Raw genomic sequence first — 144,179 nt, 5'->3', positions numbered from 1 at the left:
CAGGCCCTGGCGCCCTTGCCCTCCCCCCTTTTTTTCTTTTAAATACAAAATATATAATTAAATTTACAAAGACTATTTACAGTTTTAATTACAAACCTGGTGGGGCTGTTGGGCAGAGTTTTCTTTAAAAAGCGACCTAAAAAAGAAATGGTTTCGATTGTTCTTTATTTAAAAAAATAAAATAAGGAGTCTGTAGGAGCCCCCGCCCCACCCCCTCCCCGCGGGCGGTGAGCGCGCGGTGCGGGCCCGGCCGGGGACGCGGCGCACAAGCGCCGGGCTCACACGGTGGTCTCGCCGTGCCGGCTGTTGGTGAGACGGGTGTAGAACTTCCTCCACGAGTGCAGCGTCTTGCCGGACCAGATCCAGAAGCCCGACGTGATGCCCACGATGAGCGTCATGAGGTATTTGATCATGTAGACGGTGAAGTCGGGAGACATGCGCGGCGTGTAGTGCGCCGGGCACGGGATGGCCAGGCTCTTGCAGTGCTGGCTCACCCACGAGCGCTCCCAGTGCTCTCGGAAGGCCTGCTCGTAGAAGTAGCAGGCGATGACGATGGTGGCGGGCACCGTGTAGAGCACCGAGAAGACGCCGATGCGCACCATCAGCCGCTCCAGCTTCTCCGTCTTAGTACCGTCGTGTTTCATGATGGTACGGATGCGGAAGAGGGACACGAAGCCGGCCAGGAGGAAGGACGTGCCTATGAACAGGTACACGAAGAGCGGCGCCAGCACGAAGCCCCGCAACGGGTCCAGGCTATTGAGGCCCACGAAGCACACGCCGCTCAGCAGGTCGCCGTCGATCTGGCCCATAGCCAGGATCGTGATAGTCTTGACGGCGGGCACGGCCCACGCGGCCAGGTGAAAGTACTGCGAGTTGGCCTCGATGGCCTCGTGGCCCCACTTCATGCCGGCCGCCAGGAACCAGGTGAGCGACAAGATGACCCACCAGATGGAACTGGCCATGCTGAAGAAGTAGAGCATCATGAAGAGGATGGTACAGCCCTCCTTCTTGGTGCCCTGCACCACCGTGCGGTAGCCGTCCTCGGAGAAGCGCTCGTTACACACCACGCGCTCCTGGAGCACGAAGCCCGCGATGTAGGCCACCGACACCATAGTGTAGCAGCCGGACAGAAAGATGATGGGCCGCTCGGGGTAGCGGAAGCGCTGCATGTCCACCAGGTACGTGGTGACGGTGAAGAAGGTGGAGGCGCAGCACAGCACGGACCAGGTGAGGATCCAGAGGCGCGCAAAGCGCGTCTCCTCCTGTGAGAAGAACATGGAGCCATCCGGCCGCGCCGGCTCGCAGGGAGCCGCGCAGTCGCGCTCGCCCAGGAACTTGTAGCTGAGATAGGACGGCACCTTGAGGACGCGCGGACAGTGGAACGGGTGCTCCAGCGTGGCATAGCGCGGGGGCGAGCCGCCGCCACCCGGGCCGCCCGGGGTGCCCCCCGCACCCGGCTGCAGGCCGGGCGGCGGCGCGGTGGTAAGAAGCGCTGGCGCGCCGTCCTCCGAGTGGTTCTGGCCCACGCAGATCTGCTCCGCGCCGTGGCGAGGGAAGTGCTCGCAGCGCAGGCGCTCCGGCCACTGGAAACCGAACTTGTTCATGAGCGCCTCGCAGCCCTGGCGCGCGCGCTCGCAGATGGAGCGGCACGGCGGGATGGCCTGCTCCAGCACGGTGCACACGGGTGCGTACATCGAGCACAGGAAGAAGCGCAGTTCGGGCGAGCACTGCACCTTTACCAACGGGTAGAACTGGTGCACCTCCAGTCCGGCGTCCTCTTGGTTCGTGTGGCCCAGAAGGTTGGGCATGATGGTCTGGTTGTAGGCGATGTCCGTGCACAACGGGATGGAGATGGGCTGGCAGAAGCCGTGGTCCGGGATGGATATGCCCTTCTCTCCGTGGAATTGGGCCGGCCCGGCGGCGGGCAGTAGCAGCAGCGGCAGCAACAGGCGGGGCAGGGCGCTGCGGGGCCGCATGCTGGCCGCCGCCCCCCACTCGGCTCCCGGGCGCCCCCCCGCCCCCGCCCCCAGCCCGGAGACCGCGCGCCTTCCCCGCCGCCTCCTTGCCGCGGCCGCCGCCTCCCGCGCCTCTTTGCAAACTTTGCTCGCGGCTGCCGAGTTGGGGAGGCCGGGCGGGGGAGGGGGGCGGCGCGCCTGCCCGCTAGCTCGCCGAGGTCGGACTGAGCCGCCGGAGACACCGCGCGCGGCTTGCCCTCTCTCCTCCTCTTCCTCCTCCTCTCGCCTCTCCCCTCCCTTCTCCGCCCAGCGACTCCTTTGTGCCTTCCTCCAGCCCTCACCTCGGCCTCTCCGATCCCAATTAGTCGGTTTCAAGGGGGCCCCCGCCGGCGGCCCCGCCCTCTCCTCAGCCCCCCAAAAAAGGGATCCTTGAAACCGCCCCGTCGAGCTCTAAGCACCATCCCAAAATGTTCTCTCGGCCAATGAGATTTAAACCCGAGGACCAGCCCCGAGGGCTGGATTGGTCAACCACAACATAATGAGATCAGAAACCAGATGCCAACAAAACTTTCCCCCCCTCCTTTTGCTTTTTAAAGAGACAAGCTATTATTATATTAAGGGCTTTTTGCCCAACACGGGATTTCTCTGGAGTCTCGGCGGCGAGATTCGGAGACACACGTTCCTCAGAACTGCGGAGGCCCGCGTCACTCAGCCCTGGATCACTCTTCTTCCCGGGGCCACGGAGCTCTAGGGGTAGAGCCTCTTTAAATCCGTGCCTCCGCGCCTGCTCCTCGAACCCCACTTATTTCAGTCCAATTTTTCAGAACGAGTAAAAATAAATCTCAAATTTGAAAAAAAAATAGTGTTTAAGGGAGATTTTTTTTTAAATTAAGCTAACAGTTTACAAAGACGCTTCTCTCAGCCCATTTTCATGGCATCCAGACAAAAGTTTCACGTCGCCCTATATGTAGACCTCTAGGAGTTTGCCTCGCTTCTCCCTCTACATGCACCCTTAAATAACCCTCTGAAAAATGAGAGCTTGTCTCTTTAAGAGGCTCTTAAAGGGGCCTGGACTCCGGGGCGTAATTGCCCCGTAGCGAGCACAAAGGAGCCCATTATGGTTCTTTGTGTTCGGTGGCACCTCAAAGTGAGAAAACTCAGGAACTCCGAGGCCCTGAGCCGGAGGGTTGGGGCGGGGGTGGGAGGGGGTGAGATGAAGGAGAATGGCCTAGAGCTGCGGCTTCTCCCTCCCCTTTCTTCCGAGGCAAATCTTAATTATGCAAAGTAAAGTTTAGTTGCCATAACGAGGAGGTCTTAATCGGAGGTTAATGGTGGGGGGTGGGGGATGACGAGCAGTTTTCAGGGAAGAGATGGCTCTTTTAGGCCGTTTGGGGGAATTTTCCTCCTCTCTCTGCACCTCTGCCTCCGCCCCCTAAAAGCTTCCAGATATGGTCTCCTGGGAGAGAGGGGAGTTTTACCCAAATCTTAAGTGATTCCACACCAGAAAGGGGTGGTGTGTGTGGCGAGGAAGGAGGCTGGGGGTTGTGGGGGGTGGTGTGTGTGGCGAGGAAGGAGGCTGGGGGTTGTGGTAGTTGGAGTGCCCCCCCGCAACACACACACACACACACACACACACACACACACACACATCTCTCACCTGACTAGGGGGTGGAAGGCAGTGGCCAGCAGGGTTCCGGTTGGTTTAGAAAGGTTTTCTTCTTTTTTCTTCATTCTTGGATTTTAAGTTTGGTGGGGAGGGAGTTCTGGGGCGGAGAGGGGGAATTTGCATGTAAATCTCCTGGGCCTGGTGTTGGATGATGGATCAATTATTTCTATTGTTTCTCAGTTAGGGGAGGGAGGCACTTAAAAAGAGGAAAGAAGCTTGAGTTTAGAAAATCTCCTTCTCTTCTCTATATGGTCCAAATCCTCCCAGCCTGGCGAGCTGTTTCCTAATTCAATCTAGAAAAGGATTGCTTTAAAAACAAGACAAAAAACCAAACAACAACAAAAGAAACCTAAAAGGAAAAAAAAAAAAAAAAAAAAGGAGAGATTAGGAAAAAGGAAAGAAAAGTCTCAGTCATAGATACAAACAATGGATCCAGGTTTGATAGGATTCAATTTTTTCCCCCTCCTTGGTTGAATGAAATACGGATTTTCAGGTTCTTTACAACATGAAAATTGGCCTTATCATTTCCTGGAGAGGTTGACTTTTCAGAGCTTTCGGAAGAAAGAGTTCCTTCAAAATCAGGGAGGCTATGCCTTAGCTCTTCCGTTTTATTTTCATTTCACCCACAAGTCCACCTTCACCCCAGAGCAGTCTAGGGATGGGAACATTGTGCTGTCTTGCTCTGTGGGGCCCAAACTAAGCCCAAGGTGCTGTGCCTTCAAATCTCCCCTCTTACTCTACCCCTAGGACATCTAGAGCTGGTACCAAGCCTCTGAGCTGAACAGTGAAAAAAAAAAAAAAAATGAGTAAGGCACACTCCTCCACTCCACTCAGGAAGAGCTCACAGTCTGATAGGAAATTGAGAGTAAATCTCCAATAGAAATGCAGCATCTTCAATTTCCTTCCACGACAAACCTGTTTTCCTACCCTAGGGCCAGGCTTGAGTGACAGTTATCCCTTCCACCCCCAAGGCAAAGTGGGAGCTGAAGCTGCAAAAAGAAAAAAGAAATGAAAGACATTCATTCATACAATCAACCTTTCTGTATGCATCACACTTTTACTGAGTTTTCTGATTTTAAACCACTGTGGTAGAGGTTGTGGCCAAGACAGAGAAAAACGGCAGCATCCCTGCCCTTGAAGAGTTGAATTGAGGTGGTTGAACCTAGAGCTTGTCATTAAGAGTAAAATAAGTCGAAAGAAGAAAAACAAATATCGTATATTAACACATATATATATGAAATCTAGGAAGATGCTACTGACGAGCCTATTTTGCAGGGCAAAAATAGAGACACAGACATAGAGAACTAGACTTGTGGACACAGCAGGGGAAGGAGAGGGTGGGAAGAACTGAGAGTAGTGTTGTAATGTACACATTAGTGAAAGTGAAAGTCACTCAGTCGTGTCCTGAGTGACTGTTTGTGACCCCACGGACTGTAGCCCGCCAGGCTCCTCTGGTCATGGGGTTCTCCAGGCCAGAATATTGGAGTGGGTAGCCATTCCCTTCTCCAGGGGATCTTCCTAACCCAGGGATCTAACCCAGGTCTCCGCATTGCAGGCAGACTCTTTACTGTCTGAGCCACCGGGGAAGAATGATATATATATACATTACCATGTATAAAATATGATAATATAGCAACTTATATAGTGGGAAGCATAATTGGGAAGGGAATTTGAGTTGGAGAGGGCAGAGGAGTGGGAAGTTGTGGGAAAGATTCACAATCATCAAAGTCACTTAAATTTATGTAAAATGGCCACAGGATTCAGTGCTACAAAGGGAAAGGCGGTGGTGCTAGGAGGCCTCTGTGGTTGGAGTGAGGAGTTAAACAGGATGAAACAAAGGGAGGTCAGCAGGTGTCACACCTTCAGGGCCTTGCAGACCAAGTGTTAGGTGCTAGACGTAGAAATATGACCTTATAATCTCAAGGTAGGGATAGGCATTTCAGACAGAGGGAATAGCATGTGCAAGGACGTAACGTGGTGAAATGGATGGACTGGGCAGGGGGCACAAGTGTACAAGTACTTTGGTCCTGTTAGAGACCCATGTACACCTGGGAGAGTGACAGCAGAGGAGGTTTTAAATAAGGCAAGACCTGAGATACTGTGCACACAATCTGGACTCCTGGAGATAGAGATGCACTGGCGTATTTAGGGAAGCAAAATGTTTTTTTCCCTCTTAAGTTTTAGATGGTATATTTGGACAGTTAGGTGGAGCATAATTTGAGTCAGCTAAGTCAGAGATTCTAGTTAGCAATAGATCATAAGAGATCAGGCAAGAGATGCTGAGAGCGTGAACTGAGCTGAGGCAGTATAGATGAAGAGAGAGTGAGGGAGGAGCCCAACCAATGTTTCTGACTTAGATGACCTGATGTCATTAACCAGGATAGGAAATGCAGGGACAGGAAGATAATGAGCATAGTCAAGCGAGGTCAAGCCTATATTATGTTCAAAAGAAGATTATATGTTCAATAGAAGGTGACTATTCTAATACAGGGCTTTCCAGGTCGTGCAATGGTAAATAATCTGCCTGCCAATGCTGGAGAAGCAAGAGACTCAGGTTCAATTCCTGGGTTGGGAAGATCCCCTGGAGAAGGAGATGGCAACCCACTCCAGTATTCTTGCCTGGAAAATCCCATGGACAGAGGAGCCTGGTGGGCTACAGTCCATGGGGTAGCAAAGAATCAGACATGACTGAAGTGACTGAGCACACACACACGTTCTAACTCAGGGGCTTGGAAGGAGCTCTTGATGGATTTAGATCTAGTACCTTTAGCTATAGTTCAAGCTATGAGAGCAGCTAAGATCACCTAGGGAAAGGGGACTGAATGGGAAGACTCAAGTTTTGGGGGCATCAGCATTTAAGGACCATGGGCTGTGGAGGAGGGAGACAGAGAAGGAGCGGTGGGGCCAGGAGACATTCTAGTCAACAGAAGGATGTCCCTGGCTTGTTTTTCCTGGGTCTTGAGAGCCTCAAGTCAGAATTTTTTTATTTACCTTGTTTCAGTTGTGAGACTGAAGTGAGATAGATTATGGCACTTGCTTGACCTAATGCTAGGCAAAAAGCTTGGTGAGTAATAGCTATTATTTTAATCCAACAAATTATTGAGCATCTACTATAGGCAAAGTAGACTAAGTCTGCAGAGACCTAGGCTGCAGGTTCAGGGACTTAAAGTCTAAGGGGTGATGGTCTGCAGAGAATTGGGCTGATTTTCCTTCCTGAGAAATATTTCTGGTTGGTCTGGGGCTTCCGCAATAGACTGGAAGCCCACGTTGCTTCCAATGCCGCTGCCACTTCTGCCCCAAACCCTGGGACACTACTGTCAATTATCTCTTGGCTTACAAATCTGGTATCTAGGATAATTGTTGAGTGCCCACTGGAAAGATGCCACCCACTCCATTCAATGGGAGCAGAAGTCTCAAGTCAACAGGAGAGCAGAATAAATAGCTGGTGGAGAGGAAAGAAGCCTGCTCTGGGGCTCATTGAGTGACCTCAGGCAAGACATTTTCCTTCCTTAGCATCAACTGCCTCATCTGCATGAGGGGATTGTTTAAAAAAAAAAAATCTACCGATTTTACCTTTGGGCCAGATGTAGGGGGCTGTGAAAATAATACTTTGGGATTATCACAGCTGTCCTTACTAGGTGCCTCCTGGACAAGGTGAAAGGCTTGTGTGCTAGAGCCAGTCAACAATAGCCAACACACCACAGGGGTACTGAGAGCACAGGGAACTTCTCCCAGCTAAGGAAACCTGGGTGGCTGGGTGGGGAGGAGGGGTCTGCCCACTCTTACAACACAGCCAGGCTTATGGGATCTTAGTTTCGTGACCAGGGATTGACTGGGCCCTCAGCAATGAAAGCGCAGAATCCTAACCACTGGACTGTCAGGGAATTCCTTCTGACCTTTCATTTTGCCAAGAAGAGTCCTGGAAATTGCGTGTGTCCCTGTCTCCTTGCTTACAGAGAAATCGTCCCACCTAGCAGAGTTAGGAGTCCTCCCTTTGTTTCCTCAACCCCGGTCATTAGGTCAGTATTCTTTCTCTTCAGAAGCACTGAGGTCCCTCCACCCTGAAGGGAAGGGGTGTGTGTATCCATTCAGGAGGGGGAGGACTGAGGCTGAGCCCTGAGAATGAGAATCTTCATGCCACAGTGAAGATCCTGAGGCTGGAACTAAGACCCAGTGTAGCCCAATAAATATTTTAAAAAAATACTCTGTTCTCAGTGGGGTAGGTTCTGGATGCCTGGTGAAAAACAGATTTGAGTCTTCAGAGACTCTACTTGGCTACCCCCATCTTCAACTTACAAGGTATTCCTCTGCTCTTCCAGAATCTTCCTTTTCTTCCCTGAGCCTAGAATCTACCTTCCGGTGAGATACCAAATTCCTTCTCCCTGAACTCCATCCTCCATTTAGTTCTTCAGATACAGAATAATCAGGAGGTCTAGGACTCCTGGAACTCCCACTTGTAGATCTCCTTCAGTGCACTTCAGCCTCCCCCCTGCCAATTCCCAGGCTGCTCAGCTCTGGGGACAGAGGCGGGTGGGGAATTGGCAGAGTATAGCTCTTATCCCCTTTATCTCTCCAGCACTCTTCCCCCAAGCTCTCTGGATGGCAAAATGGGCCATAAAAGGATTAAACAGATATAACAGATGATGTATTAATTAAGGACTTTAATTAGCCCAGGCCTCGGCCAAGCAAAAGCACCGTGTGGGCTGCTAAGAGCAGACAGGGGAAAAAACAAGCTGAAAAAAAGCAGTGCTGAGTTTGGTTAGTGAGGTTCTTGGGGGTGACTCTGCCTTCTTGGCCCAGGAAATAAGTGTCCCTGGGACTGAATGAGACAGATAAGTTTTCTCCTGGAGACTTCTAGAACTGAATGTCAAGAGGAGTGGAATGGGGGAGCCTGAATCATTGACTTGTAGATGCGGAGAGGCCCTCAGAGGGGATGAGTATGGGGGTGCTCACTGGGGAAGGAGAACCGAGACAAAATTGCTTCTGGGTTGGGGGCTCCCCTCCTGGGCCTGCAGAGCATACCCTTCCTTTCCTAGGATGGCACCCCATCTCCTAACTTGCTCTCCCCTCACTTTTTCTTTCTTCCTTTCTTTCTTCTTCCCTCTCTCCCTTGTCCCCTTCCCTTCTCCCAGAATTTCTCTCCTTCTCCTCCAGGCTGGGCCACCTCGCCCCCCTCCCCTTTCTCTTTCCTGTAACTTAAGCTGTTGTTGGGAGTTGGAGGAGCTGGGCTGGTTTGAAAGGAGGCCCCACTGCTTTTCAGGGAGGAATTGAAACCATGGAGCTGGGGGTGAGGGGAGCAGAGGGGGAGGGGGGGCAACTTGAGAAATCAAAGCGGCTGCAGCTCCATCTGGGAAACCAACATTGATTTACTAGCAAGGACCTGGCTCTCCAACCCACACCCCAGCCCCAGCCCTGTCCCTCCCCCTCCTTCCCTGGACTTTGCTTTGTGGTGATAACTGGGGGGATGAGGAGGCCTGACGCCCTCCCCGAGCCTGAAAGCCTGTTCCTGTCCTAGAAGAACCAGCCTGGAGGAGCAATGCCGCCCCCCGACCCCCGGGGACCCTGGCTGAGCAGGGCTGCAGATGCTTCTAAAGGAGCTGGGTGTGGGAGGGGACCCTCAGGAAGGAGGAGAGCCCCTCAGTCCAGGCAGCCTAGCCTCACAGACTCAGCCCTGCTCTGGCTTGAATTGACCTCCTTCCCCAGAGATGTGGGGCTGGGGGTGCTGACAGGAGGAGGCCACTGCTGCTTCATCTGTTGTGGCCTTTCCCTTGGAACAGGGCGGGGTTTTGGGGCCTGGAGTGGAAAGTAAGAACTAGAAAAAAAAAAGGAAAATCTACTTGAGTGAATTCGTTTGTGTTGAAGCTCAGCATGGGCTGTGGACACCCCTGGGTTTGAGGGGAGACTCAAGGCCATTCTAGATGGCAGTGCCACCTCCCTCCTCCCCACCTCACCCCTCCTTTTCACTTTGCTCTTCTTCTGTCAGGTCCTTAAATTCCTTGAGGTGTAAGAGCTCTCTAAAGGAGCCTCTGCAATGGGAATAGGGTCCCAGGAGTCCTAGACACCACTGCCAGATGGAAGTAGAGATCAAAGTGAGTCACAATCCCAGGAAATGTTTGTGCAGGTTGACTGACTACCTGGTCCTCCTCAGTTGGGGAGAGGGGTTGGTTTTGTTTTGTTTGGTTTGGTCTGTGCTATGGGCCTGTGGGATCTTAAGTTCCCCAACCAGGGATCAAACCCTTGCCCCCTGAAGTGGAAGCATGGAGCCCTAACCTCTGGACTGCCAGGGAATCTCCAAGGGGTGGGGGGTTAGATCCCTGGACTCATTCCCCTGCACACTCACATCATTGGTATTTTTCAGGGTTCAAGCATCCAAAATTCAGGGCTAACTCTCAGGAAGAAGAGGAAAAAGAAAGTAATAGTCGCTCAATATGTCCGAGTCTTTGTGACCCTGTGGACTGTAGTCTGCGAGGCTCCTCTGTCCATGGGATTTCCCAGGCAAGAATACTGGAGTGGGTAGCCATTCTCTTCTCCAGGGGATCTTCCCAAACCAGGAATCAAACCTGGGTCTCCTGCATTGCAGGCAGATTCTTTACCGTCTGAGAGATCAGGGAAGTCCAGTTCAGCGTGTGCCCCCAACAAATCGAAACTTTTTAGAGCTCTTAGGACTCTATGGGATGGACCCATCAGAGTCAATGGGAGAAGGGCGCCATGCAGGATCTGCCTATTAGAAACACAGATTCCTGGGCCCTCCTAATTATAATCCCCAAGTGATTGTGGAATTTTAGTTCCCTGACCAGGGATTGAATTCTGGGCCCTTGGCAGTGAGAGCACAGAGTCCTAACCAATGGACCCCCAGGGTCCTCCCAACTGATTCTTATGCACGCTCTAGAGCTCTCTGTTTTCCAGGCCAGTCAATTCGCTTTCAGAGCCCTGGTTAATCTTGGCAGCTGCCCAGGCTTGCTCTGTCCCCCATGGCAAATGGCAGACCCATTCAATCACCTTTCAAAATCTGACCCTGAAGTATCTTTCCAGCAGTAATTTCTCCCGCACTTGCCCCATTGTGGACAAGATGGGCTGGCCCTTAGCATCCATTCTCACCTTCTTCTAGGTACCTTCCTATACTGCAGAGGTTGGAAAGCCAAAAACCTGAGCCTCCCTTGCAGCTAGAGTTCTGGATGCAAAATGCATTCATTCAAGACTTGGAACGTGGAAGGGAGATAAGGTGATAAGGCCATGTTCTTGCTGCTCTAGCTATTTCTGCTGGCAAAGTCCTAGAGATGGGTTTTTTTCCCAGCAACAACACGTCATTCAGTCTCTTGATGACAGTAGCAGCCTTGCATCTATTCCTATGGGGCCCTGAGGCTATAGAGGTGTATCTGTGACCTCAGTTCCAGTGGCAGCCTCATCGTGGTTCTCCTTACCTGATGCTGGCAGAGGAGACTGCTTCTATTGGAGGCTCATTTCTATGGCTACATTAGAAAGTCTGCCCCTCCAGTCCCTCTCACAATTTTGCAAGCTCTAATTTCCTGTCATCTTAGTCTGCTTTGGCCACCGTAACAAAATGCCATAGAGCAAACGGCTTAAAAAATAGGAATTTATTGTCTCCCTTCTGGAGGCTGGAAGTCTGAAATCAGGGTGCCAGCACAGTTGGGTTTTGGTGAGGGCTCTCTTCCTGCTTGCAGATGGTGTCTTCTTGCTGTGTGCTCACATGGCTTTCCTTGGCATATATCTGAGGAAGAGAGAAAAAAATCTTCTTGTCTTTGTTTAAAAAATTATGTATTATTTTTATTTATTTGGCTACATTGGATCTTAGTTGTGGCAGGACGGATCTTTGATCTTCGTCGCAGCATGCAGGATCTTTAGCTGCAGCATGCAAACTCTTAAGATGTGGAATGTGGGATCTAGTTCCCTGTCCAGGGATCAAACCCAGGCCCCCTGAATTGGAGCATGGAATCTTAGGCGACCACCAGGGAAGTCCCTCCCTCTTCTCATAAAGTCACCAATCCTGTCAGATTAGGACTCCACTTTTATGATCTCATTTAATCTTAATTACCTCCTAAAAACCCCTCTTTCCAAAAATATTCACATTGAAGGGTAGAGCTTAGGTATGTGAATTTCAGGGGGACACAATTCAGTCCATATCACCAGTATTAAATATCCTTCTGCATAAAGCACCTAGAATGGTGTTCATTTCTTGCACTGAATCTTGACTTTACCCATGAATTACAGCATTTAGTATGTGTTACTTATGGTGTCTAACTAGCATCCACTCTCAACAAGATCATCTCTTGAGGGCACAGGTTGTGTCTTAGTTTTTATACACACCCTATGCTTATATAGTAGGTGCTCAGTAAACTTTTGTTAAGGAATCAATGCCCTCTATAAGCAGGACAGAGCCTGAAGCACTTCTTGGGTTGAGTAGTCTAGAAATTCAAGCATCCTGCTCTGGATGCCTCAGTCCAGCTCCCTTACCCTGACCACCTTGCCCCATTCTGGAACCTATACTTCAGAAGGGGAAGAGCTAAGTTCTCAGGAAGAGAAGTGAGCAAACCAGGTCTGGGTTTCCAGTCTCCATTTTTGACAAGATTATCCAGTTCCTTGAAGACATATTTAATTGCAAACATGTTCTTGTCCCTAATCTTGGAAGGGATAAACAACAAATTTGACATAATGGTGAGAACTCATGAAGTGGACCCAGGAAATCTAAATGCTCAGGCCCTGGCCTTAATAGGCCACAGCTGACCTACTTCCTAGCTCTCCAACTTTCTGTGACTCACTTTGCTTTGGAGTATCAGTTTCCCTATCTGTAAAATGGGTACAATAAACCTTATTCCCTTTGAACTGAGGACTGAATGATAAAATGGACTTGCAGGAACAATTGCTTTGGGAAGGGACACTTGACTCTGTAACCTGGAAGCAGAATGTCAAGCAGAGGTCACTCAGAGGCCTGAACACAAGTACACAAGTTGGACCTCCTAACAAGGCGGTGTGTTGGAGCCCGGCATAGGCCTCCACAGCGGAAGAGGGGGTTTAAATCTTGGCTCCACTTCCTTGCTACATTCCCTGAGATGGGTCACTCACACTCTCTGAAGCTCAGTCTCTTCATCTACAATATGGGATATTAACCTTCTCTCTCTGAGGGTTGGGAGGATTAGATGAAGTGGTAAGTGAGCTGTAACATTCCTTAGTAGACACTCCGTACAAGTCGTTAGGAGTTATATTTTCTCCTTTCCCTCAATCAGGTAAAGGCAGCTGAAAGGGAGGCTTCCAGGGAAACTGGAGCAGGTGTCAGACTTCTAATAAGCCCTGAGGAGTTCAGGAGGCTTTGCTCCATGGCTGGGTCACTCCGATTAACCCTTGAGGGATTCTGTAGTCTGAGAACTGGCAACATAGACGAACAAATATGTTAATGTTGGGCTAAAGTAAAAATCTACAGGGGACTTCGTTTTGGGGGACAGGGAGACAAGGCCTCTTTGAAGCTGAGGCTGACCCAGTCGTTCTCCAGGCAGCTGTCTTTTGACACCCTCCTCCACTCCTCCAGACAACTCTAAGCGTCCCAAAAGGAGAGAAGCTGACTCATTAGAAAGCAAAGAAAGCGATCAGGACCTCGCCTGAGCCCTCTAAATACCTCCATTTGTTGGGAAGGGCCTTCCTGTTGAGGGTGCCTTTGCAGGAGGGGGAGGTGTAACACCGAGGATAGAACTGGGAGAGGAAGGCCCTACCTAGAGGGTGGGGGTCATTGGGAGGAGAAAACCCACTTCCCTCCTCTCTCCAGGAAGCTTTCCTACCCTGCAGCTGGTGCCCTAAGGATTCCCCCGCTCCATCCCAGGCCCTTTCCTTAGAGAGAGCCTGCTGAGCCTGGAATGAAAAGAATCTGAACTACAAACAGACCTCCCGGAGGCACCCCCAACTCCCCTCCAACCACTCCAAGGCAGCTAGAGACTGGCTTCCTGGAGCGGGAGACCGGGACTGAGAGGCTGGGATGGGGTTTGGGCTACGCTGGGCTTGGAGATGGGGCCTCAGTGGGGGGACCTTTTTCCTGGAGGGGGATGGGGTGGGGGAAGGATTGAGGGGAGGGGAGGGACTAGGCCATACAAAAGCCATATTTTTTTCAAACCCCAAATCAGAACTGGGAAGAGTATACTGGCAGGGACCATGGGATTGGGCGTTTGAAATCAAGCCTGGCCCTAGCTGTAAGGTCTCCACCCCAGGAGTGCAAGCAGTCACCCAAATATATGAGGAGAGAAAGAATCCAGTCTTTCCCCCTCCCACCCCACCTCCAGCGTTCTCTGTCTCTCTGGGGCGTGGTGGGCCAGGGAGCGTCTAGTTTGGTCACCCCTCCAGGAGCCAGACGCTCCCAGTCCTCAGTCTGGGCTGTCCAGCTGAGTCTGAGACAGCTGCAAAAGAGCTTTGAGGAGTCGGAGGGCAGGGGCTGGAATCAGAGGAAAGCTGGACAGACCAGCCAAAAGGACCAAAGGCACCGCGCCAGAGAGGCCCCCTCCTGTCCACCACACTTCCCCAGCCCCTGGCCTCCTGCCCGCTGTCCCCTGGGAATCCCTCCCCCCTCCCTCCACCTGGATCCAGCCTAGGGCTTGGATGTGAGTTAGCCAGGGCTGTCAGTGGCCACGGATGCCCAGACAGGGCATTAGTGGGGGAAACCCTGGGGAGATGACCAGAGAGGACAGGCTGCTGAAGCTGGAAGCTGCCTTAGGCACGATGACCTCTTTGCAGGGGCCGTTCTCTCCGGCTTGTATAACACAGCTCCTGCCAAGGGTGGTATATAGAAAGGCACGGAGCCCACAGCGGGCTGGGGAAGGCCGCTGAAAAGGCAGCTTAAGGGCTTCCTGCTGGGTGAGATGGATTAGGGGCCTGTGGGGAGAGAGCCAGGCAGTAAGAAAGGCACTGGCCCAAAGCCAGAGCCCCTTGGCCCAAGGCCCTCTGGGATCAGGAGCCCCTGGGTGTCTGGCAGGCGAGGGTCAGCGCGCTCCACCTGGACAAGGGGCGGGGAGGATGGGGGCCCAGTCAGGGTGACACATAGTGTTGAGGAGATACCATGGGGTCCCTGTAACAGAAGGGGGAAGGAGACACTCCTGAGTGAACTAACCAACTTCTAGTAAGAAAAGGGAGAAGAGACAGAGCTGATAGACCCTGCTCTTTGACACAGGAAATTGCTGGGTCTCCCTGCTACCTCCCAGAGGAAAGTTTCATCTCAGAGGCTCCCAGGATGGAGGGGGAACGAACAACCCTTCCTACCCATAGATGGCCCCCTCTGCTTCCCAGGGACCCCCGATATGGAATAAAATGAAGGGGACTCAACTGGTCCTGAAGTTGCCACACAGACATTGATTTAGGGGAAGAGTCTAGGTGGCCACCAAGACAAAGTATCTGACTGAGAAACCCTGGCTGGTGCCCGGACTGTGCCATGGGGACTGGCTTCACTCTGGCCCTCAGCTCCGTGGTCTCATCTGTGAGATAATATCTCTTGAGGCCACACTGTGGAGTGGGGTGAGCAAGTGGTGGAGAAGTCAGGAGATCAGACTATCCCGCTGAATTTCAGTTTCATCACCAGTCAACTGTGGAGAAAAAAATCTGTTCCACTTTGTGTATTGTCAAGAGCTGACACAGGCAGTCTGGAAAATTTAAATGTGAGGTTCCAAGACACCTTTGCCTGCCAATGCAGGATTCATAAAAGATGTGGGTTCGATCCCTAGGTCGGGAAGATCACCTGGAGAAGGGCGTTGCCACCCACTCCGGTATTCTTGCCCAGAGAATCCCATTGACAGAGGGACCTGGTGGGCTACAGTTCACGGGGTCGAAAAGAGTTGGACACAACAGAAGCGACTTAGCATGCACGCACACACCAAGACTTCTTTATCCCTGGAGTGTGTGTGTAAAATGATGAGTGTTTCCTAAGAGGGGAGATAACATGGAGAATAGAGACCGCCCCATGGGCTGCTTTCCATCTCTTTCCATCTTTACAAGGACATTTAGAGCATGATATTATTGCCCCCTGTTTCACAGATGAGAAAAGTGAGGCTCAATAACATTATGCAATTTCTTATCCAGGTTTATAGAAGCTTATATAATGGAGCATCCAAATTAGAAGGCAAGACTCTTGGGTCTTTAAGAGGTTAAATGGCCCCAGGGCCTGGAAGCTTTATTCCTCTGTTCCTATGCTTAGAGGATTTCTCTCCAGGTTTTCTTCCTTCTCCTTTCGGGTTGGGCTCAGACAGGAAGCAGGCTTGGATCTCAAGACGCTTCCTCATGGTGCAGAAGGGTTGAAGGGTTGGCAAAGTGGATGAGGAAGTCAGAGAAGGTACACGTGGCCACTGGGGCCGTTCTCTGGGGAGAAGGGGCTCCAGCCATGGGTACTTCAAGCTCAGGACATCCCTGGATCAGAGCTGCCCTGTCTCCCAACTCAGCTGGGCCAGCCCCCTTCTTTGTGCTCAGTTTTTTCCCACAGCCCTGTAAGGGGGGTGCTGGGATCCCAGGCCCACCCCCTCCTGCTGGGCAGCACCCCACCAAGCCTCACCGCAGAAAGCTTGAGAGTGGAGCAGGAGGGGGGTGTCCTCATTCCAAGGAGGCCTCAGCACCCTTCTCCCTTTCTGGGGAACAAGAAGCTTGCTAACGGCTTGGGCCCCTTCCCCAGCCCCTGGCCCCAGCCCTGGCTCCCCCAGACAAAAAGCTGCTTTACATGAGAAGAGCAGACTGGCCTGGCCTTACCCGGGCACTCAAAGAGACGGTAGCCCCTGACAGCCGGGAGACTGCCCCTTCCCCCACACCGAGGTCTCGTTTAGTTGCAATTAGCAATTCTTTGCAACCCACGGGGCTGAGGGGGACGAGCCCCCTTACCTCGCAAACCCTAGCCTCCCTGCCTGGGCTCCTCTTCCCCCTCCTCTCTCCTCTCTCCCTCCACCCTCTCCTCAGCGCTCCACCCGCCAGCTCTCCCGCTAGTCCGTCGACTTCCTTGGAGTTCTCCAAACAAGGAAGCACCTAGAAGTGCCAAGCCAGGGGCGGCTTGGTTCGGGATGGGGCGGGGGTGGAGAGGACCCCCTCCTCAACCCACACTGCACTGCCTCTTCTTCCTTCCTCTCTTCCCACTTGCCGCCCCCTCTCCGTAGCAGGCTTAGTTTTTGGATCTGGAGGAGCGGAGAGACGGAAGGAAGTTTTTAGAGATCTGAGGACGGGAAAGAGGGTGAGCGGCGGTTCAAGCACCGGGTGATGAGGGAGGCGGAGGTTCGGTCTCAGAGAAAGTCGGACACTCGCCTCTTCTCCGTTGGCTGCCCGCCCCCCCACCGCCGCCATCCCCGCCGAGGATGCTGCAGTTTGGGTTCCCCCTTCATTCACCGAGCCTCAGTGTAGGGCTGGGGGCCTAGAGCTCTGATTCAAGCAGTGGGAGGGTGCTGCCGCTAGGGAAATGAAAAAGGTGAAATCGGATCCCAGAGCCCTTTTACAGTTCAGTTCAGTCGCTAGGTCGTGTCCGACTCTTTGCGACCCCACGGACTGCAGCCCGCAAGGCTTCCCTGTCCATTACCAGCTCCCGGAGCCTGCTCAAACTCATGTCCATCGCGTGGGTGATACCATCCAACTATCGCATCGTCTGTCGTCCCCTTCTCCTCCCACCTTCAATCTTTCCCGGCATCAGGGTCTTTTCCAAGGAGTCGGTTCTTCGCATCAGGTGGCCAAAGTATTGGAGTTTCAGCTTCAGCATCAGTTCTTAGGCTCACACAGATCCGTTTCTTGGCGTCTGGTCCCCGCGGAGGGTGAGGGTGAGTTGAGGGGCGGGGTCCAAGCCCCTTACTCCTTTAGTTGTTTCGTCCTTGGTCCTCTCCTCCCTTCGGTCAAAGTCTCTGGTAGTAGGTTTTTCTGTCGCCGCCAGGGGGCAGCCTGGATACAGTGGGGGCTCCGGAGCCGGCAGGGAGTCTGTACCCTATCGCTAGTGCGGCCTCCCTGCACCCACCCGCCTTCCTTTCCCCTTGGACCGCGACTGAGCATCCCCGGAAGAGAAGATCCCATCCTTTAAGGGAGTTCGCCCTGATTTTAAAGAGAGGTAGAAGAAAATGTCCAGCATAATGGTTCAGCTGGCCATCGAGGGACATAGCAAGGTGCAGCGACAAAGGGCTCCCCTGGGGTCATCGCAGCTCGCTGCCTCACAGCTTTTTGGGAGGAGTTGGGGATGCTTGTTGGCACTGGGGTCCTCAGGATTTATGAAGGGAATAGGACAAGAATGACTTGGAAGTAGAGCAGGGGATTCATAGTTGAGCTGAGATGAGCTGGGTGGTTTTGGGTGGCCCCCTCCCCTGGAGGAGGAAATGGCAACCCACTCCAATAGTCTTACCTGGAAAATCCCAAGGACACAGGAGCCTGGTGGGCTACAGTCCATGGAGTTGCAAAAAGTATGACACAACTGAGCGACTGAGCACAGCACAGCTTGGCTCCCTGTTTTAAGTATTGATACTATACTACCCACCTCAGGGTGTGTGTGTTGCGGGGGAGGCATGGTTTAGGCTTGGGAAGTAAGGAAGATCCCACCCCTATTACCAACCTTCAGTGGGCTCTCAAAACTCACATCCTAGGAGCCTCATGACCTCATGACCTAGGAGCCTAGGTGACTGCAGCCATGAAATTAAAAGAAGGAAATCTCCTTAGAAGAAAAGCTATGACCAACCTAGTCAGCATATTAAAAAGCAGAGACATTACTTTGCCAACAAAGGTCTGTCTAGTCAAAGCTATGGTTTTTCCAGTAGTCATGTATGGATGTAAGAGTTGGACCATAAAGAAATCTGAGTGCTGAAGAATTGATCCTTTTGAACTGTTGTGTTGGAGAAAACTCTTGAGAGTCCCTTGGACTGTGAGGAGATCCAACCAGTCCACCCTAAAGGAAATCAGTCCTGAATATTCATTGGAAGGACTGATGCTGAAGCTGTAATACTTTGGCCACCTGATGCGAGGAACTGACTCATTGGAAAAGACCCTGATGCTGGGAAAGATTGAAGGCAGGAGGAGAAGTGGACAATAGAGGATGAGATGGTTGGATGACATCACCAACTCAATGGACATGAGTTTGTGCAAACTCCAGGAGATAGTGAAGGACAGGGAAGCCTGGCATGCTGCAGTCCATGGGGTCGCAAAGAGTTGGACACGACTGAACGACTGAACTGAGAAGCCTCACAGCAGAACAAGGAAGGAAATTGCAAATGGAGGCCCCAGATGGTTCTAGGGAAGGAATCACTTAGCACTGTTTCCTGTGGAATTTGCACACACCCCCCTTTTACAAAGCCCTATCCTCTGTTGGGGAAGAAAACCTGCCCTATAGATGAAGAAGGGATGTGAGTTCCCACCCAGAGCTGAGGGGTGCACAGGGGTAAACAGGCCCAAAGGAAGGAAAGCGAGATCTTCACCCCAGGGCAGAGAGGCAGGGTTGGCTCTCGCCTCCAAAATCTGTCCTCGGGGAGTTTCACTGCGAGGCCTGGACTCCAGGTCCTCAGAAGGGTCCGGGGAGGTTGGGCCTCTGGACACCTGGGATTCTGCCTCCTTCTGCGGCGGAGGTGCTGGTCTCAGGATCTGCGAAACCCAGGAGGCCCTCGTGGCCACCCACCTCCCCTGGGAGGAAGGGATTTAATGGGGGTCAAGGGTTTGGAGCTCTGGGCAGGAAGTAGTTGTGAGCCAAAGGCAGGAAATGCTCCTCAAGAGCCATCCTCCCACAGCTAAACTCCTCGGAGGAGTCTGTTCTCCCGCACGCCCCTCTAGGAGCTGGAGGAGGGGCGACCTGGGAAGCGGAGAGAAAGCTGGGAGGAGGAGGGGGGCGGGGCCTGACACTCACTGCCCCGCCCTCTCTCCCGTCTCCCCAGGAGCCTCGCACTGGCAATTTCCCCCGCCCCTCCAGGCCCTCCCCAACTTTCAGTGTCTGGAGCTCCGTCCTGCCTAGAGCCTTTGGCCTCACAGTCAAAGCCCCCCGCAGTCTGAGGTCTCCTGGCCTTGGCTTCCACTACTTATCCCCGGAGCATGAGCTGCCCCAGCTTCCCTGTCTTGACTTGCTGTTCCGGCTGCTTGGCTGCTTTGGCCTTTGCTGTCCCCACCTCTCCTCTCTCCAGGATCTTGGGAAGTCTGCTCAAAGCTACCTCCACGGTGAAAGCGGCCCTGGGCTCCTTTCACACCACCTTGTTTTCACTTGCCATAACACAAGCCGTGTTTTCCCTTATTTTAGAACTGAGAGCCTGTCTGTCTTTCCACCGAGGTAAGAGTTCCTAGACCTCTTTTGTTTCCCACGGAGATAAAAGGTGAGCCACCTAAGCCATTTAAAAAGTTCTTTAAAAAATTACTAAAAAATAAAAAGTTCTAGTAGTCACATTAAAAAGAGTAAAAGGAAACAGGTGAAATTAGTTTTGATAATAGATTTTATTTAGCTCAATAGATTCAAAATATCATTTCCACATGCAATCAGTATTAAAATTATTATTGCTATATATTATATACATATGTATTTCAAGCTAAGTCTTTGGAATTCAGTGTGTATTTAACACTCACAGCACCTCTCAATTTAGATTTGCTCAGTAGTCACATGGATACCGTACTGGATATCCATATTGGATAGCACAGTTATAGAAATCAGGGATGGAGCCCCAGGTCTATGCTAAAGGTTCAGATAGCATCTTGTTTAAGAAGACTGGTTGTCTGAAATAGACTTCCAGGCTTTGACTACCAGCTCAGCTATTAGCTGTATGATCTTAGATATGCCCCTGAACCATGCTGTGCCTCAACTGTCTCATCTGTAGAATGGGTCTAACGAGCCTCACAGGATTATGTTAAGTGGTTAGAACAATATCCGGAGAAGGCAATGGCACCTCCCTCCAGTACTCTTGCCTGGAAAATCCCATGGATGGAGGAGCCTGGTAGTCTGCAGTCCATGGGGTTGCTAAGAGTCGGACACGACTGAGCGACTTCCCTTTCACTTTTCACTTTCATGCACTGGAGAAGGAAATGGCAACCTGCTCCAGTGTTCTTGCCTGGAGAATCCCAGAGATGGGGGAGCCTGGTGGGCTGCCGTCTATGGGGTCGCCCAGAGTCGGACACCACTGAAGCGACTTAGCAGCAGCAGCAGGAGCAAAACAATATCTGGCACAGTAGTAGTTGCTCTATAAAGATTAGACATCTTCATTTCTGGAGGAGGCTAACTTTGGCCCCAAACAATTGTTAAGCCAAAAGACAGAATGGAAAAATAAAAATAAAAAAATAGTCCTTTGCCTTGCAGCAGCTTGAGGCAAAAGTAAGCTGGGTGGGGTGAGTGAGTTTTTTCTCGAGAAGCTGGAATAGGATGGAAAAGGACAAGGCTGTGGGCGGCTGGCAGAAGGCTCCTTCGAGACCCAGACCAAGGTTTACGGCTGTGCTGTCATGGAATTTGGAAACAGTAACAGGGCTGGGATGATTCACTGCTGAAGTGAAGCTTCAGGGGTTCAAACAAGGGGAGGTCTGGAGGGCTGCAGCCTTGAGTAAATGCTCCAAGGAGCAGCGTGAAGTCTGGACAACCAGCTGGTGGTGGGTGCCAGAGAGTTTGCCCAGTGCGCGGTGAAAGGGACTAGTTGGGACAAAGGGTCTGACTGGAGTCAGGCCTACCCCCGTCAGGTACTCTCCCTCCCTGGCTGCAGGCTTCCAAGGAAACGGAAGCGTCTGCTGGTTGCATTTTGAGGCCCTAGCGCCCTCTGCTGGACACGGGGACCTGGGGCAGCGGTAGCCGTGTAAAGTGCTGGAAATAAGGCGTTGCTGTTCAGTCAGGTCGTGTGCTATGAACTACAGCCCACCAAGCTCCTCTGTCCATGGGATTTCCCAAGCAGGAGTACTGGAGTGGGTTGCCATTTCCTTCTCCAGGGGATCTTCCCGACTCAGGGATCAAACCTGCGTCTCCGGCATTGGCAGGCAGGTTCTTTACCAGGGATAAAGGGAGGAGAAAGTTCTCTGCTGGATAGGGTCCTTCCTGATCCCCAGACACCACTGAGGCGACCACACAAACAGAATTGACAAGAATATAGGAAGCTTAAGCAAAATGAGCATCTCCCAAGGTGTAATTGTCTATTGGATCATCTTTCTTTGCTCAGTCGGTGTAGATAAGTGTATACATACTAATTTCACCTCCTAATGCTTTGGAGTAGCCCTCCAGGCTCCTCTGTCCATGGGATTTTACAGGCAATAATACTGGAGTGGGATGCCATGCCCTCCTCTAAGGGATCTTCCTGACCCAGGGATTGAACCCGCAGCTCCTTCGTTTCCTGCATTGCAGGCAGAGTCTCTACCCACTGAGTCATCTGGAAGCCCCATGCTACCTACTGCTTCTCTTAAATGCTCAGGACTGCTTTCCCCCTTTCATGAGATATGATAAGTCTGTGTGCTGCATGAATCTGAACCTTCTGAGTTTGTCTCTGAGTCTCTGAGCACCGCAAACTGATGTTGAAAAATCAGGCCTAACATTTATTGATTTGTTGTGTGCTAAATACATGCCAGGCCCTGTGCCAAGCACGCTGTTGGTTTATCTCATTGAAGCTCCATAATGGCTCAATGAGATGACTACTATAATCTCCCCTCTTTTACAGATGGGGAAGTGTATTAGTTTTCTATCGCTACATGACAAATTGTCACAAACCTCATGGCTTAAAACAACACATATCAGAAGTCTGAGGGTTTGATTTCTGCTCGGGGAACTAATCCCACATGCTATGCAGCGCAGCAAAAAAGAAGTCGAGGCATGGTTTAGTGGATGGGCCTCTGCTCAAGGTCTCATGAGGCTGCGGTCAAGGTGTCAGCAGGACTGTGTTCCTATCTGGAGGTTTGACCAGAGAAGACTCTGTTTCCAAATTCCATCAGGTTTTTGGCAAAATTCGTTTCCTCCAGGGTATACTGACCATCTCAGTTTCTTGTCTGTTGTTGGCTGAAGGCAGTTCCTTTCCACAAGGGGTTTCCCAGTCTATCAGTCAGTGTCCTCCAGAGAAAAAGCACCAGTAGGATGTGCTTTATACCCAGCACCAGTGGGTATAAAGATATTTATTCCAAGAAGTTAGCTTACATCCAAAAGGGGGCTGGCAAGTATGACATTCACAGGGCAGATCAGCAGGGTAGAAACAGTCAGGCAGGAGCTAAAGCTGCAGTCTTAAGGCAGAACTTCTTTATTCCTCAGAGAAACTTCAGTTTTGTTATTCTTTTTCTTTTTTTCTTGTTTGGCACAGCTTGCAAGTTCCCTGACCAGGGATGGAACCTTTGTCCCCTGCAGGGTAAGCCCAGAGTTCTAACCCACTGGACTGCCAGGAAACTCCCCAGTTTTATTCTTAAAGCCTTTTGATTGATTGGATGAGGCCACATGGCACTAGTGGTAAAGAACCCGCCTGCCAGTGCAGGAGACATAAGAGATGCAGGTTCGATCCCTGGGTGGGGAAGATCCCCTGGAGGAGGGCATGCCAACCGACTCCAGTATTCTTGCCTGGTGAATCCCAAGGACAGAGGAGCCTGGTGGGCTGCAGTCCATGGGGTCGCAAAGAGTCAGACACGACTGAGGCGACTTAGGATGCAGCACACACCCACATTACCAGGAACAATCTCCTTTACTTAGAGTCAACTGTAGTATTCACCACATCTACAAATTACTTCCACAGAAACATCTAGATAAGTGGATGGGATTGAATAAGGGGGTACTAGAGCCTGGCCAAGCTGACACGTGACACTTGCCATCACACCTCCCATGGCCTCTTGCTTCCCCAAGCCAGCAAGCAGCTTCTCTCCAGTGAGCTGTCTAGCAAGGAGTCATATATAAATCATATATAAATGTAACCAATCATGGGCCTGACATCCCATCCCCTCTGCCAGATTCTACAAAATTAGAACCAACTAGAGGGATCCTCCCACAAGCAAGGAAAAGGGATCGCAGAAGAACATAAACCCCAGGAGGTGGGGACATCTTAGAGTCTGTCCACCACAGAAGCAGATGCTAGGGAGAGGCCTGGGATCCTACAGTGGTAAAGCCTGGGGTCTGTTAAGGGCTATGCTGGAAGCCCCCTCTCCTGCTCTCTGCTAGTTCCACGCCCACGGGCTAGCCCAGCTGTGTGCTGTGCTTCTCATCTTTCCCTCATGCTTTTTCCCCAGACAACTCGGCCTCTTGTAGGTTCAACTGTCACTCGCAAGCTGAGGATGCCAAATCTGGGTTTCCTGGCTTCTGACCGTCTGATTCTCATGGGCCCGTATTTCCACATGGTTGTTAGCGTGTCTCTAATGCTACATGCTACATTGTGGTGAAGAGACCCTGGTGCAGTCTCAGCCTTGGCTCAGCCACCAGCACTTTGAGGAGCCTGGGAAGTCCCTGGACCTCTGCCTCTCAGTTTCCTGGACTCTTCTCCCCTACTCCCCCCAGTCCTCTCCATTTACTCTCCCACATCTGCCCAACGCACTCCATTCTCCCCGTCTCTCAGTGAGATCTCTATTATGGTTCCCCTTACGTCTCCTCCCAAGTCATTCTGCACCCCAGCTGGCATGATCACCTCATCCACTCCCAAAAACCTGTCAATGACTTTCCACTGCCCTTGGCATCAGTGGTGAGCTCCTTGCTCTGACCTACCAGTCTCTGTGCGGCTGGGCCCTGGTTCACAACTCCAGCTTCCTCTCCGGAACCTACAGTTCCCTGAAAACTGAGTTCAGGCACCACTGTGGCCCCAGTACCGCTCAGCACCATGCCTGGAACCTAGGATGAACCACTGCATACCTGGTCACGTGAAAGAGAGCAGTGGATCAGGCAACCCTTCAGGTCCTCCTTATGATTCCTCTAATCTCTGTCCACTCCAACCAGTAACAGGTCCCGGGCAGCCAGTGTTATTGCGAATAGATGGATTGGCCACACCGGGCCTGATTGCCATTTCCATGCCTTTGTTCCTATTCCTTTATTGATGATTCTACAAATTATATAATTACATAGAGGGCATATTGTTTTGGCCTGTACCCTAAACACTACACTGTGCATCAAAGTCTAAAGCTAATCAATATATTTACTTGCTTTCCTCCTGGACCAAAGAACTGTTTAATAGAATTTACCATTTATGTTGTACATTTTAATTCTCTTCTTTAACCTCACTGGACATTATTATTATTATTATTTATATCATCAATACTTATTTAGATTTGTGTACAGATCTTTTCACTTCTTAAAAAATTTCTTTGAATTGAGATAGAGTTCATCATTGTAAGTGTAGAGTTCAGTGGTTTTTAATACAGTCACAAGATTGTACAATCATCAGACACTTTCATAACATTTTTATCATCCCCCAAAATAAATCCTGTACTCATTAGTAGTCATCCCCATACTTTCTTACCCTAGTCTGGGCAACCACTAATCTACCTTCTGTCTTTATGGACTTCCCCATTTTGGATATTTCACATAAACAGGATCACTCAGTATGTGACCTTTTGTGTCTGGCTTATTTTATTTAACTTAATGTTTTAAAGATTCATATGTATCATCAGATCAGGTCAGTCGCTCAGTTGTGTCCAACTCTTTGCGACCCCATGAATCTCAGCACGCCAGGCCTCCCTGTCCATCACCAACTCCCGGAGTTCACTCAGACTCATGTCCATCGAGTCGGTGATGCCATCCAGCCATCTCACCCTCTGTCTCCCCTTCTCCTCTTGCCCCCAATCCCTCCCAGCATCAGAGTCTTTTCCAATGAGTCAACTCTTCGCATGAGGTGGCCAAAGTACTGGAGTTTCAGCTTTAGCATCATTCCTTCCAAAGAAATCCCAGGACTGATCGCCTTCAGAATGGACTGGTTGGATCTCCTTGCAGTCCAAGGGACTCTCAAGAGTCTTCTCCAACACCACAGTTCAAAAGCATCAATTCTTCAGCGCTCAGCCTTCTTCACAGTCCAACTCTCACATCCATACATGACCACAGGGAAAACCATAGCCTTGACTAGATGAACCTTTGTTGGCAAAGTAATGTCTCTGCTTTTGAATATGCTATCTAGGTTGGTCATAACTTTCCTTCCAAGGAGTAAGCGTCTCTTAATTTCATGGCTGCAGTCACCATCTGCAGTGATTTTGGAGCCCCCCAAAATAAAAGTCTGACCCTGTTTCCACTGTTTCCCCATCTATTTCCCATGAAGTGGTGGGACCGGATGCCATGATCTTCGTTTTCTGAATGTTGAGCTTTAAGCCAACTTTTTCACTCTCCACTTTCACTTTCATCAAGAGGCTTTTTAGTTCCTCTTCACTTTCTGCCATAAGGGTGGTATCATCTGCATATCTGAGGTTATTGATATTTCTCCCGGCAATCTTGATTCCAGCTTGTGTTTCTTCCAGTCCAGCGTTTCTCATGATGTACTCTGCATATAAGTTAAATAAACAGGGTGACAATATACAGCCTTGACATACTCCTTTTCCTATTTGGAACCAGTCTGTTGTTCCATGTTTAGTTCTAACTGTTGCTTCCTGACCTGCATACAAATTTCTCAAGAGGCAGATCAGGTGGTCTGGTATTCCCATCTCTTTCAGAATTTTCCACAGTTTATTGTGATCCACACAGTCAAAGGCTTTGGCATAGTCAATAAAGTAGAAATAGATGTTTTTCTGGAACTCTCTTGATTTTTCCATGATCCAGCGGATGTTGGCAATTTGATCTCTGCTTCCTCTGCCTTTTCTAAAACCAGTTTGAACATCTGAAAGTGCACGGTTCACGTATTGCTGAAGCCTGGCTTGGAGAATTTTGAGCATTACTTTACTAGTGTGTGAGATGAGTGCAATTATGCAGTAGTTTGAGCATTCTTTGGCATTGCTTTTCTTTGGGATTGGAATGAAAACGGACCTTTTCCAGTCCTGTGGCCACTGCTGAGTTTTCCAAATTTGCTGGCATATTGAGTGCAGCCCTTTCACAGCATCATCTTTCAGGATTTGGAATAGCTCAACTGGAATTCTATCACCTCCACTAGCTTTGTTTGTAGTGATGCTTTCTAAGGCCCACTTGACTTCACATTCCAGGATGTCTGGCTCTAGGTCAGTGATCACACCATCGTGATCATCTGGGTCGTGAAGATCTCTTTTGTACAGTTCTTCTGTGTATTCTTGCCATCTCTTCTTCATATCTTCTGCTTCTGTTAGGTCCATACCATTTCTCGGAGAAGGCAATGGCACCCCACTCCAGTACTCTTGCCTGGAAAATCCCATGGACGGAGGAGCTTGGTGGGCTGCAATCCATTGGGTCGCTAAGAGTTGGACACGACTGAAGCGACTTAGCAGCAGCAGCAGCATACCATTTCTGTCCTTTATCGAGCCCATCTTTTCATGAAATGTTCCTTTGGTATCTCTGATTTTCTTGAAGAGATCCCTAGTCTTTCCCATTCTGTTGTTTTCCTCTATGTCTTTGCATTGATCGCTGAAGAAGGCTTTCTTATCTCTTCTTGCTATTCTTTGGAACTCTGCATTCAGATGCTTATATCTTTCCTTTTCTCCTTTGCTTTTCGCTTCTCTTCTTTTCACAGCTATTTGTAAGGTCTCCCCAGACAGCCATTTTGCTTTTTTGCATTTCTTTTCCATGGAGATGGTCTTGATCCCTGTCCTCTGTACAATGTCACGAACCTCATTCCACAGTTCATCAGGCACTCTATCAGATCTAGGCCCTTCAATCTATTTCTCACTTCCACTGTATAATCATAAGGGATTTGATTTAGGTCATACCTGAATGGTCTAGTGGTTTTCCCTACTTTCTTCAAGTTAAGTCTGAATTTGGCAATAAGGAGTTCATGGTCTGAGCCACAGTCAGCTCCTGGTCTTGTTTTTGCTGACTGTATAGAGCTTCTCCATCTTTGGCTGCGAAGAATATAATCAATCTGATTTGGGTGTTGACCATCTGGTGATGTCCATGTGTAGTCTTCTCTTGTGTTGTTGGAAGAGGGTGTTTGTTATGACCAGTGCATTTTCTTGGCAAAACTCTATTAGTCTTTGCCCTGCTTCATTCCGTATTCCAAGGCCAAATTTGCCTGTTACTCCAGGTGTTTCTTGACTTCCTACTTTTGCATTCCAGTCCCCTATAAATGAAAAGGACATCTTTTTTGGGTGTTATTTCTAAAAGGTCTTATAGGTCTTCATAGAACTGTTCAACTTCAGCTTCTTCGGTGTTACTGGTTGGGGCATAGACTTGGATTACTGTGATATTGAATGGTTTGCCTTGGAAACAAACAGAGACCATTCTGTCGTTTTTGAGATTGCATCCAAGTACTGCATTTCGGACTCTTTTGTTGACCATGATGGCCACTCCATTTCTTCTGAGGGATTCCTGCCCGCAGTAGTAGATATAATGGTCATCTGAGTTAAATTCACCCATTCCAGTCCATTTCAGTTCGCTGATTCCTAGAATGTCGACATTCACTCTTGCCATCTCTTGTCTGACCACTTCCAATTTGCCTTGATTCATGGACCTGACATTCCAGGTTCCTATGCATCATAACATATGTCAATACCTCATTCCTTTTCATGACTGAATGATATTCCATCGATGGAAGTTCCACTTCTGTTTATCCTTTCATCTGTTGATAGATGTTTGGGTTGTTTCCGCTTTTGTATGCAAGTCTTCATTCCTTCCTGCATCTTAGACCTTCCCTTTGGCATCCCTCTCCTTCTGCTTGAATTGCAACCTTTAGAATTTCCTTCAGTGAGGCTCTGCTGGTAGCAAACTTTCTTAGTTTCACTAGCTTTCTTTGAAAATTCATGGTTGAACTCTAGGTCAGAAGTTACTTTCTTCCAGCATGTTCAAGGTATCATTCATTCCACTGTCTTCTAGATTCCATTATCGGGTTGAGAAGACTACTTTGAAGGTTTTCTTTCTAGATTTGTCATTCTGAAGTTTCATTGTGACGTATCTACATGCAGGTTCTGTTTTATGTATCCTGTTTGGGTATTTGGACTCCTAGAACTTGTGGATTGATGCCTTATCAATACTGGAAAATTTGTAGTCATTATCTTTCAAATCTTATCCTTGCCACACTGTCTTGTCTTTTTCTTCTAGAACTCTGATTAATCTATGATTGACTTTTTAAAATTTATCCTCCATGTCTGTCAGTCTCCTTTCTCTTTTTGCCCCTCTTTTCCACATTCTGGGTAATTTCTTCTGCTCCATCTTTCAATGCCTTTCTGGGATCCCACTTCACCTTAGGCTTCACCTGGAAATTCATTAACTCTTTTGTCAAATATCTGTGATATCGTTGAGATTTAAAAAATCTTTTATGCATCATTTGCTGTTGTTTTCAGTGGGAAGGTTGGTCTAACAGTAGCCCATTATTACTGGAAATGGAAGTCCTTTATCCTCGTTCCTCCTGTTTGTCATATATTCTCCCTTCCCTGCTGCCCCAAATTGGAGCCATTCTCTGAGGACTGGCTGCCTTCCACCAGCCCTTTCCCTTCCTGCCCTTTAGAACTTTCCTACCGCAGAACTAGAACTGACCGTACCCCATTCAGCGGCAGCACCCTCGGACTTGTCTTGCATGATTCACTTATCAAACAATTTGGGGAATGACTTATTATCTCCCCCACTAGATGATCATCTCAGGGAAGGCAGGAAAAGACCCTACCAGTGGCTCCAAATCCTAGCAAATCAGAAGATGTGGGGATGGGGGAGATTCGAGTTCAGGAAGTTTGAAGCCGTTTCTGGGTCTGACTAGACATCTGGAGGTGCAGGCTAAGAACTCCTCCCCTCTCCGACACACACACACACACATACACAGTGGATCTTCTGCCCAGAGCTGAAGGCTTCTGGGAAAGATTGTTTCTGGTCTGGACCCGCCTGGTCTAGTCTGAGATCTCCATTAGTCTCCTCTGAGAAGGCTCGTCCGCACTGCCTCTAGTCGACAGTAGGTGGCAGCACACACATTCTCATTGCAGCCCTGCAGCTGTTCGCGGACTTCCGGGTGGGGCTGGGACAGATCCGAACATGAAGGAATGTGACTGTCCCAAGTTGGACCTCCTTTTAGTCCCCGGTGTCCAAAACAGAATACAGTAAACAAGTTTTCCTCCAACCCTCTCCCTGTCTCCTCTCCCCTAAGGCCTCGAGCTACGGCGATCCCCACCAAATCCCCGTCTCCTGTCCAGTGTTGTTTTTTTCCCCTACTTAATTTTGCCCTGGCTGACTGTCTTCTCAAATGCTCACTCTTTCGATCCACTGTCTTAACCATTCTACGTTCAAAAAAATTTTTTTTAATTGATTACAATGATCTTAAACTTTACAGATGATAATGAGTGCCAAGAAAACTATGAAAAGGAACAGAATGAAAGAGGTCTTGCCTTACAGACTATGAAGCCCCCAGAGTTAAATCGACATAGTATTGGTATGGGAATGGATAAACAGATCAGAACAGAATAGAGAATCCAGAAATAAGTCCCACTACCCAGGTTCGATCCCTGTTTTGGGAAGATCCCCTGGAGAAGGGACTGGCAACCCACTCCAGTATTCTTGCCTGGAGAATTCCAGGACAGAGGAGCCTGGCGGGCTACATACAGTCCATGGGGTCGCAAAGAGTCTGACAGGACTGAATGACTAACACACACAAACATCAGTTTCTAAGATATAACACAGGGGGTTGTTAAGTTAACCAGGGAAAAAAAAGGAAAATGATTTTGCAAAAGCAGGCTTTCCAAATGAAAGAAATAAAACTAGAGCTTTATCTTACACCAAATACAAAAAAGAACTTTAGATGCATTAAAATTTTTAAATGTAAAAAAGTGACTTATTTTACAACTAGTGGATAGAGAAGTTCTGGAGATCTAATTCACAACATAGTGAAAGTATGCAATAATACTGTATTATAAACTTCAAAAATGCTGAGAGACTAAATCTTAACCGTTCTCAACACACAAAAAAATGAAATGATAAATATGATGGAGGTTTTAGCTAACACTACTGTAGTGATCATATTGCTATATGTAAAGGTATCAAACCAATAATTTGTACACCTTAATATTGTATGTCAATTGTATCTTGAAATAATTTCATAAAATCTTGTATGAAAATCTAGAAGCCTACATGTACAATGTAAGGATGAGAAAATCTTAACCAAGACTAAAAACTCCAAAGCTGTAACAGAACTATATACGTTAAAAAAATCATTTTGCAATATACACATCTATCAAATGATCATGATGTACACCTTAAACTTATACAATGTTATATGTCAATTATATCTCAGTAAAGCTGAAAAAGGGCTTCCCTGGTAGCTCAGCTGGTAAAGAATCCACCTGCAATACAGGAGACCCCAGTTCGATTCCTGGGTCAGGAAGATCCCCTGGAGAAGGGAACAACTACCCATTCCTATATTCTGGCCTGGAGAATTCCATGGACTGGGGTCCACAGACTCACAAAGAGTCAGACACGACTTTCACTAAAACTGAAGAAAGTTCCATTTTTGGATGGAAAAATAGACCATAAACACAGTTGTTTAGATTAACAATAGATTTTTTTCTAAATGTGCAATGCAGTTGGGAAATCATAGGTTAACAGCTCTACCATACAGAAAATTCTTACAAATTCAAGACAACCCCATAGAAAAATGGCAAGGTCATGCTCCTGCTCAGTCATGTCCGATTCTTTGCGACCCTTTGGACTATAGTCTGCCAGGCTCCCCGTCCATGGGATTTTTCAGCCAGGAATACTGGAGTGGGTTGCTATTTCTTTCTCCAGGGGATATTTCCAACCAGAGATCAAACCTGCAACTCCTGCATTGCAGGCAGATTCTTTACCCGCCGAGCCATTGAAATTCATGAAGAATTACTTGAAATTCATAAGTAGATAGAGAAATGGAACATTAAATAGCAAAATAACATGTCACTTTATACCCACCAGACTTACCAAAATTAAAGGATGCCAAGTCATCACTTTCTGGAAGGAATATGGAGAAAGGTGGATTCTAGGATGTTGTCGGGTATTGTTGAGGGAAGGAGGTGGTGCCACCGCTCTGAAAAGTAACCTGACAATATCTATTAATATTTAAAACCCTTCTACTCTTTAACTGAGCAATCCCACTCTTGTGAATTTATCTGATGGAAATGAAACCACCACTACACAGGGACAAGTGTATGAAAGTGTACAAAGATGCTCAGTGTAGCATTAATAACAAAGACACCGGAAACAGTGAACACCCGTCAATGAGTGGTTGAATAAAGGATGACACACAATGGAATATTATGCGGTTTTTAAAAAGAATGAGAGCTGTACCAATTGTCTTGGAGCAATCCTCATGAGGAATGGTTGTATAAGAAAAGCAAGATGCAGGAAAGTGTGAATAACGTGAACATGTATTTTTAAGACTAACAACAAAAATATTTCACATATATGTGTATATATATGTGTGAGTATACAATTATATGAGTGTGTTTTTTTTTTTTTTAATGAATGAATACATGGAATTCCCTGGAGGTCCTATGGTTAGGAGTCAGTGCTTTCACTGCTGTGGACCAGGGTTCAGTCTCTGGCTAGGGAACTAAGATCCCACAAACAGTGCAGTGTGGCAAAAAAAAAAAAAAAAGAGTGAATACCAACTGGGGCTGTAGATATGGATTAGCTGGTCAGGGAAGTAGGAGAGGGAAAACCATGTTATTTTTTTAAGAAGAAGACTGCTTTAAAAATTTGGGGGAAGATTACACTTGTATATGTAGATTAAATTATTTATGATGATATGTGGAAAAAATAAACACATTTGACAAGAATAAAATTGGAAAATATCTATTTCAGACATTCATCATGTTCTGTCTTCTCCTATCAAAAGGAGGTGACATTCCCAGATTTCAGCACCAAAAAAACCCCAAACCCAAAAACCAAAACAAAGTAACAACCAAGAGTTGACTTTTCCTTTGAACCCACACAGTACCCCTTACAAACTCATTCCTATCCCTACACCTGGCCTGGGAACATTAAGAATTATATCTAAATCACGTTTGTCTCCCACAAAGTTTGGGGGTCAGGGGACATTATTATCACAGTTCAGTTCAGTTGCTCAGTTCAGTCACTCAGTTCAAACTCTTTGCGACCCCATGGACTGCAGCATTCCAGGCCTCCCTGTCCATCACCAACTCCCGGAGTTTACTCAAACTCATGTCCATTGAGTCGGTGATGCCATCCAACCATCTCATCCTCTGCTGTCCCCTTCTCCTCCTGCCTTCAATCTTTCCCAGCACACAGGTCACACAGGTCAGCTGAAGGTTAAATATTCAGTAAGTCTCCCTAAGTGCCTGGTTCATTGCTCAGCCTGAAGAATCTGCAGAAAGGAAGTAGATGCTGTGGGCTCTGACCTCATAGAATCTCTTAGAGTAGCAGGCTTCAGATTTTCATGGTCATCGGAATCATGTTTTGGGGGGTGGAGGTGGTGTTCAGATTTGGCAGAACTGGAGACAGGGGACACCATAATCTGCATTTTAAACAGCACTCTTGCGTTATTCTGACCCCATTTTGAGAATCTCCTCTAAACTCAAGATCCACATGGACAATTTCTTTTCATCTCCATTTTAATTTTCAGAGACATCTCAGGCTTATCACATCCAAAATGCAACTCTTTATACCCTCTAAATTTGTCTGCCACCCACCCAACCTTCCCAATCTCAGCAAATGACTCCACATTCCATTGGTTATTCATACTAGGAACGTGGAAGCCGTTCTTGATTCTCTCCTTTTCTTATTAGCAACATCTAATCCATTATATTCGGAGAAGGCAATGGCACCCTACTCCAGTACTCTTGCCTGGAAAATCCCATGGATGGAGGAGTCTGGTAGGCTGCAGTCCATGGGGTTGCTAAGAGTCAGACACGACTGAGTGCCTTCACTTTCACTTTTCCGTTTCATGCATTGGAGAAGGAAATGGCAACCCACTCCAGTGTTCTTGCCTGGAGAATCCCAGGGACGGCAGAACCTGGTGGGCTGCCGTCTATGGGGTCGCACAGAGTCGGACACGACTGAAGTGACTTAGCAGCAGCAGCAATCCATTATCTTACCAAATCCTTCTTCAAAATGTACCTTAAGTTACTTTCTCTCCATATCTATTGTTCTGTCAGTCGCTCAGTCGTGTCTGACTCTTTACAACCCCATGGACGGCAACTACCACCTTAGTCCAGGTCATCACCATTTATCATCTCTCATGGAATTTACTGCAGTAGATGCATTTCTGTTCTTCCCACGTCCATTCTTGCCCCCTTACAATCCATACTCCTTATAGGCAATGACGGAGCTCTTGAAAATGTTAATAGGGTCACATTGCTTTTTTCCTCTAGATCTGCCAAAGACCCCGCCTCGTGTGGCGCTCCAGCTTCTTGCCATGACTTTGAGGTCCTCCTAGGTAAGACAGTCCCTGCCTCCCTTTCTGTTAGAGGACCCTTGACTGAAACCACTGCCTTGGCCAGGCTTAATGATAACCACTTGCATGAGTTGTCTCGCAATAGGAGGTTTCTCCTTCCCTGGTGGCTCAGGCAGTAAAGAATCTACCTGCAGTTCAGGAGACATGGGTTCGATCCCTGGGTTGGGAAGATCCTCTGGGAAGGGAATGGCAACCCGCTCCAATATTCTTGCCTGCAAAATCCCTTGGACAGAGGAGCCCGGCAGGCTACAGTCCATGGGGTCACAAAGAGTCGGACACGACTAAGCGACTCTTTCACTTCACATAAGTAACATGGTGCTGCCACCCAAAACTAACCAGGAAGACTTGGGAGGTGCCCAAAGGAGGGAGTTCATAATATTGTTCTACCAACCTCCCAGACTCCTTTGTGCTGGAATCCATCTTGGCTGAGAGATGTGCACACCACCAGGAAGGACCCTGAGTCAGACCAATATGGACCAAGCGAGATGACTGGCCACAGACAACCCAGAAACTAACCCCATTACCATAAAACCTGAGACTGTGAGCCATGTGGCAGAGCAGTTCACCTGGGTTCCCTTACCTTTCTGCTCTCTGCCTGGGAGCCTCTTCCCAATAGTCTTTTGCTTTATCAGCATGTGTGTCTCCTTGGACAATTCATTTCCGAGTGTAAAACAAGAGCTCAAGTGAACAATGAAAATGTGGGCCCCTTATTTAAAAATTGTTAAGAATTTCAAGATATGTTAGCAGAGTATTAAACCAAGCAAAGAGCCCTTCTGAGTACAGATCCTTGTGCGACTGGCCCTGTCTCTGTCTGGAACTGTCTGCCCCAGTTTATAATAGCCAGCTCTCAGCTCAAATGTCACCTCATCAGAGGTGTCACCTGATTGTCACTGAATTTAAAGTAGGCTCATCCAGTTCTTCTCTATCACATCACTGGGTATAATTTTCTTCCCAGCACCTGGCCATATCTGAAATGATCTCATTTGTTTACTTGAGTATTGTCTGTCTCTCCCCACGTTCTCCCCATGACCAGAATATAAGGTCAATGAAGGACCTTTCTTGCTGTGCTCAGCTCTGTATCTCCAGCAGCTAGAGCAGGGCTACTTCAGACTAGGTACAGGATAAATATTTGATGAATAAAGGAATGAATATGCTAACACAGTCCAGGAAGCTGGTCTAGCATTGACCACCTACCATGGGGGAATCCAATGGCCAGCAGTGTTTCTTTCTTTATATATATATATATATATAATTTTATTTATTTATATATTTTTGACTGTGCTGGGTCTGTGTTACTGCACAGGCTTTTCTCTGGTTGTAGAGAGCAGGGGGCCACTCTAGTTGCGATGCACGGGCTTCTCATTGCGATGGCTTCTCTTGTATGGAGCACAGGCTCTAGGGTTCATGAGCCTAGGTAGTTGTGACTCCAAGACTCGAGCACAGGCTCAGTAGTTGTAGTGCACTAGCTTAGTTGCTCTGCAACATGTGGGATCTTCCTGGATCGGGGATTGATCCTGTGTCTCCTGCATTGGCAGGTGGATTCTTTACCACTGAGCCATCAGGGAAGCCCCCAGTGTTTTCTTTTTATCCTTTGGGTATTGCGAATACCTTAGGCTCTTTTTCTCCCATTGCCTTAATTCTATCCCAAGTCTCACACTTAAGTTCCTATCTTTCCTCTGAGTGAGGAGGGATGAACAGACTGTGTTTGAATCTGATTAGCTGTGTGACCAAGAACAAATTATTTGACCTTTCTGAGACTTGCCTTTTCATCTACCCACTGAGGAATTTTTTTTTCAATTTTAAAATTTTATAATATGTATATATTATTAGTGTAGTTGACTTACAAGGTTTCAGGTGTACAACAAGGTGATTCAGTTATACATATACACATATATAATTTTTCAGATTATTTTCCATTATAAGTTATTACAAGATATTGACTATAGTTCCCCTGTGCTACACAGTAAATCTTTGTTGCTTGAGGCATATCTATTTTTAAAATTAAAAATCTAGCATTCTACTCATGCTAAGTCAAACAAGTGGAGTCAAAATATCATAACTTTTTAGTCTGGCAAAAATTCAGAACTTTACTAAGATATATAATATGCATACTATTTATATATTTGTACACAAAACTTTTGTATTATGCTTGATAAAGGCTTGAGAAAGAATTTTTTAAAAAAAGAAGAGATGGAGAAATGGAAAACAAACTAAATGAAATGGGAGCACTGGATATGAAATAGAAAAAGTGGAACAAGCTAGATAAAAGTAAACGATCATCATCCAGTCCAGTTGTTTTTAAACATGGCTGCTCATTAGAAACATATCTAGAACTCTGGAGAACAGAGCAATAACTGAGCATATGTATTTTTCAAAAAATTTCAAGGTAATTCTGATATGCATCTGGATTTTCAAAAGTGATTACAGGTTTTTCTATTCGATCCTAGTTTTGATGCTATAGGGGCTTCCCAGATGGTGCTAGTGGTAAAGACCCTGCCTGCCAATGCAGGAGATGTGAGAGACACAGGTTTGATCCCTGGGTCAGGAAGATCCCCTGGAGGTGGGCATGGCAAACCACTTCCCTGTTCTTGGGCTTCCCTGGTGGCTCAGACAGTAAAGAATCTGCCTGCAATGCACGAGACCTGGGTTCAAGCCCTGGATTGGGAAGATCCCCTGGAGAAGGGAACAGCTACCCACTGCAGTATTCTTGCCTGGAGAATCCCATGGATGGAGAAGCCTGGTAGGCTGCAGTCCGTGGGGTCGCACAGAGTCGGACACGAATGAAGCGACTTGGCGGTGGCGGCGGCGGCAATATTCTTGCCAGGAGAATTCCATGAACAAAGGAGCCTGGCAGGTCACAGTCCATGGGGTCGCAAAGAATCGAGCATGACTGAACGACTTTCACTTCCCTTGTTGATATAGAGTTCTATTATTTTTCTGTTGACCAATCATGATACATGGTATTAAGTGAGTAATAGTTACATAATCACAATAGTAAAAGATGTTTGTCAGTTTTCACAATCAACAGCCAGAACCGCCCCCCTTAAAAAAGATAATTACAGTTGCAAGCCATAATGGGAACATGATTAACCTAACAATATAAAATAATTACATACAGTTCGAGGGCGTCAAGCAGAGTGATGTAGTAAGTGGAAGTGCATACATGCACATGTTTTCATTCGCCCAGCTAGTCTATGTCATTTGGTTGGTGCATTTAATCAATTTACATTTAAGGTAATTATCAATATGTAAATTCCCCAAGCCAGGCTTGTGAACTTCCAGACGTTCAAGCTGGTTTTAGAAAAGGCAGAGAAACCAGAGATCAAATTACAAACGTCCGTTGGATCATCGAAAAAGCAAGAGAGAGTTCCAGAAAAACATCTATTTCTGCTTTATTGACTATGCCAAAGCCTTTGACTATGTGCATCACAGTAAACTGTGGAAAATTCTGAAAGAGATGGGAATACCAGACCACCTGCCCAGACCACCACCTGCCTCTTGTTGCTTCTTCTCTCTGCACTCTAAAGGAGGAAGCTAAGAGGCTCGTGTAAGCTTCCTGATTGGAGGGACTGGGAGTGGGAAACCTAGGTTTTGCTCTGGTGGGCAAGGCCTTGCTCAGTAAAGCTTTAATCCAATCATCTGCTGATGGGTAGGGTGGTACTCCCTCCCTATTGTTTGGCCTGAGGCAACCCAGCCCTGGGGTCTACAGGTTCTATAGTAGGGTTAAAGGCAACCTCCAAGAGGGCTTATGCCAAAAGGGGCCTTCCAGGACTGCTGCTGCCAGTGCCACTGTCCCTATGGTGAGCCCCTGCCAACCCTCACCTCCACAGGAGACCCTCCAACACTAGTAGGTAGTTTTGGTTCAGTCTCCTGTGAGGTCACTACTCCTTTCCTCTGGGTCTTGGCGTACACAAGATTTCATTTGTGCACTCCAAGACTGGAGTCTCTGTTACCCAGAGTCCTGTGGAAGTCCTATAATCAAATCCTGCTGACCTTCAAGGTCAGAGTCCATGGGGATTTCCAGGCCCTTTGTCAGATCCCCAGGCTGGGAAGCCTGATGTGGGGTTCAGAACCTTCACAACTTCTTTGGTATTATTGTTCTCCAGTTTGTGGGCCACCCACCCAGTGGGTAAGGGGTTTGATTTTATTGTGATTGTGCCCCTCCTACCATCTCGCTGCAGCTTCCTCCCTGTCTTTGGATGTGGGATATCTTTTTTTGGTAGGTTCCAGCATCTTTCTGTTGATGGTTATTCAACAGCTAGTTGCAATTTTGGTGCTGATATTTATGTTATCAGCTATTTAGATGATTTTGAGATTAAATATGTGAAAATTAATGAAGGGTTGTTGTTATTGTCATGTTATTGTCATTGCTAAGTCATGCCTGAGTCTTTGCAACCCTGTGGACTGCAGCATGCGAGACTTACCTGTCCTTCACTGTCTCTCAGAGTTTGCTCAGACTCATGTCCATTGTGTCAACGATGGCATCCAACCATCTCATCCTGTCACCCCCTCCTCCTCCTGCTCTCATTCTTTCCAGCATCATGGTCTTTTCCAATGAGTCGGCTCTTTGTATCAGGTGGCCAAATACTGGAGCTTCAGTTTCAGCATCAGTCCTTCCAATGAATACTCAGGGTTGACTTCCTTTAGAACTGACTGGTTTGATCTCCTGGCAGTCCAAGGGTGCAGTCTCCAGCACCACAATTTGAAAGCATCTTCAGCACTCAACCTTTTTTATGGTTCAACTCTCATATCAGTACATGACTACTGGTAAAACCATAGCTTTGACTGTATGGACTTTTGTCAGCAAAGTGATGTCTCTGCTTTTTAACAAGTTGTCTAGATTTGTCATAGTTTTTTTCCCAAGAAGCAAGCATCTTTTAAGTTCATGGCTGCAGTCTCCATCCACAGTGATTTTGGGGTCCAAGAAAATAAAGTCTGTCACTGTTTCTATTTTTTCCCCATCCATTTGCCATGAAGTGATGGGACCGCATGCCATGATCTTAGTTTTTTGAATGTTGAGTTTTAAGCCAGGTTTTTCACTCTCTTCTTTCACCCTCATCAAGAGGCTCTTTAGTTCCTCTTTGTTTTCTTTCTTTTTTTTTTCCCTCTTTGTTTTCTTCTGTTAAAGTGGTATCATCTGCATATCTGTGGTTGATGATATTTCTCCTTACAATCTTGATTCCAGCTTCAGATTCATCCAGCCTGGCATTTCATACGATGTACTCTGCATATAAGTTAAATAAGCAAGGTGACAATATACAGCCTTGATGAACTCTTTTCTCAATTTTGAACGAGCCCATTGTTCCATGTCTGGTTCTAACTGTTGCTTCTTGACCTGCATAAAGTTTTCTCAGGAGACAGATAATGTGGTCTGGTATTCCCATCTCTTTAAGTATTTTCCACAGTTTGTTGTGATCCACAGAGTCAAAGGCTTTAGCATAGTCACTGAAGCAGAAATAGATGTTTTTCTAGAATTCTCTTGCTTGCTCTACAATCCAATGGATGTTGGCAATTTGACTTCTGGTTCCTCTGTCTTTTCTAAATCCCTTCAGGGCTCACCTAGGGGGATGTAGTGGCTTGACGGCTGCATTATCTTTTACCTGATATGGCAGGCAACATTTTTTCATTCACAATATGAACAAGGATCCCAACAGGAAGAGATGTACAGTAAACAAAGGATGTTGCATCCATCAAGTCCACATTATAACCTCCCTAACCACTTCAGTATTCTTGCCTTGAGAACACCATGAACAGTATGAAAAGGCAAAATGATAGGATACTGAAAGAGAAACTCCCCAGGTCAATAGGTGCCCAATATGCTACTGGAGATCAGTGGAGAAATAACTCCAGAAAGAATGAAGGGATGGAGCCAAAGCAAAAAGAATACCCAGCTGTGGATGTGACTGGTGATAGAAGCAAGGTCCGATGCTATAAAGAGCAATATTGCATAGGAACCTGGAATGTCAGGTCCATGAATCAAGGCAAATTGGAAGTGGTCAAACAAGAGATGGCAAGAATGAATGTCGACATTCTAGGAATCAGCGAACTGAAATGGGTGAATTTAACTCAGATGACCATTATATCTACTACTGTGGGCAGGAATCCCTCAGAAGAAATGGAGTGGCTATCATGGTCAACAAAAGAGTCCGAAATGCAGTACTTGGATGCAATCTCAAAAACGACAGAATGATCTCTGTTCGTTTCCAAGGCAAACCATTCAATATCACAGTAATCCAAGTCTATGCCCCAACCAGTAACACTGAAGAAGCTGAAGTTGAATGGTTCTATGAAGACCTACAAGACCTTTTAGAACTAACACTCAAAAAAGATGTCCTTTTCATTATAGGGGACTGGAATGCAAAAGTAGGAAGTCAAGAAACACCTGGAGTAACAGGCAAATTTGGCCTTGGAATACGGAATGAAGCAGGGCAAAGACTAATAGAGTTTTGCCAAGAAAATGCACTGGTCATAACAAACACCCTCTTCCAACAACACAAGAGAAGACTCTACACATGGACATCACCAGATGGTCAACACCCAAATCAGACTGATTATATTCTTTGCAGCCAAAGATGGAGAAGCTCTATACAGTCAGCAAAAACAAGACCAGGAGCTGACTGTGGCTCAGACCATGAACTCCTTATTGCCAGATTCAGACTTAACTTGAAGAAAGTAGGGAAAACCACTAGACCATTCAGGTATGACGTAAATCAAATCCCTTATGATTATACAGTGGAAGTGAGAAATAGATTGAAGGGCCTAGATCTGATAGATAGAGTGCCTGATGAACTATGGAATGAGGTTCGTGACATTGTACAGGAGACAGGGATCAAGACCATTCCCATGGAAAAGAAATGCAAAAAAGCAAAATGGCTGTCTGGGGAGGCCTTACAAATAGCTGTGAAAAGAAGAGAAGCGAAAAGCAAAGGAAAAAAGGAAAGATATAAACATCTGAATGCAGAGTTCCAAAGAATACCAAGGAGAGATAAGAAAGCCTTCTTCAGCGATCAATGCAAAGAAATAGAGGAAAACAACAGAATGGGAAAGACTAGGGATCTCTTCAAGAAAATCAGAGATACCAGAGGAACATTTCATGCAAAGATGGGCTCGATAAAGGACAGAAATGGTATGGACCTAACAGAAGCAGAAGATATTAAGAAGAGATGGCAAGAATACACAGAAGAACTGTACAAAAAAGATCTTCACGACCCAGATAATCACGATGGTGTGATCACTGACCTAGAGCCAGACATCCTGGAATGTGAAGTCAAGTGGGCCTTAGAAAGCATCACTACGAACAAAGCTAGTGGAGGTGATGGAATTCCAGTTGAGCTATTCCAAATCCTGAAAGATGATGCTGTGAAAGGGCGCCAGCAAATTTGGAAAACTCAGCAGTGGCCACGGGACTGGAAAAGGTCAGTTTTCATTCCAATCCCAAAGAAAGGCAATGCCAAAGAATGCTCAAACTACTGCATAATTGCACTCATCTCACACGCTAGTAAAGTAATGCTCAAAATTCTCCAAGCCAGGCTTCAGCAGTATGTGAACCGTGAACTTCCTGATGTTCAAGCTGGTTTTAGAAAAGGCAGAGGAAGCAGAGATCAAATTGCCAACATCTGCTGGATCATGGAAAAATCAAGAGAGTTCCAGAAAAGCATCTATTTCTGATTTATTGACTATGCCAAAGCCTTTGACTGTGTGGATCACAGTAAACTGTGGAAAATTCTGAAAGAGATGGGAATACCAGACCACCTAATCTGCCTCTTGAGAAATTTGTATGCAGGTCAGGAAGCAACAGTTAGAACTGGACATGGAACAGTTTCCATGTCCAAATAGGAAAAGGAGTACGTCAAGGCTGTATATTGTCACTCTGTTTATTTAACTTATATGCAGAGTACATCATGAGAAATGCTGGACTGGAAGAAACACAAGCTGGAATCAAGATTGCCAGGAGAAATATCAATAACCTCAGATATGCAGATGATACCACCCTTATGGCAGAAAGTGAAGAGGAACTAAAAAGCCTCTTGATGAAAGTGAAAGTGGAGAGTGAAAAAGTTGGCTTAAAGCTCAACATTCAGAAAACGAAGATCATGGCATCCGGTCCCATCACTTCATGGGAAATAGATGGGGAAACAGTGGAAACAGGGTCAGACTTTTATTTTGGGGGGCTCCAAAATCACTGCAGATGGTGACTGCAGCCATGATATTAAAAGACGCTTACTCCTTGGAAGGAAAGTTATGACCAACCTAGATAGCATATTCAAAAGCAGAGACATTACTTTGCCAACAAAGGTTCATCTAAAGGCTATGGTTTTTCCTGTGGTCATGTATGGATGTGAGAGTTGGACTGTGAAGAAGGCTGAGCGCCGAAGAATTGATGTTTTTGAACTGTGGTATTGGAGAAGACTCTTGAGAGTCCCTTGGACTGCAAGGAGATCCAACCAGTCCATTCTGAAGGAGATCAGTCCTGGGATTTCTTTGGAAGGAATGATGCTAAAGCTGAAACTCCAGTACTTTGGCCACCTCATACAAAGAGTTGACTCATTGGAAAAGACTGATGCTGGGAGGGATTGGGGGCAGGAGGAGAAGGGGACGACAGAGGATGAGATGGCTGGATGGCATCACTGACTCGATGGATATGAGTCTGGGTGAACTCTGGGAGTTGGTGATGGACAGGGACACCTGGTGTGCTACAATTCATGGGGTGGCAAAGAGTCAGACACGACTGAGCGACTGATCTGATCTGATCTGAACAGGGAGCCCTAAGGGAATTCAGGTTGTAACAGAATGTCCATGGCTGCAGCCATGCCCAAGGGTTCACCCTCAGGAAACTCAGGATGAGAAAGCACAGGATACCGGCACCAGAGAGCTGAGGTGCATTATCACTGAGCCCAGACTCTTGCATCTTCCCATACATAGAAAAGTGCTAACTTCTTTAACTTGAGGTATCTGGTTTTCTTTAATTAATAGTAATCTTTTGATGTCCTGACTACCTGGTTTACTGCAAAAACTTCTATAGATTCTGGCTCTTCCCCTCCCCCCCTCTTCAGAGAAGTTCCTCAGAGTGACCTGAGAGTCCTATCTCTCAGGCTTGAAGTCCTCAGAATATCTGCTAAATAAAACATGCTGTGCTTAGTTGCTCAGTTGTGTCCAACTGTTTGTGACCATAGACCATAGACCATAGACCATGGACTGTAGCCTGCCAGGCTCCTCTGTCCATCGGGATTCTCCAGGCAAGAATACTGGAGTGGGTTGCCATGCCCTCCTCCAGGGGATCTTCCCAACCCAGGGATCGAACCCACATCTCCTGCATTGCAGGCAGATTCTTTACCCTCTGAGCCACCAGGGAAGTCAGAATAAAGCATTAACTCTTAACTTTTAGGTTGTGCTTTTTTGTTGTTGTTGTTCCAGCCTCCAGATGGTACAGTCTCTCACTGGGGGAAGCCCAACTCTGTGATCAGAATGTTGCCATCTACCAAAACTTCCCATTTTCAGCATATCTCCCTCTTTTGCTATCACATGAAGCCTCACTGGTTCAGTCTTTTCAGAGACCAACCCTCCAGTTGTTACCTGGGTGGGAAAGGGATTTACAGTCTAACTGCTCCCTGAACTGCTTTGTAACCAGTCCTCTTGTTTTTAACCCCATTTACACCCTCACCTTCAGTGGTACCTGGCAATTCCAGGTCTTGAGCTTCTCTGCTACACCTTAGCTTCAATCAATTTGTTTCCTGGCTTCTCTACTCCAAGACTTTGTTTCTCCATTCTGCTAAAGCCATTTCCATTTATCTATGCTCTCCAGCTTCCAAATGTTGTTGACATCACATCACTTATTTGCTATTGTCCCGTCTTCAGATCTGTTTGTTCATGGGAGCTTATGCCCTTCTCATCCTTTTAAGTGTCATTTCAGTGGGGTTGGCAGAGGGAGAAGAGGTAAATGTGTCTTGTGACTGCATGGAATTCAATCTACCCTATTTACCCTCAAGTCTCTTTATAAAATGTTTCAATTATGTGTGTTCTGCCTCTCCTTAAATAGAGAGCTCTTTTCACTGCTTAGCATTGTATTCTGCTTGGACTGGGGGTAACGTGAGGCAGAGGGTAATAACAAAGGAATAGAAGATACACACGTTCTCAAAACATTTCATTTGACTCTCTCAGGGTAGGGTAAGAGCCATTTTTCCAACGTGTGATTTCTGTCAACTACTATTTTCAAGGTGGCACTAGTGGTAAAGACCCCACCTGCCAACGCAAGAGAAGTTAGAGATGCAGGGGTTCTGTCCCTGGGTTGGGAAGATCCCCTGCAGGAGGATACTGGCAACCCACTCCTGTATTCTTGCCTGGAGAATCTCATGGGCATAGCAGCTTGGCAGGCTACAGTCCATAGGGTTGCACAGAGATGGACAAAACTAAAGCGACTTGGCACATCACACTCTTCTTTTAAAAGTCCTGCCACCTCTCCTGTTTTATGTATTTTGGCTAAGGAGGCTGGAGGGCTAGGTGTGGTGCTCAGGAAGTTCAAAGGATGGAAAAATCTGATTCATAAACCATACAAAGTCAGTGCTGGGCAGGGGCAGTAGAGATTACCGAATTCAATTTTCTTATTTTTAAAATAAATTTATTCAATTGGAGGCTAATTACTTTACAATATTGTAATGGTTTTGCCATACATTGCCAAGAATCACACACTCCAGTACTCTTGCCTGGAAAATCCCATGGACGGGGAGCCTGGTAGGCTGCAGTCCATGGGGTCGCTAAGTGTCGGACACGACTGAGCGACGTCACTTTCACTTTTCACTTTCATGCATTGGAGAAGGAAATGGCAACCCACTCCCGTGTTCTTGCCTGGAGAATCTCAGGGACGGGAGAGCCTGGTGGGCCACTGTCTATGGGGTCGCACAGAGTTGGGCACGACTGACGTGACTTAGCAGCAGCAGCAGCAGCCATGAATCAGCCACGGATGTACATGTGTCCCCCATCCTAACCTCCCTCCCACCTCCCTCCCTGTCCCATCCCTCTGGATCATCCCAGTGCACCAGCCCCGAGCACCCTAATTTCCTTATTTTTTAAAAAAGGAAACTTAAGTCCAGAGAGCTGTAGTTTATTTGGATCAACTGTGGTCTCTTGAGAAATACTCTCAAGCGATCGCTTGAAAATGCCACGTTATTAGCAGTCTTTGGCCCTTTGGGTCTAAAGGTTCTCTCGGTCCCAAAGCAGCGTGCCCCTTGCTGCTTCTTGGATCAAAGGTCGTTTCGGAGGTCGTTGCTCTCATCACCCTGTTTGTTTTTTTTTCCCCTAGCACTCGTTAACTTTTAAAATTATGTAATTATTTTATTATTTATCTCATTTTCCCCACTGGAATATAGGCCTTGTGAGAGAAGGGCTATTTCCTGTCTGGTTCGACGATTAATCTTCAAGGTAAACAAGGATTCTAAACTAAGAAGTCTGGCTCCAAAATCTGCGCTTTCGGCCACTACATTATGCTGTTATTTGGTGAAGAAAGTAGAGGGTGGGCTTCTGTGTATTCAGGCAAACAAGCGGACAAAAAGAGAAACCACTAACAGAAACGAGCTGAAGAAAAACATCCGGATCCAGGAGCTCAGCGCCCGCTCGTGACCTTTCTCTCCGGAAGCGCTTGCGGCCCTCTAGCGCGAGTACGCACGCGCGGCGCCGGGGTCGCTTTGGGTCGCGCGCGAAACCGAGACGCGAGGGAAGGTTCCGCCTCCAGGACAGAAAGGCGCCTGCGCCGTCGGGGCCCTGGTCGGGATACGCATTCTCGCTTCCTCCCTCCCTCGCCTGCGCGCGCGGGTGGGCGTGGGAGGAGGCGGGGAACACAGAAGGAGAGCGAGGGGGCGGGTGTCGCGGGAGGGAAGGAGCGAACCGGAGAGCGTCGTCCTGAGAGCAGTGAAGGCGGCAAAATGGCGGACCGCTTCTCCCGCTTCAACGAGGACCGAGACTTTCAGGTAAACACGGGCGTCGCCGAGGTCCGGGGAAGGCGCTGGCCGAACCAGAACCTCCTCATCCCCCACTCCCAGTTTTCTTTCGCTCGGGGCTCTGCTGTGGCTTCCGAACCTGCTCCCTTTTCTCCCGCCTCCGATTCCTCTAGGGGCCTCCGGGTTTGAGGCGAGGCCGCATCTTCTCTCACTCTGTATCTTACGTCTTTAACTCGGGCCGCTGGGTTTGCGGCCTCGTCCTGTTTGGCCTGCGGGTTTGGGAGCCCCAGCCTGGCCGCTGGGTGGGGTGGCTGTGCTGCCCTCGGGTGTGCCCAGCGTGTGCGGGCGCTGGGATGGCTCCCAGGGGAAAGCGGGGGGGGGGGGGGGGTGGGAGGTTTTGGGGCGAGTGTTGCTGAGACTGGGGCTCCTAAACCCCTGGATTTTGCTCGCACGGCTCTTCATGGGATCGGTCTCCCTCCTTGCTCACTGTAACAAGTCGCTTTCATTGTCTATTTTTCCATTTCCTCACCCGGAAAAAGGGGGCTTTAGTTATCAGACGCCTCCATGGTTAGTCAAACATTGAGATTTCCCAGAGCGTAAATGTTGCTGTTGTCATTACGTCGTTAAATGGGCTTGCAAAACAGTAAGTTACAGGAGGATGGTCGATGTAAGCTTAGCCCCAAATGCTACCTTGAGAGATTGTAGAAAGCGTCATGATAATGGACTTTACAAGCGGGTGGTGACTGCTACCAACAGCTTGATTTTTCTTTTCTTCAGTTGCAAACGTTGTATGGAAAAATGTCCTTGCCGTGGCCAGCATGATTGAGGAAAAAATTAAGGCCAAATTAGAACAACACGTCTTTCGGCTGCTTCGAGTACCTTCCTGTTGAGCGTTGTTAACGCAGAAATCTCAGCGACTAAAAGGGATTTAGTAGAGATGGGCTATTTCTAGGGTAAAAGACGTCCTTAGTCTCAAAGAAACCCCTGCATTACTGCCGCAGACCCTGGCAACAGCAGTTTGGTTCAAGGGATGAACGTCCGAACTCAAGTTATTATCCCGCTGCAGCTCTTTCTCAAAGTTACGTGGGAATACTCTAGGTAGGTTTAGGAAGGTAGTTTGAAGGGTTTGAATTCCGCCGAATGTTTGGGTTGGTAACTAAACAGGTAAAGCATTGAAGGCAACAATGTAACAATCTAGCAGCTAGAACGCTGAAGAGAAGTTTTGCAACAGTAGAAGACCTAAGGCTGTTGAAAAGCCTTGTGATCATGCGCCTGCTGAATAGCTGCAGCACAATACAGGATCTCAAGGTGTTTAAGGCTGGAATGCAGGTCCTGGAAAGTTTAAAGCAGTTCTTATTAGCTATTTGATCCTTGGGAAAGGTGAGGTTTTTTGTTTGTTTTTTAGGGAGCACCATAAAATAAGAGTAGGCTGCAAGATGTGGGGGTTTTATTGGTAGTTTTTAAGGAGACATGTTGATAATTAAAATCTTCTAGTGCTTTTCAGAATTTGAAGGTCACTTAAAATTGAAAATAGATAATACGGACAAATAAGTTTTGTGGGAAAATGTTAATTAACCACAGGATTTCAGCAGTGTTGAACAGGCAGGATTTTTAGGACCTTAAAAGATTTGAAAACTGGAGAACAGAAAATGAATGCAGTCACCTGAATAAATTGAGGAAAGCTTCTTTTTCAAGTTAAATGACTTTCTCTTCTCATGCTTTAGTTGTGTATATATGATATGCTTTTGGTTGCTTGGTAGGCCTTTGAAGATATTACATATGTTTTATCTTCTGCTTCTATATTGGTATAGCCAATTTCTGCTGTATTGTGTCAGCCGGGTAAATGTTGGTTTTTAAGATTCACATGTCCCAGCATTATGGGTAAATAGGATATTAGTAATGAAAACCTATTAGACAATTACAGGATGCTAAAACTTCTGTAAATTATTGTGCTAACATTTTTTTTAATCATTCATTTTAAAATATTTTAAGTACTATTTTTTCTGAGTGTTTCAATAAAGGGGAAAATGTAGGTGAATTTTCATTAATGATGTCATTTGATTTAAAGTTATTGGAGAGAAAATGCCCTAGGAAGCTCCTGCATATAGCTTATCTGAAACATTGTTCAAGCTCAGGTTATTCAAAATTAACTTGGCCTTTTAAGGCTTTAAGTGATAAATGAGGTGAAGCTACTCAGTGCACTTGAAAACAAATCCAAAGTAGGTTTCCAGATACAGTACATGATCCTGTTTCTTTAAACAGATCTTCTAGCAGTGGAAATTTTTCTGTGCACCTTCTCTGGTAAGTTCTAGATGACTATCATTTTCTTTGCCTTTAATTTGGCAAGGGAATTTAGAATTGTAGAATTTCACTCTTTACCAGTTTACCATGAGGTGCAAATTTTGGAGAGTTTAAGGGTTGTCTCTTGAATTTAGTATGGAGTCAGAGGAGGCTTCACTATTAGATTTTTTTTTTTCACTGTTAAATTTTGTGAACACTTAAAAGTTTCAAAGGTGTTTTATATAATATAGAGAGGAGCCTAATTGGCATATTACTTGAAGCACTTAATGAATATAAAGAGTAATCATTATTATCAGGGATATGTTTGAAAGCATTTGATAACTTCATTTTAATAATAAACAGGTACTATTCTGTGGACTTTACATATGTTGTCTCCTAATCTTCCAATAACTCTATGAGGTGCGTAGTGTTATTCTTACTTTCAAACTATCTGTACCTGAGGCAGCTCAGGTACAGATAGTTAAATAACTTGGCCAAGTATCCGCAGCTGGTAATGGCAGAACCAGGATTTAGACTCCTGCTTTTTGACTTTGAACCTGTGCTCATGACCAATAACTTTACTGGCAATTGTGTATTTTACATAACTGTAACTGAGTCATCAAATATGGAGGATAAACTTATAGGTCACAAAGAATAAATGAGCTTTCAGAGAGGTGATACAATTACAGTTTCTACTCTGTTGCATTTTGTCCAGATCTGTTTCTTGTTGGTCTCCCAAGGGCTTCTAGGAAGGCTTCTGACAGTGATGTTACCCTTTGTCATAGAGGATATATTGTTAACTCTTGTCTTAGTTCTGACATTATTTAAAAATACCCCCTTTAAGTGGTGTTTTATCTTTGGAAACCTTTGTGGTTTGGGCTGATGTATTTATTTTTTAAATGTTTTAAGAGTTTTAACTACTTCTTTAAGAATCTGACCTCAATTTCTGAATGAGACATGACTTCTGCCTACATTTACCAGATTAAGGCATATTTGTTCACAGATTGAAATGTTACAGAAACTAGTGGAAAATAGCATGGTATAATTTACAAATGTAGATATATTTTCAACACTTTGAATTCCAAGTTCACTAAAGAAAGTATTTTTTGTACTGTGATGTATAGCAAGCAATGAGGTATATATACACACTGCTTAGCATTTAGTGGTTGCGCAGCTATTAATGATGATGCAGCTGAATGTTAGTGAGGAAATGTTCCTCAGCTTGTGTGCTTGCAGAGGACTGGTGATTTCAAGTAGCTTCTCATTTCCTCTTGTTCTGAATGCATTCTGCTTGAGGTTTCTAATGAAAAGGAGCTACGGTAATAGATCAGTAGGTGATAAAGTAATGAAAAAAACAACTATCTTAAAGGTCATAATAAAAGTGTAGAAATTACCCAAGAACTTTCTGTAACGTATATAGTAATCATAGTGGTACACAGCAATAAGCTATATAACTTTTATGTAGTATGTTTTTTGTGTTTCATATGTGACACCAGGATGTGACCTTCAGATAATTCTTAAGTGAGACCATTGTCAGGAGGTTTACAGTTTTAAAATATTTAGGTCATAGAAGTATATTAATATATTTTCTATGTGGGACTGTGTAATACAGTTGGCATTCTGATGCAGACATGCCAGAGATCACACATGGGCAAATGTTCTAACCTCTGTTTCCTATCATCTGAAAGATACCACTGCTGTGAAAATCATTGTCAGCTTTGCTTAGGATATTGTAACTTATGCAAAATCATTACTGTTTCAATTCCCATACACATAATAATAGGTGGAAAGGCCTGGAATCAAGGCTGTACAAACTTCAGTATACTTACCATGCATTGGTATAGTTATTAGCAAATGCACCATTACTGGTTAGTATATTCTCAAGGGATTAAGAGTGACCAAAGTAAGGTAAACATAAAAGAAGTCTCCCTAGTTGTGATGTCAAGGGTACAGGGTATATATTTAAGGCAAAAGGCATTTAAAAACATGAGACATATTAAGAAATAACATCAGAGAGAAAGACATTTATTACAACCTTCCTCGAAGGGAGGATGGGGTTGGCAAGAACTGTGATCATAGGGCTTCATTTGATGGCAGCCTTACTTATTTCATTTTAAAGTAGGTATGGAAGACCAAGAAGAAAGATATCTAGATAAATATATCATTAGGCTGAGTGCCAATAAAGTTATGGAAAAATAAATGTTCTGTTGTAGTCCTTCCGTTTATTTTGTATATGTCACAAACTTCTCATTAAAGTACTGCGAGAGATATTTTTATTACATTTTCTCAGGTCTATTTATAAGTTAAATAACCAGAACTAACATTTGTGACTTAAAAAAATTTTAAAAGCATATATAACTGGCTACCTCGATTGTGCTGCTTCATCTCTGGGATAATTTCCATATCAATTCAATCTATTTGGATAACATGATAAAATGAATAAAGGACGGTTTGTTTTCTTGATGTGGTCAAGATTACCATTTTCGGAAAAAAAGCAAAAGTTCATGAAATCTTGAACCCCTCCATGTAGAGGTTTCATCTTTGCTCTTGTGACTTAATAAGTTTCTAATGTTTTATTAATGAAAATGAATTCCAGCTTGAGGTAGACATCCAGTTCTTGAATTCTGTTAAAATTCCTTCCTTGAAACTACTTGATACTTATATGTCTGGCATTCTCTTTTCATATTAGCACTGCCATTTAGTATTAAGTGAAAGCTGACTCATGGCAGTTACTAAAGGCATTACAAATGACCACCACAAATACTGAAAGAAGGCATTGATTTGATATTGCAGTGAATACCAGAAGATGTTGTAATGATTTTCCAGTTATAAAAAGTGAATTGTCCATTTAACTGTGGAAGTCTAACCAAATGTGCTTAATACATGTTGTATTAATCAGTGCAAAAAATTAAATATGCCCAAGCTGAATATAGTGTATTGTTATGCCTATACAAAATGATTTCTTTGAGATTTAACATACACTTAGTATTTTATATCTAATTTAGGAATGTTTGGGAAAAAAAAGTATAGCTAAAGTTATTTTGGCATTGTACACAAGTTAAATGTTTTAGTATGTACTATAGTGAGTAAGAAATTAACATTTGGGCCCCAAACAGAGTTTCCTGTTATTTGCCTGAATTCTTCTTTTTACCAACAATGTTAGAGTAAGGTAAATCTTGTATTTTGTGTCACTCAAGTGACCAGAAAGTTACCTTTGTAATATTACATTTACTCTTGTCTCATGAGTTTCCAATTATTTTTGTGATCCTTGCTAAAGCATTTTATGTTGATTTCAAGGGGGGATTTCAGTTTATGTCTCTGTTTATTAGAACTGGAATACAAAATAGCTCTCCAGGTTTAAAGTTATTATAGAGAAAAGTGATTGATCATGTTCTGTATCTGACATTTTAAATAATGATTGTTGGAAAAGTCAGTATTCATATCTCATGGTTCATTCAATATTATTTTTCCAGAGTTGATGAGAGGGAGAGGCTTAATTTTTCACCCTTTTTATAGGCAGTACTGATAAAATCAATCAATTAATATGATACTTTAGGTCTTGACTATAGAAGAAACTAAAGCTGATGCTTGTGGATTATATGCTGTAGTGTCAATAACTTATCTTGTTCCTATGAGTAAAATTATGGAGTATAAAAGGGACAAAAGTAGTTGAAAATCTAATTAATACTACTTTAGGGATTCATCTGCACAAGAGATACAAAAAGGTATATTTACTTCAGAAATATTTTTTAGAATATAAGTTAATTTTTTTGAAAAGTCGTTAAAACAGTATTTGAAGTGTTTGTTTTAGGAATAGTATATATGATTATGTCTTTGGGGGAGTTGATTAAGAAGTGGTGTTTTTCAGGGAGCTATTGTTGCAGCTGGAGAGATACCAAAAGTAAAAACAGTATGTATTATACACAAGACTAACATGATTATCAGATAAATAGTATTACAGTAAATAAATGCAAAACCCTAAGGGAGAAAGAGAACCCTTAAAGTGGGATGATTAAGTGTGCCTTTATGAAACATTTAAACTGAGTCTTGAAAGATGGGTTTGCATCCTTGCAAAGGGAAAGATTGGGAGGCATTCAGCTGGAGAAAATAGCCAGGGTAAAAATGTAGAGGTAAAACTAGCAGAATTGGTTGTGGGTTTTTTTGTTTTGTTTTTTTTAAGGACAATGAATAAACCATTGGGAATGGGAAAAGGAAAAGCTAGGGCTACAAAAGTTTTATTTTAATGCTGTAAGCAGGCATGCACTAGCTATTTAAGGTGTTAAGCAGGGGAAAAGATGTAGGAAGACTGATTTAGATAGAGTTGTGTTAGATGTGCTACACATACTGTTAAAGCTGTGATGACCAGTCTCCATTAACTGGAATTAATGTGAATGGGGGCAAGGGAGTAGAGTAGAAGGTGTATACAAGGGAATGATTATGATAGTGGGCTATGTGATTTTAAGCTTGACAGAGACACAAGTGAGGACTTCGAGGGTTAAGGGTAGAGAAAGTTGGATCATTGGGTCGTAGGTTCTGATGAGGCTGAAGGATTCTTGGAATGGAGGTTCTAGAGGAGTTGGAAAGACAGAAGGTTGTGGCTGGAGAGCACAGCGTTTGAAATAGAGATAATGGAAGAGTTGACATCGTAATGACCATGAGAGTGAAATGGCTACAGTAGAATGGACGTCAGGATCATTTTAGGAAAGGAAGTTTGGAAACTGAGGCACCAGGATGTTGTAAAATCGTCTAACCTGGATATTAGAATGGTAATATTGTATAGTTGCATACTGTCATGACAGTTTAATAAGTGCCCTTGTAATACAGTCTTGTCTAATTCTCCCAGTAACTCAGCAAGGTAAATAGAGTAGGTAGTAAGTCTATTATAGATGAGGAAACTTGTGTAATACAGACCTGAGTTTTGAACTTTAATCTTCTCATTTCTTTTATAGCATTCTTTATGCTGTGACTTATAGCCCCTTTGAGGTGATGAGTGTTGGTATGGTCTACATTGTACAAAGCATTGTTTCTCTTTAATACTTGGCAGCATTTTCTACCAGTTAACTAACTGGTTGGAAATAGTTGGTATGCTTATCGTTAATTTTTTCCCCCCAGGAGTATCTTACCTTTATAAGCGTAATTGGTCGTTTATGACTTCTTGCCTGCCTTTTTGCTGTTTATAGGTCTACCAGAAATTCCATTCCATTTCCCAGTCATTTATTGAGTTCCTGTTTGTTGGCACGGCATCATAAAATATAAAAAAGGATAAGAAAAGGTTTTAAAAAATCAGTCTATTTTTTTCATTTATTCCAGTAGAAGAGTAGATGGCAGAGAAGAGTGGTACTTCTACTGGATACTGTCAAAATAAGGTGTCAAAATGTATCCATGACCATTATAGCATCAGAAGTTGACTGCTGTGGAATCTAGTGATGAAACTATCAGCTACTGTTTGTTGAATAGTATTAAATGACAGGCTTTGTGCCAAGGCATTTTGGAGATGTTTATCTAAGTAACCATCCAAGCGAGGTGGTAGTATCCTTCACTTTACAGAAGAGAAAACAGAAATTGAGGCCACACAGTAAACTCAGATTTGAACCTTGTTCTCTCCTAAAATAATGACTTTTCCTGTCGTTCCTGGTCGTTTCAAGAATAAAATCCAAATGCACTAATTTGGCTTTTGAGACTGTTAAGCATCTGGTGCCATTGTAACAGATGTGTTTCTTTTCTTGCCCTGTCATTGTCTTGCCATCCTGTAGTTTCTGTTTTTATCTGGACCTGCTAGGCTTTTTTGTTGTTTTTGTTTTTGCATGTCCTCCTACCTGTCTGAAATTCTTACCACTCATTCTTCAAGACTCAATTTGTTGTGTCTCTGACATCTTCCCTAGGCAGTTAGTTGCTTATTTTCTTTGGTCATATTTCAGTAACAGCACTTTTATTAGTAATAGTAGCAGCTAACAGTACAGAGTGCTCTCTGTTGGGCACTATGTTATGCTTATTATCTCGTACAGTCTCCCAGTTAGGTAGATTCTATTTTTATCTCTGTTTTACAAATGAAAAACTTACCCACTTCACACAGCTAGTGAGTCGAAGAGATAGCTTTCAAGTAGTTTGGACTAGTCTCAGCCTTTAACCACTGTGTTGTTTTTATCTCTCCTACTGTATACTTTATGATACTTATTATTTTATTATATTATAATGCTTATAATTTATCTCATCTCCCTGGATGTAGAACTCCTTGAATGCAGATTCTTTCTTGTTCATTTTTCTAGAATTGGTTCAGGGTCTGGCACCTACAAGTTGCTCAGATATTTGAATTAATGGTTAAGTAGAGGCACATACAGAGAAGGCAATGGCACCCCACTCCAGTACTCTTTTGCCTGGAAAATCCCATGGATGGAGGAGCCTGGTGGGCTGCAGTCCATGGGGTCGCTAAGAGTTGGACACGACTGAGCGACTTCTCTCTCACTTTTCACTTTCATGCATTGGAGAAAGAAATGGGAACCCACTCCAGTGTTCTTGCCTGGAGAATCCCAGGGATGGGGGAGCCTGGTGGGCTGTTGTCTATGGGGTCGCACAGAGCCGGACACGACTGAAGCGACGCAGCAGCAGAGGCACATGTGTAGGAAGGAAAGACTGTGTAGAGTCTGAGGATTATGTCTAACTTGGGGGATCAACTTCCTGCTGTGTTGTGGATTATCTAAGTTGAATTGTTAGTTCTGTGATATCCTATAAAGCCAACTGAACGATATTTCAGGAATGGAAGTTGTCTTACGGAGAGTTGTAGTCTCACTTTATATTGTATATGTTAATGATAGCAATCTTAGTTGTGAGTTTTCTTTTGTGTGACATATTGTATATACACATTGTTATTCTGTGGAATAGTGCAGAATTTTTGTCACATGTCTAAATAGACATTTATCGTACCAGCAAGTGGCGAAAGAAATAATAAGCATTGATGTGGATCCCATAGGACTTGTTAACTACTGTCTCCATATCTTTTTGAACACCTCAGAAATTGTTTGCTGATTTTGCCCGCATTTCTGAAAAAGGTCTATTTCTATTGTGGGGTTTTTAAAAGATACTAATTTTTCAGTGTAGTGAGTTTTTGGAAACCAGTCCTTTCTTGGTCTGAAGTCCAATTATCCAGAAAATTTGATATGTCAAACAGATGTACATGTATTTTTAGACAAGGGTGTGATATGCTCATACCCTTGACTCAGTGTAGTGTGTTTTCAAATTCTTAGATACTTACTGAGATTGCTTAGCCAATTATCTCTCCTACCAAATTACATAGAATTAAATTTAGTAAGTGGATTTATTTTTCTGGGTTACTGACTGGCCTCAACAATGTCTTGAAACAATAATTTATTACTTTTTTTTAACTCTTTAAATCTCAAAGCCTGTGCAGTAATACAGTAGTGTCATCATCTGGATTTGATAGCTGGGGAAACAGGCCTAAGCCCAGTGAGTGGTTTGGTAATCTGCCTAAGGTTATAGATGGCTCAGCGGGTAAAGGATCTGCCTGCAGTGCAGGAGACAGAAGAGATACAAGTTCAATCCCTGGGTTGGGAAGATCCCCTGGAGGAGGAAAATGGCAACTCTGTCCAGTATATTCTTGCCTGAAAAAGCCCATGAATAGAGGAGCCAGGCGGGCTACAGCCCAGGGTCCCAACTAAGTGAGTAAGCACGCATGTGCGCAAAAACACACATACACCCATAATTGGACACAACTGAATGAGTAAGCACACACACACACACCCCCCCCTAGCAGACACACACACACACACACACCCCTAGCAGACACACACACACCCCTAGAAGACACACACACCCCCACTCCCATCCCCACCCCCAGCAGACTGCTTTGATTTCTGGTGTCTGACTTCAGAGATCTTTGGCTTTACAGTAATGTACTGAAAGTCATTGGAAATCAGACTGTATGATGATGAAAACAATAGTGAAGAACTTGGGTTTTTGAGGAATTGACCCCAGTGGTGGTTCTAAATTTAAATATGTTTTTATTATACTAGTAAAATGATATCAGTAATCCCCCAGGATGTTCATTTCTTTATTTTTATGGCCAAGCCATGTAGCTTGTGGGATCTTAGTTCCCCAACCAGTGATTGAACCTGGGCCCTCAGCAGTGAAAGCTGAGTCCTGACCACTGGATCACTAAGGGATTCCCCAAATGTTCATTACTTTTTGGATATGTTTTTCATCCTGAGATGTTTTCTTTCTGATTTGAGACCATACTAGAATTAGTTTATTTGGCAGGGGTAAGGGAGAGGGAGACAGAGATGAATTCTCATTATTTGTTGTCAGAGGAGAACAAGTTTTGTTCATAGGTGAAATACGAAGCTGTTCTGTATGGCTCTGTACACTAAACAAAACCATTTTTAATCCATGACAGGTGAAATCCGCATCATTATATGTTTTGAATTTAGAAACTCCAAATTATAAACAGATATATTATTTGAGTTGTGATGTAGGGTTACGATTAATATATCTACTTTGTGACTTTAGACAGTCTCTAAGGGGATAATGGTAAATACAGTAGAAAAAATAAATTTTGATTGCAGAGATTTGGAGCCGAAACAGGAACATCTATAACAGGTAGCTTAATAGCTAGAGACAGGGGCTAAGATGGGTTTGCATGAGTGGTACAATAAAGCTGACAAAGAAAACTTTAAACTTGGCTCATACCTAGTCTAGATAGGAAAGCCAGACAGGATTTAAATTTTCAGTCTGTATGATCCTCCTGTTAATAATGGATTTGATTCAAATTGGAAACTTTGGATCTGCCGACTTTTACTATGAGTAATACTTTTCATCAAAAAAATTTTTTTTAGAAATGGTATGAAATTTTAATAACTAAGAAGACGGAAGAGGCTCACCTCTTCGGGGTCTTAAATATTTTGTTTTGCTATTTGAAATTACGGGTTGTTGGTTGTGATCCTTAAAGAGTGGTCCCACACTTTTCTTTCTCATTTTCCGTATTAATTACCATATAGTTAATTACTGGAAAAGCTGTGGGATCATGTAGATTCCAAAATCAGCACTGGTTAGCAAATAACAAGATTCATTTATATGGATAAATTTAGGGCAACCTTAGTCTCTATTTATATTGAAATGATCACTGCAGCTAAATTTATAATAGAAAATTTCCACATTTGTCCTGTGCTTGGAAGCAGAATCCTTGACCTGTAAGGAACTAAAGCTACCATGTACTTCAATAATACGCAGGTCAGTCAGGTTCTATTCATTTGTAGTTAAGACCTACCCCAAGTTGATCCTTTTTTGAAAGAAGAGGCAGTTAAAAGAAAGTCAGCTGGCAGTATGTATATGTGGGTGTGCATTTAAAAATCTTTGACACATTATGTGTATGTCTGATCTTTTTGAACTTATATTTCTGATCAGCATAAATGAAAACCTATATTTCACTCTAAAAGCAGGTAATATTTAAAAAGGAAGAATTGATTTGGACAATGAAATAACTGTTCAAAACAGTGATCATTGAAATCAAATTTTAAGAATGCCTTAATAATCACAGGATCTGTGAATTTTCACCAGGATGACTGTTTATACCTCTTGTCCAGGGGTAATTAGGATTAGCACACCCTCTTCCTCTGTCTATGCCCTGGTTTGTACGATACAGTCATCCTAGCTCTAATGGGATTTCAGAGATCTAAATGTGGTTTTGGAAGCAGGGTAAAGCAGAAAAAATTACTTCTCTTCAAATCCCTGTTGAGGCCAGCAGATAATCAGATGTCTTGCTGATTATTTTTGGAAAGAACAATCTTACTAAATTTATCAGAATGACTTGGAAAAAACTTGTGGGGGAGAAAGGCAAGAAATATTATCATCATCATCACTGCTACTGCTACTATAGTTTGTGCCCTGGGAGTTTGAAATCGCTTCTTATATCCCGTCCTTCATTTTGCTTTTCTAGTACAACATTCAGAAGAGACAGAAGGATTCAGAGTGAAAAGTTAAATCACTTCTTCTCAAAGACAACCACTGTTTAATTATACGTGGATTCTTTCAGAGTTACTTAATATATACAAGCAGTCTCCATTCTACCTTTCCAAAAATACAGTTTTTAGCTCTTTGATTTTTTTCTCATAATATGCTTTCAATAATAATGATAACTAAAAGGTTTTTGCTTTTATTTTTAACTAATTTTAGACTTACAGAATAGTCCCCAAAATAGTGTAGAGGGTTTTGGTATACTATTCACTCAAGTTCTTCTGCTACAATATTTGTATAATAACCATAACATAATTATCAAGACTAAGAAATTATCTTTGGTAAGATAATATTAACTAAATCATAGACCTTATTTGAATTTTACCAGTTTTTCCACTGATGTCCTTTTTCTGTTCCAAGATCCCATCCAGGTTTCCACATTGTTTACATTTAGCTGTTTCTTGGTTGTCTTCTCTCATTTGTAATACATCTTCAATCTTTCCATGTATTTTATGATAACTAAATTTTAAAAAATTTATTGGAGAAATGAGTTCCAGAAAAACATCTATTTCTGCTTTATTGACTATGCCAAAGCCTTTGACTATGTGCATCACAGTAAACTGTGGAAAATTCTGAAAGAGATGGGAATAACAGACCACCTGACCTGCCTCTTGAGAAACCTGTATGCAGGTCAGGAAGCAACAGTTAGAACTGGACATGGAACAACAGATTGGTTCCAAATAGGAAAAGGAGAACGTCAAGGCTGTATATTGTCACCCTGCTTATTTAACTTATATGCAGAGTACATCATGAGAAACGCTGGACTGGAAGAAACACAAGCTGGAATCAAGATTGCCAGGAGAAATATCAATAACCTCAGATACGCAGATGATACCACCCTTATGGCAGAAAGTGAAGAGGAACTAAAAAGCCTCTTGATGAAAGTGAAAGTGGAGAGTGAAAAAGTTGGCTTAAAGCTCAACATTCAGAAAACGAAGATCATGGCATCCGGTCCCATCACTTCATGGGAAATAGATGGGGAAACAGTGGAAACAGGGTCAGACTTTTATTTTGGGGGGCTCCAAAATCACTGCAGATGGTGACTGCAGCCATAATTAAAAGACGCTTACTCCTTGGAAGGAAAGTTATGACCAACCTAGATAGCATATTCAAAAGCAGAGACATTACTTTGCCAACAAAGGTCTGGCTAGTCAAGGCTATGGTTTTCCCTGTGGTCATGTATGGATGTGAGAGTTGGACTGTGAAGAAGGCTGAGCGCCGAAGAATTGATGCTTTTGAACTGTGGTGTTGGAGAAGACTCTTGAGAGTCCCTTGGACTGCAAGGAGATCCAACCAGTCCATTCTGAAGGAGATCAGCCCTGGGATTTCTTTGGAAGGAATGATGCAGAAGCTGAAACTCCAGTACTCTGGCCACCTCATGCGAAGAGTTGACTCATTGGAAAAGACTGATGCTGGGAGGGATTGGGGGCAAGAGGAGAAGGGGATGACAGAGGATGAGATGGCTGGATGGCATCACTGACTCGATGGACGTGAGTCTGAGTGAACTCTGGGGGTTGGTGATGGACAGGGAGGCCTGGCATGCTGCAGTCCATGGGGTCTCAAAGAGTCGGACACGACTGAGCAACTAAATTGAACTGACAGTTGATTTACAGTGTTGTTGGTTTCAAATGTACAGTAAAGTGAGCCAGTTATATGTATATATATATATATATATATGTCTCCACCGTTTTGGTTTTTTTTAAGATTCTTTTCCCATATAGACCATTACAAAGTATTGAATAGAGTTCCCTATACTGTATATCCATCCATCTGTACAGCAGGTTATTATCTGTTTTACATATCGCTAACTAAGTTTTGACTATTCTGCTTTCTATAGAGAATATTATTTCAGAATTATGGAGGTAAGGTTATTGTTTTTTTAATCTTTGGGTTTTGTATAGTAGAATACAGTGGCAGGAATATGGGACTAAGAATCAGAAGCCTTTGTGAATTTGTGACAATCTCTGTATCAGTTAATGTATCAGTTCTCTTGTTTGTAAAATAGAGATGATTAAAAAAAAAATCCCCTAAATTTAACTGGTTCCCAGATCCTGTATTGAGTATATCATGAGCTTATTAGGGTAAGATTTCTAAAGGATTTTATAAAGCTAAAGAAAGCTATACATGTCTGTGTCTGTGGAATGGTATTGATCCTTCCCAAAACTTTTAAAAATAAACCTTTTATCTTAGAACAGTTTTAGATTTACAGAAAGTTTGCTAAGGTAGCACAGTTTTTTATACACCACACCTCTCATATACTCTGTGCCTGTTTCCCCCTCATTAACATCTTTCATTAGTACGGCACATTTATTTCTGTATTAATGTCTCTAATCACCATGACCATGATGAATTTTGCCTTATGCCTTGACTCCTGCCATTTTCCATGAAATTAATACTGTTATTCTTTTCCCTTGCATTTTCCTGATATGCCTTTACTGATCCATTTGCTGTAAACCTTTTGTAATTTCCATGTGTCAGATGTTACCAGCTTCTAATTGGACATTGCCTTGGTACCCAATCTAAGTTTCACCCATTTGCATAGAAAAATGTAAAGTTTTAAAGCAATTAAAAAGCAAAAATCAGGAAAAAAAACCCTCCACTAAAACAGAGCAAGTAATACAAATGTAAAAGTAGATATTGTTAAAAGTTCAGGCTACATTGTAATAGGAAAAAGTGAAAGAAAGTGCTACTTTATTTCATTTCTTAGAGATAATCATTGTTATCAATTTTACAATTTTGTAGTCAAGTTTTAAAATGAACATACTATTTTGAAGAAATGCTTTGGAAATTTTGACTATGGGTTTACTCAGATTATTAACTTTTTTGTTGTTTACTTTTTAAAAAATACATAGATTTTATTTTTTAAGTCAGTTTTAAATTAGACTCAACGTTCAGTTTCCATATATCCATTCCCTCCTTCACATCAGCTGTAATCAACAATTCCCACCAGAGTGGTACATTTGTTACAAGAGGTGAACCAGCATTGACACCTAATTATCACCCAAGGTCCTAGTATATCTTAGGGTTCACTCTTGATGTAGTTCTGTAGTTTTGGCATATGTGGTATAATGACATGTATCCACCTTTACAGTATCATATAGTTTCACTGTCCTAAAAATCTGTGTTCCATCTGTTTATCCCTTTTTTCCCTTTAAGCCCCTGACAGCCACACACTGTATGTGTGTGTACCTGTAACTGTTTCCATTGTATTGCTTCTTCCAGAGTGTTACTTACTTGGAGTCAAAATATGTTATCTTTTCAGATTGGCATCTCTCACTTAGTAATATGTTTTCAGGACTCCTCTGTGTCTTTCTGTGACTTGATAGCTCATCTTTTTAGTGGTGAATAATATTTTGTTGCATAGATGTATCATGGTCAGTTAATCTGTTCATCTCTTCAACATCTTGGTTGTTGCTAAATTCTAGCAGTTGTGAATAAAAACTACTGTAACTGTCATGTACAAGGTTTTGTTTGATGTAAATTTTAAACTCATCTGGAAAAATACCAAGGAATGCAATTGCTGGATGGTATGGTAAGAGTATGTTTAGTATTGTAAGAAACTGCCAAACTGTCTTTTGTATTTTGTTTTCCCACCAGCAGTGAGTGAGAATTCCTGTTGCTCCCACATCCTTGCTAGCATTTGATGTTGTCGGTATCTTGGATGTTAGCCATTCTCATATGTAGTGGCATTTCATTTTAACTTGCAGTTCTCTAATGAAATAAGTTGTTGAGCATCTTTCCATATAGTATTTGTTATGTGTATATTTTCTTTGGTGAAGTGTCAGTTTAGATCTTTTGCCCATTTTTTAGTTGTTTGTTTATTTATTGTTTGAGTTCTTTGTATATTTTAGATAACAGCTCTTTGTCCGATGTGCTTTTTTGCAATATTTTCTCCTGATTTGTGGCTTGTCCTCTTATCCTCTTGACAGTGACTTGCACAGAGCAGACGTTTTACATTTTAATAAAGTCCCTAGCAGTTATTTTTTTTTATGCGTCATGCCTTTTGTGTGCTGTGCTGCGCTAAGTCACTTCAGTCGTGTCTGACTCTTTGTGACCCTGTGGACCATAGCGTGCCAGGCTCCTCTGTCTGTGGGATTGATTCTCCAGGCAAGAATACTGAAGTGGGTTGCCATTTCCTCCTCCAGAGACTCTTCCCGACCCAGGGATCAAACCTGCGTCTCCTGCATTGGCAGGCGGGCTCCTTACCACTAGTGCCACCTGGGAAGTCCCGTGCCTTTTGGTATTGTATCTGAAAAATCAACAGCAAACCCAGGGTCACTTAGTTTATTTATTGCTTGCTTTTACTTGATTTTCATGTCATTATGTTTATTTTGGTGTAGATGAAAAATGTTTTATGCTTCACCACTAGGGATTATTAGCTTTTTGGTTAACATTTTACTTTTGGTAGTAATTAGGTTTTTGTAGTGGCAAATTTTAAATGTCAGGTTTTTTTTTCCCTTGTAGGATACTTTTAATTCACTTTAAATCTGCAAATTCGTAGAATTTTAGGCCAAGAAATGACATGAGTGTCTAGTTCAAGTTCATTTTGCAGATGAGTACAGAATGGATGAAAACTATAACATGATTTGTATGAGGCCAAATACAAGATAGTAATAAAAACAGGACGCTAATTGGTTTATTATGGCAAATCAGATACTCAAAATATTGAGAAGTGATCTCTCTCAATTCCCTAAGTTAGTTATGATAATTTGTAGGATATTTCTTTTCAGGCTGTTTAAATTCAAGTGCTATCACTAAAGTCAGCAGATACTTAAAAAACTAAACTTTAGATGTTGGTTAGTTTTTTTTTTTTCCCCCCAGAAATACTTACCAGCTCCTGTCATATTTACGTAACATTGCTTGTTTAATTTTTGTCCACATAGTCTCACACAACCTTTTTGAGTTTTTCCCTTCCATTTAACTTCAAATTAACACACTTCCACATAGTTTTAAAACTTTTAAATGACTCCCTAATTGTTGCATTAATAAAATAGAATTAAACTCTTCCCTTGTTGGACATTGGTCTCTACTTTTTAAAACAAAAGAGAAATGCTACAGTATTATCTGCATTTTAAATATGTAATAGCTGTGGAAAATGTGATACTCTTCTCTCAGTGTTCCCCCCCTAGTACCTTTTACTTCTGGGGAAAAACTCCCAAAGAACACAGCATAATACATAACTGTATTTTTGAATTAACACCATTTAAAATTTCTGGGGAAATATTTTAAAATTTATTTTAAAGTGATACTGATTCAAAAATACATAGAGCTTTCATTTTAAATATTCAGAGATAAAATACAAAGTGATTGTGATTTCTATTAGGATATTTGAGTATTGGGTAGTTAAGTATAAAATTCAAAAGAAAAAAACATGTGCAGTTAAAAATGGCCTCTGTCTCATCTCTTGTCTCTTAAACAGGTTTCTGAGTTAACTTCTAGAATCAAGCAGTTTTTAGGGGGCTGAAAAAACCACTAGTTGGTGTTTTCCTCTAGTTTTGCTTTTTTCAGAATGCTATATAAATAGAATCGGGTAGCTTCTTCAGCATGACCTCTTTTACTTAGCATAATGTGTTTGAAATTCATACAGATGTTGCTTATATGAGTAGTTTGTTCCTTTTATTGCTGAATATTTGTCCATGTATGGGTGTACTATAGTTTTTACATTCCTTTCCCAGTTGAGGGACATTTGAGTAATTTCCAGACATTCACAGGCAGGTTTTGTGTGAACATAGGTTTTCGTTTTTCTTGTGTGAATACCTAGTGACAATGTTGATGGGCTATTTGGATAAATGTGTGTAGAAGTGTGTAAGAAACTGCCAAACTATTTTCTTAAGTGGCTGTACCATTTTACATTCCTACCAGCAAACTTTTGCCTACTTTAGAGCTAGATTTTCTTAATATTGTGTTCTGTGACTTCTTTATATATTCTGGATACAAATCTTAAGGTTTGTGAATATTTTCTCTCAATTCAGTGTTTCAATTTTTTCTTTCATAAGTTGTGCTTCTGGGATTGTATCTTAAATCCTTGTCTCACCCAAGGTCTGCTTTTAGGTCTGTGATACATGTGCAGTGTGGATTGAGACTTTTTTACATATGAGTACCTAGTTCTAGCACCATATATGGAAAATACTTCTCTAATTGTTTTTGAACCTTTTTGAAGAACAATTAATCAATTGTCCTAAGTCAAATAAAGGTTTAGCTGCTTTAAAAAATAGTAGCCAATTGTTGGTAGTTTGAAATTATTCTTTTATAATTAAATTATATCAAGCTATAGAGTAAAAGAACTGACGTGAACATGAGTTTGAGTGAACTCTGGGAGTTGGTAATGGACAGGGAGGCCTGGTGTGCTGCAGTCTATGGGGTTGCGAAGAGTCGGACACAGCTGAGCGACTGAAGTGACTGATAGAGTAAAAGAGAATTATGAAATTTGGCCAGACATTGGTGTCCTATGGGCTTCCCTTGTGGCTAAGCTGGTCAAGAATCTGCCTGCAATGTGGGAGACCTGGGTTCGATCCCTGGGTTGGGAAGATCACCTGGAGAAGGGAAAGGCTACCCACTCCAGTATTCTGGCCTGGAGAATTCCATGGACTGTTTAACCATGGGGTTGCAAAGCGTCTGACACGACTGAGTGACTATCACTTTCACTTTGGTGTCCTATACTGTGAGATTTGGGTTAATCTAATTTATCCGGATATTTATTATTTAGGAATTTAGATGTACTTTGCAGTTAACAACTTTTAAGTAACTGTTAAACTTAAAAAATAAATTTATTTATTTATTTATTTTTGGCTGTGCTGGGTCTTTGTTGCTGCACAAGGTTTTCTCTAGTTGCTGTGTGTGGGCTTTAGTAGTTGTGGCACATGGGCTCAGTGGTTGTGTTTCCTAGGCTTGGTTGCTCTGCAGCATGTGACATCTTCCCAGATGAGGGATCAGACCCATGTCTTCTGCATTGGCAGGTGGATTCTTTACCACTGAACCACCAGGGAAACCCCAACTATTAAACTTTTAAATGCTAGAATAGAAGTTAAATGCCAAGAGGCAGGTGTTACTTTAAAGAGATCATTGGATGAAATATTGGAGATTAAGACAGACTTTCAGGATTAATGGCTATTTTTTTTATATTATTTGTTGATGGTTGTTTTTTCATCATTCTGGGAAGGGAGAGTTGTAGTGTTAGTTGCTTAGTCATGTCCGACTCTTTGTGAGCCCGTGGACTGTATGTAACCTGCCAGGCTCCTCTGTCCATGGGATTCTCCAGTCAAGAATAATGGAGTGGGTTACCATTTCCTTCTCCAGGGGATCTTTCCAACCCAGGAGTGGAAACCAGGTCTCCTTCATTGCAGGCAGATCCTTTTACTGTCTGAGCCCCTCTGCTCTTAAATCCTGTTCCATTTTTAAGATTAGCTTTTATCTTTGGAAACCCCACTCCTATCCTATTACTCCTTTCTTCTTTTGGATAGACTTTACCATACAGTTTTATTATCTTTAACCTGGTAAAAACAAATAACATAGCATTTTTTCATTTTAATTAAAGTGCATAGTCCAGTGGTGTTAAATACGTTACCAGTGTTATACAACCATTATTACCACTGTCTAGTTCCAGAACTTTTTCGTCACTACAAGACCCCATTCTTGTCCTTAAGGACTTCACAGTCTGGTTGCGAAAATAAGTAACTTAATGTTTACCATATAGTGTGGCAAATTACATGTCAGAGCTTGCTGTAGTTAAGCTGTATTCGTTCAACTAAAATTTTACTTTGAAAGAGCAGAGTAATTTTTGGTTAGGTTAACATCCAGGTTGTCCTACCACTCCATACCTGAATTAAATTTAGGCTAGACTGAAATCTTTAGTCTTCTTGGCTTAAATAAATTCAGGACTCACAACTCCTCATGCTCTTACTTTGTAAGATCATTTGAGGAATAGCTGTATTTGGGATGGTAAAATAATCTGCCTGCAGTGCAGGAGACCCAGATTTGATACTTGTTACTTTATAACAAGAAGGAAACTGAAAAATTGATATTCTGATTTAAAGCTAAATTATGAACTTTTCCTTTTCTCATGGAGCAGAAGAAAAAAACAGAGAGAACTTCCTAGTTGTCTGTTCCCACCTCAGTTGAGCTGTTTTGACTTATTCTAGTTGTAGTGACAGCTTCCTTGATTATGGTCAAATATAGCGTTATACAGGCATGCTTGTGTCTTTTAGCAGATCATTTGAGGAATAGCTGTATTTAGGATACTGTGTCAAGAGATTGTGTTTCTGAACTCCTTGAAGCTTTGGAGTTGGAAATTGATGATTTAAAGTTGACCATTTTAGCAGTTTTAGTGAAAGGCAGTGTTAGCAACATTGAACAGTGTTGTAATACAGATTTTATTTGCATTCTGCTGTCAGGGTTTGTTTGCTGTAGCACAAGATTGTTTTGGAAAAGTAAAACACAATACAGCCCTTTGTTTTTAAGATTCTGCAGTCTTCCTAATATAGTCAGTCTAAGAAAGAGTTGCTATCCCAAATGATGGTTAATATTTTAGTTAGCAATTTCAATGTTTATCATAAGAAAAGTTCATATTACTAGATCTAGACTTCTAATAAATTGTGTTTACAGATTTAAGAAAGCCTGAATTTGTGACAGTTTTGGTTGTTTATTCAAAAAGAATGAAAAATTAAAGATAACCCCCTAGTTTGCTTAGTTTTACTAATAATTTTGGCATTTGCTTTTAGAAAAATAACTGTAGTCTTGTTTTTTTCAGGGTAATCACTTTGATCAATATGAAGAAGGACATTTGGAAATTGAACAAGCATCCCTTGACAAGCCTATAGAATCGGTAAGATCAGTGCTTAATTTGGGGTCATAGATAGTTAGATAGGTAGTGTTCGTGTGACACTTGATGTGAATGAAGTTAAACTTATTAATTAACTTATAGTACAGTTTAGAGCTGTTTTCTTGCATGCCCTACAGTAATCAAGTAGAGTTTGAGTTGTAATCTAATATTTAATATGTTAGGAAATCAGTGAAAAAAATCTAGAAACACTTTAGAATTTTGATGGAAAAATATCATTTTTGGCCCATACTCTGTTAAAGATAATAAGTTTAAGTTTAGTTGAAGTTTTTGTAAATTGAATAAAGGAGTAAAATGTATTTTGATCCTTTAAAAAACTTCACCTTTCCTGGCAACACAATCATGTGTGAAATGTTCCATTAGGAACAGTTAGGGGCTAATATTTTTATTTACCAGACTCTTGTGAGACATGGTAACTTTGGTTTCTGTGGTTTAAGAGATGTCTGGTTTTTGTCGAAAGTTGATTGTATCTATTCACATGACTTAATTTTAAATATTGATACAATGCAACAGAACAAGTAGATTTGTTTTCCTGACTCTTTAATTTTTGAACATTATTTTTATTTTGAAAAGCCCTTTATTTTCAGATTACACAGTCCATTGTTAAAATGTCTAAATTTGTCAGTATTGTCAGTATTTAATATTTGTTCTTAAGTGTATGTATTTAGTAAGGGTTTCAGAGTTATTGATTAACTAGAATGCAAAGTCAACAGAGAGAGAGTCTCTATAACAGTCAAGACGTTCCCCCTTCTCCTTTTAAGAAATACTAGCTTCTCCTCCTCCCTCAGGAAAATAAGGCAATTTAGAGAATACAGATATTTTAACTTTAGCTTTTATTTTAATAGCTGTAGCATAGTAAAGGATCAACATATATTTATGTTCCTAACTAGGTTGGTGTTGTGTGTGTTTGTGTGTGTGTTTAGATGTTTACAGAAATTTACACAACTTGGGGTGTTCGACATTTTTCTTCCACAGCAGTTGGCCCATATTAGCTAAGCAGCCATGATCTGGTTTGTATTGCACGGTCTGCCTTTTTTTAATTTCTTCTCTAGGGTTTCTTTCTCCCCACCTCCCCTTCTTATTTCTGTTCTTCTGGTCCAGTGAACACTGCATATAGTACCTTCTGTCTTAATGTGCTGGCATGATGCTAGACTTAGGCATGGCAGTAATTGATGACGCATGTGATAATGCTGCAGAGGGAGAATTCACATCTGATGTTGTGCTGAAAGCCCAGTCTTGTGTTTTGACTTAAGGATGAAATGCCAGGCCCACTTTGATGAGTTAAAAAATATTTGAAGTTTTTGTCTTATTTTACTATCGTCTTGGGAATTATCACAAGGTGGAGTTTTACAGTGAAATCTATGGGCTAGCTAGGTCAGTATTTTATACTTGGAAAATAACTTTTCCATATCATTTAAATGTTTCTTTGGGTCAAAGTTTAAGAATAGATAGCTGTCAAAAGAAAGGCCCAGGTGCCATATTCTGCAAGGTACAAAGTTGAATAATATTATACAAGCTATAATTCAGTGGGTACTCTGACTCAACAGTAGCAGGAAATTTAGCTGGACTAAATTTGCGGCCTAGTATTCATTATTACTTTACTCAAGAAAGTTTTAATAAAAGCATGAAATTAAATGATTTTAACATTTTAAAAGCCTTCTTTTAGGACTGCATTTAAAGGTTTTTGGAAAGTTCATTCCTTCGGCATGTGGGACTAGTGCTCTTTTTCCTCTCACAATGTCCAGGAATTTTCCCAGCATATGTCATAGAAAGAACACTATCATAAGGCAGTCTGACTGAGTAATCTCAGTGAGTAGGAGTGGAATTGATATATGCCTTATTTATTAAATAGTATTATCTTCTCCACTAGAAATAGCAAGTATCCTTGGACTGGATGTTTAATTTTTTATGAATAAATATATGTTCAGAGATGTATAGTAGTAAATTGTACTTCTAATGAAAATCTACTCCTGAAACACATTAAAACATGGATTATTTGTGATGTAGTAGTTTAGGTAGTAAGGTGCTTCATAGCCAACGTGGTGTTAGATAGAAGTGGGGCAAAAAGAGAAGGATTTTATTTCTGTTCCCCAATCATTTGGGGGTAAATTTAAAGTTTTAAAAGAAAGTCCTAAAATGATTGGCATAAAAATAGATCGTGTAGTAACCTCCAAGAGCCCTGTCACCTTAGAAATGCCCACCAAGTAAGTGTATATTAGTTACATGTCTGGCTGGCTGGCTATCTTGTTGAGCACTATTGAGCTATCTTCTTCTTAGGGGGAAATAGAGGTTGCTTCTAACACACAGAAAGAGTCTCTGCTGAATTAAAATCTTTCTCTGCAGCAATATCTATTGAGAGGTGCTGACTGTTTTGCTACAGCATGCAACTCAAAAGTGGCTGGAAATATGCAGCTTTGGGAGTCTACAGATCATTGCAGGAGCTAAAGGTCTAGTCATTTTTTTTTTTTTAAACGAAGGTAATCTGCAGCAGCTGGTAACCGAGGAAGTCTCTGCACAGGTTTGTGCCAAGAATATGCCCGTGTAAGGGGTTATTGTGAGTATAGGATTAAGGTCTTTTTGTTTTGTAATAGGGTAAATGTGTTGCAAACCAGCAAGATAGGAAATGAGATACAAAGATGTAATAATACATTATGATTTTGATAAACTCCTGAAGCTTAGATTTGTTCCTGAGATGATACAGGTATTTCAGTTTCAATCTGGAAATGTTGAAAATACATCAAAATCCAGCATTAATGAAGTAGTTCATTATCTTTGGTATAAATTTTTATTTTCCCTGGTTTATTTCAACCAACCAGATATCTTTCAGTGAAGTTTCTGGTCAATAATAAAACAATGTTCCAAGAAAATTATTAAAGAATTGCCAGATAACTTGTTTATCTGAATTAAGGAGAAGGTGGGAAGTATTAACATTTTGCTCTTATTACAAAAAACTTTTTAAAATTTATGTTTTAATGTAGCTACTTTATGAGATTTTTAGGTCCCACCTATGATTATGATCTCTACTTTATACTGAAAAATAAAGCGTTTAAAAACCATAATCTTAAAACCATAACCCAGTCTAGGATTCCACCATAGATCCAAAAATTGGTTGATCTGACTTAAGGTATATGGTTTGTTGTGATCTTTACCATAGAAAGAAGATGAGAAATCAGATGGGAGAGTGATTATAAGCTGTACAAAAGGCAAATCCCTGCGCCATAGACTTAAAATATGTTGTCATTGTTGCAGTTGGAAGTGAAACTGCCCGTCATCCAGTACTTGGTCTTTGTTCTACCTGACAGATTAAAATTCTGTCTTTATAGTTGTCAGGTTGACTGAGCAGGTTTAAAAAAATTAAGTTTTCAAATTCCAGTTGCTGATGTTTACTTTGCATATCTAAGGATTTAGAAGTGTATGTATAAGTGGGTTTTGTCATGTTGCATATCTGTTTAGATCTGTGGACTCCACTAGTTCCAAACTGTAACTCTATAAGACTGCTGATTTGATATTTAGCAGTGACCATATGTGGACTGCACTATAAATAATGTGCTTCTTGGAGCTGAATGGTGTAGCATTACTATATGGCTTTTCTCTCTAGTCTTCATTGTGTCATCTGTAGTGAGCTATAGATTTTTTTGTTGGGGAATTTTTACAACTTGTTGTTTGCATGGGTTCACCTAGTAGCACTTGGTTTTTGCTTATAGAGTCTTTAATACACAATCAGCAAAGCTTACAATCCACTCAAGAGATTTGCCATTTTTGTCACTGTTGAAAATGAGCTAAATGGTGTAAATTGAATGTGGCTGTCAACTAAAAGAAAATTCAGTGTGGAATTAGTATTCATCTAGTCACTGCCATAATTGTAGTATAGTTTTCTCTTGAGACTTGGTATTCTATTTCCTATTATTAAAAAACTTAGAAATCAGCCCCACACAATGAAGTGAATTTTAGTCTATATTTTGGCAGACTCCTATTATACAGATTGGTGGGGTTTGGCAGACTCCCGTTATACAGATTGGTGGGGCTGTTTCCCAAATGGTTATTGTTTCTTTGATGGTATACAGCTTCAGGGAGCAGAGAGAAGTTCCTGGGAAAGTTTTCTACTTGGTATTTAATTAATAAAATTGTTGAGGAATGGCTGAAACAATAATGAGATGGTTTTTTGTGTTTGTGTTTTGGCTGGTATTGTGTTTTTAGCATATTGGTAGTTGTTTCTAATACACATTTCTTGCTATTATTGATGTTCCCATTTAAAAATTATATCCTCCTTTCTTGCACATTTAGTACAGAGGATTAAAATATAGCACTTTAATTTACATTTGAGTTTAGAAACAGAAAAACCATAAAGGCCAATTTAGGTAATCTAGATGAAAAAAGTTTTGAGTTTTTAGCTCAGCTTCATAGTTTAACTAGAATTAAGAACTTCATTCCTAACCAAATAAAATGCCACATTGCCACCATTTTTGGAGTCTTAAGGACAGAGAGTAATGAATAGGTCATGGGAGGAATTCCCTGGCAGTCCAGTGGTTAGGACCTCTGCACTTTTAACTGCCAAGAACCCAGGTTCAATCCCTCATCAGGGTACTGACACCCCACAGGCTGTGTGGGACGGCCAAACAACAACAAATAGTTTGTGGGAATTCTTTATGAATGATCTGGAAAACCACCCTTTTGCCTACCTCCCTTGGGCAAAGTTAGTTGCTTTATTAATTGTTTAAAATTAGTATTTCCCTGCATTTTTTCCATGTGTAGTTAAATTATAAACAGCCTATCACTATACATGCCCCTTTGTCAGTCACAAACCAGGCTGTGTTAAAAAAAGTTATTTTCAGTTCTGTAAGATTATAACTAAACTTCAAATTATTTATTTTGCTTAAAAATAAAAAATCAAGTTTTTTTAGTCACTTTTGTAGTAACCAAAATAATAAACTGTTATTTCAGGAGTTAAATAGTGCTCATTGCCCTTGTTATGTCTAGATTACCAGTTGAGGCCACAGATTGCTGCAGTTTACTGTTATAAATGACATTCATAGAAATGATTGACACCCTAACCAGAGAGAGTAATGATTATCACCAGTTGGCCACTGAATTCCTTGCTCTTTCACAGTGAAATTCAGTGAACAGTTTGATCACTTCAGATTAGACAAGTCTGCTTTGTTCTATTAATACTTTGTTATGAGATATTTTGACGTGCCTTTCTTGTGTTACCCATCATCCTTAAGCCTACTGGATTTTTCACTAGTCTTTATAAAACTTTTTTCTTTTGGTAGGAAGAGGGACCATAGTGAATACTAGTCCTTTCTGCAGAGTTGCAGAACTGCCATTTTTTCTCCAAAAACAGATAGTCTGAAATGATAGGAAAGGCTCAGATTTTCCGTAATAGTCATTCACTTAATCTCAGAGGTTGGTGAGTAGAAGACTTTCTGGGAGATATGCCTATTATTATTGTTGCTTTTTGTTATAATTGCAAGGTCATAGAGTGGCATATTAATAATATTAATACATAACCCCTGACATTTCATTCCCTGTTTATACTTGGGGAAAGTGAAAGAAAATGAAGTCACTCAGTCGTGTCCGACTCTCTGTGACCCCATGGACTACAGCCTACCAGGTTCCTCCGTCCATGGGATTTTCCAGGCAAGAATACTGGAGTGAGTTGCCATTTCCTTCTCCAGGAGATCTTCCCAACCCAGGGATTAAACCCGGGCCTCCCGCATTGTAGGCAGATGCTTTACTGTCTGGGCCACCAGGGAAGTAGATTTAATTAAAGAACAGTTTTCGTTTAAAGATTTAGAAGAGAAGTACCACTGCCATTTTGTATCAATAGCTTTTTTTGAGAAGGTGACAGCCATCTTGAGTGGTTTTGTAAAAGTGATGCTAATGTGTATAACCCTAAATTTTTCTTTTTTCTCCCTCTCCCTTTAACATTTGCTTTTCCTTTCACTGTTGTCAGTCACAACACGCTGCTCTTGAATCTCTCAGCTGGTCTTGACTCGTGAATTTACTTATGCTTTCACTCTTCTTTAATAAATACATTAATTGCAAGCAGTGAATTGAAAACAAGACAAAAAAAAAAAAACGACCATTAGTGATTGGACAGTTTCTTACTTTGTGTTACATTTAACTGTTCTTTTGACAGCCCAGTTTTTAAAGCCAGGTTCGTATGGAAATGCTTTCACTCCACTTGCACTGCTTTTGGAAATAGCATACTGCTTCATCTGTCTGTTTATTTTAGTGCATTCATAATATAACACGGTCAGCATAATGTCTCATCTCCACTTAGCCAAAAGATAGAGTTTTCTTAATTTAAAAAAAGGGACAACAATTTTTGTCAGCATGGTTTTAATACCCTAAATCTGTGCCTAGTTATAAAATTAGCCTATTAAGAGATTAAACAATACTTTATTCAGCTACATTATCTTAGAGTCATTCTGCTATCCTTGTCCTTTCTGTAGTTAATTTAGTTGTAGGAATTATGATATAAAACAAGGATTTTATGTGCAGGTAAGTGTATTTCCACAGTAGTACTATAAAGGCCTCTCTCTTTATCTTCATTTTCTGCTAAAATTAGTTGTGTTAAGACTTACAAAAGTTTTTTTTTTTTTACAATAAGGTTATTTATATATAGGCATTCAGTACTGGGATTACATATAACCATAGTATTTTCTCATTCTCTCAATTTCTAGCAAAAAATAATCTCTAGTGACCTTTTGTGTACAGTAATGACTGTGTATATGTATGTTTAAAGTAATTGCATGTTTTGTTATAGAAACATTTTCATTATCATTTGCCCATTTTTTCAAGTATCCTGATCTTTGTTCCTCTAATCAATAAAGTAATAAGCTGCTCAGTCCAGTTTTCTAGTTGGCATCCTGTCATAATACTCATAGAAGGAAGTTGACCTTTTTTTTTTTAAACAGAGCATTAAAGAGACCTAATCTTCTTCTTATAACTTACTATCAGAGAATATAATAGTAACATATTTTTTCCTATAATTCCAGAGCATTTTACCATTGAATATGTAGCTGGAAGATAAAAATCAATTTAATATGTCTGTTTTTAATTCAGAGATTTATGGTTTAGTTGACTTCATAATTTGATTTTAGGAAATACAAGATTATTTTCAAGTGGTGATACCCAATTAATATTATAAATTACATTTTAATGCATACAGAACACTTTCTGTTTACAATTTTTAAATGTTTTCCTTTTGATAAGTAACATCATTTTATCAGATACAGCTAAATGATTATTTTAGTGTTCTCTCCGTATTTGTAAAAAGCAAAGAATTGGACAAAGGTCTGCAGAGGTTTCTAAGATCTTGAAACCTTACGCAAAAGCTGACATTTAATTGTTGTTTCTAGTGTCTTTACATGTGATTTACATTGAATGATCTTTTCCACTGTGCTCCTAGGAAGATGAGACATTATGTATATTGGTTTTTTTCCCCTACATGCACTAATGGTTCTTTACTGTTAACTTATTGCTAGGCCTGTATCATTCTAACATTTTAGCATTTTTGTTAGATTACATGTTGAAATGCATCACTCAGTCTGTGCTTGAGCTCATTTTATTTTTCTGTTTAATCAATTTAATTTCTCGTTTTACTAACCTCACTGTTTTTTCAGTTTAATATTGGCTGCATGCTAGTTAAATATTTATATTTTATATATATGTATTAAAAAACCAATCAAGTCTAGCCTGGATTTTGCTCTGATTGTGTTTTCATTTCTAGTGGTGGGGCAGTCTTACACTTACAACTTACTTTGTATCATGAAAGCCTGACACATAAGCAAAATAACTAAATACAATGTAGATTTTCTTTATTAAAAAAAAAAAGCTCTTAAAGTGGTGCTGTCTAGGTGGTGGATATGATTGTATAAGTACTTTGATTTTATGCTTTTTAATGTTAGTTTTAAACTTCATAAGTGTATTCTTCCCCCTTTCCCCTTCCCTTTTTTCTCTTTTTAAAAGTGTTGTGTATAAAAATTGCCCAACACACCATCAGAAAGGACCCTTTCCCTCTTTGTTCTTCCTGTATAAAATACTAGCCAGTATTTCTTTTTACATTAATGCCCCCTTTATTGGGCACATTTCCCCTATTAGCACCTTTTTTGCATGCATATATGTAGAATTATCTCTTGTTCATCACCTGTTAAATATCACTAGGAAGGGAAGAATATATTATTGGAATATTTTTGGTTTGTCTCTCTGTTCTGTCTGTCAGGATAATATTGGACATCGCTTACTCCAGAAACATGGGTGGAAGCTGGGCCAGGGATTGGGAAAATCTCTTCAGGGTAAGTTTTTTAAATATACCAAGAAAAAAGAAAGAAAAAATGTTTCTGATGCAGATCTTATGCCTGAATATATTTTTTGTCTTTTTGAAAAAGTTTTTGGGCTTTCTCCCACTGCCTTTTATCCCCTAGAGTAGTCTGTTTTTCCTATAACTGTATTTGAAATCACTGTTAAGCTAATAATTTGCAAGAGTAAGCTGCTGTGTCGTGAATACTTTCAGGAAACATACTGTATATGGCTCAGTCTGTTTTAAATTTCTTTTGGTGGAAGTGATGGTTGGGTAAAGTAAATGAAATACGTAGTATCAGAATGTACTGTCTTTGTATCACTTAGTGATGTATTATGGCTGCTGTATTTTTAAGAGAATTAATTTCAACAGCAGAGTTTAATTTTTGCCCTCCTGAATTCTTCCTGAAGCTGGTGATTGCCCTTGTTCTTTGTCTCTAATCAGAATCCATGCAATAGTAGAATAATTAACCTATATGAAACATAAAATCGAAACAGAGATTTCCTAGGGTTCTCTGAGAGGCCATTTCTTGAGTTCAGGTCAGTCTCTGGGAAATGTGTGGTTTACAGTTTACATTGTATGTAATTTTTTCTTTTAACTGTACTAATCATTTGGATAACAAACACTGCTAACATTTCTGCTTCTGAGTTCTTACTAGTTGAAAACCAGTCAACCAACTCCATTTACTTATTAGCTCCGTCGTATTCAAGGGCTGCTGTTCTCTGCAGATGTGAACAGTACCTCAGAAATGATGGAAATCATTGCACTTCTACATTTGGTCATGAAGGGTCTCATTGTATAAAGGGATATTTGGGGAGAGGTGCACTACTGTTGACTAATTTTTTGAATTTGGGAAATGAATTTCCATAATATGAGTGGGCAGTCTAATCAGTTCAAATGTCTGTATTAAGGGCCACAATAGGACGGGGCATGAAACAGGATGTTTCAGTCTTTAAAGCCTTTGCTTTTTAAAGTATACATCCACAAATTCTATTCAGTTGTGACATGAGAAATGCTCAAAAATATATTTCAAATGAATATTTATTACTAAGCATTAACCTATCCTTTGGGGGAGGTAGAAAGATTTGATCACCACTAAACTTGTTTTCCAGTGGTGCAAGAACTCATTGTACACAGTATAAAGAATACTCAACAACTGAGAGCAATTTGTATGGCATAGACCATAGATTTTCTAAGAGACCAGAAAAGAGAAAGCATCATCAGGACTAAAGTAGAAATGACTTCTTGGCAGGTTTAGTCCCAGTGGTTTGCACAGTTAAATGTTGGGTTGGGTTGAATGGAGGTGATAGTTCAGAATAAGGTCTGAAGATTTTATTTGATCTTTTCCCCTACTATTTGAAACCTCTCTTCCTATTCAGAGATTCCCAGGAGCATTGTTGATTGTTACTGTTTTTGTTCAGGTACAGAGGGGAGTAGAATTTGGGGACATTACGTAGGGGACTAGTGAATCTGTTTGAATCCCAGAGTTTTCCATTGTAAGCATCGGAGACTTCAAAGTACAACTAAAACTGGCAGAGAAAAAGAGTGAAAGAGACGTGTAGCAAGCGAGTTTAGAAAGGTGCTCTGTGATGGTCTAAAGAGGTGGGATGGGGAGGGAAGTAGGAGGGCGGTGTAGGAGGGGAGGGACGTATATATACCTATGGCTGATTCATGTTGATGTATGGCAGAAACCATCACAATATTGTAGAGTGATTATCCTCCAATTAAAAATAAAGTAAAATTTAAAAAAAGATCAGGAAAACGGGTGCTTAACTATTTTTGGGTGATGGAAAATTATTGTTTCATTTTAAGAATACTTTCAAATTTGGGTGTCTTTAAACTTTGAACTCCTTGAAAAGAGAAATCAGATTTTATCCATATTTCACATTCATCTCTGTGGTGATTGGCATGTAATAAGCACTCAATAACTCATCAATCCATTATTTATTTAAAATAGAAATTTGAAGCCCTTCCTTTTTTTCTTTTTAATTGTGGCAAAGCCCACATAACATAAAATTGTCATCTTACCCATTTTTAAGTGTACATTTCAGTAGTGTTTACTAAATTCACAGTGTTGTTCAAAGCCCATGTGTCTTGAATGGCTAGTATGGTCTCTACCCTTCAAAAAGAATGAGACCTTATTCTCCTGCCAACAAAATGGATTTCCCTGGTGGCTCAGACGTAAAGCGTCTGCCTACAATGCGGGAGACCCAGGTTCTATCCCTGGGTTGGGAAGATCCTCTGGAGAAGGAAATGGCAACCCAATCTAGTACTCTTGCCTGGAAAATCCCATGGATGGAAGAGCCTGGTAGGCTACAGTCCACGGGGTAACAAACAGTCGGACACGACTGAGCAACTTCACTTTCACTTTAATTGTCTTGGAAATGGCTCTTTTATTTTTTTAGTGTCACGTTCAACATTGTCCAGGCATTGAGTTGATTTCTCTTACATAGCTCTTTCTGTAATACCCACATAGTTTGGCTAGAATATAGCCACATTTATGACATATTTAGATAATTCATGACAAATTTTTTTCATTGTACCAAACCTTTGCTACAAATAACCACTGAATAAAGAAAGCCCTGTTGCTCTGCAGAAAATCATAATGCCTTCTTACTACTGCATAGACTAATCACTGCAAATAATTTCTAGATTCATGGTTTGTAAGTTCTTTGCATTTACTTGTTTATTGTCCACTTTTAGTTGCTTTTGTTTGATTTTAGGCTCTAACATTTTTTAACATGCAGTCATCCACTGAATTTAAGCCTGATCTTTTCGAGATTTTGTTAACATCTAAAAATTATTGAAAGCCCTGTGAGACTTTACGGAGTGCTAGTCTTTGGGGCTGCAGTGTATGTATATAACTTGTCACTGGATAGGTTGGAGAATAGGGCATGCTAACTCTGAAACAGAATTCTTTGTGGCACGATAGAAAATTCAACTTTGTTAGGTGGGTTTAATTTTTACTTGAATTTCCCTTATTTACCTTTTGTTCTCCCCTAATATTTATTAGGGCTTCCCTAGTGGTGCTCGGAGAAGGCAATGGCAACCCCCTCCAGTACTCTTGCCTGGAAAATCCCATGGACGGAGAAGCCTGGTAGGCTGCCGTCCATGGGGTCGAGAAGAGTCGGATACTACTTCACTTTCACTTTTCACTTTCATGCATTGGAGAAGGAAATGGCAACTGACTGCAGTGTTCTTGCCTGGAGAATCCCAGGGACGGCGGAGCCTAGTGGGCTGCCATCTATGGGGTCGCACAGAGTCGGACACGACTGACTCGACTTAGCAGCAGCAGCAGTAGAGCTAGTGGTAAAAGAACCCGCCTGCCAATGGAGGTTAGACATAAGAGACACCAGTTCAATCCCTTTCGGGAAGATCCCCTAGAGAAGGGAATGGCATCCCACACCGGTATTCTTGCCTGGAGAATCCCATGGACAGAGGAGCCTGGAGGGCTTCAGTCCATGGGGTCGCACAGTTGGACACAACTGAAGCGATTTAGCACACATCACAGTGTTTATTAAAATATTCAAAAGTTAAAATTTATATGCGGCAGATAAGTGATTGTTAGTATTAGAAAAAAGACTTGTAGAAAAGGTTGTTGGCAAGATACCTGAAGGAAACAACAATAAAGAAAGGCCTGCGATGAGAAATATTATGAATGGTTGTGTGTGTTTTTTTTAATGCAGGCAGAGGGTATGTTTAATGTGGAATAAACAACAGCAAATGATAGTTGTATTTTGTGGCTGTTGAATTGGATTTGGTTCTTGAAATTGTTTTATGACCTTGTGGCAGCTTTGAAATGGAATGGAATGTAGCTCAAAATCTTTATTTTGCTATGAAATAGGTAAGTAGATGTAGCCCAGAAGTGGTTCCTAAACTTTCTTTGTTATATTGTCTAAGAGCTGTTTGATGATGTGGCTGATTTTTTTGGTCACAAAGACAAATGAAGAGGTATGATATATTTCATATTCCATATTTAGAGGGTTCACTCAGTGACAGTCAATCAGCATTAGCTCAGCTATGAGATAATAATGTATTCTAGTTATACCAGCTGTAAATAATGTAAGTCATGGGCAAAGTAAATAAGATTGTTCCTGCTCTTCAGGTTTATTTTCCAGTCCTCTAAGTCTTGCTTTTTAAACTTACACTACACTTTTGAAGGTTTTTTGAGGCCAGGGACCGTGTTTTATATTTTTTAGTATGTGATCAATTGAATACTTAATTGACAAATTGCTTTAAGTTCCTTGAGAGTAGGGATTCTCTTTTATTTTTGTTTAGAAGCACTTGGTATAGGGTATGAAGCAGTGAGAGCAGCATTTGGAAACTTAGGATTTAGGTTTGAATTTGGCTCTGCCACTTACTTTAAGTAAAGGGACAAGTTGAATTATTTGTTTCAGCAATAAATGAGGATTAAAATCTCTGCCTATATTCTCACAGTGATTATGAGGGTAAAGTAATTAAGTGAAGTTACTTTATGCAAACTGTAAAACACTATGTAAATGCTAATTGTTATTAACACCTCAATTGTATGGTGTGTGTTTAAGTATTTTAACTGAATTTGAGTTAATCTTTAGGTATTCATCAAAAACCTAAGTATCATAAAAATCACAGAGAAGCCTCTATCTTGCTACTCTCTATTTCCCAGAATTTGTAACAGTAGTAGCAGTAGCAGCAGCAGCTAAGATACTGCTGCTGCTGCTGCTGCTGCTAAGTCGCTTCAGTCGTGTTCGACTCTGTGCGACCCCATAGACGGCAGCCCACCAGGCTCTGCTGTCCCTGGGATTCTCCAGGCAAGAACACTGGAGTGGGTTGCCATTTCCTTCTCCAGTGCAGGAAAGTGAAAAGTGAAAGTGAAGTTGCTCAGTCGTGTCTGACTCTTCACGACCCCATGGACTGCAGCCCACCAGGCTCCTCCGTCCTTGGGATTCTCCAGGCAAGAACACTGGAGTGGGTTGGCCATTTCCTTCTCCAGTGCATGAAAGTGAAAAGTGAAAGGGAAGTCACTCAGTCGTGTCTGACTCTTTGCGACCCCATGGACTGCAGCCTACTAGGCTCCTCTGTCCATGGGATTTTCCAGGCAAGAGTACTGGAGTGGGGTGCCATTGCCTTCTCCGCTAAGATACTAATATGTGCTATTACTGTTTGGATGGCATCACCAACTCTGTGGACATGAGTTTGAGCCAGCTCCGGGAGTTGGTGATGGACAGGGAAGCTTGGTGTGTTAGTCAGTGGGGTTGCAAAGAATCGGACATGACTGAGCGACTGAACTGAACTGAACTGAATATGTGCTGGATATTTGACTCCCAGTTCTGTGCTTTTAATGCTGTGTATGTTTTAGGGTCATAAGTCCCTAATTTTGCTTTTTGTTTCAGTAATTCTGAGCTCTTAGTTACATCTAAAAGAGCCTCAGTCACTAAGCAGTGGGGTTGGGACAAATAATTAAATGTAAAAAATAAAATTGTTAAAATAAACAGTAGGATAATTATTAAAGATAATCTTATAATAAGGAGAACTTTAAGTTCAACTCCAAACCCAGAAATCCTTAAAAGAAGGATAAATTTGACTATATTTCATCATAGTAAAGTAAAAGAACAACAGCTAAACAAACTGGGGGAAATATCTGTAATATATCATTGTAGACAGAGGACAGATTTCTTTATGTATTTATCGGTATGTGAAATACTTGTAATCAAAATAGAAAGGGGGAAATGGCTATGAATACTGTTTACAGAAAAGTATTGCAGATGACCTTTAGGCATATGAAAATATTCTCATTTCTTCTCATATTAGAGATAATGCATATTAAACTATGAGATATGATTTTTTACTTGTTGGCTTGGAAAAGGCTTTAAAAAAGACTAGCCTGGTCAGATTTGGGGAAAATAGGTTCTTACATTATAGCCAGTGAGATTGTAAACGGATAAAACCACTATAGAGAACAGTTGAATTACTTAAAGATTAAAATGCATGTATCCCTTTAGATCCAACAATTCTATCTTTAACTTATTCATGAAATGCAAAAAATAATGTATGATTGAAGTTATTCATTATATCACTGTGATAAAAGATTAGAAATAGTCTACCATATTTCCTTGATCCTAAGACATTTTTTCATATTTTAATAAAGGTAAAATTAGATGTACCTTATTAATGGCATTAAAGTTACAATGGCAGCTTTTAAAATTTCTTAGTGGCACATAAAACAGTGTGTTTCTATTTTCCATTATTTTAAATGGAATACACATCAACCCAGCAGCTAACCAGCTTCTAAAACATAGTTGCCTGTTTATTGATTTTAAAAAAAATTAAGATATAAAGTATACATTTTTTCCTGATTACCAAATAATTTATATGGTTCTTAACAGTTGCTTTCTCTGTTGTAACATGTCCATAGCTTTTGTTGATACTTAAGCAGCTTTCCCAAAGTCCTACAAGTTGTATATGAAATGTATTATATCTATAGGTTTCTCACATATCTTTTTCTTAAAAATGTTGAATTAGATTTTTGAGATTGAAGCATAAAAATTTTATTGTATGAAATCGTTGGCTGGAAAATATGTCAAGAGAGATGAACTGAAGCATTTCACTGTGAAACATTAAAAGGGTACATTCTGTGGGGTTTGTGCATATATTTGTTTCTTATTTGCTTTACTGTGCAGAGAAAAGTCTTGCCTGGAAAATCCATGGACGGAGGAGCCTGGTGGGCTGCAGTCCATGGGGTCTTGACTGAGCGACTTCACTTTCACTTTCATGCATTGGAGAAGGAAATGGTAACCCACAGTGTTCTTGCCTGGAGAATCCCAGGGATGGGGGAGCCTGATGGGAGGCCGTCTATGGGGTTGCACAGAGTTGGACACGACTGAAGTGACTTAGCAGCAGCGGCAGCAGAGAAAAGTCATTGTTAAGGCAGACTGTGAAGGGAAAGTGAGTTGCTTTTTACTGTATCCTTTTAAAATTTGATATGATACACTATTACTACTAAAAAATGTAGAAAGAAAATTGTTTTGAAAAAGACTCAGAGTAGACAGAATCCAAGCAGAGTAGAGTTGGTTTCTTTAGTGTTTCTTTGGTTTTATGTATGTATCCCTCCTCCCACTCTAGTTTCAGTTAGCAAACAAATGGTAAATATAGTTGGATAAACCCTGCATTAGCTAAGCCCCAACAGTGCTTATATTAATACATTTTATGACTAAAGAAAAACTAGATTTGAATCCCATACAGTAGAAATATGTAGTGTTAAAATTTGGACTTTATTGTTAAGTTAGAATGTTGATTTTTAAAACCACACTAACTTCTAAGAAAAATCATTCTTTGGCTGGGGAAAAATAGGTTTTCTTTAATACTATGATGACACAGTAAATGTTCTGGATAGGATATTTGTAAAAAGCTGAGTTGTTGTCCTTCCTTAGTTTCCCTTTGAAATTTGTTTTCATGGATTATATGCCACATCTAGAATGTAAACATTCTGCATGTCAGTATGGATTGTCAGAAAGGCTTAGTTATACTTGTTGCTGGTCTAGCTGAAGGAGCCTGGTAGCTATAATGATCTTTGTTCCTAGGTAATTAAATGAGCTGTGCAGTCTTTATGCATTTTCAAAGGTAAGCATAATTTTAGTAATTCAGGTATCAAATTTAGTAAGATAACAGATTATATATAACCCCTGACTATCTTAATGGAATTTAGTTAATATAAACAAATGAATCCAGCTGAATCCAGTTAGTAAACAAAATTTAGAATTGACAATCTGTAGTTAAAAAGTCTAGATTTTAGAGCTAGAGTTATTACCAACCTGCTGCTGCTGCTGCTAAGTCGATTCAGTCGTGTCCAACTCTGTGCAACCCCATAGACGGCAACCCACCAGGCTCTGCCGTCCCTGGGATTCTCCAGGCAAGAACACTGGAGTGGGCTGCCATTTCCTTCTCCAATGCATGAAAGTGAAAAGTGAAAGTGAAGTCACTCAGTCGTGTCCGACTCTTAGCGACCCCATGGACTGCAGCCTACCAGGCTCCTCCATCCATGGGATTTTCCAGGCAAGAGTATTGGAGTGGGGTGCCATTGCCTTCTCGATTACCAACCTAGATGGCATATTAAAAAGCAGGGATATTACTTTGCCAGCAAAGGTCCATCTAGTCAAGGCTATGGTTTTTCCAGTGGTCATGTATGGATGTGAGAGTTGAACTGTGAAGAAGGCTGAGTGCAGAAGAATTGATGCTTTTGAACTGTGGTGTTGGAGAAGACTCTTGAGAGTCCCTTGGACTGCAAGAACGTCCAACCAGTCCATCCTAAGGGAGATCACTCCTGGGTGTTCATTGAAAGGACTGATGGTAAAGCTGAAACTCCAATACTTTGGCCACCTCATGTGAAGAGTTGACTCACTGGAAAAGACCCTGATGCTGGGAGGGATTGGGAGCAGGAGGAGAAGGGGACGAGAGAGGATGAGATGGCTGGATGGCATCACTGGCTCGATGGACATGAGTTTGAGTGAACTCCGGGAGTTGGTGATGGACAGACAGGGAGGCCTGGCGTGCTGTGATTCATGGGGTCGCAAAGAGTCGGACACAACTGAGTGACTGAACTGAATTGAGAAATGAAAAGGGATTGGGGGATATGAGAAGGGGAAATAGTGAACTCAGATGCTGTATAGACTAGTTGCTCAGTATAGAGATTGTTACATTTATAGACAGACATTAAATATATGTTAAAGTGTTATTTAACCAGAAGACATTAAATATATATCAAGTTCATGCAAAATAATTAGAAAGGAAGTAGCAAATTTTTCTAAATTTAGATCAGATACTTTTTTACTAAGAAAAGAGTAGACCAGTTATAGAAGCAGTTTGGACATCCTCAAGGTAGATTACGTTAAATGAAGCATTCACTGGTGAAGAATTACATTAAAATAGTTGCACTTCTATTAAATACTTGTTTTCAAGAGACCATAATAAACAGTATACATGACATTGTGAGATACTACCCTTACTCTCATAAGTTTGCCATTTATTTTAGGAGATAAGTGGAAGAAACCTTAAGAGTAAACTCTGTAAGGATAAATGACTAGGGAAGACCTCACAATGAAGTCTTAAGGAGGGAGGAATAAGTATTACCAAAGAAAGAGACACTGATGTATACAAGGTGATTACAGTTGGTGAAGAGTAGGTGTAGCTGGCTAGAGCAGAAAGTGTCCATTCGGCAGTGAATGTCACACTTTAAAAGCAGAAGAACTTATCAAAATACATATTTTTAAAGTGAACTTTGACATATAAAAGGATGGAAAAAACCATAATTATTTGGTTGAAGCAGGGTTCTGGGTGTCCAAGAGCAGATGAGAAACCATAACTAGAAAGCAGTAATGGGAATTTGGTTCAGATAGGCACAAATCTAGTATTATCTTAACTAAAACCTCATTTAATTATTTTTTTTAATTTTTAATTGGAAGATAATTGCTTTACAGTGTTATGTTGGCTTCTCCCATACAACAACATAAATCAGCTGCCAGTCCATGTATGTCCCCTCCCTCCTGAATCTCCTCCCACTCCCTACCTCATCCCACCCCTCTGGTTTGTCACAGAGCACCGGGTTGAGTTCTCTGTCCCCATATAGCAGCTTCTTCCATTGTCTGTCTATTTAACACATATAATTCTTAAAGCAAGACTATGTTATTCCAGCTTTGCAGAGGAAAAACTGAGGCTTAAAGAAGTTGAGCGAGTTGCTTAAGAATAAACCGTCAGTAAATGACAATATCAGAATTCAAACCTTGGTCTTTCTGACTCCAAAACCCATGCTGCTAACTAACTACCACACTGAGTGTAGAAGGCTGCTCCAATTTGAAACTTTATTTTGTAAACAAAAGGCAGTTTTTTATTAGAAGAGGTATAGACTTATCTAGCAGATAGAAATATTAAAGCTAATTTAATCAGAAATTCATTTTACAAATGAAGAAATGTAGGTTTAGGGTTCCAGAATGTTGAAAGGCAGTCCCTAGTTCTCTTGATTTGTGATCTATTTCTTTCCATTATACCAATTAGCACATTGGTGGTAGAAGTTAAGTACGAATCTTGCCAAAGTATGACTGAAGATGTAAAACCATTTAGAAAGTTGTCTGAGTTGATAAGGGCATAGAATAAAATGATAGCAGTGGAACTGGAAAGGAAAGTGTAGTTATGAAGCATGATAAATCAACTATGAAGCATAATAGCAGTTGATTCATGCATGTGTCTTGCTAGCAAGCCTTTGTTCACTGGGTTTAGTTGTTAATCCTTAATAATAGCTAGTGTTTAAGTGTTTACAAAGTGCTTACACATGTATAGTCTAATTTAAGTCCTCTCTGGGGTAGTTACTCTTTTTTTACAGATGAGGAGATTGACATTTTAAGCAATTCTTTGCCCAAAATCTTACAGCACATAGGTAGTAGAATCATGTTGCTAAAAACCTATGCTTTTAATCAGTATGCTATCTAAAATGTACTTAAATGCTGTGTAGTGGCTTACTTCTGTCTTCTGGAGAAATGTGATGGTGGTGAGAAATAAAGTACTGCATAATTGAAATGTACAATAGTTACTCTGGTTGAAAAAAATGTAGGTAGCTTTGAATGTGATGTTTTTTCTTAGAGCTCGTGAAGTGGTCATTTATGTTCTTGATGATAAATATAAATTTCTGTAAATTCACTGGAAACTTGAAGCTAGATTGAGTAGTAAGAACCTTGGCCACATTTTTAGGAGTGATAGATAATTGATCTCCAAAGGTAAAGAGAATACTGTAATTTCTTGTCTCATACTATAATTTCCTCCTTTATTTTTTCTTACACTTTGTATTTCTCTTGTGGTGTTTTTAACATTCTACCTTGAATAATTTGTATTTATGTGTCTCTTAACTCTCATGAGCCATCTTCCCTGGTGGCTCAGAGGTTAAAGCGTCTGCCTCCAATGCGGGAGACCTGGGTTCGATCCCTGGGTCGGGAAGATCCCCTGGAGAAGGAAATGGTAACCCACTCCAGTATTCTTGCCTGGAGAATCCCATGGACAGAGAAGCCTGGTAGGCTACAGTCCATGGGGTCGAAAAGATGGGGTCGCAAAGAGTCGGACACTACTGAGCAACTTCACTTACTTACGTACTTAACTCTTGTTAGACTGTAAACTCCTAAGTGATAACAATTACAGGCGTTTATGTGTTTTCTGTTGTTGCTTTTCAATATGTTTTTTTATTCTGCATATAGTTACTGAATCTGTAGAATGTGCCAGATCTGTACTAAGTCTTAAGAGTTAAGGAATGAATAAGATATAGCTCTTGTCTCTGGAGGCTTATGTCTAATATAGACACAAGTGTAACAGATAAATCTAGTGCAATATAATACTGTAATTGTGAAGTTAAAGGTACAGTGGGGGCTTAATAGAGAATTGAAAAACATAACTTAGAATTTTAACTTATTTCTTGAAGGATTTAATAAGTGAAAGATTTCATTGCGAGAATAAGGAAGCAAACAACTGTATTAGCATCTGCCCAACTATACTTGTTAGTTGATACATGGAATCATTCATCCATAAGAACCACTGGTATTTAAAAGGAGGACCAGATATAAACATGATAAGAACACAAAGTTTAAAAATATGATTTGTGAGAAATATATTTTGATAAAGAAAAAAGCTAAAAACGAAAATATTTATTAAAAATGGCTACCAAAATTTGAAGTAATGGATTGTACATTTAGAAAAGGGGACAAAATAATATCATCTTACATGTATAAATGTGGTTTATTAGTTCTAAATTCAGCCTTTTCTGTCTTACTAAGTCTTCTGAAATGTGTGACGTAGATAATTCTGTAACCAAATGAGTTACAGAGAAAATCTAGCTGGAGCTTAGAAGGAAAGAGCAGAGGACAGTCTCAGGAGTAGGACTTGGAAGCTCCGATGCCTGTTGGGGCCAGGTGGTAACATACACAGTTGAAGCCCACTGAACTTGAGACAGTAAGTAGGAAGTAGTGTGAGTTGTGCCATGTCTGGAGAGGAATAACTGCCACTCAGCTAGCTCCTGCTCATTGTTACTGTGTAGGAATATAGTGTCATGTGTTGCCAGACCTGAATTTAAAAAACAAAACCAGAAATCCAGATATTCTGGTGAAACTTAGTAATTGAAAAATGTTGGCTCAAAGTTTAAAGTAATCTGAGATAAACAAACATATGCAAGGCCTATATTTGATTCACAGGTTACTACTTTATGACCTCACTTGAAATTTGACCTGGGTTTAAATTCAAGCTCTGCAATCAGTTAGTGGTGTGACCTTTCTTCAGTATGCTCAAATATTTAAAAGATTTCAGAACTGTTTGGGGAATTAAACATGATGGCATATAAGCTTTATACCTGTATCTTATCTCATTTTCCTCTCCCAATAGTAGGTTGGGAGATAATGCCACTTTAAACAGATTGAGAAACCTAAGTGTTTATCCATAGTCAAACTGCTGAGGATAGTAGCTGTGTTTATAACAAACCTTCCTACCTCTACTCTAGTACTTTTACCATTAGACTGGTGATTCTCAAGCTTTAGTGAGCAGCAGAATCACTTTGGGTGCTTGTTAAAAATGTAGATTCCCAACCAGTACAACTCAGCAGGTCTGCATTGGGGTTCAGGAAATTACATTTTAAATAAGCTCCCTAAGTAATTTGCTTTAGATCATATGAATAAAATAAGCTTCTGAGAATGTTACCTTCACTGTGGCAAGTCGGGGTAGACGGTTCTTTTGCTCATCCAAAATAGATTAGTGATTTTTAGTCTGATTTAGTATAATGCTATTTATTTTTCTTATAATCTTATCTTTATCTTGATTTACACTGTTTCCTACATTATTATTTATGGACTTCGTGCCCTAGATTAGTTTGCATGATTAAAATGAAACTGGTTTCTCGTACTTCTTACGAGAGTGGCATGTCCAAGAAACTTAAAATTAGCAATATATAAAATTAGTATATAAAATATACCAATATATAAAATTAGTATATAATCATCATGATTTTATTGTAATTAGAGTAGTGTTTCCAATCAGGTGAAAACAGTTGAAAATATAAAATTTCACTGGTTAGCCAATATTTGAAAAGTCGAAACTAAGAGGAGACAGAAATGCCTTCAAAGTTGTATGGAATCATAGACTTTAGAACTGGAAAAGAAAATTTCTATGGATAACCTAGGATCTCTGGGCTTTTTAGAAGAGATGCCAGAGGAAATAAGGGAGATTTTTCAGTAATTTCAATTTATTTGACTTTCTCAATTTACTTCTACATTCCATGTAGACTTCATCTATTACAAATTTGGCATACAGTGGATTAATAACTTACTATTCAGTACACATACATAGGTGTTAGTGTATTTCTCAGGTGACAGTAATAGTAAAATAGTAAGCATTTTGACAGTGTTTAAGTTTTTCTGTTTTGTTTAGGTATAATTTACCTAAGAAAATTGTTTGTACCTGATAAATTTCTTAGGTGATCTGTTTTAATTTGGAGAAAGTCTTGCTAAAGTATACTTCATTCTTTTGGCTTAGATGTAATATTTGTGTAACCTTTTCAAACTCAGTAGTCACTCTTGTTAATGGAATGATAATATGGGAAGGATTTGGGGGTAGATGATAATTTTCTCCTTCAGTAAATAGGACTGTTTCATTATCACCAGGTTGTTGGTAGAACATTAGAATCTATCACAGCTTCTTAGAGTATTTTTAATTTTAAGGTATTTTAAAATGCCAGTTTTGGAAATGAACAAATTGATTTTTTAATTTTCTGAGGCCTTAAGACAACAGTGTTTAGCAGCATCATGGTGAAATGTTAGGGTTTACAAAGCATCTTCTATTGTCTGTTTTGATCTACATGCCAGTCCCGAAAGTGGAGATAATGTTTCCATTTTGCTGGAGAGGCTGCAGGGACTCATGGGCTAGTTGTCCAGAGTGACACAAGTGTTTAGAAGTTACCTCTTACTAGAGAACTGAGATTTTGTAGCCACCTTTTTTAGGGACTACCTAGAAAAATATAGAAAATAAAGGTGAGTTGCGAGTTTGAGGTGTAGGATTAAGGAAGAGCAGTTTAAATGGAGCTGGAAAACATTTTGGGGTTTAAGAATGATCTTGGAATATTAAGGAATTCTCAGTGTAGTTATGGAATAACTTAATAGTAAGTGAATACAACTCTAAGAAAACATTGGATTGTTGGACATTACAATACCATAGGACTAGCTACTCTATACTGTCTACATTTAGCCACTAAGTCGTGTCTCTTTTATGACCCCATGGACTGTAGCCCACCAAGCTTCTCTGTCCATGGGATTTTCCAGGCAAGAATACTGGAGTGGGTTGCCATTTCCTTCTCCAGAGGATCTTTCTGACCCAGGGATCAAACTTATATCTCCTGCATTGGCAGGCAGATTCTTTACCACTGAGCCACCAGGGAGTTGTTTTGAGGCCCTGTCAGCTGACAATGAAATAAATATATGTATGCTTAGCCAAGAGAAACAAAACAAAACTAACCTTTTCTTAATATATTAGATTACATGATTAAAATTGAACTATTTTGTCCTAGAAAGTAGCTCTGATTCTTTGGGAAGATGGAAGGATTTTTAGGTCATAGTTTTTTAAACTTCTGTGCCCTTAAAAAAAAAACAAACACCTGTGCCTGAAAATCAAAATAACCTTGTTGTTATATAGATCATTAAACAGTCTGTGGCAAGAATATAGTTAGTTTTTGTAGCACTAGAGACTTTGGATTCTATTTTGAGTAGGAATTCTTTAAAAAAAAAAAAAAAACTTAAAAGCCATAGGGTATAATTAATATACTTGATGTTTACTAAGAAAAAGATATCTAAATGATGATGAAAATAATCATTATTTTTATGCTACTGAAGACTGTTATTTTAAGGAGAAATTTGCAGAAGTAAAGCTTTGGTTTGGAAATATATATACCACTTTTTACCCAGGAAGTATTTCTGAAAGTTGTATGTAATCACTGTTTTTTTAAATGAATGAAATTATATTTAAACACATTAACATAATGACTTCCCTGGTGGCTCAGACGGTAAAGCGTCTGTCTACAATGCGGGAGACCCGGGTTCGATCCCTGGGTTGGGAAGATCCCCTGGAGAAGGAAATGGCAATCCACTCCAGTACTATTGCCTGGAAAATCCCATGGACAGAGGAGCCTGGTAGGCTGTAGTCCATGGGGTCGAAAAGAGTTGGACACGACTGAGCGACTTCACTATAGCTTACTATAGAGTCTTACTTTGAGTAATTTTACAAATCAGAGAATAGTCACCATCCTAATTTTGTATTATTCTTGATTTTCACATATATATTTGAGTTGCTTAAAGTAAATAAATTTAAGATGTCAGGTCAGATTCTTGACTTTTATCAACTTAGTGGCCTTTTGGAAGTAAAATTTGTGACTTTTTTGATGGCTTTTATATTTACTTTTGCCTTATTAGGGTCAGTCTTTAAAAACAGTTTTAGACTTCTTTGAAAGATGTTAGACATTAAAGCTTTTTGAACCATACATGCATTAGGTCCACAAATGTTATTTTCTACTCCCTCATGCCAGAAGTTTATATTGGTAAGATTATTTTGCCTAATTATAGATTATTCATGGGCTATAGGACTTTGTTTTAATTACTATCACAAAAATATGCCCAAAGCCTTGCAGTAGTGCTTGGTATGTAGAAGCAACTCAATAATTATTTGTTGTTGGATGAATCTCAGCAAAGGAACAGACAGCAAATGTAAATTGTAGTGTTATCTTATCTGCTGACTATCCAAAAACTGTTTTAATCACTTTGGAAGCTTCTTCATTTCTAATTTGTTTCTGTGGAGAAGTCATGTGTCTTCTGTTTCTGAAATGTGCTGTTTACCAGATTATGGTTGTTCTTCAATATTTTCTCTCTAGTTGTTCTTTTCCTGGGGTTTATTTAAAAATAGTGTTTGTTTAAAAAAAAAAAAATAATTTCTCTACAGTCCAGTTCTTTGGGCCAGTTTTGTAGATTGGAGTATCCTAAAGTGTTTCAAAATCGAAACTGGTTAATGAAAGGGCTCATTCTCAGAAACTGTGGCTATAAGCAATCAGTGAGTTTTCATATTTGGCCTTATTCTCTCTTGAGTTAAGATAAGTTATATTACCTTTACATTTTAGCAAGAGATGTGTACATGAGTATTTTAGCACATGTGTCATTGTAGAAGTAAGCCTACCTTCTAAAATATAGAGTATACAGTACCAGTTGGTCAGTGAAACCTCATTAAAAGTTTTTTCCATCTCTTTAAAAAAATTTTTTATTGAGGTACAGTTGATGTAGAATATTATTTTGGTTTCAGGTATACAGCATAATGATTCAGTACTTGTGTGTGTGTATATATATATATATTTAAAGTTTTTATTTAGAAAATATGAATATCAATTTTTTTCCCCTCACATGAATACATTGATAGTAGAATTTTCTATAAGTAGTATGTTTTTTTCCCACCCTTGTCCAGTCAGCTAGATCACAGTCAGAGTATCTATATATAGATCTTTGGCTGAAGAGGACAGTTTCTTCTTAAGGAAAGTATTTATTGTTCTGGTTGAAGTTGCCTCCTTTGAAATGAAATAAACAACAAAATGTTCTTATTTTAATGAATTTTAAGAAATACTTGTCCCTGTTAAGAGAAGCCAAGAAATAAGAGAAACTGGATGTAGTTCAATTTGTATTAAAAAGAAGTTGAGTTTTCTAGGGGATTATTATATTAGCAAACATTTTTTTGCTATTTATCATTGAAAAGTCATCACTATGGGTTGTTACTCAGATATTCCTTTATGATAGGATTTGTCATTGATCACAAATGAATAAATGAGGGTTTTTTGTTTTTTTTTTAATACTGCAGCCTCTTCATGTATGTATTCTTCAGTGTCTTTTCCCAGTGGGATTTTTCCTTGGTCTGGAACTTCTAATAATGGGAAAAAATTACTACTTGGCGGAGGCAGCAATGTTACCTTCAGATTGTTTTTAAAGCCAGACTGTTTTCTCTGAGTGGACTAATTGTAAATGTGACAGGCCTTTTGATGCCAATTTCTCTGGAGTTCCTGGTGGTCTTCAAAGTTTGGCTTTATTATGTGCAGAAAGAAAGCTGTTGGTGGACTTGGGAAGACTTGATTAAAAGGAAACAAAGTTCTGAGGAAGTCTACCACAAAAGTTGTATTCATTCATAACAGAACTCAAATGTTCATGTTTTCCAAGCACTGACAATCTAAGGTTATTTTCCAGACCTTTTATTTATTATAATGAGGTCTTGATGATCCCCTCTACGAGACAGTCCTCTTAGAGTTCTTTTAGTGCAGCCAATGACTTGATAATCCCTTGATGATCTGTCTTTGATGTTATTTCCTTAAGGAACAAGTCCCACCTCGGGCCTTGAGTACTGATTTGAACAGAATGAGTAGTTAAATGAGAAACTGGAAGGGAGAGATAGTTCTCTCACTTTCTAGGGAGAGATAGTTCTCTCACTTTCTAGCGAGAGATAGTTCTCTCACTTTCTCCCACCTTCCCCCCAACCCCTGCATTGTTGTAGAAGAGGTTGTTCATGTTTTTCTCAAGTAGCAGTACAAAAATCTCACACCCTGATCCAACTGGTATGAAAACAACTGCGGTAGCACACAGTGACCTTCCTGCATCCCCAGCTGAAATTGGGGGAGGGACAAAGCCCAATTTGTTACTTTACCCCATCCTGTCTGCCTGCTAGAAGGCCTGTTTCCTACCCTAATGGTTTCTGCCTAACAAATGGTGTTTCTTTTTTACAGCATTATGATCCTGGACTTGTTGTGGTGATGGTAAACTTAGCAGTGGTAATTTTTTATTTTCAGACTGAATTACTCCTTTGTCATCAGTGCACCAATATGTTAGGCTTACTTTCTCTGTTGTAGCCTTCATCCTTCTGCTTGGTCTTTTTCATTTTCCTTTCCTTTCCTTATGCAACTTGTCTGATCCTTGTTCATGAAAGGGTAACGTTAAGAAGGGATGTACCTGTTTGTGTTAGAATTGCCAAAAAAAAAAAAAAAATCAGTTAAAACATTAAATTCTAATACTGTAAAAACTTGATTTCCCCACAATATAATGGGCACTAGCACTTGCTACTGCAATTTATAAATAAATTAAAACAAACTTTGACTGCCCTAGAAGGCAAAAGTACTAATGCAGAGTTTATAACAGGGGTTTACAGAGGTAATGAATTTCTACCAAAATTTTCTTGATTCTTAACAAAGCAAATTCTGACAGATCAAAAAATATATCAAAACAAAAAAAATAACTTTGACATTTCTTTCCAATTCTTTCATTGGACCATTTGTTTTTAACCAGTAAATCCCTGATTGAGACGTTATGAAAGTGATATTGCACCTAGGAAGTCATTTTTATAACCTGTCTTAATTTGGTCCTTTTGCTAAAGATTGCAGTCACTGCTTATTTATTATACCATTGGGCAGAAGGTAGTAACACATTTTTATTTTGTTTAACTGGCAGTTTTTGATAGTATCTAAAATAAGGCTGTTTTACAACTTGGTTCTCTTTTCTGGTGTGAGATGTTCTTTATTTACTTAAATTTTTTTTTCATGTGATAATTATTCTTGATTAGCTTCTTATTGTTTAAAAGCAATAATGGGAGATTGGTGATAAGTAATTAAACTTCTGAATTTGTTTTTCATTTCTTTTTGAAACAAAAATCAATCCCACAAATACAGAGCAACTAGATTCAAGTGGTTGCTGGTCACTTTGGAAACAGCTTTTTTCCCCTCCGAGACTAATCCTAGTCATGGGCATGGCATTTATTGCTTTTTTTTTAACCCCCCAAATTCAGTTTTGGTCATATCTCAGATTTAGCCTGACAAAACTCAACTTTTAGCCCAAAGGTATAATATATATGTGTGTATAACAACAACAAAAAAATAAATTAATTTAAAAAACAATTGTTTACACCAGCCTGAGTGAAATGATGAGGGAAGTAAACATTGTGTTTTTTCACTAAAGGTATACAACGGATAAGGTAAGTCCTCTTTTCAGTGGGCTTACATCACAATAAACAGCGCAAGTTGTGATGTAAAACAGCTGTGGTAGTAAAGTGCTTGTCTGCCCCATTTTGCTTTGTTTGGCTGGTTATGAGTGGATTAAATATACATTTTAAAAAATCTCCAGCATAGATCAATTAGTTTAAAGTCAATTTTCTTCGCAACTAGTCCTTTTCACAGCTTACTGATTGCCATAGCCAGTGTTAAATCCACTCTGGAAAAATGGGACCTTGGAGCACCAGTTTAAAAGTAAAACTAAAAAAAAAAAATAAAAGTAAAACTATTCTTTCCTCAGGGCAACTAACTGTTGCGTTCCTTTTAATTATTTTCACCCCTTCATTTAATTGTAAAGCATATTTTGAATACAAAGAAATACTAAACACGCTGAGTTGCAGTTATTGAATTTTCCTGTGTCATGTTTGAAACTGTGCTCTTCCGATTTAAACCTGTCAGTTGACATATTTATTACCAGTTTTAAAAGTGTGTGTGGGAAAATGTCAGTGAACAGTAAGAGTGAAGTGATTCTTGATGGAAAGTTATTTGGGAGCCTTTTTAAAAAGGAATTTCTAGTGTTCTTGATTTTAAACTTCCTGGTGCCATTGCTTAGGAATGCTTTGCATTACTTATTTAATTTTGCTTTAGTAATCTGGAATCATCCCCAACTGGAAGGTCAGCCAAGGTGGTTAGTTGGGCTTAAACTGGAGAGGTAGGTTTGGTTGTAAGCTGTGAGAATGGCTTGTGTTTGGTTCACTGTAGCTTTCTGGTCTCTGCACTCCAAGGCAAGATCTCTAACCACCCAAACCCAATGTGTAAAGAGAGCTGTTGGCTTAGCCTTACATCTCACCTTGATTATATGTTCCTGTTACAGGGAGAACAGATCCCATTCCAATCGTCGTCAAATATGATGTCATGGGCATGGGTCGCATGGAAATGGAGGTAAATTGATCTCATTGGTTGACTTGTTTTATGGGGTATTTAAAATGGATACTAATTCCAAAATTCAGGTGTAATATTTATATTTTTGAGGGAAAATTAAAAAACTTATTTTATATTCTCATTTAGTGCTGTCTTTGAGGTAGGTAGGTGGCAAATAATGCCCCTTTACAAAGAAGTTGAGTGATTGCCCCAACATTATGCCACAAGATAAGATCAGACTTAAACCCAGGCCCTTATGCTCATTTCAGTAGGCTCTGTAGCTCAAATCTTAAAATATTTGTTGTGGTAGAAGCTTTGCCCCTACAGAGCTGTGTCAACAACCTCAGATATGCAGATGATACCACTCTAAGGGCAGAAAGCGAAGAGGAACTAAAGAGCCTTTTGATGAAGGTGAAAGAGGAGAGTGAAAAAGCTGGCTTAAAACTCACATTCAAAAAACTAAGATCATGGCATCCAGTCCTATCACTTCATGGCAAATAGACGGGGTAAAAATGGAAACAGCAGCAGATTTTATTTTCATCGGATGGTGACTGCAGCCATGCAGTTAAGAGATGCTTGCTCCTTGAAAGGAAAGCTATGATAAACCTAAACAGCATATTAAAAAGAAGAGACATCACTTTGCCAACAAAGGTTCATGTCAAAGCTATAGTTTTTCCTGTAGTCACGTACAGATGTGAGAGTTGGACCATGAAGAAGGCTGCACGCTGAAGAATCGATGCTTTCCAACTGTGGTACTAGACTCTTGAGAGTCCCTTGAACAGCACGGAGATCAAACCAGCCAATCCTAAAGGATGTCAGCCCTGAATATTCATTGGAAGGACTGATGCTGAAGCTCCAATACTTTGGCTACCTGATGTGAAGAGCCAACTCATTGGAAAAGATCCTAATGCTGAGAAAGATTGAGGGCAAAGGGAGAAGGGGGCGACAGAGGACGAAATGGTTGGATGACATCATCAACTCAATGGACATGAGTTTTAGCAAACTCCGGGAGATGGTGGAGGATAAGGAAGCCTGGCTTGCTGCAATTCTTGGGGTTGCAAAGAGTTGGGCAATACTTAGTGACTGAACAACAATAGAGCTGTGTACTGCTCTCATCTGTGATACCTTCTTTTCATTGCTTGAAATATTATGCTCCATTTACTGCTAATTCTTTGTCATTGAACATTGAAGTAAAATCTGTTATCAACTATGCCTGTTGGGAACCACCAGCATGAGAGGATTAATGAACTATTTTGCATGTTTTTTTTCTCTGTGATGTGACAGTAAAGCAAGAGGCAGTTGAGCAAATTACATATTTTCATATAGTACTGTAGTTGTGTAAATGACTTTTTTATGGCTAGATGGGAGTACTATGGCAATTAAGTCTAATTGTATCTATTTTTGTTAAGCTTGATTATGCTGAAGATGCTACCGAACGGCGCCGTGTCTTAGAAGTAGAAAAAGAAGACACGGAAGAACTGAGGCAGAAGTACAAGGTACTTAAATGAAACCATTCTTGCATGTGGGGCTTTCACATTGAGATATTCATTTTGGTGAAAACAATCCTTTGACAACAACATTTGTTTGCCATTTGGTATTGATTAGTCTTAGTCCTCAGGTTTCTGTTATTTATTGCTTCTGTTAAAAACTTTAGAGATATTATTATCTCTAAATGTAACAACCACTTTGTATGTCTGTTGTGGAGACTACATTAGGGTTTGAAAACAATGCCTGGAATACATTAGGTAATAATAGTAAGAATTGATGAGTCCTTTGAGAGCTTGATACTATTGATAAGCCTTTTTTTCCTTTTTTAATGGATGAGGAGTTTAAAGAATAACAATGGAGAACTTTAGTATCTTCCTTTTTAAGCTAATAGTAATAGAAAACTGTAGCTTAGAATATAAGTTAGCTTTCAAAAATGACTCACCAGGGGCATCCCCCTTCCCTTCTCTACCAGGAGGACAGAAATTAATCACCAGAGACAACTCTAGACCCTAATCAGCCCAAAGATGGGCACCAGAGAGATCTACGTAGCAAACCTTTATCGTGCTTTGTGCTGAGTCACTTCAGTCATGTCCTACTCTGTGCAACCCCGTGGACTGTAGCCTGCTAGACTCCTCTGTCTTTGGGATTCTCCAGGCAAAGATACTGGAGTATGTTGCCATTTCTTCCTCCAGGGGATCTTCCCGACCCAGGGATTGAACCTGCATCTCATGTCTCCTGCATTAGCAGGCAGGTTCTTTACCACTTAGCACCAACAGGGAAGCAAACCTTTACTAACTAACTCTTATCTTCCATTAGTTCCCCCATTTGCTGTTCTAGAAACTTAAAGTCCTTTTCCTTTGTCTTGTCACTTCTCTAAAAAGTTATTGTTATTTTGTTAAGATGCATATAAGCTCAAGTTTTAACCACCCCTTTTGAGTTAGCCATCACTGACTACTCGGATGTGTATGCATGATGCCCTGGTAATAAATTTCTGATTGTTTTTCTCTTGGAAAAAAAAAGACCAACGTACTTGCTTTTTAAGATGTTTCAGTAAGTTCAATCTCTACTATGAAATAGGTAAATTTGAAGATAAGAAACAGATTTAGTGAAAACTATCATATAGAAACTGATTTTGGTCTTGGTATTTAAGGTAAGCAGAAAGTAAAGGGATTCATTTTTAAAAACCTGTTCTACCATTAAAAAAAAATGTATAAAGCAAAAACTGACAGAACTGCAAGTAGAATTGTTAAATCTACCACAGTAATGGGAGATTTTAATATATATCTCTCAGTAATTGATACAAGTAGAGGAAAGAAATATCTGCAAGGATGTTTGGAAGCTTGGAACAACACATTTAACAAATTTCACCTAATGCTTTTATAGAGCTGTGTATCCAATCACTTTGAAAATAGCAATTTTCAAATGTATGTGAAACATTTATTTAAACAAAAAATTTTTTTCTACCATGTTTGGTGTGTCATAAAAGTATGAACAAATTTCAGAGAACTGAAATCAAGTTTTGTGTGTGTGTGTGCTTAGTTTCTCAGTCATGTCCAACACTTTGCGGCCCCACAGACTGTAGCCCTCCAGGCTCCTTTCGTGGAATTTTGCAGTCAGGAATACTGGAGTGGGGTGCCGTTTCCTCCTCTAGGGGATCTTCCAGACCCAGGGATCAAACCAGCCTCTCTTGTGTCTCCTGCGTTGGCAGGCGGATTCTTTACCACTAGCGCCACCTGGAAAATCAAGTTATCAAGCCACAAAACAATTAGCTTTTTAAAAGTTTTTAAAAACCTTTCAAAATTAAGATACACATTTTTATTTAACCTGCCAGTAGAAGCAGAAATCACAATCGTAATTGCAAAATATTTTGGACTGAAAGAAAAAAATGTTACACATCAAAATTTGTAAGGTAAGCTAAAGCAATATTATATTTTATAGCAAATACATGTCCTTAAATGCTTACCTCAGAAAAAAAGAAAGGCAAGAAATAAATGAAGTAAACGTTTCTCTTGGGAAGTTAGCCAAAAGAATAGCAAAATAAACACAAAGAATGTTAAAAAAAAAAAAAAAAGAAGTAATGAAGATAATGATAAGAACAAAAAAAGAATGAAATAGAAAACAAATATACAACAGATCCAAAAGTTTGTTCTTTGACATACTTGTGGTGATATTGAGAAAGAAAAGATGGTAGAAAACCAATATCAATAATGAAAAGAGAGGATATCATTGTAGGTGTGGCAGGCAGTAAAAGATAAAAATAGTACGGATAACTATGCTTTGAATGTAAAGATAGTTTTAAGTAGATGAATTCTTAAAATATATAACTTCCTAAAATAGACTTGAATAGAAATGGAAAACCTCAGTAATCTTATAATGTGTATAAATTATATAAGTTAAATATGTAGTGAAAAATCTTTCCATACAGCCCAAATAACTTCACTATACTGAGTTCTATCAAAAATCATAAAAGAAATAACTTCGGCCTTGAACAGCAGCTATTCCTGATCTTCAGGGAATTGAAAATGAAGAAAAAATCCTAGCTCATTTAATGAAAGAGACTAGTACCATAGATCCCCTGGAGAAAGAAATGGCAGTTTAACTCCAGTATTCTTGCCTGGGAAATCCCATGGACAGAAGGAGCCTAACAGGCTGTAGCCCATGGGGATTACAAAAGAGTCAGACATGACTTAGTGGCTATAAAAAACAACAGAAAGTACCATCTTGAAGATAAATCCTGATAAGGACAGTTAATTATAATGACATATAACACAAATGCAGATTTTTAAAATTTTTTTCCTTTTTTTAAACTTATTTTTTAATCGGAGGATAATTGCTTTACAGTGTTGGTTGGTTTCTACCATACATCAACATGAATCAGCCATCGGTATACATATGTCCCCTCCCTCTTGAACCTCCATCCTACCTCTCACCCCATCTGACACCCCTCTGGTTTGTCACAAAGCACTAGACTGAGCTCCCTGTGCTATACAGCAGCTTCCCATTAGCTATCTGTTTTACACGTGGTAATGTATATCCTAAAGGAAATCAGTCCTGACTGTTCATTGGAAGGACTGATGGTGAAGCTTAAACTCCAATACTTTGGCCACCTGATGCGAAGAGCTGACTCATTTGAAAAGACCCTGATGCCAGGAAGGATTGAAGGCAGGAAGAGAAGGGGACGACAGAGGGTGAGATGGTTGGATGGCATCACTGACTCAATGGACATGAATTTGAGCAAACTCTGGGAGTTGGTGATGGACAGGGAAGCCTGGCGTGCTGCAGTCCATGGGGTCACAAAGAGTCAGACGCGACTGAGCAGCTGAACTGAACTGAACTGAATGTGTATATTTCAGTGTTACTCTCAACTCGTCCCACCCTCTCCCTCCTCCACTGTGTCCATAAGTCTGTTCTCTGTGTTTGAGTTTCTCTCCCTGCCCTGCACATAGGTTACAGATGCAAATCTTAAAATACGAGAACTAATTTAGGATATGCCATAACTAAGTTATCCCAGGAATGCAAGATTGATTTAATGTTAAAATCAGTTTATATAGTCAACCATGTTACATGACTAAAGAGAAAAAATTATGTAATCATCTTAATCATTCATTCATAATCTTGTCCACCTGACCAAGAAAGGACCTTTTTTAACCAGATGGAATGCCTATAAAAACTGTACAGGAGACATCATACTTAATATTGAAAAGTTGAAAACTTTCCTTTTGAGATAGGGAAATGTGACAAGGATGCCTGAGTTATTGTTTTTATTAAATATTGTGTTCGAAGTCTTAACTAGCAAGGCAGTAAGGCAGACAGGTGGAAACAAAGATATAAGATGAAAGGGAGAGACAACGGTCTTTTGTTTGTAGCTATGATTATATTCAGAGATATCCAAGAGAATTTACACAAGAGTTACAAATAACAGAGTTTAGCGGGATGCTTGATACAAAATCTAATTTAAATTTGCATACAGACTGTAGCCTGCCAGGCTCCTGTGTCCATGGGATTCTCCAGGCAAGAGTACTGGAGTGGGTAGCCATTTCCTTCTCCAGGGGATCTTTCCAACCCAGGGATTGAATCTGGGTCTCCTGCATTGAAGGCAGATTCTTTACCATCTGAGCCACCAAGGGGTGGCATCTGTATATCAAGAACAGAGAATTAGAAGCTGGAGATAACAAAATGTCATCAATTGTAATAGCAAACAAGTATATGAAGCATTTGAGTATAGATCTAATGAGATGTGGGAGACTTAAGAGAAAAATTGTGAAGCATTATTTTCAATGAGGCATTAAAGAACAATAAATTTTAAAAATGAGATTTTTTTTTTATTATGGTCATGAATTAAAAGATCCAGTATTGTAAGGGCATTTGTTTTCCTTCAATCTTCCTATATATTCAAATCAGTCAGATAGAAATCCCAATAAAATTTTGTATGGAATTTGATAAGCTGATTCCAAAATTTATATGAAAGTGCAAAGGCCCAAGAATAGTCAAAGAATTCTTAAAGTATAAGATAGAAAGCTACAGTAATTAAGATATGTTATTGGCACAGGAATAGGCCAATGGAACAGAAAAGAGAGCCCAGATGCAGACCCTTACATATTTGACCACTTGATAAGAGAAAGGTGATATTGCAAATAAGTGGGGAAAAGAATGAATTTTTCAGTAAATGATTCTGAGACAATTGGCTATCCATATGGGAAATAGTGACTTTGAACTTCTGCCCCCATCAGTTCAGTTCAGTTGCTCAGTCATGTTTGACTCTTTGTGACCCCATGGACAGCAGCATGCCAGGCCTCCCTGTCCATCACCAACTCCTGGGGTTTACTCAACTCATATCCATTGAGTTGATGATGCCATCCAACCATATCATCCTCTGTCCTCTTCCACTCCCGCCCTCAATCCTTCCCAGCATCAGGGTCTTTTCCAGTGAATCAGTTCTTTGCATCAGGTGGCCAAAGTATTGGAGTTTCAGCTTCAACATCAGTCCTTCCAAAGAACATTCAGGGCTGATTTCCTTTCAGATGGACTGGTCGGATCTGCTTGCAGTCCAAGGGACTCTCAAGAGTCTTCTCCAACACCACAGCTCAAAAGCGTCAATTCTTCAGCGCTCAGCTTTCTTTATAGTCCAACTCTCAAATCCATACATGACTACTGGAAAAACCATAGCTTTGACTAGATGGGCCTTTGTTGGCAAAGTAATGTCTCTGCTTTTTAATATGCTGTCTAGGTTGGTCATAGCTTTTCCTCCAAGGAGCAAGCGTCTTTTAATTTCATGGCTGCAGTCAACATCTGTAGTGATTTTGAGCCCAGGAAAATGAAGTCTATCACTGTTTCCATTGTCTCCCCGTCTGTTTGCCACGAAGTGATGGGACCAGATGCCATAATCTTACTTTTCTGAATTTTGAGTTTTAAGCCAACTTTTTCACTCTCCTCTTTCACTTTCATCAAGAGGCTCTTTAGTTCCTCTTCACTTTCTGCCATAAGGGTGGTGTCATCTGCATATCTGAGGTTATTGATATTTCTCCCAGAATCTTGATTCCAGCTTGTGCTTCATCCAGCCCAGCATTTCTCATGATGTACTCTACATATAAGTTAAATAAGCAGGGTGGCATTATACAGCCTTAACGTACTCCTTTCCCGATTTGGGATCAGTCTGTTGTTCCATGTCCAGTTCTAACTTGCTTACTGACCTGCATTCAGATTTCTCAAGAGGCAGGTCAGGTGGTCTGGTATTCCCATCTCTTTAAGAATTTTCCACAGTTGGTTCCAAGTGATCCACACAGTCAAAGGCTTTGGCATAGTCAATAAAGCAGAAGTAGGTGTTTTTCTGGAACTCTCTTGCTTTTTCGATGATCCAGCGGATGTTGGCAATTTGATCTCTGGTTCCTCTGCCTTTTCTGAATCCAGCTTGAACATCTGGAAGTTCACGGTTCATGTACTGTTGAAGCCTGGCTTGGAGAATTTTGAGCATTACTTTGTTAGTGTGTGAGATGAATGCAATTGTGCAATAGTTTGAACATTCTTTCGCATTGCCTTTCTTTGGGATTAGGATGAAAACTGACCTTTTCCAGTATGGCCACTGCTGAGTTTTCCAAATTTGCTGGCATATTGAGTGCAGCCCTTTCACAGCATCATCTTTCAGGATTTGAAATAGCTCAACTGGAATTCCATCACCTCCATTAGCTTTGTTCGTAGTAATGCTTCCTAAGGCCTACTTGACTTTGTATTCCAGGATGTCTGGCTCTAGGTGAGTAATCATACTATTGTGATTATCTGGGTCATGAAGATCTTTTTTGTATAGTTCTTCTGTACATTCTTGCCACTTCTTAATATCTTCTGCTTCTGTGAGGTCCATACCATTTCTGTCCTTTATTGTGTCCATCTTTGCATGAAATGTTCCCTTGGTATCTTTAATTTTCTTGAAGAGATCTCTAGTTTTTCCCATTCTATTGTTTTCCTCTATTTCTTTGCACTGATCACTGAGGAAGGCTTTCCTATCTCTCCTTGCTATTCTTTGGAACTCTGCATTCAGATGGGTATATCTTTGCTTTTCTCCTTTGTTTTTTGCTTCACTTCTTTTCTCAGCTATTTGTAAGGCCTCCTCAGACAGCCATTTTGCTTTTTTGCATTTCTTTTTCTTGGGGATGGTCTTGCTCACTGTCTCCTGTACAGTGTCACGAACCTTTGTCCACAGTTCTTGAGGCACTCTATAAGATCTAATCCCTTGAATCTATTTCTCACTTCCACTGTATAATCAAGGGATGTGATTCAGGTCATACCTGAATGGTCAATTTAAGTCTGAATTTGGCAATAAGGAATTCATGATCTGAGCCACAGTTAGCTCCCAGTCTTGTTTTTGTTGACTGTATAGAGCTTCTCCATCTTTGGCTGCAAAGAATATAATCAGTCTGATTTTGGTTTGGGCCATCTGATGATGTCCATGTGTAGAGTCTTCTCTTGTATTGTTGGAGGAGACTGTACTTCCATACTGTACACTAATCAACTACAGGTGGATTAAAGATTTAAATCTAAAAGGGAAAAACAGAGTTTAGAAGATAGTATAGAGGATTTTCTCTTCTAGTTGTACCTAATTTATCATTTACTTACTTTTATTTCAGTGATACTTCATAATGAAAATTGTTGAGCATACAGGAAAATTGAAAGATCTGTACATTTAATACTTATATACCTACCATGTATATTCTAAAATTAATATTTATAGTTTTATTATATTTCAATGACTTCTTTAAAAACAACTGTATTGAAAATCAGTGCCTTTTAAAATATCTTTTTGATTCTTTTCCCCCAAAATTGCCAATTTTTTGGAAAGCAAAACCTTTGCCTTTTGGTTACTATTTCTGTCTTATTTTTCTTAAAACATTCTAAATTTTCTTATTTTATAATTTCTTTCAAGTCTCTATCATCTATAGTACTTTATAAATGTTTTTGTAATTTGCTGCTTCTGACTTTCTCACAGTGGTTTGTTTCCTTGTGTAGTTTGCAGTTTTGATTGTCATCTCATTTGATACACTGTCAGGAATATAAACATTTTAGAGAATGCATTTTTATTGTTTTTCAAGTGAAAGTTATCAAGTAATGAATACATGAAATATCTGAGTAGTACACAACCTCATTAAATTATATATTATATTTTGAGACTCTTTCTCTCCTGACCAAGAAATTATTTCACTTTTGAACTCTTTGTGGAGATAGAACAGGAATTATCCTCATTTTATTGATCAGATTTTTTTTTACTCAGAAATCTTATCAACTGTGAATTATACAGCTCCTAAAACCCTCTCCATTTCTTGATGTTTCACTCCTTTATTTCATGTTTGTTCTTCACCTTCACATGACCTTGGAACCTTGACTTTAGTAACTTAGCCACTCCTTAATTTATAGGTCTTGAACACCACAGATTGATCTTTTTCCTTCTCTCAACACTTCAATTCCAGCTTCCTTTCTTCCCAGTCCTTTTTGTCATGCCTGCTTACCAAGAACCTATCTCCACTCAGTACAAATACTTGCATCCTTCATTTCTACATCATTGCAGTAGCGTAGTCTGGGACTGGTGCCAACTCAGTGGACTCTCAGAACTGTCAAGGAATCCTTTCATGCGTTATCTTCCTCTTAGTCTGTTCAGCGGTCATTCTCAAAACATTGATCCTCAAGCTCTTACCTTCCCTCAGCTACCCTTGTCCTTCTTGCATCTTTTCTTACTCCTAGTAGGAAGCGTAGAGACAATTTAGACTATCAAATGAGAGTGCCTTCTTCTATCTATAAATCTGCCATCAGACTTTGGTCTATCTGTTCCCATCCTTAAATGTTTTTCCCTGGTTTCATGGTTTGTCAAATGAACTTCCTACCTACATCTGAATTCTGGATCCTAATCCTCTCTGTCTTATCAAGAAGTTTACATCTTTTTTCTTGTGTTGGCAAACTCACTCATACATTTCCTATCACCAGTAAACATTCTCACACATTCTTAGGGGAAAGGAACCACTAAAACCAAAATAAACTTCACTCTATTGACTCTTAGTCACTGCAGCTACTATTTTTGAAAAAATAGTCTACACTCACTGCCTTCTATTCTTTGTGTGTGTGTGTGAAAGTTGTACATAGTTTTAAAGCCAAATAGCTCTACCACACTTTTAATGGGGGGGTGGGGGGTGGAAATGCTGTCCTATTTTGATACCCTTAGCATCAATATTGATAAGGTATTTAGCAAATATGTAGAAGATATAAAAAGCAACTATAGACACTTGTGTTTAACACTCTGCTCTATTTAAGAAAAAGAACGTTATCAATAACTTTATGATCCCATCCCATTCACTTCCTCTTCCTGAGGTAAGCACTATTCTGAATTTCGTGTTTATCATTCAGTTATGTTTTTTCAGGTAGATTTTTTTTTGCTGCTGTTCACCCATATGTAATATAGTTTAGTAACTCAGCATATTCACAGTGTTGTACAACCATCACCATTAATTCTAGAACATCTACTTTACTCCCAGAAGAAACCGTGTACTTGTCAGCAGTCACTCCTCCTTCTTCCCCCACCCCACCACGTCTCCCTCCCCTGGCAGCCACTGTTTGTCACTATAGATCTGCCTATTCTGATCATTTCATGTAAATTATTAATAAATCATTCAATATGTGGCTTTTTGTATCTGACTTCTTTTACTTAGCATAATGTTTCCCAAGTTCATCCATGTAAATAGTATGTATCAAAACTTCATCCCTTTTTAGGACTGAATAATATTGCATTGTATGAGTATACTACAGTTTGTTTATTCATCAATTAATGGCCATATGAGTTGTTTCCAATTTTTGGCTATTGTGATAATCCTGCTCTGAACATCTTGTGCAAGTTTTTGTGTGAATATATTTTTCAATTCTCTTTTGTGTATACCTAGGAATGAAATTGCTAGTTAAATGGTAAGTCAGTGTTTAACTTTTTAAGGAACCACCACTCTTTTCCACAGATGGTTGTACCACTTTGCATTCCCACCAGTGCTATATGAGAGTTACAATTTCTCCACATTCTTAACACTCGTTTTCTTTTTTATTATAGTCATTGTAGTAGGTATGAAGTAGCAGTATCTTCTTTTGGTTTTGGTTGAGCACCTTTTCATGTGCTTATTGACCTTTAAATGATGTTTTTTTGAGAAATGTCTATTCAGATCTTTTGCGCATTTTTAAAAAATAATACTGTATTTCTTAAAATTAAAAAAAAAATTTAATTTGTTTTATTTTTGGCTGTGCTGGGAATGAGTGGGGGCTACTCTGTAGTTGTGATGAAAGGGCTTCTCATTGTGTGGCTTCTCTTGTGGTGGAGCACCAGCTCTAGGGTGTGTGGGCTTCAGTAGTTGTGCCACACAGGCTTAGTTGCCCCATGGTATATGGAATCTGCCCAGACCAGGGATCAAATCTGTGTTGCCTGCATTGGCAGGAGGATTATTAACCATTGGACTACCAGGGAGGTCTGTCTTTTGACAGACTGTGTTTTTATTAATTTTATTAATTTTATTTGTCTGTTTTATTAATTTTCATTTTATTGTGTTATAAGAACCTTTGTCAGATGTATGATTTGCAGATATTTTCTTCCTTTTTTTATTGTCGTTTCACTTGATAATGTCCTTTGTTGCTCATAGTTTTAAATTTTGGTGAAGTCCATTTTATCTTTGTTTCTTTGGTTGCTTGTGTTTTTGATATCATATCTAAGAACCCATTGCTTAATCCAAGACCATGAAAAGTTACACCTATGTTTCCTTCTAAGAGTTTTATAGTTTTAGCTCTTATAGCTTTGGGTCTTTGGTATATTTTAAATTAATTTTTGCATGTCAAAATTAACAGAAAGGGGTCCAAATTCAGTCTTTTGCCTGTGCCTGCACAGTTGTCCCAGCATTATTTGTTGAAAAGACTATTTTTTCCCCATTGAATGGCCTTGGCACCTCATCAGAAATCAGTTGACCATAAATGTGTGGGGTTTTCCCTCTCATTTATATTCCATTAATCTGCATGCCTTTGGAGAAACACACTGTCTTTACTACTGTTGCTTTGTAGCAAATTTTGCAGTTGAGAAGTGTGAGCCTTTCTAATTTATTCATTTTTAGGATTGTTTTGGCTGTTCTTGGTCCCTTACAGTTCTGTGTGCATTTTAGAATGAGCTTGTCAATTTCTACAAAGAAGGCAGTTGCAGTTCTTTCATTATTTGTTTATTAAATCTTTTTACTTATTCTGTTTTTGGCTGTACCTTGCAGCATGTGGCATCTTAGTTCCCTGACCATGGATTGAACCCGTGCCCCCTGCATTGGAAGTGCAAAGTCTTTTTTTCTTTTTTTTTAATTAAAAAAAATTTATTATGTGTTTATTTATGGCTGTGCTGGGTCTTCATTGATGTGCACAGGCTTTCCCTAGTTGCAATGTGTGGGCTTCTCATTGTAGTGGCTTCTCTCGTTTCAGAGCACGGGCTCTAGGACACAGTGGCTCCAGTAGTTATGGCACTGGCTCATGGGCCCAGTTGCTCCATAGCATGTGGAATTTTCCTGGACCAGGGATTGAACCCACACCCCCTGCATTGGCAGGCGGATTCTTAACTGCTGGACCATCAGGGAAGTCCGGAAGCACAGTCTTAACGACTCGAGTGCCAGGGAAATCCCCCAGCTGGGATTCTGATAAGGATTATGTTGATTCTATAGATTGGTTTGGGGTGTTTTAAATTGAAGTATAATTGCTTTACATTCCACATGTATGCACTAAAATATGATGTTTTTCTCTTTCTGACTAACTTCACTCAGTATGACAGACTGTAGGTCCATCCACATCTCTACAAATGACTAAATTTTGTTCTTTTTTATGGCTGAGCAATATTCAGTTGTATATATGTACCACCTCTTTATCCATTCATCTATCATTGTACATTTAGGTTGTTTCCATGTCCTGGCTTTTGTAAATAGGGCTGCAGTGAACGTGTGTCACTTTGAATTTTGGTTTTCTTAGGGTATATGCCTAGTAGTGGAATTGCTGGGTCCTAAGGTAGTTCTGTTTTTAGTCTTTTAAGGAACCTCCATACTGTTCTCCACAGAGGCTATATCAATTTACATTCCCACCAACCTGTAATAGGATTCCCTTTTCTCCACTCTCCAGCATTTATTGTTTGTAGACTTTTTGATGATGGTCGTTCTGACCTGTGTGAGATGATACTTCATTGTAATTTTTATTTGTATTTGTCTAATAATTAATGATGTTGAGCATCTTTTCATGTGCCTTAAAGGGCCATCTGTGTCTCCCCTGGAGAGATATCTGTTTAGGTTTTTGATTGACCCATTTTTTTTATTGGATTCTTTGTTCATTTTTTGATACTGAGCTCCGTGAGCTGTTTGTATATTTTGGAGATTAATCAATCCTTTGTCCGTTGTTTCGTTTGCAGATATTTTTTCCTGTTCTATGGGTTGTCTTTTTATCTTGTTTATGATTTCCTTTGTCATGCAAAAACTTTTAAGTTTAAATAGATCCCATTTGTTTATTTTAAATTTCATTCTTTAGAAGGTGAGTCAAAAAGGTCTTGCTGTGGTTTATGTCAAATAACATTTTGCTTGTATTTTCCTCTAAGAGTTTTATAGTGTCTCATCTTACATTTAGGTCTTTAATCCATTTTGAGTTTATTTTGTGTAGGGTGTTAAATAGTGTTCTTATTTCATTCTTTTACCTAGAGTCATCCAGTTTTCCCAGCACCACTTATTGAAGAGGCTGTCTTTTCTCCCTTGTATATTCTTGCCTCCTCTGTCATAGATTAGGTGACTGTAGGTGCTTAGGTTTATCTCTGGGCTTTCTATCTTGTATCATTGATCTATATTTCTGTTTTTATGCCAGTACCATAGTGTCTTGATTACTCTAGTTTGTAGTATAGTCTGAACTCAGGGACTCTGATTCCTCCAGCTGTTTTTCTTTCTAGAGATTGCTTTGGCTGTTTGGGGTCTTTTGTGCTTCCATACAAATTCAATGTTTAAGTTCTATATTTCTCTTGTTAATTCAATCCTATGTATTGTGGTTTTTTGGGCTTCCCAGGTAGCTCAGCTAGTAAAGAATCTGCCTGCAATGCAGGAGACCCTGGTTTGATTCCTTGGTTGGGAAGTTCCCCTGGAGAAGGGATAGGCTACCCACTCCAGTATTCTTGGGCTTCCCTGGTGGCTAAGATGGTAAAGAATCTGCCTGCAGTGTGGGAAACCTGGGTTCAGCTCCTGGGTTGAGAAGATTCCCTGAAGGAGGGGATGGCAACCTACTCCAGTGTTCTTGCCTAGAGAATCCCCATGGACAGAGGAGCCTGGCGGGCTACAGTCCATGTGGTCGCAAAGAGTGGACATGACTGAGTGACTAGGCACACACACTCTAGTTTTTTATGATATTGTTATTTTTTTTATGTTAATCTTGTATCCTATCTTGTATCCTACAACTTTGCTAAATTCATTTAGCAGTGAAATGGCAAAAGCAGATAACTGTCTTAGAAGGGAACAGACATCTCTCTTCTGATTTTAGGGGGCTAGCTTTTAGTCTTTTAAGTGTGATGTTAGCTGACGTTTTTCATAGATGGCTTTATCAGATTGAGGAAGTTCCCTTCAATTCATAGAGAATGCATCTGTTTTCACCCTTTTTCTGTTAACTTTTGTAATCAATATTTAATTGGATTATTTAGAGGTGTTTTATCTAGTCTGTCTTCTAATTTCTTTTTTCCTCCTAGTCTTTCTTAATTGGAATATTTAATCTAGTAATAAAGTCATTTCAAGTATATTTGGATTTAAATCTGCCATCTTATTTTGTCTTCCCTGTTTTCCCACCTTCCCTTCCCCTACTTCTTTTCCTCTTTAAAGCTGCATTCTTTTGTTGGTCTCAGCAAGAAATATTGGACTGGGAGATTTGTAGCATATCGATGATGTTATTGTCATGAAAATGGATTAAATCACCCAGGGAGAAAGGGAAAATACAGTATCAGAGATGAAGATTGAACTTAGCAGCAGACTAAACACAGAAGAGGATAGAATCTATAAATTTGAAGGCAAGTCAATAGAAATTATCCAAACTGAAATTGAAAGAAAACACACACACACACACACACACAAAACCCAAACAGAACAGAATATCTAAGATCAGTGGGGTAATACTTTAATGCAGTATTTTAAAAATCCTAATAGGAGAAAGTAGAGATAATGACTGAGAAGTTGTTTCTTTTTTAGTGGGACATAAAATAAAAATGGGACATTTTAAAAACAAATGAAATACATGATAAAATGATCTCAGGCCCTTGGGAAGAAGAAAATTCAAACTTCTCTGAAACAACTTAGGCCTCAAAGAACTCCTATAAAGGGAATTTACCTGATGGTGCAGTGGCGCTTTCACTGCTATAGCGCAGATTCAGTCCCTGAATGGGGAACTAAAATCCTGCTAGTCGCACACATGAAAAAAAGAACTCCTAAATAAAGCTCCCCCAAATAAGAAATCATAGTCAAATCATAAATCCAACTGAGAAACTAGACACTATGGACTAGAATTAATGAAGAAAAAAAGAGACGGGTCAGACCTCTTTAAGATTTAAGATACTAAAATTGTAAGCACAGATTAAAGCATGTAAGACAAGCATATTTAGTATGTTTAAGAATAAATTGGGCTCTTTCAACCATCTTGGACTCTGGAGGCTTGCTGGAAATAGGACTTCTAAAACAACAAATATGTCTGGAAGGTTGTGGTCTGAGGCCATTTTTGCTGTCTATAATCGAGGTCTATGGAACCAGAGGGAACCACACAACTCGCCTGAAAATGGAAGGTGTATATGCTTGAGATGAAACTGAATTCTGTCTAGGCAAGAGATGAGCTTATGTGTGCAAAGCAAAGAACAACTCACTAACTCCTGGTGGAAAACCTAACAAAACCAGAGTAATCTGGGGAAGGATAATTTACACTCATGGAAACAGTGACATGGTTCATACCAGTTCCAAAACAATCTTTCCTGCTAAGGCCATTGGATCCGGAATCTGTGTGATGCTGTTACCCTTTGAGGATTTAAACTTATTAAAAAATAAATAAAGTGGATTTGTTTAAAAAAATTTTTTTTTAAGAATTCAGATTATGAGTAAGGAAGGGCACAAGATTTAAGGGGAAGATTTAATAGCATTTTACACAAAGTTGAATTTTGAATTGTAACACATCTGAAGAATGTAGCAAAAAGTGGAGAGAGGGAGGGCAAGAAAAGGAGAAATGGAAAATACATGAAAAAAATGGAGTTATATGATAAAGAATGTAAAACTAATGTGTTTAGGTAGAGTTCCAGAATGAAAGAAAAATGGCAGAGGCAGTGTTCAAAGAAGAGATCCCAGAATTTGACGAAAGACACAACTCATATATTCGGGAAGCCTAATGAATCTCTGGAGCAAGATAAAAAAGAAGGTGTACACATAGATAAAACTGTAATATCCTGATAAAATCCTGATAAAACTGTACAATATCAAACAAAAGACAGTCTTTGAAGAACTGTTACAGTAACAAGGAAATCAGAATACAGTGTCAGTTCTGTTATTGATGCAATCTAATGGAATGTTGAATATGCTCAGAACAAACAACCATCAACCTATAATTGTATACCCAGCAAAAATATCTTTAAGAATAAAGATTAAAAATAAATTTTCAGATTAAAAAAATCCATTTGCTAGCAAAAGACTATCTAAAAGAAATTTCAAAGAAAGTACTTACGAAAGAAGGAATGTGGTTCCCATTGAAAGACTTGAGATACAATAATCTCTTGTAATCAATATGCTTTTGCAGCCACCATTGCTAGAAGATGGATTCCACTTGGCACTTCTTTGTACTGCTCACTTTTGAATCAAAGTCTCATATAAAATACATTTCACAGGAAGAGATGGTAGATCATATGTCTTCACCTTAATTTTAAGGAAAATTGGGCAAGTGAACTTTCTGACTTCTTTCTGGGAAACCAGCACTGATAAGGAAGAATATCCACAAATTGCTTTTAGCCAGACAACATGAAGTAGTCTAGGAAGCTTAGAGAAAACTAGTGAGAAGGACTGAAGAGGGGAAAAAATCATAATGTGCCACATTATTCATTTTTCAGTCTTAACTAGTCTGTTCAAACTAGTTTAGTACTGGCCTTACACAAAACACAGCAACCTTTTCTTGCTTACTAACTAAGTAGCTCAACTTGAATAGTTGTAGAGAGATGTTAGATGATAGAGATGTTTTGAAACTGTCCAAAAGATACTAAGCTGAATAAAAAACTGATTGTAGAACCTTTGCAATGAGATTTATCTTTAGGTCTGTTAACTAGAAGGAGCTGCTCATGAGAGTAATGGCACCTACTAAAAGGCTAGCAAAGCAATCATGTTACCATTCCTTTCCCCTTCTCACTCTTTTGTATTACCTTATAGCAAATGAATTAAGCCACTTGCTTTGAGATGTGTCTCGATCTCTGTTTAAGTGGAACTGCTGAGTCAAACCAGACCACCTCTTTTTGCCAGTCCCCACAGTTTTGAGCCAAAACCTCATTAAGACTAATGTAAAACCAGCATATCTTTGTTGGCTTTTCAAACTTACCAGTGCCACTTATTTGGAGAATAATCTTGTTATGTTTAAGTCCATAGCTAGCCACAAACTCAAGTAAAGTTTTCTACTATAAAGTCTAAAAACTTGAACATTAATAGTCATTCCAACTTCTTTTGGTTAGTAATTTGCCTGGCATATCTTTTTCTGTCCTTTAACTTTCAAAGTCCTCATAGGGATATCTCTTCTAATCAGCATGTAGTTAAATTTTTCTGACGGTTTTATTTTAGTGCATTTACATTTCTTGTGATTACTTGTAAGTCTGTTTCTTAGATCTTTTTACTTTCTATATTCTTAATTTTTCTGTGTTTTGTTGGCCTGTATTACCTTTATAAAACTGAAGTTTTCTTAATCTTCCCCCCTTTAGTATTCCTCAGTTCAGTTCAGTCACTCAGTCGTGTCCAACTCTTTGCGACCCCATGGACTGCAGCACGCCAGGCCTCCCTGTCCATCAGCAACTCCCGGAGTTTATTCAGACTCATGTCCATTGAGTCGGTGATGCCGTCCAACCGTCTCATCCTCTGTCTAGGTTGGTCATAACTTATTCCAAGGAGTAAGCATCTTTTAATTTCATGGCTGCAGTCACCATCTGCAGTGATTTTGGAGCCCAAGAAAATAAAGTCTGCCACTGTTTCCACTGTTTCTCCATCTGTTTGCCGTGAAGTGATGGGGACTGGATGCCATGATCTTTGTTTTCTGAATGTTGAGCTTTAAGCCAACTTTTTTACTCTCCTCTCTCTCTTCTAATAATGATCTTTGAAATTTTAATACAAATAATGCTTAATTTAACAAAGTCTAATGTTCAATTCAGTCACTCAGTTGTGTCCAACTCTTTGTGACCCCATGGACTGCAGCACACCAGGCTTCCCTGTCCATCAGCAACTCCTGGAGCTTGCTCAAATTCATGTCCATCGAGTCAGTGATGCCATCCAACCATCTCATCCTCTGTCGTCCCCTTTTCCTCCCACTTTCAGTCTTTGCCAGCATCAGGGTCTTTTCCATTGAGGCAGTTCTTTGCATCAGGTGACCAAAGTATTGGAGTTTCAGCTTCAACATCAGTCCTTCCAAAGAACATTCATGGCTGATTTCCTTTCGGATGGACTGGTTGGATCTGCTTGCAGTCCAAGGGACTCTCAAGAGTCTTCTCCAACACCATAACTCAAAAGCATCAATTCTTCGGCACTCAGCTTTCTTTATAGTCCAACTCTCAAATTCATACATGACTACTGGAAAAACCATAGCTTTGACTAGATGGACCTTTGTTGGCAAAGTAACGTCTCTGCTTTTTAATATGCTGTCTAGGTTGGTCATAGCTTTTCCTCCAAGGAGCAAGCGTCTTTTAATTTCATGGCTGCAGTCAACATCTGTAGTGATTTTGAGCCCAGGAAAATGAGGTCTATCACTGTTTCCATTGTCTCCCCATCTGTTTGCCACGAAGTGATGGGACCAGATGCCATAATCTTACTTTTCTGAATTTTGAGTTTTAAGCCAACTTTTTCACTCTCCTCTTTCACTTTCATCAAGAGGCTCTTTAGTTCTTCTTCACTTTCTGCCATAAGGGTGGTGTCATCTGCATATCGGAGGTTATTGATATTTCTCCCAGAATCTTGATTCCAGCTTGTGCTTCATCCAGCCCAGCATTTCTCATGATGTACTCTACATATAAGTTAAATAAGCAGGGTGGCATTATACAGCCTTAATATACTCCTTTCCCGATTTGGGATCAGTCTGTTGTTCCATGTCCAGTTCTAACTTGCTTACTGACCAGCATTTAGATTTCTCAAGAGGCAGGTCAGGTGGTCTGGTATTCCCATCTCTCTAAGAATTTTCCACAGTTGGTTGTGATCCACACAGTCAAAGGCTTTGGCATAGTCAATAAAGCAGAAGTAGATGTTTTTCTGGAACTCCCTTGCTTTTTCGATGATCCAGTGGATGTTGGCAATTTGATCTCTGGTTCCTCTGCCTTTTCTAAATCCAACTTGAACATCTGGAAGTTCATGGTTCACGTACTGTTGAAGCCTGGCTTGGGGAATTTTGATCATTACTTTATTAGTGTGTGCTGCTGCTGCTAAGTCACTTCAGTGGTGTGTGTGAGGTGAGTGCAATTGTGCGATAGTTTGAACATTCTTTGGCATTGCCTTTCCTTGGGATTAGGATGGAAACTGACCTTTTCCAGTCCTGTGGCCACTGCTGGTTTTCCAAATTTTTTAGCATATTGAATGCAGCACTTCCACAGCATCATATTTGTATTTGTAACAGTCTGCTAAATCAATGTCATGACCCACTAGTGGGTCACAATCTATGATTTCAAAAATTCTGCTTTAAGAAGGTCCTTTTTAATGAATCTCTTGGTAAATTCTCTTTTTATCTAGAAATGCCTTGATCATTTCTAAAAAATTTTCTTTTGGTATACAATTGAAAATGTTTTCTCTCACACTGAAGCGTACTATTTTCTATCTTTTTTTTAATTGCTTTTGAATCTACTATTAGTATAATTATGGGTGATCCTTAATTTTTTTCTGGGTAGTTTTATGATTTCATTGTCTTTAATCCCATAACGTACCGTTTCACTAGCATGTATTAGGTGCTTATTTTTTATTTAACCTGTGTGGTTTACCTTATGCTTTGTGTACCTGTGAAATCCTGTCTTATCACTTCTGAAAAATTTTCAGCCTTTATGTCAGTTCACCTACCATGAAACTCATCCTTTTAAATTGTACAGTTCAGTGCTTTTTAGTATATTCCACAAGGTCATGCAGCTATTGCTGCAGTCTAATTCCAGAACATTTTCACCACCCCTGCTTTATCTATTTTGAGCTGTTTCTTGACTGTCTTTAAACCTATCCCCTAAAGAGTTAATGCATTTAAAAATATTTTGCAATTAGGTTTTTCAGTTGTAAAAATCTCATTTGGTTCTTTCTCAATTTGCATAGTTTTTTGGTTTTGTTTTATTTTTTTATAATAGTGTTTTGTTTGCTCATATCTGTAACTCCATTTTATATTTTAAACATTTTATAATTACTTTATATTCTATAATAGAATATTCCAAAATCTGAGTTCTTGGAGGCTTAAATCTGCTGCTTATTTTTTGTGACTCTTGCTTTTGATAGATTTATTTCCTCTTATGTGTGTACTAATCTTTGATTATAACTCCTATTTTGCTGTTCCTAATCTAGGGGAAAATTTGGGACCAAAATTGAGGATGCTTTCTGAGAACATTTTTTATCCCTTCTGCCAAGACCCAGAGATGCTGAAATTTCCAGCCACTTCCAGGCTCTTTTCCTTTTTAGTGAGGCTTCTCAGGTTTAGCTGCACCACCTTTCTCCAACCTCAAGCACCATTGTCACCCATATGTCCTAAGGCGAGCCCTTGCCTATCACAGCTCTAATTTCAGTTTCAGATCATGGCTGATTTAAATTTTGTTTTGTTCTTTTTTTCTTCTTTGATTTCCCCTTTTGGGATTTGCTTTTCTTTCTATGGTTCCTGCAATACAGTGAAAATTGTGTTTTATGTCGTCTGGTTGGTTGAGGGGCTTTTAGCCAGGGATAGGAGTAGGGGATGCCACAGTATCTAGTCCACCAGACTGCCAAAAGCGAAGGTGAAATTAAGTTCTTTCAACTTTTGTTTATTTGAAGACAGCTCTTAGTATAACCACACACTAATTACCCTACCAGATTGCTCCTTGTGTTCTATCTGACTTTAACTGGTACCATTAAATATTATGAAAAGCCCTTTTTCTCTCTTCCAATAAGACTACTTTTTTATAACATTCGCCAAGTTCATTTTTCTTTGTTTTATTTTGTGGTTCCTATAGGATTATGTTGACAAAGAGAAGGCCATTGCCAAAGCACTGGAAGACCTTAGAGCCAACTTTTACTGTGAACTCTGTGATAAGCAGTATCAGAAACACCAGGAATTTGACAACCATATCAACTCCTATGATCATGCACACAAGCAGGTGAGGAATAGTTAATTTCTAAAAAAGAAAAAGATACGTTATTTGTTGTTATAAATTTTAAACTTTATGAGAATACTCCCCCAAACTTGTTGACTGTGGTTTCTTGTATCTGCCTGTCTTTATCTGAGGTCATCTGACTGACTTGATTTTTTTTCAGTGACAGAAGTCCTGACATAGACCTCATCCTTCTAAGATTGTAGAGTGAAGAATTGTGAGGTTCATGCATAAAATTTTTGGCTTTGAATGGTTTCTAAATTTGCATTTAGTTTGATAATTCAGCTAAGGATCATTGGGAGCTTTTTTCCAGTTCTCCCTGTTCCTGAACTTGTTAAACTTTGAACAGTTATCTCAGGCTTTGGTCATTTCATCTTCTGTTATCTAAGAATTCATGCTGTGTTGGGTATTTCCTATCAGTAAGTCATTTTGTTACTTGGTATACCTTGGAAGATAGATAAATCTTGAAAAGAGAAATAAAGTTAGATGCTATTTTAACTTTAACAAAAAATTCTGATGCTGCATGTTGAAGAGCTTGTTGAAAAACAAATTACACCTTCTTTATGGCCTTTTTTTCTTTCTTCCGTTCATTGATTTAGAAAAGTAAATGATTCCTAACTAGTTACCAGCATAAAGAAGGTGGCATTAATTCCCTTGGGAAATTTTAGAAGAAGGAAATGAGTCCTTAAACCTGTAGGACAATTTTGAGACATTTGATCATAGGTGACTTTAGCAGAACTTGCCAGGTCTTTGGGGGCACAGTGGTTGTATTTGATAAATTTGTAAGCTGTATGAGCATTGCTGAAATGCTCTTATAAGCTGGACATTTTGAACCGTTTTTCTAATCTTTGCTTCATCTCCCAGCCAACCATTTCAGTGCACGTAAAAGGCAAGCTTTGACTAAGTTTTCTTTTACTAGCATAGGAATAGTTTATAAGCTAGTTGTGGTCTTCCACTTTTTTGCAGCAATCTTTTCCATAGTTAACCACACCTAACCAGTTTAAGATTTAAGAATCTTTCATTAATAGAGTTGTATTGAAGACAACTTTTCAACTTTATATGCAACTTTAGACATTGTTTTAATATATTGTCAGCTCTGCTTGATTTAAGGAAGAGAAAACTAGAGAGCATATATATGGACAAGATATATTAGCAATTACCTTACTATTTCAAAGAATCAAGAAAGACAAATGTAACAGTGACTGTTGCATCCAATTTATTGCATCCAAATTATTGTATCCAATAATTTTTCTCAGCTTTTTGGTGTGTGTGTAAGTCAAATTTGGGAGTTTTTTGTTTTTGTTTTGTTCTCTGGAGTTAACAAAGACATTTAGCATCTAAATATATGTCTACCATTTTGGGCTCATGAGAATTTCTTTAAGAAATTTCTTTAAGAATTGTATTTGATAAATTAAAAGAGTAGTTACATGTATATGTATAACTAAATCATTTTGCTGTTTACTTAAAACTAATGCATTACAAATAAACTATACGCCAATATAAAATACATTTTTAAAAAAAATTAAGACTCCAGAAGAAACTTAGACACCAAAAGAACATTAAGAAAGATTACATTTGTAGTTGATAAGTTTCTTGACTTCCCTTTCTTAGAAAAAAATGAATGAGGAAGTATGATTCAAACTTGAATCATGTGTTGACTTGCTTTATAACGGGAAAAAATTGTCAGAGCAAAACAGTTTGGCAAATTAAATCTGAGATAACTACAAAACTAATAAAATTCACATTGACAACAATTAAAGTGATGATGATTTTTAGTGATGTGCTCTCAGTTTGAGAATAGTAAAATTATTATAGCTCTGGTTCATTTGAGTTTCACATATTTATTCTCTTGTGCACCTTGTGTGGACTCAGTTCTCTCACCACTTTTCTCTTCTTTTGTGATTCTTCACCTGGGGAGATTTTGTCTCCCAAGGGACACTTGGCAATGTCTGGAGACATCTTTGATTATCACAACAAGAGAGATGGTGTTAATGGCACCTAGTGAGTAGAGACTAAGGATGCTGCTAAACATCCTACAGTTCACAGAAAAGCTCCTTGCAACAAAGAATCTGGCCCAGAATATTGATCAGTAGTGCTGAGGTTGAGAAACTCTGTTCTCTTAGAACTACTGAAAAACTTTCAAGTACCCATGATACTGTGTGGCCTTTGTTTGATACAGACCAGTTTCTGTCATTATAAGCCCCTAGTTATGTTGTAAACATTTATACTGTTTTCATCTCAGTGATCTCAGATATATTCATGCATTACTCTGTTTTAGAGATTCATCAAAATGAAAGTAAAAAAATTAAGGATTTCTTATATTGAATTACCTTATCCATTAATATAGAATATATCTGTGATTCCTGGTCTGGCAAAAAAAATCTAGCTGGTATGATTAATGAATGTATGTAAGTTGATTTCTTCATCTTAATCAAAAACCCATCTTAGGTATAAAACAAAGAACAGATGCAGTCTAAGTTTGTTATTATAGTTCTTTTTCCTGCCTTTAGGATTTCTAAGGAGACTTTAATTGACCTTGGTACAAAACAGCCACAAAGCAGCTAAGTAACTCCTAAGAGGAGGAGATAGGTCCTATTTTTCATTCCTCTTTGATGGACATGAACTTACCATACAAATGGACCTACCATTTTCCAAATTTATGCTCTAAAATCATAGACACCCTGTCTTGTCTTCCAGGCAGGCACACAGGATTATTATGAATCTGAGATAATAGGTAAGTACTTTCAACCCTATATTAGTAATCCCTAGTTTGCATCTTCTGTCAAAGTTACACCATTAAAACTTTCCAGAGAAATAATCTATATGTTAGTGGTAAACTTCCTAGTATAGGTAGGATCCTGAACACGCCCTTATCTTTATTAAGCACAAATAATCACTAGTGGTTAAGAACCTGCCTGCCAATGCAGGAGACATAAGAGACACGGGTTTGATCCTTGGGTTGGGAAGATCCTCTGGAGAAGAATGGCTGTCCACTCCAGTATTCTTGCCTGGAGAATCCCATGAGCAGAGGAGCCTTGTGGGCTGTAGTCCATAGGGTCGTGAAGAGTTAGAGACGACTGAAGCAATTTTGCGAGCACACACACACAATGTCTCAAAAAGGATCTATTTGGTCACCTTCATTTGTGGTGATTTTTGTAATCCTCCCCACCTCCTTGGTGCTATGTACATCTCACTATTCACTAGTTTTTCTCAGTTTTCTGAGATATCTTGTGAAGAGAGTCATTAATATGCAAGTATTAAGACCCAGCTTGATTTTCAGAGATGAAAATCCTAATTAGACATTTTGGCTGTTTTTAGCAGTTTAACACTCTTTAATAGTGATAATTTTGTACATTTTGAGATCTCCAAGGGTAAGCCTTCCTTTTCTTAAGAGGTAATCCAATCTGTGATGCATTTTTATATAAGTTTCATATGCCTGAGTGTTCAATAAACGTTAGTATTCATCTTCTACCTTTGTTGGCTTAGTTACAAAAGTTAAAGTTGACTGTGAAGCAAAACATTTTTCCATCTCTACCTCTGTGCCTTTTTATTTTACATAGCTTTTAAAAACACATATCTGCTAATGGATATACAGTAGAAACCATTTTCTTTAGCCTTGCAAGATTTAAATTCCAAACTCCAAAGAATAATCTCTTTCCCATAGGTAAATTTGTAGCAGCACAGTGGTCGGTGCATTATTTTAACACTGATGTGTTTTAGTTTTGCTTTCTTAGTGTCTTGTTACTCATTCAGGATTCTTCCAGTCTTACTCTTTTATTTGTGCCACTAAGGGGCCCTCCTCACTAGCTTCCAGTACATAAACTAGAGATCACAAATTCCCCCAGATGCATGCACAGTTGACCCTTGAACAACATGGGGTTAGGGGTGCCAACCCTCCATTCAGTCGAAAATCTGAGTATGATTTGTTGTTGGCCCTTCGTATCTGAGATTTCTCTCCCTCTCGATGGTTCCATATCTGTGGATTCAACCAACCCCAGATCTGTAGTACTGTAATGTTTATTATTGTACTGTAGTATTTACTATTGAAGAAAATCCTGTCATATAGTACTGTAGTATTTACTATTGAAAAAAATCCACATATCAGTGGATCTACACAATTCAAACCCATGTTATTCAAGGATCAACTGTGTTTGTCTGGTATTTGTGGTGGTAGTTTTTTCTCCTTTAATTTCAGTTGATTCCCAACATTTTTAAATGAGATGTTACATAATTCAGGTTTTGATTTATCTTGAAAAATTGAAGCTTCTGAGAACATTGGGCCTACATAATCAACATAACAGTTGGCTAAAGCTGAAAGCTTACCTTCTCTTTAGAAATGCATGTGCTCCTTCTCCAATTATATATATATGATTTCCACTTCATCTTCTCTCTTACACCAACCTGTGTTACCTGCCAAATCCCGCTATAAACATTTTTAAGTTTGTGACTCAGGACTATACCTTTCCCTCACCTCCAACAAGCTTCCACAGGTTGTAGTTGATGCTAGGAAAGTAGCACATTGAAAAGACGCCTGCTTGTTCCTGCTTAGTTAGTGTTTGTATAACTTCCTTGCAGTTTCAAAACCATGTGGTAGTACGATCCAGTTATCAAAATCTGGTACTGTAAAGCAACCTTGAGAAATTGCTTGAACTTGTTCATAGAATCAATATCTCCATCAGAGTAAAGAATGCTTTCAGCCTGCCTCTTCTTCCTGCTAAAATAGCTTCAGTATGAAAACCCCTGTACTGTTCTACTTTTTTTAAAAAAAAGAAATACCAAGGTCTATTTTAGCTGTAAAAATAATGGTTTCCTGGATTTTGTAAATGACTGAACTAAATTAAATTACTAAACCATTTAAGCCTGTAACAGGTATTAGTGACTTCTCTATTCTGAACTATACAGAGTAGAATCTCTAACTACTACATGATTTAAATTAACTTTGTCTAAACTGTTGACTTTCTGACAGCATTGCTTGCTCTTAGTTAACTATAGCACCTGGTAATGTGTACCAAAAAACAGAAATGTTCAGAGTTTTCCTCGCCTCTCAAAAATAAAATAGGTTCTGAATTGAAGTATTTTGAGAAATTGTTTGGTGATGGAAGGAATGATCATTTTTGGACTTCACATGGGCTTCATTCAAGTTTAGTGTACTCTCCACTTGAAATTTCACTACTTGTCCAGTTTTTGCCAAGATACATTCAATCCTCTATGCTTGGCACTTCCTACATCAGGACAGTAAGCATACCAAAGCCAGTTGAACCTCTGGCAAGACCACTGCAGATTTGAAATGTAACTATATTCCTTTTTCAGTGCAACTTACGATGTTCAGTGCAGGGGTCACAGTGGATGGGACACAGAAAAGTATCAATAAAAACAAAACTAAAAAGGCAAGGTGAGAAAAGATAATTCTCGGACTAAAGTAAAATGAAAAAGATCATTCTAAGTGAAACCACTAAGATTAGCTACTATGAAGATATTTCATAGCTGCTGTATATTTGAAGTGTTGATAGAAAATTATAAATTAGAAAAATAATAAATTGATTATTGTAAAAATGTGAAAAAGGTTAAGAAAATCATAAAGTATTTATGAATGCCAAAGCTTTATAAATACTGACTTAAAGAGCACAGTTCACTTCTGAAGAGATTTTTCTCTGAGAAGCAAAAGCAAATGTGATGAGAGAGGAATGTATCTCAGAACTTAAGCATATTGTAGTTGTAATTTAATAACCTACAGCAGAGAGGTGAAAATTTTAGGTTCGGTTGTGTTTTGTATTGCTGTGGATGCCATTTTCTTTGGGACTGTTTTAGTTAATAAAAGAATGACTTCATTTGGCCAGTCTCCTAAAAATTGAGCATGATTTGAGCCTTTTCACCTGTTAAATCTTACCCACCACCTCTGCTTTTGTTGAAAATAGACTCCTTACACCCTGCTATCACAGCATAGTTAATCTTGGAAAACTCTGTGTCTGTTCAGGGAAACCGTCTGCTTTTGTGATCAGGGGTAACCCTAAGCAGACCTTTTCGGAGCTAAGGTTGCTGGTAAACCCTATACTTTAATACTGTTAGTATGTATTTCTAACTCTGTTCTTCCTTTTGGCACTCAGTTCCAAAGTGAATAAAAGTGATTCTGCCTTATTTACATTCTGTAGCTTTCAACTGGTTTTCTGCTCGTGTACACATACATTCTTCACAGTGGTGCACCATGGGAGATTCTGGCATATCAGGCTATATGTTCTGTTGTAATCTCAAAAGTTAAAGCAACTTCAGGAATGATAAGTTTATGAACAATATTACTGAAAAGAGAACTCTGAACTAGGATGTTGCTGTTTCATTTGCTTTGGGCCTAAGCAGCTCTTCTGAATTATGCTCCTTCAAATTTTACATAGAGGGCAAATCTTTGTTTTCAGATATGATCTCAAGGATTACATAGATATTCTTAAAACTTGTTATCTGCAAAACCACAATGGTATACCATTTCACACCTACTTAGGTTGCCAAAATGAAAGAAATTCAGTAAGCGCTAGAGAAGATATGGAGAAATTAGAACTTTTCTACACTGCTAGAGGGGTAATAAAATGGTGCAGCCCCTGTGGAAAACACTTGATAGTTCCTCAGAATGTTAAATATAAAGCTACCATATGACCGATATATACTCAAGAGAAATAAAAACAGGTCCACATGAAAACTTGTACAGGTTTGTTTACAGCAACACTATTCATCGTGACCCAAAAGAGGAAACAACTGAAATATCCATTAAGTGATGGATATACAAGATGTGGCAGTCATACAATGAAATGTTATTCAGCAATAAAATAGAATGACTTACTGATAAATACAGCATGCATGAATCTTGAAAATATTATGCTAAGTGGAAGAAGCCAGTCACAAAAAAACCTTATATTGTATGATTTTGTTTATATGAAAAGCTTAGAATAAGCAAATCTATGGAGAATACAGTTCAGGTTTCCACACATTGGGTAGCAAGGGACAGTGAGGAATGAATGCTAATGGTTGGGTTTTCCTTTGGGGATAATGGAAATATTCTAAAATTAGTGCTGCTGGTGGTACAACTCTGAAAATATACTAATAAACCCACTAAATTTTACACTTTAAATGGATTAATTTTATGATATATGAAATACATATTAATAGAATTATTTTTAAAAACTTCATTATCAAAGTTAACTTTTAGTAGTGATGATGGTGACTTCATGTACATAGATATGTGTGTGTATGTTTAGGTATGGATGTGTGGAAAATACCTTAAAGCAGTATATGCATGATGCTATTCATACCATACTTTTAAGGTTTTTGCTGAATTTCAGAACATAAATATAATGCAGTGATTTTATGACAGATTAATTTGACATTCACCAAATGATATTAAGTTATTGTGTTTCAGAGTAATTGTGCACAAATAAAGTATTGCCATAAATCACTAATTAGAATTACAGTTACTTAGCCCCAAAAAATGTATACTTGTCTATTTCCCCTCTGACTTTTTTCAGTATCTGTAATCAGCATTAGTTTTAGTTTTCTGTTACAAAACATTTGGGTTTCTATGTTACTGAATAAAACTCATTTTCATCACTTACTGATATGCACGTGCTAAAAGAATTTACACCTAATGCCCAGTAACTTGGATTTCCTTAATCTTTCAACTCGAATCTTTTTTCCCTGAGTGGTTTACTGCTGAGGCTCTCTGTGTTCTCTGCTAGTCTTTTCCCTCCCTCACTGCACAGTGATTTCCTGGACTGGCTCATCCAGAGGCATCACACACACTGAATCTTGAATTGGCCAAGTAACTGCAGCATGACTGCTCCGGTTTGGGAGAGGAGAGACATTCCTCATTAATGTTCTGTCATTGGAGAGAGGCTGGGAACAGTGGGGAGAAAAGCCATGGATTTAGGGGTATGTGGGATCGTTGACATAATGGAAAGGGAGTAGTTGAAGCTCAAAAAAGGCTGGATTATGTTTGGGCAGAAAAACAGATTGAGTTATAAACAACCACTGCTTCTTTGCTCACTATTTTCCATCTCCGTTCATGAAGTCTCCTGTACCATAGATAAGGTGTGTGTGTTGGAGGGTTAGTTATGAAGGAAGACTAAGAGCAGTCTGTCTCCTTGGAGAGAGGGATTGCTGTCTGGTGAGAGAAAGAAATCACAGATAATCTTCTGACCCCAAAGAGATAGAATTCAGTTTCTCTTTAGAATTGCATGTGTATTGGAACATAGGATGTTTAGTGGCAATAGAAAATACTCTCTGCCTATTTTCTAATACCTGAAATTCTCTTCACATGGAAATAACGGTTTTATTATTTAAAGTGCAATAATTTTAAATACTTGAGAAAGATAATAGATTTATTCCTAGTGAAGTATACTCAATCAAATATAAGCTTCTAGCATCAAATTTTGTTGTGGTTCAAGAGAGAAGTGTAGCATCAAAAGATATTAAAAGTATTTTATTAGATTGAGGTCGTTACTATCTTTTGTTGGTAGGGAAAACAGTGTGCAGAAGTCTGTGGCTCATTCATTCCTGGCTCGCATACATCACCACTCCTTACTGTTGACACTCCACATTATTAATAACGTGGGCAAGCTTATCATCTGCACCAAAAACCTGGTAAGATATACCAGATTCTCAGTTCCTTGGTTTAATTGTTCAGAGTTGAAAGGTAGAGCAGGATTTTGTGTCTGGAGCAGATATTTTTCTGCCAGTACACTGCGGTTTAGCCGGTTTTAAGAACTGGAAATGTCATTTACATTTGAAGTGGTCTTTAGCCCAACTGTGGATGGATATTTTAAGTGCTGGGTTATTTGTTAAGTTCGTCCCTCTACTGGTCTTTTGGGAAATTTAATGGAAATGCCAGCTACCATGTGATTGAAATCAATGAGAAATTATGTTTCCTGCCACAAGTGTGTATACTTTTTTGGACATTTGTTGTTGATTTTTTAGAAAAACAGGATCTTCAAACCCTTTCATTATGAATGGGGTTTGGTCTCCTTTCCTTTGAATCAGATATTTTCCAGCTAAAATTGTGTTATATGGCTTAAATTTATATTAATAAACATTAATAGTTGAATAAATACGTAAATTTATTAGCAACTTTCTTCAGAAATTATACTTTATAATTTTCAGAGATAATATATAGGACATAGTAGCTTTGGAGTCACCTAAATGATTAATTAGATCCATTCACATTAGACAGTGTGCTGGTTTGAAGGTTTTAACTTGACTTTGTGTGTACAGTATGGAATTTGCTCAGCCTTTGAAAATAGTTTTGGATTGATGACACATCTGTACTTTTTGATTTCCTTACTGGAACTCTGTCTTCTTTGACAGACAGATATGTTGCTCTTTTATTCTTGTTTAGAAAAGGTTATCTAAAGTTTAGTTCCCCTCAGAATTCAAGTGGAAAGTAAAAGTACAGGTCACAGGGAGAATTTCATGTGGGTATTCAGTGACAAATGAGCTAAGCTTGGTAGCCTTTTGAAATAAAATAGGCAACTTCGGAAAACTGACTCTGAATTAGGGTCTTATACCTTTATAAAAAAAAATTACTTTTTAGATTGGAAATTGAGAAGTTTCTGGTCAGTACTTTTTTTGCCATTGGTCCAATTCTGTTCAGAAGTTAAGGGGCTTAAAATTCTGACCTTTTGGTTCTCTAAAGAACGAGATTTATGAGAATTCCCTGGCAATGCGGTGGTTAGGACTCAGCACTTTCACTGCCAGTGCCTGGATTCAACCCTGACTGGGGAACTTAACCTACATGCCAAGCAGTGTGTCCGGACAAAAAAAGAGTAAGACTTCCTTACTATATAATAGTAATACCTAGGAAAACTATGTTATTTAACTTGACTGTGTCTCTAGCCGGAGAAGGCAATGGCACCCCACTCCAGTACTCTTGCCTGGAAAATCCCATGGATGGAGGAGCCTGGTGGGCTGCAGTCCATGGGGTCACTGAGGGTCGGACACGACTGAGCGACTTCACTTTCACTTTGCACTTTCATGCATTGGAGAAGGAAATGGCAACCCACTCCAGTGTTCTTGCCTGGAGAATCCCAGGGACGGGGGAGCCTGGTGGGCTGCCGTCTGTGGGGTCGCACAGAGTCGGACACGGCTGAAGTGACTTAGCATATGTCACTAGTAAATATAGGAAAATATTTCTTACCAAACTTTCCTACGGATGATAACAAAAAGAAATTGTTGAAAATCAAGGATCCAGTGTTTTAAGCCATATTATTCACCAGCCACTTACCAGATGCAGTCTGTGGGTTTAGTGCTGCTCCTTAACAATGCAGGGTTGATTATAAAGATAAGCCAAAGTTCCTGCCCCAAATACAGGGGAAGGGGCAGAATTGAACCATTTAGATATAAAAAATGCTTTACATGTATTTATTTTGACACTTAATCTTGTTAATCTATTGCTATATAACCCTGTTTTTCTAATGAGGGATTTTGAGTTCAGAGAGGTGAAACTGAAATTTTATACATACTGCCCTTCTGAAAGACAGGAATAAGTAGTCAGACAAAATGATGGTTGCTAGGTGAGCACTGTAACAAAGTGCTAGTAAGACAGCTCAGAAAGAAAAAGAATCCCATCTTATGTAGAGATCAATAGAAACTTTGTGAGGGGAATTCAGTTTGACCTTGAATAGAAAGAAGAGACTTGGGTTTAGGAATCCATTTTTACCATTGGAACACCCTTATCTAAGAGAGACCTCAAATAGACATTTTGGGTTTGGGAAAGTTGCCAAGTCTTGTCTTTAAGATTTGAGTTAAATTCTAGGGTTCCAAATTCTCTTTTTAAAACCCCAGACTTGACCATAGAGTTTATAGAGGTGATATAGGAGTGTTGCCTATATCTTGTATAGGATTGGAATTTGCACTTGTTTTATTGATATCATCCTATTTTCTTCCTTCCCTACTTCTAATTATTGTGGTGGGTGGGAATTTGAGATGGGAGGTCTTCAGGATGATGTGGAAATAGTCTGTCCCTTCAACTTCAAGTTTGTACCAAGTGGCTGCTGAATGACTGGAAATCATTGACTTGGCCTGGAGACTCAAGACTTTGATAAAATGCTCATTCTTTTAGACAGGGTCCTTTAGTTTGGGAAATAACTCCTAAAAGTGTAAGACGGAAAGGAATGACTGGGTGTGGGGAGATTTTTCCAGGCCTATGAGGTGGCTGGAGAAAAAACAGTAGAAATGAGAAGAAATATGACATTTTATTTATCTTGGCCAGAGAGCCTGTTAAGTGTTTGGGTCAGGAAAAAAACTAGGTTTGTGGCCTAAAATAATCATTCAGTAGACCTGATAGACTCTCCATGCCCCATTCTCCTTGGAAGGAGGAATTTGGAATTCATGTTTATTTAAAATAGTTGCTCCTTCATCTTGAAGTGTTTTTTATAAAAAGCTTAATTCTGAGTAGCCAGCCTCAGTAAAACAATTTTGCCAGCCGTCGGTTACTTGAACATCCCCCAAATAAAGGTAAATAAGACTAACTACTCATAGACCGCAGTGGTCTCTCCTGAAGTTCTGTAACCATTTTTCCTAAAGGAATGGAGACAGTTCCATTTATCTAGAAGGGATTATTACTGTGTCAGTCTGTGTATGTACACATACATGTTTTGTGCAGGTGCTTCCCTCTCCTCAAACGTTTTAGAGTTGATGGCTTTGTCCCTGATTGTTCAGTATAATAGTTTGCAGTCACTAAGAGAGCTTGTGTAGTAATGCTTGCTTTATTTTTTTTCTCTTCCACTCTTGTTTTATTTTTTACTTTTTTTTTTCTTTGTGATGTGACATTTTCAGCTGATGTATTGAAAGCAAATCCTTCTAATTTGGAAGCCCAGATCACAAGAGTGAGTTTTTCTACTAGTGTCTTTAGCTGTATATCTTTTTCTGTGTGTGTCTTTCCACCCTTTCCCTCTCCCAATTCAAAAATACTCAAAACACATTTCATAAATATTAGATAAGAAAATTCCTCTGTCTGTTCAGCATCATGCCTTTCCACAAAGCAATGTCCACTTTATATTGGGTCAAATTCCTTTTCTCAGTGCTGTTGTAAAAAGCATAGGTTAATGTATGTGTTTTGTTTTGGTTTGTTTGCTTTTATATTCTCTAGTATGTTGAAACTGATTTTAGTTCTGTCTTCATTGCAGATAGATATGTCTGGATTCTTGTCATCAGTGTGTCATAACACTGTTGTTATTTTTTGGTTGTTGTTTTTGTTTTAAGGATAATTATGTATAGTATCTTCTGAGAATAAAAGACCCATTCTTTCATCAGGATTTTAAGTAATAAATTCTTTGGCTTATCTATTCTCCCATCTCATTCCCTGGTTGTTCCTCTTGGGGCCATGAAGGAATGAAAAGCCACACCTATTACTTTGTAATTTCAGCAGACTGACCAGATGAAAGTGGTCAGACTGGTGAGCTCTGAACATGCAAGCATTGGAAGACGGTTTGATTAATTCACAGGAAAACTGTTCATGATGAAAAGAATAGCACCTTTTAATGGGGAAAGCAAAGTAGGCTTTCTATTTGTTAGTCTGATTCAGATAACCTTCCCATGTAAGCTGTACATTGCTTTTTAAGATCTTACACCTGGGTAATTTTCTGTACTGGCTTAACCCCTTTCTGTTCTCTTTGGCTTGTGTTATTACAGTTTAACTCATATTCTATTTGTCTAGTTTTGCATCCTGAAAGAGCAGGTGATTGAATAGTCCCTTTTCTTTTCTCCTAGTGTTCTAAAATTTGTTTGTTGCTTCTGAAATTATTTAATTTTGGCCAATAAAGCAAATGGTATGCTGTCCTAATTAGGAATGCAGATACTCCAGGTGCTTTACCCAGAGTAATCAGCCATTGTGTTTTCAATTACCATAAGAGTACAACAATGTATATTCTACACTATGCTAAAACCATTGATTATGGATAAAAATTCTGAAGGCCTTGCTTTCAGGATCCCCAAGTTATTCTAAATCACCCACTCCCTGTTCCTTTCTTTTGTTACCTCAGAGATTGAAAGATCTCAAGCAGAGAGAGTTTGCTCGAAATGTCTCCTCAAGATCCCGCAAGGATGAGAAGAAACAGGAGAAAGCCCTACGGCGGCTCCACGAGTTGGCAGAGCAAAGAAAACAAGCTGAATGGTGAGGACACTGTCTCTCTGAGGGCTTACAAATAATTAATAATTTTTAAGATTTAAGAATTTAATAATCCTTTTCTTAAAAAATTAAGGTATAATTGACATATAATCCTTAAATTTTAAATAGATCTTCTTTCAAGCTAAAAGAATATCTATACTTGGAGTATAATATACTGATTAAGAATATGCACTCCTGGAACTTCCCTGATGGGCCAGTGGTTAAGGGACCATCTGCCTTGCAGTGTAGGGGATGTGGGTTCGATCCCTGATAGAGGGAACTAAAATCCCACATGGATCAGAGCAGTTGAGCCTACATGCTGCAACTAAGACCCAACACAGCCAAATTAAAAAAAAGAAGAAGAATATATGCTCCTGAGGCCATAAACCTATGATCTGTGTGACCTTAATTATCTAAGCTCTATGCCTCAGTTTCCTTATCTGTAAGATGGAAATGATAATAACTTAATTCTTACAGTTCTTGTGAGAAGTCATTAAGTTGTTATATCAAAGTGCTTACAAAAGAATTCTAGCACATAGAAGATCCTCAGTAAATCAGTAAATTATGCAAATATTATTCCCATTCTCCATCTTTCCTTGCCTCTCTGCTTGAGGGATCTCAGTGCCCAACCAGGGATTGAACCCCGAGCCATGGCAGTGAAATCGCCAAGTCCTAACCACACCAGGGAATTCCCCTCCCATATTATTCTTATGTAGAAAAGCACATACCTTACAGTATTCTACTGGAGCAGATTTCAGTGTTTTAACTGTGTAGAGTTCAGTCAGTTCAGTTCAGTTCAGTCGCTGAGTCGTGTCCGACTCCTTGCAACCCCGTGAATCGCGCAGCACACCAGGCCTCCCTGTCCATCACCAACTCCCGGAGTTCACTCAAACTTAGGTCCATCGAGTTGGTGATGCCATCCAGCCATCTCATCCTCTGTCGTCCCCTTTTCCTCCTGCCCGCAATCCCTCCCAGCATCAGAGCCTTTTCCAATGAGTCAACTCTTCGCATGAGGTGGCCAAAGTACTGGAGTTTCAGCTTTAGCATCATTCCTTCCAAAGAACACCCAGGGCTGATCTCCTTCAGAATGGACTGGTTGGATCTGCTTGCAGTCCAAGGGACTGTCAAGAGTCTTCTCCAACACCACAGTTCAAAAGCATCAATTCTTCAGCGCTCAGCTTTCTTCACAGTCCAACTCTCACATCCATACATGACCACAGGAAAAACTATAACCTTGACTAGACGGACCTTTGTTGGCAAAGTAATGTCTCTGCTTTTGAATATGCTATCTAGGTTGGTCATAACTTTCCTTCCAAGGAGTAAGAGTCTTTTAATTTCATGGCTGCAGTCTCCATCTGCAGTGATTTTGGAGCCCCAAAAAATAAAGTCTGGCACTGTTTCCACTGTTTCCCCATCTATTTGCCATGAAGTAATGGGACCAGATGCCATCATCTTCGCTTTCTGAATGTTGAGCTTTAAGCCAACCTTTTCACTCTCCACTTTCACTTTCATCAAGAGGCTTTTTAGTTCCTCTTCAGTTTCTGCCTTAAGGGTGGTGTCATCTGCATATCTGAGGTTATTGGTATTCCTCCCGGCAATCTTAATTCCAGCTTGTGCTTCTTCCAGCCCAGCGTTTCTCATGATGTACTCTGCATATAAGTTAAATAAGCAGGGTGACAATATACAGCCTTGACGTCCTCCTTTTCCTATTTGGAAACAGTCTGTTGTTCCATGTCCAGTTCTAACTGTTGCTTCCTGACCTGCATATAGGTTTCTCAGGTGGCAGGTCAAGTGGTCTGGTATTCCCATCTCATTCAGAATTTTCCGCAGTTTATTGTGATCCACCCAGTCAAAGGCTTTGGCATAGTCAATAAAGCAGAAATAGATGTTTTTCTGGAACTCTCTTGCTTTTTCGATGATCCAGCAGATGTTGGCAATTTGATCTCTGGTTCCTCTGCCTTTTCTAAAACCAGCTTGAACATCTGGAAGTTCACGGTTCACATATTGCTGAAGCCTGGCTTGGAGAATTTTGAGCATTACTTTACTAGTGTGTGAGATGAGTGCAATTGTGCGGTAGTTTGAGCATTCTTTGGCATTGCCTTTCTTTGGGATTGGAATGAAAACGGACCTTTTCCAGTCCTGTGGCCACTGCTGAGTTTTCCAAATTTGCTGGCATATTGAGTGCAGCACGTTCACAGCATCATCTTTCAGGATTTGAAATAGCTTAACTGGAATTCCATCATCTCCGCTAGCTTTGTTCGTAGTGATGTTTTCTAAGGCCCACTTGACTTCACATTCCAGGATGTCTGGCTCTAGGTGAGTGATCATACCATCGTGATTATCTTGGTCATGAAGATCTTTTTTGTACAGTTCTTCTGTGTATTCTTGCCACCTCTTCTTAATATCTTCTGCTTCTGTTAGTTAGTAATAAGCAATAAAGCCTAGGAGATTCTATTTATTTCTCTACAGATTCCTGCCTTCTTGAGTATTGTTTTTAATGTTCCTTCATGGTTCTTGATGATAAGTATGGGGCTGGTATTTAGCCTTAGGTGGAATTAGCCCCCCTTAGCCCCACCTAGGGCTGCATTCCCAAGCAGCTAGTCTTTGATGGACCTAGTCTTTGAGCATCTGAGAATTCATGAGGTATGTGCCTCAATCTGAAGGATTTAGGTCCCTCTGTTTGTTTTTAAAGGCTGGCCAGGAACAAGAGGAGCTGGTTACAGTGGAAAGAAAAACTATGTGACTTTTAAAAGTTTACAGTGACGTTGAGGCCAGAGTTTTCAAGATCGTGACCTTTCTAGATTTTTGGGTACTTGTTTACTTATTAACTTCTCTTGTGTTTTGGAAAAAGGAGGAAGGAAGAGAACACATATAGTGTAAGTTTTGAAACAGAATTAACCCATGACCTCTAATACTGAGTTACAATGCCTGTAAACTGATTCTGATTCCTTCTTAGCAGTTCTTTATGTAATAAATACATTCCTCTTGGACTTGTTGTAAGGATACTTTCTTTAAAAATATATACCAGACCACTTTTTAGTTCCAGACATATTTTAGTACATGTTTTTCTTCATTGGTGACTTTTAGTTCTTTTTTATGTATTTATTCAATCAAACTGTGCAGCATTAGTACTGTTTAAGAAATAAACAGTTAAAAGATGACCAAGTAAACTCTTGGGAAGATAGAAGAAGGTTTTGATCCATCATCAGGTATATTTCATCATCCTAGGAGTAATGCATGACCCCATAGTATATTGGAGTTGCATGGCAAAGAGTAAGCAAAAGGTCACAATAAATTCTTTTTTATTTCAGTTTGAAGGTTTCTTTCCTATGGGGTGGATTTTGTGACACAGTGAGAGTATCTCTTGCTACCCTAGTCAGGTGGGTTCCATCTTCCAATAACAAGAGTTCAGATAGCAAAGGGGTTACCATATTATCTGAATATATTTGGTCCCTGAGTTTAGGACAACTAGTAGTTAGGGTTTAGATTAAGAGAATTTCATCCAAATAATTGTCTTCAGGTCTTGAGTTTGGCTTAAGAGATACCTGTATAACCCACACTGTAAAAATTTCAGATGTGACAGGAGTTTAAAACACTGGCTCTGAGGCTCCTTGGTGTTTCTGTTTTCAAAGCTGAGAAAGTACTTGGTAGAATCATGATCGTTGTATGGAGTGCCCAGAAGATGTCATAAAACCAAAGCAAATGTTTGGACATGGTGCCAGGAGATAGACACAGACTCTTCATTTCTGTAACAGACATGCTAACCTAACCACAGACCATCAGAGAGTAGCACAGTGGAGGTCTCTGACTGTGTTCAGCTCAGGGAATAGGCACATTTTAAAAAATTGAAATCTGAAAGCAGAGAAGAAATCGAGGGTTGTGTTTTTGTTTTGGTTTGGTTTTTAGCTGTACAAAGTACAATTGATCCTTGAACAATGTGGAGGTGAGGGGTGCTGATGACTCCAGTCCCCACACAAACTCATACACCTACACAGTCAGAAATTGTGTATAACTTTATAGTCAGTCTTCTGTATTTGCAGTTCCACATCCAAAGATTCAGTCAGCTGCAAATTGTGTGACATGTATATACTAAAAAAAAAAAATCTGTATAAGTGGGCCCTTGTATTTCAAACCTGCAAACCCATATCATTCAAGGGTGAACTGTGCAACCTTTGGGAATAAATTTTCAGCCATATGTTTGGTAGCATAATGATGGGTAGGATGGTACAGTAAAAATTGAGAGCAGATACAAGACAGGTGGGCTATGCCAGATGGTAATGATAGTGTATTCAGTTGTGAGGTTAAACCTCAGTATTTAGACAGCTTAGGAAGAAACAGCAGTAACTGTCTATCCCTATGAATGTAGCTCGGTAGATTAGCAATATGAGACTTTGCCTTACCTTACTGAGCAAGTTCCTTCCGTTAGCATAGTGCTGAGGAAGGACCACCATTCAGTGTCTTTAAGATCTGCCTGTGATGAATGGTCAAACATAAGAGAGAAGTGTTTTAGAAGTATGAGGGACTTCCCTGGTGGTCCAACAGTTAAGACTCTGTGCCTCCACTGCAGGGAGCATGGGTTTGATCCCTCCTCAGGGAACTAAGATCCTGCATGCTTTGTGGCACGGCCAAAAAAATAACATAGTATGAAATGTACCCCTAAACCTGTTTTTTTGTTTGTTTTTCATTTTTCTAAACCATTGTATAGTGCACCTGGAAGTGGTCCCATGTTCAGACCAACCACAGTGGCTGTAGATGAAGAAGCTGGAGATGATGAGAAGGATGAATCAGCAACAAACAGTGGCACAAGTACCGCTGCTGCTTGTGGCCTGGGATCTGAATTCTCCACGGATAAAGGAGGCCCATTCACTGCAGTACAAATCACTAATACCACTGGGCTGGCACAGGCTCCTGGGCCAGCCTCTCAAGGCATCAGCTTTGGCATTAAGAATAATCTGGGGACCCCACTACAAAAATTGGGAGTGTCATTTTCCTTTGCCAAGAAGGCTCCTGTCAAACTCGAATCAATAGCATCAGTTTTCAAGGACCACGCAGAGGAAGGGACCTCTGATGATGGAACAAAAGCTGATGAAAAGGGTGCAGACCAAGGACTGCAGAAGGTGGGAGATTCTGATGGTAGCAGTAATCTCGATGGTAAAAAAGAGGATGAAGACCCTCAGGACGGAGGGTCCCTTGCCTCAACATTATCTAAGTTAAAAAGAATGAAGCGAGAAGAAGGAGCTGGGGCTACAGAGCCAGAGTATTACCACTACATCCCCCCAGCACACTGCAAAGTAAAACCTAATTTTCCTTTTCTGCTCTTTATGAGAGCCAGTGAACAAATGGAAGGTGATAATAGTACACACCCAAAGAATGCCCTAGACAGCAAAAAAAGTAGTTCTCCCAAGCCTAAAGGCTGCATCAAGGTGACAGCAAGCCAAGGACCGGAAAAGACAGTCAGTGAAGTCTCCGAACAGCAAATGGAAACCAGTGCGGCTGAGCCCTCAGAGCCTGGAAGCAAAGCTGAGACAAAGAAGCCCTCAGGAGGGGATGTAAGTGAGCATAGTTTAGAGATTCAGAGTCAGAAGGATTCAGAGATCCAAATGTGTGAGTCTGACCCTCATAAAGAAACTTCTCGGGCTACTCCAGCAGGGAGAGAAAGCCGGGAGGGACCCAAACATCCAACTGGTCCTTTCTTTCCGGTTTTAAGCAAAGATGAAAGCACTGCCCTCCAGTGGCCATCAGAACTGTTAATTTTCACGAAGGCAGAACCCTCCATTTCGTACAGTTGTAACCCTTTGTATTTTGACTTCAAGCTTTCAAGGAACAAAGATGCCAGAGCAAAAGGGACAGAAAAGCCAAAGGACATAGGAGGCTCCTCAAAGGACCATCTCCAAGGCCTTGATCCTAGTGAGCTACATAAAAGCCAGGAGGAGGAAGAGAGTGTTCAACATTCTTCAGGAGGCAGAATCGATGCACCTGCTTCAGGGGCTGCCTGTAGCGGCCTAAATAAGCAGGAGCCTGGGGGTAGCCATGGATCAGAGACAGAAGACACAGGGAGAAGCCTTCCTAGCAAGAAAGAACGATCTGGGAAGTCCCACCGACACAAAAAGAAAAAGAAGCACAAAAAATCCAGCAAACATAAACGGAAACACAGGGCTGACCCAGAAGAGAAAAGCTCTAAGGCAGAATCTGGGGAGAAGTCTAAGAAGCGCAAGAAGCGAAAACGAAAAAAGAATAAATCATCAGCCCCAGCAGATTCTGAACGGGGGCCCAAACCAGAACCCCCTGGTAGTGGTAGCCCTGCACCACCAAGAAGACGGCGGCGAGCCCAGGATGATTCGCAGCGGAGATCCCTTCCAGCTGAGGAAGGGAGCAGCGGCAAGAAGGATGAAGGCGGAGGCAGTGGGAGCGCCCAAGATCATAGTGGGAGGAAACACAGGGGTGAACCTCCCGCATCATCCTGCCAGCGAAGAGCTGGCACCAAGCGGAGCAGCCGATCCAGCCATCGAAGTCGACCCAGTAGTGGAGATGAGGACAGTGATGATGCATCATCACGCCGGCTGCACCAGAAGTCTCCATCCCAGTACAGTGAGGAGGAGGAGGAGGAGGAGGAGGAAGAGGAAGAGTCGGGCAGTGAGCATTCCCGAAGCCGCTCACGGTCTGGCCGGCACCATTCCTCTCGCCATTCCTCCCGGCGCTCTTACTCCAGTAGCTCAGATGCTTCTTCAGACCAGAGCTGCTATAGTAGACAACACAGTTACTCTGATGACAGCTATAGTGACTATAGTGACCGGTCACGAAGGCACTCCAAGCGCTCCCATGACTCTGATGACTCAGACTACGCCAGCTCCAAGCACCGGTCCAAGCGGCACAAATATTCATCTTCTGATGATGACTATAGCCTCAGTGGCAGCCAGTCCCGAAGCCGATCTCGGAGTCATACCAGAGAGCGCTCAAGATCCAGGGGCCGTAGCCGCAGCAGCAGCTGTAGTCGCAGCCGGAGCAAAAGGAGAAGCCGCAGCACCACAGCCCACAGCTGGCAGCGGAGTCGGAGCTATAGCCGGGACCGCAGCCGCAGCACCCGGAGCCCTTCACAGAGATCAGGCTCCAGGAAGGGATCGTGGGGGCACGAGAGCCCTGAAGAGAGGCGTTCTGGTCGTCGAGACTTCATTCGCTCTAAAATCTACCGCTCCCAGTCTCCCCATTACTTCCGATCAGGCCGGGGAGAAGGTCCTGGGGAGAAGAAGAAAGAAGACGGCAGAGGAGATGATGGTAAGGGAATAGGCCCACCCTCCCAGAACAGCAGCGTTGGCCCAGGAAGAGGGTCAGAAGGTGACTGCAGCCCTGAAGACAAGAACTCTGTCACTGCCAAGCTGCTGCTGGAAAAGATTCAGTCAAGGAAAGTGGAGAGGAAACCCAGTATGAGTGAGGAGGTGCTGGCCACCCCTAATAAAGCCGGTCTCAAGCTCAAGGACCCCCCACAAGGTTATTTTGGACCCAAGCTCCCCCCTTCTCTTGGCAACAAGCCTGTCCTTCCTCTGATAGGGAAGCTCCCAGCTACCCGAAAGCCCAACGCCAAGAAATGTGAAGAGTCTGGCTTAGAAAGGGGAGAAGAGCAAGAACAGTCAGAGACAGAAGAAGGGCCTCCAGGGAATAGTGATGCTCCATTTGGACATCAGTTCCCCTCAGAGGAGACAGCTGGCCCCTTATCAGACCCACCCCCAGAAGAGCCAAAGTCTGAAGAAGCTACTGCTGATCACCCTGTGGCTCCACTAGGCACCCCAGTGCACTCTGACTGCTATCCTGGGGACCCATCCATCTCCCATAACTACCTCCCTGACCCCAGCGACGGGGACACCCTTGAGTCCCTGGATAGTGGCAGTCAGCCAGGCCCCGTGGAGTCCAGCTTGCTGCCTATAGCATCAGACCTCGAGCCCTTCCCCGGTTACGCACCGCCCAGTGGGGAACCCAGTATTGAGTCAGTTGATGGAGCCGAGGATGCATCCCTCGCCCCACTGGAGAGCCAGCCCATCACCTTCACTCCCGAGGAGATGGAGAAGTACAGCAAGCTCCAGCAGGCCGCACAGCAGCACATCCAGCAGCAGCTTCTGGCCAAGCAGGTGAAGGCCTTCCCCGCTTCGGCCGCCCTGGCCCCAGCCACTCCAGCCTTGCAGCCTATCCACATTCAGCAGCCGGCCACGGCCTCTGCCACCTCCATCACAACTGTGCAGCATGCCATCCTACAGCATCATGCCGCAGCAGCTGCCGCTGCCATTGGCATTCACCCCCACCCTCACCCCCAGCCACTAGCCCAAGTGCATCATATCCCCCAGCCCCACCTGACCCCCATCTCCTTGTCCCACCTCACTCACTCCATCATCCCTGGTCATCCCGCCACCTTTCTGGCTAGCCACCCCATCCACATCATTCCTGCCTCAGCCATCCATCCCGGGCCCTTCACCTTCCACCCTGTTCCACACGCTGCCCTCTACCCTACCCTGCTGGCTCCCCGGCCTGCTGCAGCAGCTGCAACTGCCCTCCACCTTCACCCACTACTTCACCCCATCTTCTCAGGTCAGGACCTGCAGCACCCCCCCAGCCATGGCACATGAGTTAGGGGACAGGAGCCCAGACAGGGCCAGGGAAGGTGACCCATGCATCTTCCTTTGGGGTGTCGAGCCATTAATACCAGCAAGTAGAAGCTGGAATGGGCAGTGTCTGACAGCCAAAGAAGTGAGTTTTGGCTTGCAGGGGTGGTTTTAGATTTGAGGTTTGCTTTGGGTTTACTATCAGGGATTTTTTTTCCCTTTTTCCTTTTCTGTTTGTCCCTCCCTCTCCTGTGTTTCTAGGCTAGGGAACACCAGTAAGTGCTACCCACCCCTCTTCGGCAACATCCCCAAACTGTCGAGTTTAGATACTCCCCTCCTCCCTCTACTTTTTATCCTCTGCACTTCTGTGTATAAATTTTAAAACATTTTCCTCCTCTCTGGTTGGCGGGTTGTCCATCCGGTCCTGCCTTCTCAGTGTCTTTGACCTTGGTGACCTTATTTATCCCGAGTGAGGTGGAAAGGGAGTCTGACCTGGAACCAGATGCCACTCAGGCTGTCATTTGATCCACTTCCCACACAAACAGAGCCACACGTTTGGCACTGTTGTCCTTGTGTCCCTCATCCCAGAAGAGACATCTGCATATCCCAGAAAAGAAGATCGTATCATGAATAGAAGCTGCGGAACAGAGAGGAGCTCATGTGTCCGAAGGGTGTATTTACTTCTGTCATGTTGATGTTTCCTTCTTAATTTATAGGATTTTTTTAATGTAAAAAATTGCACTGAACTCTATAAACGTAAATGCTGCTTTTTGTAGCTCATATAAAAAGGTTCCATATTTGTAGTATACTGCAATAATATTTTTTACATCCAGCTCTTTAAGTGATCCTTGTTCTGGTGGCTTTGTGTAAATATGTTTGCCCTAGTTGAATTAAGAAACTTTAAAGGTTATCAAATGAAAACAAAACAAAAAATAAAGTATTTGTTTTCTGCTAGATGCAAAAATGACTAAGCATGTATATTTTATCAAGTTCATGTATTTTTTGAAGTTATGAACCATAAAAATGTTAAAAAGAGGAACATTGCTTAACTTTTTTTTTTGCTGAGACCTAATTTGCAGTAAGTGGTGCCGCCAGTACTGGGAGTTTTGAACTAACGGGCTGCAGTCAGCTAGGGGTATTGAGGAATAGTTTTGACAGTCTCCCTTATGTGGTTTGCCATTTCATACAGAGAAACTGGTGGGCCCCACGGAGGAGGAGAGAGATTCAAGAGCTTTATTCTCTGGAAGCAGTGAGATTCAAAGTGATTGTCCTTGGGGATTCCTGGGTTTCCAGGGTGCCTGTCCCAGGCAGTCCATTTGCCTTCCTAGTACTTAGCCCCCTCTGACAAAAATTTTTCATGTGCCTTTTGGGTTGGCTAGAAACTGAAGTAGAAGTAGACTGGAGCGTGGTAGAGTTGGGACGGTCTTCCTCCTCTAATTGAGGTGAGCACATTTTTAGATTCTGCAGATTTTTCTGCTTCATAGTTTCCATGCCTCTACCCAGCTTAGTTTAGGCAGTAAAGATTCCTTTTTTCTTTTCTCTCATGACACTTAGCAGAGGCAGTACCACCTGAATTCCTCTTCCTCCTCTTCTTACCTTTCACCTGGCTCTCAGTCCTGATGAGTACAATGACCCAAAGGTGTTCATCTTGTAGATCTCGTCTTCTTTGATGTAGTTAGAACTTCCCTGTTGGGAATTTCCTTACCTACTCCTGTGGCTAGAATTGGTTGGCTGGTCACCTGACAGGAAAAACAAAACCCTACGTACATGGGCCAGGGCTCCGTGTTCTGCCTTTCTTCTTCAATGTCCAAGACAGAAAGGCTTTGAGTTCATGTCAAGCAAGTGCTGGGCAAACAGAGACTCTGTTGAGCCTTCTACCTGTTCAGTGCTCCTCATCTGATTCAGAAGCATCACTTTTTTGATAAATAGCACTGGAAAATGAAATCATCTGTTTGAAGTGAAGGGACTCATTTTTCTTTGCTTTCAGCCCATGTAAATAAATAATACAGTATTAACATTTTTGTGCTGCTTCCCATTAGCTTGTAGATTGAGCCATACTCTGGCTGCCTCTCTACCTTCCTGGGGGCAGTTTCCTTTAATTTCCACAATAGTGATTTTAAAACTAAAAGGAGAAACAAAATAATCTATCCTTACTTACAAGCATAACAGATTGTATTTAACTTTATCACATATGATAGAGATATATACGCTGTAAAATTAGGGAAAGGAACTTTCTAATAAACCAATGATTTGTGGAAACTTTAGAGTCTGTCGTGATTGTTGCCCCATCCACTGAGTGGGGAAGGGATGGAGTTATGGGTCACAAATAACATCTTGTATGAAGTGGTCAAAGGATAGATTCTTATGAACCAGCTGTTTATGATGTTTAGATTGTGCTTCTCAAAGCTCAGTCTGTGCAAGTAGAGGTGAAACGTTGTGTTGTGGGAGGAAGTGATGGTTAAGTTTCTGTCAGTCTTACGTAGATGTCTTGGAATGTATATCTCCTTTCCACCAACTCTCCCAGATTTGTTTTTCTTTTTGGCTGCATTGGGTGGCATGCAGGATCTTTCCCTGACCAGGGATTGAACCTGTGCCCCCTACAGTGGAAGCATGGAATCTTAATCTCGACTACCAGGGAAATCCCGATTTGGGGGCTTTTGAGTGGACTTCAGGGCAATTGAAATGAGTCACCTGCCTGGCCTTCCCTGCCAGAGTCCTGAGTCCTCCAGTACCAGTCCTGAGTTATTCTCAACCCTTTACTATGAGTACAGTGCTAGAGAGCTACCTGGTAAAAGGAAGAATGTGCTAATTGTTACTGAGCAGATAAAATTCTCTACTCTTCTTTATGCAAAAGGCAGGGGAGATTGTGCATCAAATGCTTACCATAGTCCTGTAGTGATGAATTCGTTTCCTCTCTTCTTCAGCCTTTCAAGAAGGAACAGTACAATGTCTATTTCTATTTTCCTATTCTTACACAGTTGTATTCTCCCCTTGAAAAGAGAAGCTATTCCACTTGAACCTTGAGTTGGATGCTCAACTCAGATCTGCCTATTTCTCTAAAATAGCAAAATCCCCGCCCCCAAGTAAAGGATGTTAGAAAATGAAAAGTGGAAATTCCCTGGCGGTCTGGTGGTTGGGACTCTGCATTTTCACCACCATGGCTTGGGTTCAGTCCCTAGTCAGGGAACTAAGATCCCCCAAGTCTTGTGGCACAGCCCAAAAAAAAAAAAGTGGTGTTCTGAGCAGGCAAGGTGTCAGCAAAGAGGCAGACTGACCTGTAGAGATCCTCCATGTGAAGGTCTGTGCGGCTGCCTGATTACAGCAAGGGTTCTGCTACCTGCCTCAGCCGCCTGGGCTGCAACATGGAAGTTCTTCCTCCTCTACACCCTCAGTGACTAATTCAGGCCTTGTCAACCCTTTCCATTCTTGTTTGCCAGGGGTACCATCACCTCATCCCGTGTCTGAATTATTGCAGCCTTTTCCTGGCTGGCCTCCCTGACTCGGATATACTGGATTTTCAGAATTGTGGTTCATTTAGTACTCGCTGCTTCCCAGTAAAATAGTAAACTCTTGAGAGTGTAGGGACCAATTCTTATACTTTTTTTTTTTTTTTTTCTTAATCCCTTAGACTAGTGTTTTATGTAGGGAGTTGAACACTTTCAGTAACATTTTGATTATGTGTTCAAGAAAGATAAAAGCAAAGCAAAATACTATTAGTAACAGGATTATGCATCAGGATTTAGCAAGGAAACATCAAAGATGAAGATTTTTCTCTATATCCTCCACATTGCCTAGCTCACTGCCAGACCCATGGTAGTTCAGCAATTGTTGACTTCATGAAGGCTTAGCATTCATTGAGAGATTCGAAGACTTAGGCTGATGGGATGGAAAAGTGAGAGCAATGTGTCAGCCCTCCTCTGCCTACTGTCAACTCAGCTGTGTCCCCAACAGCACTCCCACAAGGAATAGAATCTATTGAATACCAAAACTGTCCCTTCCCAAATCTGATCCTGTTTGAGTTAATGATACTACCCATCCTACCAGCCAGCCAGCATAGCTCTGAATTACTTTTGACACCTCCCTACCACATGGCAGGTGCTGATTGTGTAATCTCTGCCCTCCTTTGCTCCTGCCACCAGTACCCTGGTTCAGGCCTCATCACCTTTAACTGAGAGGATGGTAGGCACCATCCATCTGATCTTCCCACTAAGTCCTGCCTTTTCTAATCCCTTCTATCCATAGGCAGCTAGTATAATTCTGATTGGAGCACCATTTATCATGTATCTTATTCCCTGATTTATTAATTAAAAAATCTGATTCTCCATCTCCTATGAATTAAAGTTCAGATTTCTCAGACATTCAGGGACCTGCAGTGATGAGACCCCAGCCTTCATTCCACCCTCATGCCCCAGTCCTCCCCTGTGTTGACTACTTACCTTTCTCTATAACTGACCTCTGTGTTCTGCTGTTACTTCCTTTGTCGAAAAACCCCTTCATTCTCTGACAAAAGGCAATATAGTACAATGGTTAAGAACGTGAGTTCAAGCACAAATGTGTTTGACACACAGTTTTTGCCACTCTGTGTACACTTGGACTATTTACCTAAAACTCCATGCCACAGTTTTAGCATTTCTAAAAGGGACATAATAGTAGCTAATTCATAGCGTTGTTATGAAGAAGCTGATAATATAAATGACTTCAGCTAGGTATCACCCCTACCTTTTTCAAGGCATTTACTATTCTGCTGCAGTTATATGTGTTCATGTCACGTCTTAACTCTCTCTGGACTGTTTTTTAAGGATCCTTGACAACTGTCTTTATATCTCTTACCACTCAATGTCTTGAACAGAACGAGAATTTATTAAAAACCTTGGTGAAGTGTGAGTTAATTTGGGGCTACACGGTACACCAGTAATACAGTTCCACTCAGCTGAGGACTGGGAGGGTGGAAGCTAAGTACAGGACTAAGTATTACGTGCTTGCTGTGAGCTTGGCACTGGGAATTCAGCAGTGAAGGAGGCCCAGACTAAAGTTCGAGGTGCTTCTAACCTAGAAAGGGATAGGATTTTGAGCTGTGTGCTCAAAGGAGGTGAATTATGAGGGCAAAGGCGGTGCTGCAGGGATTCCAGAATGGCCTGGGGAGTTGGGCGGGATAAGATGATGGTTAAGTTTGATCAGAAAATCTAACAGCCCTGGTAGTCCAGTGGAATCCACCTTGCAATGCAGAGAACTTGGGTTCGATCCCTGGTTGGGAAACTTAAGATCCCACACGCCAAGGAGCAACAGTTCCCACACCGCAACTACAGAATCCGTGCACTGCAAGGAAAGATCCCAGATGATGCAACTAAGACCCAACGCAGCCAAATAAATAAAATATTTAAAAAGAAAATACGAGCAAAAGCAATGTGACTATGTTCTTTACCCCAGCAGATCTCTCAAATTTCCTTCCTGACAACCTGCTTTTTTGGGAAGACAATGCAGTGCGCCAGTAAGACTTGCTTGGCACGCCTCTTCCTCTGAACATCCGTTAAAAAGTGCCCTTTCTGCTCAAAACTATTCCTTTTCTTTCCACTGTGTGAGCCTGCATTTGCATCT

At 40.9% G+C, this 144,179-nt stretch overlaps 2 protein-coding genes and 1 pseudogene across 9 annotated transcripts in view; 2 read left to right on the top strand and 1 right to left on the bottom strand.

Moving 5' to 3' along the window:
* FZD2 (frizzled class receptor 2) overlaps nucleotides 1-3,100 on the bottom strand; it is a 4,162-nt gene extending 1,062 nt beyond the window's left edge. Inside the window, exon 1 of the mRNA XM_027518458.1 lies at nucleotides 1-3,100. This exon is cut by the window's left edge and continues 1,062 nt beyond it. Coding sequence (XP_027374259.1) covers nucleotides 279-1,976 — 1,698 coding nt within the window. The 5' untranslated portion in view covers nucleotides 1,977-3,100 and the 3' untranslated portion in view covers nucleotides 1-278.
* A 42,614-nt stretch (nucleotides 3,101-45,714) lies between these two features.
* GPATCH8 (G-patch domain containing 8) lies at nucleotides 45,715-140,848 on the top strand. 8 transcript variants are annotated; one of them, XM_027517213.1, is made up of 11 exons: nucleotides 45,866-45,931; nucleotides 66,951-67,025; nucleotides 68,016-68,050; nucleotides 73,180-73,197; nucleotides 75,268-75,340; nucleotides 93,137-93,181; nucleotides 95,265-95,332; nucleotides 96,721-96,807; nucleotides 116,718-116,861; nucleotides 129,872-130,002; nucleotides 134,702-140,848. In XM_027517213.1, the coding sequence occupies exons 7-11, from the start codon at nucleotides 95,306-95,308 to the stop codon at nucleotides 138,606-138,608; spliced, it is 4,296 nt and encodes a 1,431-aa protein (XP_027373014.1). In that variant the 5' UTR covers nucleotides 45,866-45,931; nucleotides 66,951-67,025; nucleotides 68,016-68,050; nucleotides 73,180-73,197; nucleotides 75,268-75,340; nucleotides 93,137-93,181; nucleotides 95,265-95,305; the 3' UTR covers nucleotides 138,609-140,848. The 8 variants fall into 8 exon arrangements, with proteins under 8 accessions (XP_027373007.1, XP_027373008.1, XP_027373014.1 ...); XM_027517210.1 differs by lacking the exons at nucleotides 45,866-45,931; nucleotides 68,016-68,050 and adding exons at nucleotides 119,553-119,589; nucleotides 128,667-128,716 and having other exon boundaries at nucleotides 66,945-67,025; XM_027517209.1 differs by lacking the exons at nucleotides 45,866-45,931; nucleotides 93,137-93,181 and adding exons at nucleotides 119,553-119,589; nucleotides 128,667-128,716 and having other exon boundaries at nucleotides 66,955-67,025.
* Nucleotides 109,702-113,344, top strand: LOC113877248 (annotated as a pseudogene).
* Nucleotides 140,849-144,179: the final 3,331 nt, after the last annotated feature.

Source organism: Bos indicus x Bos taurus, chromosome 19 (genome assembly GCF_003369695.1).
Source record: "Bos indicus x Bos taurus breed Angus x Brahman F1 hybrid chromosome 19, Bos_hybrid_MaternalHap_v2.0, whole genome shotgun sequence".
Classification (NCBI taxonomy): Eukaryota; Metazoa; Chordata; class Mammalia; order Artiodactyla; family Bovidae; genus Bos; species Bos indicus x Bos taurus.
This window is presented reverse-complemented; position numbering and strand designations above follow the sequence as displayed.

Excerpts from the sequence above, each read along its gene's own strand:
- GPATCH8 (XM_027517206.1), top strand. The coding sequence starts at position 45,887 with ATGGCGGACCGCTTCTCCCGCTTCAACGAGGACCGAGACTTTCAG. Across the intron at positions 128,717-129,871 it reads TGGAAGCCCAGATCACAAGA|AGATTGAAAGATCTCAAGCA; the intron begins GTGAGTTTTTCT and ends TTGTTACCTCAG. Across the intron at positions 130,003-134,701 it reads CAAAGAAAACAAGCTGAATG|TGCACCTGGAAGTGGTCCCA; the intron begins GTGAGGACACTG and ends ACCATTGTATAG.